This window comes from Elephas maximus, chromosome 7 (genome assembly GCF_024166365.1).
Source record: "Elephas maximus indicus isolate mEleMax1 chromosome 7, mEleMax1 primary haplotype, whole genome shotgun sequence".
NCBI lineage: Eukaryota > Metazoa > Chordata > Mammalia > Proboscidea > Elephantidae > Elephas > Elephas maximus.
In genome coordinates this window covers 53,885,723-54,029,901 of record NC_064825.1, presented here as the reverse complement: position 1 = coordinate 54,029,901, position 144,179 = coordinate 53,885,723, and the positions used below count along the sequence as shown (strand labels likewise).

At 40.8% G+C, this 144,179-nt stretch overlaps 4 protein-coding genes and 2 pseudogenes across 4 annotated transcripts; 2 read left to right on the top strand and 4 right to left on the bottom strand.

Annotated features, from left to right (window-relative positions):
* Positions 1 to 31,497: 31,497 nt before the first annotated feature.
* On the bottom strand, positions 31,498 to 32,451 carry LOC126079119 (olfactory receptor 52M1-like). Its single transcript, XM_049890050.1, has one exon. It carries the CDS (start codon positions 32,449 to 32,451, stop codon positions 31,498 to 31,500), a length of 954 nt encoding a protein of 317 aa, XP_049746007.1.
* Positions 32,452 to 43,893: 11,442 nt separating this feature from the next.
* On the bottom strand, positions 43,894 to 44,838 carry LOC126079128 (olfactory receptor 52K2-like). The gene has a single exon (XM_049890058.1). The coding sequence runs from the start codon at positions 44,836 to 44,838 to the stop codon at positions 43,894 to 43,896; it is 945 nt and encodes a 314-aa protein (XP_049746015.1).
* A 22,505-nt stretch (positions 44,839 to 67,343) lies between these two features.
* On the top strand, positions 67,344 to 68,290 carry LOC126079124 (olfactory receptor 52P1-like; annotated as a pseudogene).
* Positions 68,291 to 78,355: 10,065 nt separating this feature from the next.
* LOC126079916 (olfactory receptor 51H1-like) lies at positions 78,356 to 99,445 on the bottom strand. The gene is given in 7 exon segments (XM_049891271.1): positions 78,356 to 78,873; positions 78,876 to 79,210; positions 79,212 to 79,318; positions 97,808 to 97,840; positions 98,143 to 98,265; positions 98,743 to 99,147; positions 99,416 to 99,445. Coding segments are annotated over 7 exon segments (1,551 nt in total).
* LOC126079915 (E3 ubiquitin-protein ligase TRIM21-like) lies at positions 98,621 to 107,229 on the top strand (annotated as a pseudogene).
* A 16,166-nt stretch (positions 107,230 to 123,395) lies between these two features.
* Positions 123,396 to 124,340, bottom strand: LOC126079141 (olfactory receptor 52B4-like). Its single transcript, XM_049890068.1, has one exon. The coding sequence runs from the start codon at positions 124,338 to 124,340 to the stop codon at positions 123,396 to 123,398; it is 945 nt and encodes a 314-aa protein (XP_049746025.1).
* Positions 124,341 to 144,179: the final 19,839 nt, after the last annotated feature.

Sequence of the window (144,179 nt, the reverse complement as noted above, 5' to 3'; positions counted from 1 at the left end):
CTAACCAAAAGGCCAGCTGTTCAAACCCACCAGTTGCTTTGTGAGAGTAAAGACCAGGCAATCTGCTCCCATGAAGATCACAGGCTAGGAAACCCTATGACGTTGGAATCGACTCAATAGCACACAACAACAATATTAATTGTATTTTACAATTATGTTCACTTTTATATTTTATTTATGATTTCTGAACAAATAAACCTGTAATTAGGAGGCAGAGCCAAGATGGTGAAGTAGTCAGATGCTTCTGGGGAACCCTTTTACAAAAAAGACCCCCCAAAACAACTGAAATGATTATACTTATGAAAAGCTAGAAGCCCTGAGCATCCAAGGCAAAGTTAGAAAACCAACTGAGTGGCAGGGAGACGGAGAGACGGTTTAGAAGTGGAGAGGAGTTTCCAGACCTGAATCACCAGGAGCCCTCAGGCACCATTCCCCGGAGTGGCTGTAGCAGGCTGGTGGTAGCATTCGCCCGCAGTTTCCTCAGGGAGAAAGTGCCAGCCGCACGGCCTACTCACACCTCCGGAACCAGAGAAGAATGGCACTCTCAGGCAAAAACTAAGTACTTGCATATATTTTACCATGCCCCCAGCCCCAAAGTCAGCTTTAGTGGCTGTCAATTTCCCTGGGCCTGAGATAGGTCCTGTTACCTACTCTGAGCCATTCTTCCAGCATTGGAAAAGGAATAAATTCACAACGGGGGAAGAGATAATCTGCCAGCTCCACTAACCTGGGGAGCTCAGGACAGAAGCAGCTCCTCTCCAGGCATAAATGGTCTGTGAACTTTGAATAGCTTTCCCCTCTGCATGGACCTGTGTGGGCCTATTTCGAGAGAACAGGCCCTTGTTGTCAGACTGCAACTGTTTCAGCTGTGTGGTGGAGATGTGGGTGTTTGATGTTTGACACTGCTTTGCCTATTAAACAGGGTCCTCACCTACCCACATCAGGGGCCTAAGGACTGGTAGCTCCACTCCGGTCACCCAGCCACCCGCAACAGGGGTCTAAGGATAACTGGTACCTCCCAGTCCTTACAAACAGAAACACTGGGTGCCCAAGGTCCATCTGCAGAACCCACCCACCTGTGCACTCTAGGGAACAGGAACACACATTCCTTACAGACACTCAGGGCATGGTTGTCAGCTCCCTGCCTTGTTCAGAGTGTGACCCCCTGATACAACTAGATACTGGTACCTACACCAATCACCCCTGCCCCTCTAAGACTGTAGGACAGCGGCTGTACTACACACTTGATGACCAACTACCTGGACACCTGAGCTGAATCCATACAAGAAAAGTGAATGGACTCCTAGCCTCATATACCTGGTAACAGCTGTAGCCATCTGGTGACAGAATGTTAGAGCTTCAAAGGCAAAAACAATTAAGTTAGCTCACTCAAGCAACCTATCTGGACATATCTAAAATAAAGCAAAGCAAGAAGCTAGGATATAGTAAGCAAACATAAAATAAACTAACACAATAACTTATACATGACTCGGAAGCAACAGTCAACATCGAATAACATAAACAAGCACACGACGATTGTTTCAACAAGCTCTCAAAACAAAGAATCAAGAGATTTTCTGGATGAAGGTTCATTCCTGGAATTACCGGATGCAGAATACAAAAGATTAAGGTACAGAACTCTTCAAGACATAAGGAAGGAGATCAGGCAATACACAGAACAAGCCAAGGAACACACAGATAAAGTAATTGAAGAAATTAAAAAGGTTATTCAAGAACATAATGAAAAATTTAATAAGCCACAAGAATATATAGAGAGACAGCAATCAGAAATTCAGAAGATTAACAATAAAATTACAGAATTAAACAACTCAATAGAAAGAGGAGCAGAATTGAGCAAGTGGAAGGCAGAATTGGTGAGTTCGAATATAAAGCACTTGGCACTGATATAGTTGAAGAAAAATCAGATAAAAGAATTTGAAAAAATGAAGAAACCCTAAGAATCATATGGGACTCTACCAAGAGAAATAACCTATGAGTGACTGGAGTACCAGAACAGGGAGGGATAACAGAAAATACAGATGGAATTCTTGAAGATTTTTTGGCAGAAAACTTCCCTGATATCATGAAAGATGAGAAGATATCTATCCAGGATGCTCATCGAACTCCACCTAAGGTAGATCTTATAAGAAAGTCACCAAGACATATTATAATCACACTTGCCAAAACCAAAGATAAAAAGAGAATTTTAAGAGCAGCTAGGGATAAACAAAAAGTCACGTACAAAGGAGAGTCAATAAGAATAAGCTCGGACTACTCAGAAGAAACCATGCAGGCAAGAGGGCAGTGGGATGATTTATAATAAGCACTGAAGGAAAAAAATTGCCAGCGAAGAATCTTAGATCCAGCAAAACTGTCTCTCAAATATGAAAATGAAAGTAGGATGTTTCTAGATAAGCAGAAGTTTAGGGAATTCATAAAAACCAAACCAAAATGACAAGAAATACTAAAGGGAGTTCTCTCGTTAGAAAATCAATAACATCAGATATCAACCCAAGACTAAAACACTGCACAGGACAAACAGATATCAATCCAGATAGGGAGATCACAAAAATAAATTGAGATTAAAAAAACACTCAAAACAGGGAAACAATGATATCATTATATAAAAGAAGACAACATTAAAACAATAAAGAGGGACTGAGAAACGTAGTCATAGATCTTTCATATGGAGAGGAAGACAAGGCTATATGAAGAAATAAAAAAGAGGTTTAAACTTAGAAAAATAGGGGCAAATATTAAGATAACCACAAAGGAGACTAACAATCCTACTCATCAAAATAAAATACAAGAAAAAAATAGCGACTCAGCAGAAAAAAAAAACAACGAATGAGATGAAAAGACAATATATAAAGATAGACTACTCAGCACCAAAAATTAAGTGGGAAAAAGAAACTGTCAACAACACACAAAAAAAGACATCAAAATGACAGCACTAAACTCATACCTATCCGTAATTATGCTGAATGTAAATGGGCTAAATGCACCAATAAAGAGACAGAGAGCAGCAGAATGGATAAAAAAAAACATGATCCATCTATATGCTGCCTACAAGAGACACAGCTTAGACTTAGAGACTCAAACACTCTGAAACCCAAAGGATGGAAAAAAATGTATCAAGCAAACAACAATCAAAAAAGAGCAGGAGTGGCAATACTAATTTCTAACAAAATACTCTTTAAAGTTAAATCCACCACAAAGGATAAGGAAGGACACTATATAATGGTTAAAGGGACAATATACCAGGAAGATATAAACATATTAAATACTTACCCACCCAATGACAGGGCTGCAAGATATGTGAAACAAACTCTAACAACACTGAAAAGTGAGATAGACAGCTCCACAATTATAGTAGGAGACTTCAACACACTGCTTTCGGTGGAGGACAGAACATCCAGAAAGAAGCTCAGTAAAGACACGGAAGATTTAAATGCCACAAACAACCAACGTGACCTCATAGACATATACAGAACACTCCACCCAACAGCAACCAAGTATACTTTCTTTTCCAACACACATGGGAGATTCTGTAGAATAGACCACATTTTAGGTCATAAAGTAAGCCTTAGCAGAATCCAAAGCATCAAAATATTAAAAAGCATCTTCTCTGAACATAAGGTCATAAAAGTAGAAATCAATAACAGAAAAAGCAGGGGGAAAAAATCAAACACTTGGAAACTGAACAATACCCTGCTCAAAAATGACTGGGTTATATTCCATCAAGGACTGAATAAAGAAATTCATAGAATCCAATGAGAATGAAAAACTTCCCATTAGGACTTTTGAGACACAGCAAAAGCAGTGCTCAGAGGTCAATTTATATCAATAAATGCACACATACAAAAAGAAGAAAGAGCCAAAATCAAAGAATTATCCCTGCAACTTGAACAAATAGAAAGAGAGCAACAAAAGAAACCCTCAGCCACCAGAAGAAAGCAAATAATAAATATCAGAGTAGAATTAAATGAAATAGGAAACAAAAACAATTGAAAGAATTAACAAGACCAAAAGCTTGTTCCTTGAAAAAATTAACAAAATTGATAAACATTAGCCAAACTGACAAATGAAAAACAGGAGAGGAAGCAAATAACTTGAATAAGAAATGAGATGGGTGATATTACAACAGACCCAACTGAAATTTAAAAACTCATTATCAGATTACTACGAAAAACTGTACTCTAACAAATTTCAAAACGTAGAAGAAATGGACGAATTTCTAGAAACATGCTACCTACCTCAACTAACACAAACAGAGGTAGACAACTAAATAAACCCATAAGAACAGAAGAGATTGAAAAGGTAATCAAAACACTCCCAACAACAACAACAACAAAAAAGCCCTGGCCAGGATGGCTTCACTGCAGAGTTCTACCAAACTTTCAGAGAAGAGTTAACACCACTACTACTATAGGTATTTCAGAGCATAGAAAAGGACAGAATATTCCCAAACTCATTCTATGAAGCCACCATATCCCTGATACCAAAACCAGGTAAAGACACCACGAAAAAAAGAAAATTACAAACCTATATCCCTCATGACCTTCGATGCAAAAATCCTCAACAAAATTCTAGACAATAGAATTCAACAACATATCAAAAAAAAAAAAAAAAATTCACCATGACCACGTGGGATTCATACCAGGTACACAGCGATGGTTCCACATTAGAAAAGCAATTAATGTAATCCATCGTACAAATAAAACAAAAGAACCACATGATCTTATTAATTGGTGCAGACAAGGCATGTGACAAAGTTCAACACCCATTCAGGATAAAAACTGTCATCAAAATAGGAATAGAAGGAAAATTCCTCAACATAATAAAGGATGTTTATACAAAGCCAATAGCCAACATCATCCTAAATGGAGAGAGCCTGAAAGCATTCCCCTTGAGATTGGGAACCAGGCAAGGATGCCTTTTATCACCACCCTTATTCTACGTTGTGCTGGAGGTCCTAGCGAGAGCGATTAGGCTAGATAAAGAAATAAAGGGCATCCAGATTGGTAAGCAAGTAAAAGTATCTCTATTTGCAGATGACATGATCTTACACACAGAAAACCCTAAAGAATCCTCAACAAAACTACTGGAACTAATAGAAGACTTCAGCAGAGATCAGGATACAAGATAAACATACAAAAGTCAGTTGGATTCCTCTACACCAACAAAAAGAACACTGAAGAGGAAATCACCAAACCAATACCGTTTACAGTAGCCCCCAAGAAGATAAAATACTTAGGAGTTAATCTTACCAGAGACATAGAAGACCTATACAAAGAAAACTACAAGACACTACTGCAAGAAACCAAAAGAGACTTACAGAAGTAGAAGAATATACCTTGCTCATGGATAGGAAGATTTAACATTGTAAAAATGTCTGTTCTACCAAAAACCATATATAGATACAACACAATTCCGATCCAAATTCTAACGGCATTTTTTAATGAGCTGGAGAAACAGATCACCAACTTCATATGGAAGGGAAAGAGGCCCCGGATAAATAAAACATTACTGAAAAAGAAGAACAAAGTGGGAGGACTCACTCTACCTGATTTTAGAACCTATTATACCGCCACAGTAGTCAAAAGAGCCTGGTACAACAACAGATACATAGAACAAGGAAACAGAATTGAGAATCCAGACATAAATGCACCCACATATGAGCAGCTGATATTTGACAAAGGCCCAAAGTCAGTTAAATGGGGAAAAGACAGCCTTTAACCCATGGTGCTGACATAATTGGATATCTATCTACAAACAAATGAAACAAGACCCATACCTCACACCATGCACAAAACGAACTCAAAATAGATCAAAGACCTAAATATAAAATCTAAAATGATAAAGATCATGGAAGAAAAAACAGGGAAAACATTAGGAGGCCTAATACATGGCATAAACAGTATACAAAACTTTACTAATAATGCAGAAGAGAAGCTAGGTAACTGTGAGCTCCTAAAAATCAAACACCTATGCTCATCCAAAGACTTCACCAAAAGAGTGAAAAGATTACCTACAGACTGGGAAGAAATTTATAGCTATGACATTTCTGATCAGCGTCTGATCTCTAAAATCTAGAAGGTACTGCAAAAACTCAACTACAAAAAGACAAATAAGCCAATTAAAAACTGGGCAAAGGATATGCACAGGCACTTCACTAAAGAAGACATTCAGGTAGCTAACAGATACATGAGGAAATGCTCACAATCATTAGCCATTAGAGAAATGCAAATCAAAACTACAGTGAGATTCCATCTCACTCCAACAAGACTGGCATTAATCCGAAAAACACAAAATAATAAATGTTGGAGAGGTTGTGGAGAGATTGGAACACTTACACACTGCTGATGGGAATGTAAAATGGTACAACCACTTTGGAAATCAATTTGGCGCTTCCTTGAAAAGCTAGAATTAGAGCTATCATACAATCCAGCAATCCCAATCCTTGGAATATATCCTAGAGAAATAAGAGCCTTTACACAAACAGATATATGTACGCCCAGGTTCATTGCAGCACTGTTTACAATAGCAACAAGATGGAAGCAACCAAGGTGCTTCCTTGAATGGATAAATAAATTATGGTATGTTCACACAATGAAATACTACCCATCGATAAAGAACAATGAGGAGTCCATGAAACATGTCATAACGTGGAGGAATCTGGAAGGCATTAAGCTGAGTGAAATTAGTCAGTTGCAAAAAGACAAATATTGTATAAGACCACTATTATAAGAACTGGGGAAACAGTTTAAACAGAGAAGAAAATATTCTTTGATGGTTACAAAAGGGAGGAGGGAAGGAGGGAGAGGGATTTTCACTAATTAGATAGTAGATAAGAACTATTTTAGGTGAAGGGAAAGACAACACACAATACAGGAGAGGTCAGCACAACTGGACTAAACCAAAAACAAAGAAGTTTCCTGAAAGCTTCCAAACTCAGCGTAGCACGGGCGGGGGTTTGGGGACCATGGTTTCAGGGGACATCTAAGTCAATTGGTATAATAAAATCTATTAAGAAAACACTCTGCATCCCACTTAGAGAGTGACATCTGGGGTCTTAAACACTAGAAAGTGGCGGTCTAAGATGTCTCAATTGGTCTCAAACCACCTGGACCAAAGGAAAATGAAGAACACCAAAAACACAAGGTAATTATGAGCCAAAGAGACAGAAAGGGCCACATAAACCAGAGACTACATCATCCTGAGACCAGAATAACTAGATGGTGCCTGGCTACAACGGGTGACTGTCCTGACAGGGAACACAACAGAGAACCCCTGAGGGAGCAGGAGACCAATGGGATGAAGACCCCAAATTCTTGTGAAAAGATCAGACTTAATAGTCTGACTGAGACTAGAAAGACTCCAGAGGTCATGGTCCCCAGACCTTCTGTTAGCCCAGGACTGGAACCATTCCCAAAGCCAACTCTTCAGATAGGAATTGGACTGGACTATGGAATAGAAAATGATACTGATGAAGAGTGAGCATCCTGGATCAAGTAGACACATGAGACTATGTGAGAAGCTCCTGTCTGGAGGGGAGATGAGAAGACAGAGGGGGTCAGAAGATGGCCGAATGGACACGAGAACAGAGAGTGGAGGAAAGGAGTGTGCTGTCTCATTAGAGGGAGAGCAACTAGGAGTATATAGCAAGGTGTATGCAAGTTTTTGTATGAGAGACCGACTTGGTTTGTAAACTTTCACTTAAAGTACAATCAAAGAAAAAAAAGAAAATTTTAATTATAAGCGTGGTAGCAACAATACAGGAGTCCATACTATAATCAGGAAAAGTTTAAGGGTTTATTCCCTTAACAGAGCCCTCAGTCCCTCAGAGTTTGGTAATAAAACCTCAGAGGATATGTTGATATCCTACAGGATGCAGATGTCACTGATGCCACCCTAAACTAATGACAATTATAAGGTATTCTGTTCCAATTAGATAGAGTCTGTTATATAGGTATAAGAATTAAGGAGTGAAAGTTTGATTAGCCACACTGATACCGTTCCCAATGACCCAACTGATGAATTTGTATATCTGTTTACTACATTCTTGAAGAAATTCCCCACTGACAGCTGGTGCTGGTTGGAGGGAACTCTTCCTCCCAACATTTATTACTTAGGACAGGTTAGGTTATATTGTGGTAATAAACTACTCCAAAATCTCCATGGCTTGAAACAAAGATTTAGTTCTCATTCCTGTGCCTCTTATTCTTGGCTGAGGCTCTGCTCCTACATTGTCATTCTCACTTCTCTACCCATGCTGACAGATCAGCCACCATCGGGAACATTGAATGGCAAAGTGAAAGGAGAGCTCTGGAGTGTCTCATATTGGGAATTGAACACTTGACCTAGAAGCAGCACATGTCACTTCTGCTCACAACTTTGGCCAGAACTGATCATGTGGCCTGCCAAGAAATGCAATACTACCATGTGTCTAGAAGCGGGCAAAATATTTAGTGAACGGTAATAATGAATCTCACACTACACAAATCAACTTGATGCCATATCCAAGCATAATTGTCACAGCCAAAGAGTTAGTGGGGGATTTAGAATTAAAAATAATCATTTTTTAAGGATAATTACATGATTTTCAAAGCAACCACTATCAGTTGACAAATATCTTAATTTAGCTCAACTTTTTACTGAAGGATATGTTTGACATTCAAAATTTGGGCATCATTTTTCTCAACTGAACATCATGTAATATTTTTCTTCCTTTTAATATCAGGGGAAAATAACTAAATTGAAGTTCTTTTGTAAACAGCTCATTAAATGCACAAGCTATGTTTGGTCTTTGTTTTGTTTATTTGCTTGTTTGTTTTGCTTTTCTCATGAGAAGTTATTTCAGGAAATAGTTGTCCCTTCAAATAACTTTGCTACTTAAGCATAGTAGATCAGATTGAATAATCTAGGGAGGCTAAAAGCTAGGAGTAAGAAAGATAAAGTACCAAACGTTTAATTCTGCCTGTTTTCTTTAACATTAAACAATTCTCTTACTTTTAAGAGGAATGAGACAGCTGTTAAGACTTGAAAAAGCTTGTCAAGACTTTAAAAGCTTGTCATGCCTGATGATATTACCACACAGGTTTGCCTTTGATTTTTCTATTTATACCTGTCAAAGGAACCAGCTTAGAAGACTGTTGCCTAAAGTGTCTAAGCTGTCCTGTGCACAGAAGGAGCAAGAGAGTCTTTGTCATGCTGGGTAATAGGCTTCCCTTTTCTTTTTCTATTGCTAGATTAAAAGGTACTTATTTAGGGGTAGGAAAAGTTCACTAAAATGAATGAAAAGTCCATTAATGTTGGTTGTGAGTGTCCTTATTCTGAGTTGCTTCTGGATCTGATCATAGAACTCCTGAGTAGTGGCATATGGCTTGGATAGTTTGTAAGGGGCCTGAAAGGAATGAGATGAGAGTACAAACCTCCAGAATGAAGTGTATGCTGTAAACTAAGAGCCAACATATACAACTGTGTCCCCAATAACTAGAACTCATGTCCCAGAAACCAAGGGATGGGAATATGATTGGCTTCTCTCCTGATCACTCACAGTGACCCAACTTTGGAATTTAAACTTCCTGCCCTTACCCTTGCAGTCTTAGTCTATGTTGAGTTCACAGAGGTCTGAGTTCACAGGGAGAAATTCTTCTGCCAGAGTCCTAGTAAATGTTCTACTGAACTTGAAGTTGAAATTACCACTTGGTCTTTTTGGGCTCTTCGTGCCAATAGGCTGTTGTTGTTGTTGTGTGCCACCGAGTTTATTCCAACCAATAGCAACCCTACAGGACAGAGTAGAACTGCCCCATAGGGTTTCCTAGGCAATCTTTACGGGAGCAGATCACCAGGTCTTTTTTCCCTCCAAGAGGCTGGTAGATTCAGACGTCTGACCTTTCAGTTAGCAGCCAATGGACTAGCAGGTTAAAATATGTCTCTACTGATAACCTTAATTTACCCTTATGATGATGAGCTAATGTTGCTGCTACAAAATGGAGGGAGGGATAAATATATCTGGAACCCAGGGGATTAATCAGCATGTCTTTGTGTTTCTATGTTCAGTGGTAATGATGAATGGGTAAATGAAGTAACCATGGCCTGACAAGGGCAAGGCATCTAACAGTTTAGACTCCTTGGGAATAAAAATCTGGTATACCCAGCATGCAAGCAACCTGGACTAGTCAAAAGTTAGAAAAGAGTTAGAAAACACTACAATGGGTAGTGAAGAGAAGATGAATATCAAATACAACCTTTAAACCACCTGGAACAGCAGAGATTATAGTTTATTTCGGTTATTCTCTTGCCTCAAACTATTGTACAGATTGCAGCTAGCCAGTCACTATTTTAAAAGTAAATCCATGAATGACTGAACTTGTACTTCCCTTTTCTGGGATAAAGTGAAGGCATCTCGTATTCTGGTATGGAACCTAGATGTAACAGAGAGCATGAGTAGATATACATGGTGCAAGGGGTGGAATATATCCATCACTTTTTTTTTTTTCTAATTCAATCATTTTATTCTACGGTGTTGGAAGAAACAGATACAAAAAACTGAATTTCCTTCCCAAATCAGAGATGCTCCTGATGTTTAAATGTTTGACAGCAGGTGAAATAATATGACCTGAAGTGTGGATAACTTCTTGTTTAAAATTTTGATTCTTAGGTTTTACATAGTAACTGTTATCAGTTAAAAAAAAAAAAAAAAACCTTTGTAGATTAGTAGATGACAATTAATCATACAGCATGACTTTAGACAATCTCTATACTTCATTCCCCACAATTTTTTCATACAGTTTAATTTCTTTTACCACTTATGACATTATTTTAACAAGGAATAAATAGAACTATTTTGAATGGCTCCATTTACATTAATGTTCTCACCTGGGCAAAACATTGACACTCCCTAAACTTGACTTAGAACATCTATTAAACTGAGGTATGGATACATCATGGGAACAATGAGGGATACATGAAATAAGAAATTCTAAGGTAGGATAGGTGGTATATCACTCCCAAGTATGTATGTATGTATGTATGTATGTATCTTTCTTATCATCTTCTTGCTTTGAATGTACAGATTAGAAACTAGTTAAATTGTCCTGCAAACAGACACATACATCTCCTATCAGATTTTATGATGAAATATATAAAAATAAAACTGCAACGTACATTTAGGAGGGAAATTAGGAAAAACATTAATGTGGATAATATGTTGTTAACAAAATTAAATTGAGCTGTTGGTATCATTGATTACGTGGGCACTTAATATTAAATCAGTAGCCTATATTTTTCTGGCTACTAAAGTTAAAAAGTTAATTAACATATTTTGTAGTAATGTTTAAAAATCCTGTTTGCCCTTTAGGATGCAAGTCAGCATTGTAAAATCTGGACTCTAAGTCAACTAGCGTAGCCACTAAATACACACAGTTTTTTCTTGTTGGTATTAGCATGTGACTCACGACTAACTTACTTTTCTGGATTCTGATGAATCTAAACAATTTTAGGAGAATAGTCTTTGAAAACATGGAAAATTCTCCAAAGATTAGAGGCTGGAGGTCACTGACAATTCAAAAATTTCATTCTTTTAAATATATTTTCCAAAAACTCAAACCCTGTTTATAATATACAAACACTAAGCATTGTAAAAAAACAGTACATATATATATGTTCCCACTATAGCTCAAGTTGTGATATGCCACATCTCAGTTTAAAGCCTCAAAATAACAGAATACATTAAAAAACAAAGGCAATAAAGGTGATTACTTGTACGTCAATTCTGGATGGCCTTGAAGTTAGTTTTTTTTTTTTTATTAACTTTTATTGAGCTTCAAGTGAACGTTTACAAATCAAGTCAGTCTGTCACATATAAGTTTATATACATCTTACTCCTTACTCTCACTTGCTCTCGCCCTAATGAGTCAGCCCTTCCAGTCTCTCCTTTCGTGACAATTTTGCCAGCTTCCAACTCTCTTTATCCTCCCATCCCCCCTCCAGACAGGAGATGGCAACACAGTCTCAAGTGTCCACCTGATATAATTAGCTCACTCTTCATCAGCATCTCTCTCCTACCCTCTGTCCAGTCCCTTTCATGTCTGATGAGTTGTCTTCGGGAATGGGTCCTGTCCTGGGCCAACAGAAGGTTTGGGGACCATGACCGCCGGGATTCCTCTAGTCTCAGTCAGACCATTAAGTTTGGTCTTTTTATGAGAATTTGGGGTCTGTATCCCACTGATCTCCTGCTCCCTCAGGGGTTCTCTGCTGTGCTCCCTGTCAGGGCAGTCATTGATTGTGGCCAGGCACCAACCAGTTCTTCTGGTCTCAGGATGATGTAGGTATCTGGTTCATGTGGCCCTTTCTGTCTCTTGGGCTCTTAGTTGTCGTGTGACCTTGGTGTTCTTCATTCTCCTTTGCTCCAGGTGGATTGAGACCCATTGATGCATCTTAGATGGCAGCTTGTTAGCATTTAAGGCCCCAGACGCCACATTTCAAAGTGGGATGCAGAACGTTTTCATAATAGAATTATTTTGCCACTTGACTTAGAAGTCCCCTTAAACCATGGTCCCCAAACCCCCGCCCTTGCTCCGCTGACCTTTGAAGCATTCAGTTTATCCCGGAAACTTCTTTGCTTTTGGTCCAGTCCAATAGAGCTGACCTTCCATGTATTGAGTGTTGTCCTTCCCTTCACCTAAAGCAGTTCTTATCTACTAATTAATCAGTAAAAAACTCTCTCCCACCCTTCCTCCCTCCCCTCCTCGTAACCACAAAAGTATGTGTTCTTCTCAGTTTATACTATTTCTCAAGATCTTATAATAGTGGTCTTATACAATATTTGTCCTTTTGCCTCTGACTAATTTCACTCAGCATAATGCCTTCCAGGTTCCTCCATGTTATGAAATGTTTCACAGATTCGTCACTGTTCTTTATCGATGCGTAGTATTCCATTGTGTGAATATACCACAATTTATTTAACCATTCATCCGTTGATGGACACTTTGGTTGCTTCCAGCTTTTTGCTATTGTAAACAGAGCTGCAATAAACATGGGTGTGCATATATCTGTTTGTGTGAAGGCTCTTGTTTCTCTAGGGTATATTCCGAGGAGTGGGATTTCTGGGTTGTATGGTAGTTCTATTTCTAACTGTTTAAGGTAGCACCAGATAGATTTCCAAAGTGGTTGTACCATTTTACATTCCCACCAGCAGTGTATAAGAGTTCCAATCTCTCTGCAGCCTCTCCAACATTTATTGTTTTGTGTTTTTTGGATTAATGCCAGCCTTGTTGGAGGAGATGGAATCTCGTCATAGTTTTAATTTGCATTTCTCTAATGGCTAATGATCGAGAGCATTTTCTCATGTATCTATTGGCTGCCTGAATATCTTCTTTAGTGAAAGGTGTGTTCATATCCTTTGCCCACTTCTTGATTGGGTTGTTTGTCTTTTTGTGGTTGAGTTTTGACAGAATCATATAGATTTTAGAGATCAGGCGCTGGTCGGAGATGTCATAGCTTAAAGTTCTTTCCCAGTCTGTAGGTGGTCTATTTACTCTTTTGGTGAAGTCTTTAGATGAGCATAGGTGTTTGATTTTTAGGAGCTCCCAGTTATCTGGTTTCTCTTCGTCATTTTTGGTAATGTTCTGTATTCTGTTTATGCCTTGTATTAGGGCTCCTAGGGTTGTCCCTATTTTTTCTTCCATGATCTTTATCGTTTTAGTCTTTATGTTTAGGTCTTTGATCCACTTGGAGTTAGTTTTTGTGCTTTGTGTGAGGTATGGGTCCTGTATGATTTTTTTGCAAATGGATATCCAGTTATGCCAGCACCATTTGTTAAAAAGGCTATCTTTTCCCCAATGAACTGACACTGGGCCTTTGTCAAATATCAGCTGCTCATATGTGGATGGATTTATATCTGGCTTCTCAATTCTCTTCCACTGGTCTATGTGCCTGTTGTTGTACCAGTACCAGGCTGTTTTGACTACTGTGGCTGTATAATAGGTTCTGAAATCAGGTAGAGTGAGGCCTCCCGCTTTCTTCTTCTTTTTCAGTAATGCTTTGCTTATCCGAGGCTTCTTTCCCTTCCATATGAAGTTGGTGATTTGTTTCTCTATCACCTTAAAAAATGACACTGGAATTTGGATCGGAAGTGCATTGCATGTATAGATGGCTTTTGGTAGAATAGACATTTTTACTATGTTAAGTCTTCCTATCCATGAGCAAGGTATGTTTTTCCACTTAAGTATGTCCTATCTAATTTCTTGTAGTAGAGCTTTGTAGTTTTCTTTGTATAGGTCTTTTACATCCTTGGTAAGATTTATTCCTAAGTATTTTATCTTCTTGGGGGCTACTGTGAATGGTATTGATTTGGTGATTTCCTCTTCGGTGTTCTTTTTGTTGATGTAGAGGAATCCAAGTGATTTTTTTATGTTTATCTTATAACCTGAGACTCTGCCAAACTCTTCTATTAGTTTCAGTAGTTTTCTGGAGGATTCCTTAGGGTTTTCTGTGTATAAGATCATGTCATCTGCAAATAGAGATAGTTTTACTTCCTCCTTGCCGATCCGGATGCTCTTTATTTCTTTGTCTAGCCTAATTGCCCTGGCTAGGACTTCTAGCACAATGTTGAATAAGAGCGGTGATACAGGGCGTCCTTGTCTGGTTCCCGTTCTCAAGGGAAATGCTTTCAGGTTCTCTCCATTTAGAGTGATGTGGGCTGTTGGCTTTGCATAGATGGATGCCCTTTATTATGTTGAGGAATTTTCCTTCAATTCCTATTTTGGTGAGAGTTTTTATCATAAATGGGTGTTGGACTTTGTCAAATGCCTTTTCTGCATCAATTGATAAGATCATGTGGTTTTTGTCTTTTGTTTTATTTATGTGGTGGATTACATTAATGGTTTTTCTGATATTAAACCAGCCTTGCACACCTGGTATAAATCCCACTTGATAATGGTGAATTATTTTTTGATATGTTGTTGAATTCTATTGGCTAGAATTTTGTTGAGGATATTTGCATCTACGTTCATGAGGGATATAGGTCTGTAATTTTCTTTTTTTGTAATGTCTTTACCTGGTTTTGGTATCAGGGAAATGGTGGCTTCATTGAATGAGTTGGGTAGTATTCCGTCATTTTCTATGCTTTGAAATACCTTTAGTAGTAGTGGTGTTAACTCTTCTCTGAAAGTTTGGTAGAACTCTGCGGTGAAGCCGTCCGGGCCACGGCTTTTTTGTTGGGAGTTTTTTGATTACCATTTCAATCTCTTTTTTTGTTATGGGTCTATTTAGTTGTTCTACTTCTGAATGTGTTAGTTTAGGTAGGTAGTGTTTTTCCAGGTATTCATCCATTTCTTCTAGGTTTTCAAATTTGTTAGAGTACAATTTTTCATAATAATCTGAAATGATTCTTTTAATTTCACTTGGTTCTGTTGTGATGTGGTCCTTCTCGTTTCTTATTCGGGTTATTTGTTTCCTTTCCTGTATTTCTTTAGTCAGTCTAGCCAATGGTTTATCAATTTTGTTAATTTTTTCAAAGAACCAGCTTTTGGCTTTGTTAATTCTTTCAATTGTTTTTCTGTTCTCTAATTCATTTAGTTCAGCTCTAATTTTTATTATTTGTTCTCTTCTGGTGTCTGATGGATTCTTTTGTTGCTCACTTTCTCTTTGTTCAAGTTGTAGGGACAGTTCTCTGATTTTGGCTCTTTCTTCTTTTTGTATGTGTACATTTACCGATATAAATTGGCCTCTGAGCACTGCTTTTGCTGTGTCCCAGAGGTTTTGATAGGAAGTATTTTCATTCTCGTTGCATTCTATGAATTTCCTTATTCCCTCCTTGATGTCTTCTATAACCCAGTCTTTTTTTAGGAGGGTATTGTTCAGTTTCCAAGTATTTGCTTTCTTTTCCCTAGTTTTTCTATTATTGATTTCTAGTTTTATTGCCTTGTGGTCTGAGAAGATGCTTTGTTATATTTCGATGTTTTGGATTCTGCAAAGATTTGTTTTATGACCTAATATGTGGTCTATTCTAGAGAATGTTCCATGTGTGCTAGAAAAAAAAGTATATTTTGCAGCAGTTGGGTGGAGAGTTCTGTATAAGTGTAAGAGGTCAAGTTGGTTGATTGTTGTAAGTAGGTCTTCCGTGTCTCTATTGAGCTTCTTACCGGATGTCCTGTCCTTCTCCGAAAGTGGTGTGTTGAAGTCTCCTACTATAATTGTGGAGATGTCTATCTCACTTTTCAGTTCTGTTAAAATTTGATTTATGAATCTGGCAGCCCTGTCATTGGGTGCATAAATATTTAATATGGTTATGTCTTCCTGATCAATTGTCCCTTTTATAATTATGTAGTGTCCTTCTTTATCCTTTGTGGTGGATTTAAGTCTAAAGTCTATTTTGTCAGAAATTAATATTGCTACTCCTCTTCTTTTTTGCTTATTGTTTCCTTGATATATTTTTTTTCATCCTTTGAGTTTTAGTTTGTGTCTCTACGTCTAAGGTGTGTCTCTTGTAGGCAGCATATAGATGGAGCGTATTTCTTTATCCAGTCCGAGACCCTCTGTGTCTTTATTGGTGCATTTAGTCCATTTACATTCAGCGTAATTATAGAAAAATAAGTGTTTAGTGTTGTCATTTTGATGCCTTTTTATGTGTGTTGTTACCAATTCCATTTTTCCACATTTTTTTTTTGTGCTAAAACGTTTTTCTTAGTAAATTGTGAGATCCTCATTTTCGTAGTGTTTGACTTTATGTTTGTTGAGTCGTTACGTTTGTCTTGGCTTTTATCTTGAGTTATGGAGTTGTTATACCTCTTGGTGGTTACCTTAATATTTACCCCTATTTTTCTAAGTAAAAACCTAACTTGTATTGTTCTATATCACCTTGTATCACTCTCCATATGGCAGTTCTATGCCACCTGTATTTCGTCCCTCTTTTTGATTATTGTGATCTTTTACATATTGATTTCAGTGATTCCCTGTTATGAGCTTTTTTTTTTCTTAATTAATCTTAATTTGTTTTTGTGATTTCTGTATTTGAGTTGATATCAGGATGTTCTGTTTTGTAGCCTTGTGTTGTGCTGGTATCTGATATTATTGGTTTTCTGACCAAACAATATCCTTTAGTATTTCTTGTAGCTTTGGTTTGGTTTTTGCAAATTCTATTAACTTGTGTTTATCTGTAAATATCTTAATTTCGCCTTCATATTTCAGAGAGAGTTTTGCTGGATATATGATCCTTGGTTGGCAGTTTTTCTCCTTCAGTGCTCGGTATATGTCATCCCATTCCCTTCTTGCCTGCATGGTTTCTGCTGAGTAGTCTGAACTTGTTCTTATTGATTCTCCCTTGAAGGAGACCTTTCTTTTCTCCCTGGCTGCTTTTAAAATTTTCTCTTTATCTTTGGTTTTGGCAAGTTTGATGATAATATGTCTTGGTGTTTTTCTTTTTGCATCAATCTTAAATGGGGTTCGATGAGCATCTTGGATAGATATCCTTTTGTCTTTCATGATGTCAGGGAAGTTTTCTGTCAGCAGATCTTCAACTATTGTCTCTGTGTTTTCTGTCCTCCCTCCCTGTTCTGGGACTCCAATCACACGCAAGTTACCCTTCTTGATAGAGTCCCACATGATTCTTAGGGTTTCTTCATTTTTTTTAATTCATTTATCTGATTTTTTTCAGCTATGTTGGTGTTAATTCCCTGGTCCTCCAGATTCCCCACTCTGCATTCTAATTGCTCAAGTCTGCTCCTCTGACTTCCTATTGCATTGTCTAATTCTGTAATTTTATTGTTAATCTTTTGGATTTCTGAATGCTGTCTCTCTATGGATTCTTGCAACTTATTAATTTTTCCACTATGTTCTTGAATAATCTTTTTGAGTTCTTCAACTGTTTTATCTGTGTTCCTTGGCTTTTTCTGCAGTTTGCCTTATTTTGTTTCTGATGTCTTGAAGCATTCTGTAAATTAGTTTTTTATATTCTGTATCTGGTAATTCCAGGATTGTATCTTCATTTGGGAAAGATTTTGGTTCTTTTGTTTGGGGGGTTGTAGAAGTTGTCATGGTCTGCTTCTTTATGTGGTTTGATATCGACTGCTGTCTCCGAGCCATCGCCGGGAACCTTGTTTTTCCAGAAAATCCGCTAAAAAAAAAAATGCAGTCAGATCCCTATCAGAACTGCCTTTGGATTATAACCACCACCTTGTTCTCTGTAAGGATGGAAGTCCGAGATTTGGATCATATATGCTTGGCTGTCGCTTGTTCTGTGTTTTTAGTACAATTAGGGATAGATTTTTGGTCCCTGGGTTTTTTGTGGTTCCTTCTCTCAGGCCAAAAGAGTGGGTTAGGAAAAGACGAAAAGAAAAAAAAAGGGGGGGGGCAGAAGCAAAGCCGCCGCGGAGCCGGAGCCGTTCTCCCTCTGGCTCAGGAAATTCCAAAGTTAATGGCGCTACCTGGGGAGAGTGGGGGAGGGATCAGAGAGATAGGAGAGTAGCACCTCAGAATATAGCCAGAGTTGCTTGTCTTGCTTGGAATGACTATTTTATCTGAGATTCCCGAGGGGTGTGTCGCCTACGTGTGCTGGCTGTGTGGAGATTGCCCCCGGGGGTCTGGCCCGCTGAAGCCGCGGTCAGATCCTCCGCTGCCAGTCCAAAGCTCAGAGTCAAAGTTCTCCTGCTGGGATGCTGCTCTCCCGACTCCAAAATCAGTCGCTGCCTCCCGGGGACTTCTCATCCCGCCAGCTGCGTCGCCGCCCCCGCAGACCGGCTGGGCCCCCTCCTGGGCTTAGTTCAGGGGGGTAGAGCGGCGCCCCATGCTTGCACCGTGGCAGCACCCAGTCAAAGCCAAGTTTCCCCGGCTGGTATGCTGCGCTCCCAGCTCCGAAACCAGTCACTGCCTCCCGGGGACTTCTTCCACCAGCCGCGTCACCGCGCCACCTGCACGAACCCGCTGGGTCCCCTCCCGGGTTCAGTTCAGGGGGGTAGAGCTGTGCCCCTTGTTTGCGCCGTCACAAGATTTATGAGTTCAGCTCCCCTGGGCCCAGACCTAATCACGGCACCAAGGTTACCTGGCTGGGACGCTGGTTCCAGGCTCCGATAACAGTTGCTGCTTCCCCGTATTTGTTCGTTTTCCGTCTCTAAATCTGTGTTTTTTGTTCAGGGTTCATAGATTGTTATGTCTGTGATCCTTTCACTTCTTTTTCCGAGTCTTTGTTGCAAGAGGGATCCAAGGTAGCGTCTACCTAGTCTGCCATCTTGGCCCCGCCTCTCCATCACTTTTTATACACCGCTTTGGAGCCTCTTATCCTCATCTATCTCCTTGACCTCTGTCTACTTATTTCATTCAGTCCCCTGATGTGGCAACTTCTCTGTGTGGAGTATGGTCAACTTCATGCAGGCACTACCAAGCAGTTCTTCACCCCATGCCTAAGTCACTTATCTCTCACCTGTCACCTCTAAGCTTCCTTGTTAACATGAAATCCTAAGTTGCTGTGGAACTTGCTTAATGCCTATGCATGAGCAACACAGAAGTAGGATCAGTTTGCCCCTGATGCAGCCGGTCTTTATGAATGGGAAATGGGAGCCATCAGATAAATTCTTTCCCCCTCTCTTCTTAGACAGATTTTTCTAGGATGACATTGTTCATATTCCCTCTGACAGAAAGGTGCCAGGATGATGAGCATTGTTACACTCGTTACAAAAATGGTGGCAATTTTGGTAAAACACCTCTGTCTCACTCCCCTTTCCTCACTCGTGCTTCCTTGAATTATATGCCTTAACAAAGTAATAGTATATAAGTTTTTGATTCAGGTTTTCCCTCCTGGGGGAACTTGGGTGAAAATAGTCTGTTTACTGTCTTTAACCTTCCACTCTAGAATGTACCTTTATGCAGGCAGGCACTGCGTCTGTTTCCCCCCTTTTCCTCAGCTCAATTCCTGGCATGTAGTAGACAGTTAAATATTCGTTGGATAAGTTCAACAAGTACTAACGCTGCATTAATTACATTAATGTAATTGAAAGGAAATGTTCTTTCAAGAATGAAAGAAACTGGAAGTAAAAATATTATTTGGGAATCCCTGGGCACTAATTCTACTTTTTAGGCTTGAATAGGGATGTTGCCTTGTTGACAATGAGTTTGATTCAAGAAGCCAGAGGATCTGATCTTTGTAAACATTCCCTTAAAGAATACACAGAATTAATAAACGTGGAATTTGTGTTTATTTTTAATTTTTTTCTCGAGCAGAAACATAATTCCTCAATCTAAAAGGGCAGATCCAGGGACATTCTACTGCTAGCAGTGTCCCTGGCAGCTGTGACCCCCAGTAGGACCCCTTCTGAAATATGCTGCTTCCACTGCTTCTCTGGGTGGGCACCCAAACTCTGATAAGTTTTTGCTTTGTAGGGTAAAAAAATCATGGCTTTAATATAACCATATATTACGTATACTTCTATATATATTACAGCACATATTAGATATCTTATTTCTTATCCATGACTGACCAAGATACTTTACAAATTAATTACGTACAACCAAACACCTCATGGGATTTTGTTCCTCGGTTTGGAGGTTTAGGGTCACAGCTTCATGGGACATCCCAGTTAATTGGCCTAGTAACATATTTGGTGTTTCTGTTCTGTCTCCTAGTTCATTGCATAGTGCCTGGGCCATCCAAGGTACAACAATTGGTGTCTATTTGCCTAGAGCAAGAGAGAAAGAAGGAGAGTCAGAAATAGGAGGAGGAATTGGAATGTGTGGCTAATTGCCTCCATGAACAACTGCCTTCTTTGCCATGAGACCAGAAGAACTAGATGGTGCCTAGTTACCATTAATGAACATTTTAATCAAAGTTTCTTTAGAAGAATCCTGATCATAAGGGGGAAAATGCAGAACGGAATTCCAATTCTCATGGAATCCATGGAGGCTGGATAAACCCCTGGATCTATTGCCCTGAGATAACCTTTATAGCTTAAACCAAAAACAGCCCCTGAAGTCTTCTTGAAACCAAACAGTAGTTTAGCTTAGCTAGTAAAGCATGTCTGCCTAGAGCATTGTGCTCTTCTAAGATCTATCTATATGGGATCAAATTGACAACAGCAACTCCAAAGACTAGATGGGAAACTTAGGAGGCAGTGAGTTTATGTTGGTAGAGGAGGAATAACTCAGAAAAGGAAGGTGAGAATGGTTGTACAACTCAAAGAATGTAATCAGTGTGACTGAGTTGTACTTGTAGAAATTGTTGAGTGTTCTACTGTGTGTATTCTCAACAACAAAAATAAGTTTAAAAAATGAATTACATTAAGAAATTACCTAATTTTAACCTAGTTTTCTTTTTTTTTTTTTTTTCCTGACTAGAGCCTCTTGGTTATTCTTTATTATTATTACATGTTTGGTTTTTATTTGCTGATTTTTATTTTTTAAAGATTTTGTTCCTTTTGTCATAAGTGAATTGGTATACGATTTTTTTCCTATACTATTATTATTCTAATTGGAGTTCAAGATGTTATGCACATAAAATGAATTGTGAAGTTTTTGTATACATCTTATATTGTACAGTAGGTATGTCATTTGGGTGTCCATCAGAGCTTTTCTATCCTCCCCTATATACCTTTCATCTGTACCCAGGAGAGTTCTTCATACGTCAGAGATGCTTGAGCACCTGCTTCTCATTTTTTTTATGAAATGACGAATTGAACTCACAATGATTCAATGCTGCCGTTGAATTACTTTTCACTTTTATTCATCTCTAGGGAATTAGAGAATCTTAAAAAAGAAGCAAAGCAGTGCTGGTAGGTAACTATCTTAGTTTCCTCGGTCTGCCATAGCAAAATAAAATACCGCAAAGTGGATAGCTTTAAAAAACATAAATTTACTGTCTCACAGTTCTGGAGGCTGAAGTCCAAATCAGGGTATTGGTCATGTGGATTCCTTCTGAGGGCTTTGAGAAAAGAACTGTTCTGTACTTCTCTCCTACCTTCTGGTGGCTGCCAGCAGTCCTTGGCAGTCTTTTGCTGCTTCTAGATATATCTTCACATGACATCTTCTGCATGTGCGCCCCTATCTCTCTGTCTGTTCTCCCCTTTTTTAAGACAACACTCAGAGGGTATTAGGACAACCCTTCTCCAGGGTGACCTCCTTAACTGATAACATCTGCAAAGAAAATCTGTGTTTTCCCTAACAAGGTCACATTCACAGGTATAAGGGTTAGGATTCCAGCATATCTTTTTGAGGGGCACAATTCAATTCATAAAAATAACTTTGGCATTAGTTCAAAGCCTTTATCATGTAGTTTGAGAAATGGAGGTCTATAGTGGAGAAGGGCTTTTCATGCCACATCCGAGAAATGCTTCAGCCTTGGACCCCCCACCCCTAGAATTGTGCTCATGTTCTATGACACCCTTTCCCAGGATTGCCTATACATTGTGTGAATTCTAGCTCTCCTTCTTATTTCCTGAAGTCCCCAAATTAGTCTGAATCTTACTCTCTAGGTCATGTTATCTTTCAAAGTAAGTGATTCTGTTTAGTGAACTACTGGGAAGTACCATGGACAACAATATAGTGATCAGCAAGCAAGTCATGTTTATCTGTACTTGGCCAGTTATCACGTTTAATTTTGAATGAGTTATTTAATATCAAAAAGACTCAGTTTTTCACCTATTAAAAAAAAAAAAATAGTTGCCGTTGAGTAAATTCCAACTTACAGCAACCCTACAGGACAGAATAGAACTGTCCCATAGGGTTTCCAAGGTATGGCTGGTGGATTCAAACTGCTAACTTTTTGGTTAGCAGCCAAGCTTTCAACCACTGCACCACCTGGGCTCCTTCACCTGTAAAAGAGGTATGAAAATAGCCACCCCACAGGGATTAAATGAGATGGTGAATTGTAAAACCCTCAACCCCTGATGCGTCGTGTAATTAGTTCTCTGTAAATATTGACTCTGTGGTAGTCCAGAGTCAGCTGGATATACTGGCCTGATGTTAATGGGGAGGTCTGGATCAAAGTGAAAGATTTGGGAATCATCTTCAATTTGCACAAAGACGATGACTAAAACCCGTGAGTGATTAAGCCAGTGGTTATGAACCTTGGCTGCACATTGAAATCACCCAGAGAGCATTAAAAAGCAAAACTTGATGTTTGGACCCTGTCACTGGAGATTCCAACTTAATTGGTTTACAAAGCTGCTGTTGTGTGCCAACGAGTCACATCCGACTCATAACAACCCTATAGGACATATAGGACAGAGTAGAATTGCCCCATAGGGTTTCCTAGGCTGTAATCTTTACAGGAGCAGATCACTAGGTCTTTTCTCCTGAGGAGCGGCTGGTGGGTTCAAACTGCCAACCTTTCTGTTAGCAGCCCAGCACTTACCCATTGAGTCACCAGGGCTCCTCTGTATACATTCAGCACATAGATTTTTCTAAACTTCATCCCTACTCACTGAAGCAATCTCAGTAGGGCTAAGAATTTTTACTTTGAATAAGCTCCTTAAGTAACTCTGCTCAGCCAAGTTCTGGATCTCCTGCTCTGGATGGATTCAAATTATGTACGCATGAACTTTCTCTTGAAACGTTTACAGTCACAGCCAAGTAATACAGGGGCTACATCTGAACTTATTTTTATTTTCCTTTAGAAAAACAAATAGAAGGGAACACAGTCCAAAAAGGCGTGAGGATACTTAAGCATACCCTACATTATGGACATGGTTTTAATTTTTTTTTTTTAATTTTTTAAACTTTTGTCTGTAGTGAAGAATGCAGTTATGTAGAAGTTTCTTTTTGAATTAGGAAATCTTTCTCTTTTAAATTAATTACTGGTTTTCTGTCAAGAGAACAATTGAGGCGTAGGAGTCACATTTAATTTTTTTTTAAATTGCAAATTTCTACCAATAATTCTTGGAGCTCTGGTGGCTCAGTGGTTAAGAGCTTGGTTGTTAACCAAAAGGATGACAGTTCGAATTCTCCAGCTGCTCCTTGAAAACCCTACAGGGCAGTTCTACTCTGTCCTATAGGGAGGGTCTCTATGAGTCGGATTTGATTCGATAGCAATAGGTTAGAGATAGAAACATTACTAAGGAAATGGAAAGAAGTATAACATGTATCTTCATTATACAGTCATATTTTGAAGTATAATTAGGCAACAAAGACTTAAGCCTCACTGCCACCACCTCTACTAGGCTTTGCTTACTTTTAAAAATGCTTAAAGTGAAGATTCCATTGTAAATTTACTAGTGCCACATGAGCTGAAAATTGACCAAAATAAAAGCCAACTACAGAATATTTCTTGCAAATAATTTAGGTTTTCAGACAAACTAAGCATATAGCTTTTCCTTTTGTTGTTGTTGTTGTTGTTAGGTGCCATCAAATCGGTTCCAACTCATAGCCACCCTATGCACAACAGAACGAAACACTGCCCGGTCCTGCGCCATCCTTACAATCGTTGTTATGCTCGAGCTCATTGTTGCAGCCACTGTGTCAATCCACCTTGTTGAGGGTCTTCCACTTTTCCGCTGACCCTGTACTCTGCCGAGCATGATGTCCTTCTCCAGGGACTGATCCCTCCTGACAACATGTCCAAAGTATGTAAGACACCATCTCACCATCCTTGCTTCTAAGGAGCATTCTGGTTGTACTTCTTCTAAGACGGATTTGTTCGTTCTTTTGGCACTCTGTGGTATATTCAATATTCTTTCCTTTATGTATTTGGAATATTAAAAAGTCCTTTTGTCTACTTTAGTTGGCTTGGTTAACACTGGTGTATGAACTATAATAGTTTACTAAATCTGAAAGATTTAATTTCTTTTTCTCTTCCCAGTTCTCTTAAGCATTCATTACTATTGTCAAAATTCAATGGCCAACAAGCTGTCTGGTGTAGTCTATATTGCACAGTGTATAAGACCTGTAACTCTGATGTCTACAAATGCATTGTGCGTATTCCTAAGGAGTACAGATGGTAACATGGATGTTAAGTCCTCATGCGAGGCACTTTGTTTACACTTCCACAATTTCTAAGTAACCTGGAGGCAATCAGCAATACATGTCTTTGGGAGAAGAATGTTGCACCTCAAGATTACATTTCAATTTGTCATTTTTGTAGCATCTTCGAAAGCCTGGATTATACATTCAGCCAGGTTCGGAGTCAGCCAAAATAACTCCAATTGTTGGTCGTTTTTTTTCCCCCCCAAACCAGAAAACTAACTCAGGGAGGGTGATATTTTTCTGTGAGCTCCAATTAAACGTGGACCTACCCTATATCATCCTGAGTCTCTGAATACAGATATTGTGTCCGGAAAACAAAGAGGAACTAGATACAAGTCACAGATTTGTTCTTATGCAACATCCAGAATATTATACAAACCATAAATATTCACAGCTCTTGGCAAGGAATTTCTGCTTAATACTGTGGAAGAAACAGAGTATGATCATTAAACAGGTGATCCAATTACAACATTATTTCCAACAATTCCTTGCAATTCATTATGAAGAATAAAATGGGGCACTGTGGAATACTGGATCAACTGTGGAAGATTTTCTAATATCAGATAAGATCAATCATCCTTGAGAAATAACTTAGCAAGCCTCATTTCAAGCTGGAAAGGATTTCCTATAGTTAAGACTCTTGAATAGTCTGGGAGAGAAATTCTGGTTTTAAGTCAATATCTGAGAGAATCTGGGTGAGATACCCAGACATTTAACTAGCATTCTACAGTTAGGTTACTAAGGCCTTGTAGTGTCTAGCTCACAATTTGATTCAGCATCCTAACTGGCATTTTTTTCTTCTCAACTCTGTTCCATATCTGAAACTAACTGCTCAATGACACAGCTTCCTACAGAGGAAATTACATGGCTAGAGGTCATTCCTGCTAAGAAAACTCCCCCGAAGTCTAGCTTTATAACCTGGGCAGGAAGATAAAGTTATCTTGAGAGTTTTGACTCCATGATGTTCCTGAGTGTCTTTAAAATGCTGTCTGCTAAAAACTCTTTGGCCAGTAAGATGCCCAAAGTATATGTGATACATAAGAGGAATGCCAGCTAGTCTGTACAAAACAGTTCAAGGGCAAAAAAGAAACAGAGACAACATCCAGTCTACCTAATCTTCTACCATTATTTCAGCACAGAGAATTCTTGTTGTTGTTAGTCTTGAACACCGTATGTAAACACAGACTGGGAAGATAAAAAAAACTCCTGGCCGTCAAGTCAATTCCAACTCCTAGCAACCCTATAGGACAGAGTAGAACTGCTTCATAGGGTTTCCAAGGAGCTGGTAGATTTGAACTGTTCACTTTCTGCTTAGCAGCTGTAGCGCGCCATAGCCCTCAACCACTGTGCCTCCAGGACTCCAAACATAGACTAGTACAGCTCAATTTCAGATGATTTAGAAAGCCAATGGTGCCAGTAAAAACAAGGAAACACCATGGAAATAGGCCAAACTCCCACGTTGATAATCTTTACAAGATTGGTCTGTTCCTATCGTAGTTCAGACGAATCAAGCTCTGACTTAGGAAAGGTGTAGCGAAAGAACCATGTTTTTCATTTATCTAAAATGTATTCTTAAACTAGAACTGAGTGATTTTTGTTTTTTTAACTTTAAAAAGGTGTATCGTGCTGTGTAACCTTTCCGTATTTCTTCACATATTTGAAGATTGTGTGTGTGTGTGTGTGTGTTGCTGATAATCAATTATGTGACAATATTTTACCTTATTCATTTTCTTATCAATGGGTGTTTGGGTTGTTCCTAGGGCTTTGCTATTATGAAAGTGCTGCTATGAATACTCATACATGTTTCCTGTTGTAAGCTTTCTGTTGGCATACTTGGAGTAAAACCTAAATTGCAGGGAATACAAATATTCAGGTTTCAGAGACAAGGCCAAACTTTCATCCAAAGTCATGGTATTGATTTTGTACCATAAGAGAAGCTGTGAACTAACATCCTCTCTAAAACTTGTCAGATCTTTTCGGAAAAGTAAAGGCTCTAAAATGATCTCATTGTGGTTTTGATTTGTATTTCTCTGATCACTAAATATGATGAACATCTCTTCCTGTGTATGTTTGAAAATGTTTCCTTTTCTGTGAGAGAACTGTGTCTTTTTGTCCAGTTTTCTCTTGGTACTGGGGCTTTTCTTACTGATTTTACAGGAATTCCTTAGACCTTCTTGGTGCCGATCCTTTGTTTATATCATGAATCTCTTCCCATTTGTAACTTTTCATTTTAAGGCACTTCTGGAAGAAAATCTAAATTAGTCAAATTTTCTAACTTTCCTCAGAGTAGACAGCTTTGTTTGGTTTTAAAAATCTCTGTTTAACCCAAGGCCTAAAATTTATTTACCCATAATTGCATTCCTACCTTAATCCACATATAGAAATTAACTAGAAGTATAAAGGACTTAAATGGGAAACAAGAGTTCTAAAGTTTTGCTTCACATTTAAGTCCTTAATACTTCCAGAGTTAATTTCTATATATGGATTAAGGTAGGAATCCAATTATCTTCCATGCACATAGTGATATTTTTTTCTAGCTTGACTTATGAACAGGCCCTTCTCTTAGTAAGTTATCTTGCTGAGTGTAGATAAATTTTGAAGGCTGTGTAGAGGAACTACCACACAGGATAGGGGTCCTAAACTCAGGCTGGTAATCCTCATTATAATTAAAACTCATTTAAGTGACTAAAGATAACCTCTATCCTGAAGCTCCACCAGGAGTATTTGCAGTCAGTCATATATCCCTTATGCCCTCTCTTTTCCCATCTGTTTTCTGAGTCCAAGAGTTGGGAGGCGGTTCTCTACCCATAATCATATTTGATGTAAAAATAAGACGCTGCAGAGCAAAATCGAGGAACCTGGGCTGTAGCAGTGTCAGTCTGCTAGTCCAGAGCAGTCTCAGAGGCTGTCTTATAGCTGTGTTTTTCTGCCCTGGGGCATTCTTAGTTTTGTGGAATGCCTATGGTAAGGTCAAGGAAGTTGCTCTACCTTTAGGCTACACCTTGACTTCAGTTTCAAAGGGCACTTTTATGATGCTAAGTCCTTCAGATTCATATCTGCACTAGAACTGCCCTCTTGTATTCTGTCCTGGAATGAGGAAGAGAAAGCATTGCTGAGCTTCATTTACATGGTTTTTTGTTTCTTTTTAAATAGCTTTGAGAGAGTCATATGAAAAAACACCTCAAAGGGCTCTATATTTGTAAGAGGTATTAACTCTTCTAACAGGGACTAACTTTTAGGGGCATAAAATTGAAGATTTTGCAGTAAGACTCTCTTCATAATTGCATCAGAATGGTTTCTTCAAGAAGATGTCATGATGGAATTGGACATGTAAGGTTAACTGGGTGGTGGGGTTGGGAGGGATGTCTGTGAGGTCAACTTCTGCTTGGTGAGGTATGTGGTACTATCAGTGGATCCTGTTGTCATGAGCCCTATCCTGTGTACCTCCTTTGCTGTTTTAAACTGGTCCCCTGGTCAGATGCTGTGTCGTGTGGGATTCATGCCTGTAGATTAGCTATGCCCAACTATGCAGTAGACCCTAAAAGAATGATGCTGGCCAAGGCTATGTGGGCAAGAAAGGCAAACACACACCAATAAGTATGTATCACTATGAACCACTGGCCTTGCCAGGAGAGAAGCAGCCCAATGTAAAGTAGACCACCAAGTGCCTCCTGGAGGAATAGTATCAGATCTGGGGTTCTACACAGGAATTTATTGCTGATAGACTGGATATAAGAGGCAGCAGTAGCTAGTCAGCCTCAGTCAGTTGGAATCTTACATGTTAGTCTCCATTTCTCCTACTCCACTCGGGTATCCATTATGCCAATTCTAAGGTGACAACCAATGAAGGCTAGCTAATGTCAACTAGCAGAATCATTTGTCTGCTTAGTCGCTCAATACCTCTTTTGTGGCAGTTGATTTTTGGTGATACAAAAATGTTCACAACCTGGGCCCACTCGGATATGTCCATCCATTTGCCTCTACCCCAGAACTCCTTGCTTCTGATGTTCCAGTCTTTTTCTTTCTAGGCCACTGACAAGATAGCAGACCACTGGCCACTGCCCAGGAATTTATATTCTCACCTTGGGCCATTTTTTCTTTCACAGAATGTGAATGATCAGGTGTAGTACTTGCAGTTCCACCCATCAGGAAGTCTTTACTTCTCTGCTCTTTCAATGCCATTCCTTTATTTGGCTACAATGCAACTGCCGTCCATTTTAGGTCATGCCTAGCCAACTCATCTGTAAGTCAAGCTCTGGCTTTCTCCTCCTTTAGTTGGTTGTATGGGACCATTTCATGTGTCCATTGATGTGATCTGGAGAAGGAGAGCTATACAAATGGCATGATTGACATGAGAGTCAAGGCTACCTGTTTATGCAACTTACTTAGGGTCCTCCAGTCCTACTATATTTGATCCTAGATGAACAATTTCCATATTACAATGACAGATGCTAGGCCTAATTTTATGATTTGGCGGGTCTGACAGAACCCAACTCACACTGGGCAGGATGCATGATCACTTCATTCCCCATGACCAAATGTTCTGTTTCTACTAACCATTGCTGTCAAGTCAATTTCAACTTAACCAAAACCAACCCAGTGCCGTCGAGTCGAAGCGACCCTATAGGACAGAGTAGAACTGCCCCATAGGGTTTCCAAGGCTGTAATCTTTACGGAAGCAGACTGCCACATCTTTATCCTGTGGAGTGGCTGGTAGGTTCCAATCGCCAACCTTTCAGTTAGCAGCTGAGTGCTTAATCACTGTGCCACCAGGGCTCTTGTTTGTCTCTATTAGGGCCTGATAAAACACCAGGAGCTATTTCTCAAAAGTTGTCAGTTTTCTGATGTAGATGACATAGCCTTGTTCCAAAATACCAGGGGCTCACATAGTGATTCCTCTACTGGGGCTGTTCCACTGGGGCTCATCCTTTCCTCATCATGGATGCCTCCAGCACCTCATTACGCTAGATCCTAAGGCCCAAGTAGCAGGGCTGCTTGCACCACAGCCTGGACGTGCTACAGAGCTCTTTCCTGTTCTGTCCACTCAAAGTTGGAAGCCCTCTTTCACAGCCAAGGAAAAAGAAGATCAGAGAGGTTAGGAGCCTCAGGGTTAAAAACAAACAAAATTGGGCTTAATTCCTGCCTCCTGGCTTTATCTCTTATAAGCTGAATGACCTTGGACTGTTTCTTACCACTTCTAGAAATCTCAGTTTCCTCACCTGCAAAGTGGGATTACTATCATTACTAACTTAAGGCGTGATTGTGAGAGTTACATCAGTAGCTTTCAATCAACCTTAAGTGCTTTATGTCAATTAACCATTTTCTAGGTATTGAGCAAATAATTAATCTGGATAGTAAAGTCAATGTTAGTTTCTATAAATTCTAGAATTTGGAAATTTACCTTATTTTGAGCTGATCCATTTTAGGAACACAGTACATCATGAACAAGGGTCCTACAGATGGATCAGGGTTCAGAGGGGATTTCTATGGGAAGGGGAAGGTTTTCTTTTCCACGGAGCCCTCACATCCTTCAGGCCGCTTGATGGGAGCAGGCCTGCAGGAAAACACAACAAGGGCAATGCTGAGATATAGTCATCTTGTCTCATTTCCCTTCATTGAGCTGATATTTTTTTCTAGGCCACTTTCTATTTTCATGATTGGCATCGTCATACCTTGCTAGGCATACAGCTCAATATTTTTCTAGAATTATTAGTACAAGCAGTTTTAGCCACATTCCAGTTGCTAAAAGCTTAACTTGTAAGTTTGTTAGCCAAGGCCACTTCCATGAAATGATCAGTTTTTAGGATTTGCTTATTAAAATATGCACAGAAAACAGACTCTAAGTAGAAAGTATAATACATTATCAGGTTAAATACTAATAAACTTCAACCAAAGTGTTCACACTAGGCAGCATAAACAACTTTTTATGCAGCTTATAAAGCAAGACTGTTCTATTTCCTGATGTATAAAATATGCACAATAATACCTACCTCACAAGATGCCAGGAGGTTCATAAGAAGTATGTAATTATGTATATATACATATTTGTATCAAACCAAAAATCCAAACCCATTACCATCAATTCATTTCCAACTCATGGCAACCCTGTAGGACAGAGTAGAACTGCCCCACAGGGTTTCCAAGGCTGTAAATCTTTCTCCCCTGGTGTGGCTGGTGGGTTTGAACCTCTGACCTTTTTGCTTAACAAACAAGCACTTAGCCACTCTGCCACCAGGGATTTTATATCAAACATTAGCTGTTATTTGTGTTATTGATGTTGCTATCATTTTTGTTGATTTACCTCCCTTGCGGCTCAAATATCCTTTAATCATAAAAAGATTAGATATAATCTTCCATTCATAGAAATGAGAATTGTACACTCTTTCTTACCATTCCTTTGGAACTACAAAAAATTTGAGACCCCAGGGCCTAACATCTCAGACTGCTTGAGAATTTCCCAAATGGAGAAGCAAGCTTCTTTTTCAATAAAGATGTAACAGCCTTCTTCTCCATGAGCATTTTTGGAAAGGAAGAAGGAAACAGCAGTCATCTGTTCCTCATCTCCCTTTTCAGGATTTGGAGAAGCCTCTCTCGGATCTGCTTGGTACGGACAGCATAGACAATAGGATTGAGGATTGGAGGAATGAGAAGATAGAAGTTGGCCAGCAGGGTGTGGATTGGAGGAGACACATGGTGACCAAACCAGTGAATGAGAGAAGAAACAGCGATGGGAACACAGAAGATCAGGATGGCACAGATGTGAGAACCGCATGTCCCCAGGGTTTTAAGCCTGGCCTCAGGGGTGGCTAGCCCCATCACAGCCCTGAAAATCATTACATAGGAGGCAGCAATGGCTGCTGAGTCCAGGATTAGCACCAGAAAACCAATGCTCAACCCATAGACATTGTTGACCCTGCTGTCACTACACGCCAAAGTAACTACAGCCATATGTTCACAGTAGGAGTGGGAGATTATCCGGGACTTGTAAATGGGCAGCTGCAGATGGATCATCAGAGACAAGGGTCCAATGTAGAGTACCCCATGAAGGAGGGCAGCCAGTCCCAGACGACCCACCACCGCATGGGTAAGCACTGTGGTATGATGTAAGGGGTCGCAGATGGCCACATAGCGATCAAAAGCCATGGCAAGGAAGATGCCTGACTCGACAGTGGCGAAGCAGTGGATGAGGAACATTTGGGCCAAGCAGGCATCCAGACCAATGTCACCAGCATCAAACCAGAAGATTCCCAGTAATTTAGGCATAGTAGAAGTGGACAGAACCAAGTCAATGACAGCCAACATGCACAGGAAAAAGTACCTGGGCTGATGCAAGCTGTGCTCCTCCCTTACCACTGCCAGGATGGTCACATTCCCCACTACAGCTACTAGGTACATGGAGCCAAAGGGAATGGAGAGCCAGAGGTGCTGAGACTCCAGCCCTCGGATGCCAGTGAGGTGGAAGGAGCTGAGTGCCCAACAGATATTATGAAAAGTGAGCATGGGTATTTACAAATGAATGTTCTCACTTATGCCCAAAAATGCAGCAGAACTTTTTTTTTTTTTCTAGAAATAAAAGGGAAGCATATTTTACTGTTAGGTCCTATAATAAAGAATAGGATTATTGGATAGTTAAGATATTATGCAATGAACCTTTCTTTCTTGGTAGTAATTGCAAAAATAATAGCATAGTGTAAATATCATGTTATTACTACATTGTAGAAAAACCAAAAAACCAAACCCATTGCCATCGAGTCAATTCTCACTCATAGTAACCCTATAGAACAGAGGAGAACTGCCCCATAGAGCTTCCAAGGAGCGCCTGGTGGATTCGAACTGCTGAGCCTTTGGTTAGTAGCCGTAGGACTTAACCACTATGCAACCAGGATTTCTGAAATGTCCACAAAACTTTCCAAGCACAAGCCAAAATAAACATTTGAATGAATAAATGGATAAGTATCTTTTTGTAGTATGGCCCTCAAGGAATAACGTTCTTGCATCAATGAGTGAATTAACCTAAGGCAGACAGATACCTATTTGGTTATTTACCTCCACAGGTAGGCTATGAGGTGGCTATCACCATTGCATTGGAAGGTTTCAGAGTGTGGGCTCCTGGAGAGAAAAGGGGACACATTGAATCTGAGAGATAACAGGGTGAAAAGGACTCTTGGATGCTATGTAGACTCTATGGCAAATCAAAGCTTAAGCTTAGGGCCAGTATTAGCTATTGGATGAGCTGAAATAATGTCTAAACTGCAGACAAAAATCTCAAGGTAGAGGTGTGGGTTGGTGAAGACAGGACTTCACCAGCCAACATCAAGGTGATTTCTGAAAGGCTACTACTGATGACTGGAGCTCAGTTTATGCATGTCTGTTACCCAAAAGCAGTATCTTACAAGGATCTTCTCTCTTCTTGGAGGTTCAGTATGAAGGTAAGATTCCAGAAATGGAGAGGCCCACCCCCAGCAGGAAAGGAGAGACATTCAGTGCAGAGTGGCATGAAGCTTAGGAGATACACATTTGGTCAAAGAAGAAATGACCTTGCTTACTCAGGGTCCAGAGCAACCAGCTAGAAGGGGATGCGTATTAGAGAAAAGACACAAACAGGTTTTTGCTTTTTTTTTTTTTTTTTCCGGCATCTAAAAGATCACACCAGCATATGCTCCTAAGTATATTGTGGGAATGTAAATGAGGGCAGGAGTACATAAGTAGCTTTCTCTCCTACGTTTTAAACCTAATTAGGTTGAGTATACCAGAGTAGTCATTAGTTTGGGCTCTGGAATTCTCTAGGTCTAGTTTCAGATCCTGACAATGCGGGAGAGGGGTGGGCAGGGGTAGGCAAATTGCTTTATCCCATTAGCCAAATACAACTAACGTCACTTCACAAAAAACGTAACTGCTCTAGACTACAACTAATTTTTTTTTCTTTTTTTGGTCGTGGGATTAAATGAGAATGCAATGCCTGATGCAAGGTAACACTGAGTGTTAGCTCTCATTATTCAGTTGTTGAGACTAATATGTAAAACCAAAAATACATCCCGTAAACCTCAAAGAACTGTGGAAGATCTCTTTCTGTAGGGTGCCATGATGGGGGAGAATGACTCCTCATGTAAGCCTGCTGTAGTGACTTTATCCCTCAGAATTTCTCTCCACTAGCTGGGCTCCCTTTCCATCTTAAGATTCTCACCGAGTACTACAAATGGATATAGAAAGACCTTTGGTGGGAGATGTGAAAAGGGAAGATAAAGAGGCTGAATCATTGGGCCTGGGAAAGAAAGACCTGCACAAGATTCAGCCTGTAATAGAAAAGACCAGGCGAGGTGGGCTGGGAGGCTTAGCTGGTGGAAGCCTGACTTGGCTTCCTTATCCTCTGTGCTGGTTACTCTCCATTTGCCCTTCCAGGTCCTTGCTCTGTGCCCCAAAAGCTGACTTTTACAGGCTACATCACCCAGATTCCCCTTTTTCTCTGGTTTCCAGCTGAGTTCAACTAATATGAAGCACAGCAGGAGATGACAGAGATGGAAAAGAGATACCAGACATTTAGTCCCCAGTTCTATTCCTGCCATTTTCTACAAAAGTCTGCTGCTCCTGAAGAGTGACTCCTCCTGTGTTGTGGTAACTACACCTTCCCTTGCCTGAGATAGGTAGTGGCTACTCGCTCATGTTCATCCCAGGTGCTTCATCATCCTTTGATGGTTTCCTTAACTCTGCCCATGCCTCTGTAGATGGTCCTTCCATTAAAGCCTCTCCAATTGCCCCCTTGACTGTGCCATATGTCCTTTCATGTATATATCAGACAGGGCGCCATCAGTATATGTCTTTACCCAATATTGCTTTTTGCCAAGCTGACTGCTTGCTCAGCCCACATTCTTTGAGGTACACATAATCTAAAAGGTGACAACTTCACAGACTAATTTTAAAGTCAAAGAGCTATAGTGGCATGACAATCAAGGGCAAGATGGTCTTTTCCCTGATTATGGATTTCCAATTACAGGAAACTTGTCTACCTCACCCCTGCCTGTAATCAAATGGCTCTCGTAATTTGAGGAAGATGTTTTACTAATCAAAATGTAATGAAGTAATCATATGGAGAATAAGAATTTTGCTTTATTCCAAAAAGGAAAGAGTCCTTCAATGCAAAGATCAGCAGGATTTGCCAAGTGGATTTGTCTTCTGTTCCCATGATTCTCCATGATCAGTTATCCTCTTCATCTGCTAAACTACTGAAATAGTTTCCTTACTATCTTCCCTCCTGATGCCATTTGAGACCCAGTGGTCTTTTTCTAGGTTTGGGCAGAGAGGTCACATTGTAGGAAGAGTTCACAAGACCCAAATGTACAGATGAGGCTAAATGTATACCTACTTAATTATGGGCATTAGAGAAAGTGATTTCTCTGCAAAGCGAGCAGTCCTCTGATCCATCACAGCCTTTGTTAGATCCAAGCCAATTTCCCCTGTCCTCTCAACTGGCCTGGAACCCCAGAGAGGATGGATTTAATTTTGATTTCCTCTCCCTTGCTTTCTTTCCCTGTACCTGCCAACAGACAGAGCTGTTTTCCTGATGGATGTTTCATTTCCATCTCATCTCTTCTTCTTCCCATCCATCTCCAGGAAAATGTCACAAAACTGGAAAGGACTCCCAGGACTGAAGAGATGCGCTTCAGCTGCTAGATGTAGGTGGATGGAACTGAGCCCCATTCCTGCCCTCAGATCCTAACACTGTGAAAATATCTCCTTGATGACATCTCCCTAGTCAGAAGCAGCTCCTTAAATGTAATTGAAGGAGGCTGCTTCAGCTCTTATTTGGCAGCAGTGTAAGGGTGTAAAGACTCACTGCAAAACAACTCCCACCTTAGCTCTCTTTTCAAATACACACGCCATGACTTCCCACAGCTTTTGCCATCTCTCACCCTGCTCACTACCTTCCAAAGAGTCTATTTTTCCATTTCCCAACTGCACCATGTTCTTTTGTCTCTAAGCATGAGCCCTGTTCTTTCCTGGCATTGTAATGGCACACCATCTTCCTGTCTTCCACACCTGGCTCATCCAAGAAAAGTCTGTCTTGACCATTCATCTGTGTTCAGCACCCTCCCTTACTCTGCACATGTATCATGGTCTGAATTGCCTGCTTAATATATGTTTCCCCAAGAAGAATATAAGTTCCATGAGAGTAGGATTCATACTGTCTTGTTCTCTACTCTAAGTTCTGTGTTAGCACAGTGCATGCTTTGTTGAATGAGTTTAAAATATTGTGCCTATTTGAAGAACCTGGAGGTGTTTTGGAAACCCTGCTGGCATAGTGGTTAAGAGCTATGGCTGCTAACCAAAAGGTTGGCAGTTTGAATCCACGAGGTGCTCCTTGGAAACCCTATGGGGCAGTTCTACTCTGTCCTATAGGGTCGCTATGAGTCGGAATCGACTTGACAGCAACGGGTTTTGTTTTTTTTTTTGTTTTGGAGGTGTTTTAGATGCCCTTTTTAGGCGTTAGTTAACTAGAGGCCTCTTCAGCTTCCTTGCTTGTAGATCTATGGGGACTCCATTCTTTCTAACTTCTAAGAGAATTCCTTTTAAGATTGTATTAGATTTTTATATAGGAGCAAGATCTAAAGTGGGCTCCCCCAGAGTCCCAGGTCTGTTCATCCTAATAGGCTGGGGATTCTTTCTGATGACTGCTGCTCCTTTTATGGATTCCACTTTATAAGATGTCCTTACCTGGGCTGGATAATGTCATGGAGAAAGAGCCCGGGGCTACGAAAATGCTTCTAAGGCCAAGCACTTATAAGCATTCTGCTCAGGAGTCTAGGGAGTTCATCTGGACTCTCCTCCTCCCTAATTCCCTCAATTAAAAAAAAAAAAAATCCCTCAATAGAGAAAGAAAATAGCAGGCTTTGTGCCAGAAGGATGGGCACAGAATCTAACACTGAGCATAACTATTTCTGGCATGTCAGGGCTAGTCCAGAGGGGACTGAGGGGAAGGAAGTACAGACCTTTTAATTTAGTCATAATCCCTAGGGTCTGGACCCTGTGCTTTTTTCTTATAACTGGCCTCCCAGAGGTTCGTATCTGTTTTGAGGGCACCAAATAGAAATCAGAAAGACCTTCCTAAGAAAGGGATGAAGAACCCCTTGGGCATCAGACACAAAGGACTAGAGCTCAGCCTGGTTGTAAATCTCTAACAAAGTTTGGTCTCTTTACAGCATTTGGAGATGATGGTCAAGAGTCCTGAATTAACTTTAAGACAACCAATGATTATTCCTTAAAAATTAGATACTCTGGTTTATATTGTATGGGAAGGACTCATGGACTTGTGGATAGAACACTACATATCCTTTACATCTTTCTCAACTCTAGTTCCTTCACAACCTAACATCTCATTCCTCAAGAAGGAGAGAAGGCAAAACTGAGGCGATGTATTTTATCTCTTAGTGTATCTTAATTGGGTGTTCATGGGTCAGTGGGACATCAACATCAGGACATGTAGTAAGACATGGTTTTTGGAGCTCCAAAGGCTTGAGTTTGAAAGCCATTTTAATTACATACTCACTGCATGGTCTTGAGCAAGTTATTTCATCTCTATTAGAATTGTTTCTTCAAATGTAAAACAGGAATGATAATACCTATCCCTTTGGAGAGTTGTTGTTTAACTGAGATACTGTATGTAAACGGGCTAGTAGTAAGACTGAAACACATCAGGTGTTTAGTAAGTAGCATCATTATCAACAGCATTCCAGCGTTATTTCTGTGCTATCAGGATTAGCTCTATCCTAAGCCTGGAGGACATATCCTGAACCATTCCTTTAGACCAGGGCCCAATATGGTCAGAACAGGGCTTAATGTAGTAGAATCAATATAGAAAGAATCTCCGTTTATCATGTACTCCTTTCAGCTGAACCTACTTCTTTGGAATCTCAGGAGAACCTGGAAACTTCCAGAAGTTTTCTACCTGCTCTCCAACTTAAAGTTTACATTCTGTGTAAAATTGCTGGTAGTTGCCAAAATAAACAGGACTTTTTCTTGCTTCCACGCCTGTGCACGTGCCATACCCTCAGCCAAGTGGGAAAAAGGAGGAAGGTCTTTCCACACAGATCCATACCTAGCTTTTGAAACTCCGTTTAGTATTCACTGCCTCCAGTTGATGGTTTCTGCCTTTGATAAACTTAAATAGGTGAGTTATGTCTCTTTTTGTACCTGGTTGTTTTTGATAATATTAATAATTTATGAGTATTCAAGAAACCAATGCACTTGTTGAATCCAATCATGTTGTTTAAGGTTATAGTAAGGCCTTTCCTCTCAATAATTTGACTTTATGCACCAACTTTCTAAACAACTTTTTCTTCATTTTTTCCAATTTATGGATAAGTACACATATAAGAGGTACATAAGAACATTAAAGAAATGTATTCTCTAATGGAGAAAGTACTTTTAAACATATTAAATTAACCAGAAGAGAAACAAGAAAGGAGAGGTAGAAGCAAACATTATCAGTGTCCAGTAGTGGATAAGTGCTACGGCTGCTAATGAAAAGGTTGGCAGTTCGAATCCACCAGGCGCTCCTTGGAAACTCTATGGGGCAGTTCTACTCTGCCCTATAGGGTCGCTATGAGTCGAAATGGACTCGAAGGCAGTGGGTTGTTTTTTTTTTATTATTCTAACACTGTCCACAAGAGGGCGTCCTGGACCAAAGATGAGAGGATAACCAGTGGCAGACCACGGAGGAAAATATCCAGCTGGATGGCATTGGTGGAAACCCTGGTGGTGTAGTGGTTAAGTGCTATGGCTGATAATCAAAGGGTCAGCAGTTCAAATATGCCAGGCACTGCTTGGAAACTCTAGGGGGCAGTTCTACTTTGTCTATAGGTTGTTTTTTTTTTTTTTTTTTTGATGGCGTTAAATATTTTAATCTTTTATATGATTGTACCAGTTCGTCCAAGCAATCCTGTCACTACAATTTAGCTTCTCATGTAGCTCAATCAAAGGTGAAGAGAATATGCTGGTCAGGTCAACACAATAATACCAATGGCCAAAACAATTCTATTTCTGTTTACAATTTAATATTGGATTTCTGGTTTATAACTTTCTTAATGAGTTTAGTATTGCTGTCTCTCTGAAGTAATCCATTGTTTATGTGAGATTCTAAAGAAAGAATTTTTAACTTGCTAGGTCAGATGCTGAATAGGAGAATATGGAGATAAATACCATTTGAGTGACTTGTATAAATCATCTCTGAAGTTTTGAAAATTAATTCCTTCGTCTATAAATGAGAATACTAATTCTCAGGACAAGTAAGACATTTTCCCCTAATCTACCTAATTCTCAAGGGGTAGAGCCAGGATTTGGGCTTTGAGATCAGACAAATATAAGTTCATGGTTTTTTGTTTTGTTTTGTTTCCTATGAGGGAAGTGGTATATATACCACAGTGGTTAAGCTCATGGACATGGGCCCACAGCTTTCTGATTCTGAATGCCAGTTCTTCCACTTACTGTATGTTTATCCCTGACCAAGTCTTCCCTAAACCTCAGTTTTCCTTATCCTCACTGCATCCTTGATACCTGCCTGTGAGTTTCATCCCTTTTGTAAGTTTTATCACATCCTTCATCCCATTCTGAACTCCCCATATCCCAAGTCCCACCCATAAACTTCACCAAGCCACAACCCATCCAATCTCTAGTACCCCACTAAATCCCCTCCTCAACGGGGCAATGAAAGTCTATAGTTTTCTGTGCTTTCCAACTCATGGGAGGTTTCTGTAAGAGCCTCAAGGATCTGTGGGTGTACAAGTAGCTGAGAGAATCCCCTTCACATACAGATGCTCATCGTCAATCTGAGATGTGGCTACATACCACTTGGAAATCTCAGCCAATTTAGGTGTCAGATTGACTTGGAAAATGTTGGGTTGTTTGACACTGTCATGGTTTGAATTATGTTCCCCCCCCCAAAATATCTATCAATTTAGCTGGGCCATGAGTCTCGGTATTGTGTGATTGCCCACCATTTTATGTGATTTCCGTATGTGTTGTAAATCCTATCACTGTGATGAAATGAGATTGATTACTGGCAGTTATAACGATGAGATGTACAAGATCAGGTAGTGTCCTCAGCCAATCTCTTTGAGATATAAAAGAGAGAAGCGAGCAGAGAGACAGGGGACCTCATACCACTAAGAATGCAGCACTGGGAGCACAGAACGTCCTTTGGACTTGAGGTTCTTGTACTGCGATACTGCCAGACCTGATGCATCACAAGGACCTTCCTCCAGAGCCAACAGAGAGAAAAAGCCTTCCGCTGTAGCTGACACCCTGAATTTGGACTTGTAGCCTACTACACTGTGAGAGAATAAATTTCTCTTTGTTAAAGCCATCTTCTTGTGGTATTTCTGTTATAGCAGCAGTAGATAACTAAGACAGACCCCAATCAATATTTAAAACCAATTCTTATCCCCTCTAATTTTCAGTCACTGAATGAAATTCCTATCCAGCACCTCTAAGGACTCCTATCTTATCTTGTGTTCTCGTCTCATTATTACCTCTCGCTGCCCTACTGTGGCTCTTCTGGCTATTCAGTCCTCCCTGCATATTTTTTCTCCTCTTTTATCACCGAAATAAATCTATACGATATGGATTTTTATAATCCCCACTTTTCAGATCAGAAAACTAAGGCACAGAAGGGCTAAGTAATTTGCCTAAGATTTATAAACTGGTTAAAAGCAAATGTTTTGGGTTCAGATGCCTTAGGTTTAAATTCTACATCTTCCATATACTAAGTGTATTGTATCCTCAAGTTTTTGGAGCTCTTATCCTGTATAAATAAATAATCCTAACTTGTCAAACTTTCCAAGAAAACTACTCTCCCAGATCTTTAGCTTACGACTAAAAAAGGCTGTCTTCCGAGGGCGCTGTTTACCTTAGCCCTCAGTAATGGTGGCTAACCATTCTTCCGTGCCCCATGCACTTCAAAGCAAAGCAGACAAATTTGGAGTTACCCATTAGTACTTCCAGGGTTTATTCTTTCAGCTTGTCAGAGACTCACGACCAGATGGTATAAGCTGCAAATAAAGGTAACACTATCTCTCTATCCCTCCTTCTCACGTGAAGGACCTATTGAGGCTGTGTGTGGACAGAAATAATTTATTGAGGGTTTTTCAGCCTCCGTCAATCTGCCACTTCACCCCAGCTCCTGACATCAATGGTGGAGGTTTTATTTCTATGAAGACAAGCCACTCAACTCCCTGTCTGATTCCTGGACTTTCTCAAATCCACTGTCTTTCATTTTCATCTCCATTACATTTCAGTATAAAATTTCACTATCTGACTAGGAGTTACGATCTTTCATTCTTAAGGCAGCGGCTCAACCCAGGTGACTGTTCTGCATCTATGGCACATATAAATGTTTAGTAATGGCAGAAAAGGCTTGACGGTGGAAGCCTCTGCAATCCCCGGGTCTTACCTGATCTGTGGGGATAAGAGTTTAAGTGAAATGCTAGAGCCTATTTTGTTTGATCATGAGTTTTCTGTGTGGTGTAGACCCAACTTCGGGAAATGGAGAGGGAAAATCAGGGCATGAGTTTTGTACTGCAATATCCCTTTCAATACCTATTTAAATTCATAAAACTAAGCATAATAAGCACAAGCATACAGATCACAAGAAATAAGATTTCTATCCTCGACCCTTTTGGCAGATAATTTCTAATGTCTCTTTGAGAGTGTCATAAAGCACAATTTCCAGAAGTTATATTATACTCTAACACCTTCTTGAAGACAGTCTACAATTCTGTTAGTAAAGGTCTAGAAAATTTCGATTGTGTTGGCAAGCTTTTCCAGTCCTTTTAGTTTCCCCAGAAAAACATGGAGGCAATATGTGAAAAATCTTAATCTAATGAATCTTGGAATGAGACCTTACTGTCCACTGGAATTGAAGTCCTCAAACCAGGTTATTCCCCAATCTAAATAGACAAATGGCTGTGCGATATCCCATATCTCCTTCTAATAATAGGCTTAACAGGGAGCGGGAAGGAGGAGACAAGAGAACGACTTCAGGAAATTTCATTTCAGAGGATCTGAATGGCATACGTGAAACTGAGGGAAGAAGGTAACCATGAAATATTGATATTAAGAAGATTGGGTAAAAGACTGAAAATCAGGGGACAGTGATGGTTCACTTTTTTAACATTCTGGCCTTCCATGCAGGACACTCACAGTTGATTCCCGGCCAGTGCACCCCACGCACAGCCACCACCTGTCTGCCACTGGAGGCTCGCATATTGCTATGACGCTGAACAGGTTTCAACAGAGCTTCCAGACTAAGACAGGCTAGGAAGAAAGGCAGAAGGCTTGATGATCCACTTCCAAAAATCAGCCAAAGAAAACCCTATGGCTCACAACAGTCTGATCCACACGCGTTCATAGGAACAGCACCGGACTGGGCAGTGGTTCATTCTCTTGTGCGTGAGGCCACCATAAGTCGAGGGCTGACTAGACGGTAGCTAACAACTGTGCTTATATGTTGTGAGTACGTAAAGGCTTTATAAGCTTCCAACCTGCCCCAGCTATGCACAGAAGAAACAAGCAAGGGATTGTGACTACAAAGGAGCTAGAAGTAGAGTATCATTACCCTGGAGTATTTGTGTTGGTGTCAGAGAAAATCATGAGAACAAAGGTGGGAAACAAGGGAAAGGAGAACTTTAGGTTCTTGCCACTCCCTTCGCCTCCTAAGCTTCCACAACTCCCAAATTTCTACACTCCAGCTGACACGGACTTAGAGATCATCTTTCAAGGCTAAATAAAATAGAGAGGTGATATAGATGTACATATGGATGTAGGCATAAGTTTATAACATAAACATTAGTCTCTGTGGAAACAAAAAGGTCACAAGATAAATGTAGAAGAATGCACTTGTGGAAGATGGTGTATGAGGGCTTGTGTGAGCAGTAAAGCTGCACTTGTCAGCATTAACATTAAGAATTCTCTAGTATCTGGTTTTGCATGAGAAAGAGAAAAACACATGTCAATATTCCCATCTCCCATTTGCTTTTCCATCACATTTCTTCCACTATGCTGGGCCCCTGGGTGGGAAGTTCAGAGATCACAATGCACTATGATTATCATTTCTTTCTCTGTCTCAGAACAGAAACATAGGTGTGGCATCCCTGCCTTAGCAGCCTGTGTATCACCTGTACTGAGCAAGGAATTAGCACATTCTTAATGCTCAATATTTAGTGGAGAATTAGTAAATGAGGAACTCACATCCTTGTAGAAGATATAAAATATGTCTATGTGCAAAAAAAGAGTTGTATGATGTACAAAGAGATGTCAAGGACATGTCTTATTCAAAGTGTTTAATGAGAAGGATTAGCCGTGAACATGGAGAGGTCAAAAGGAGAAATAAAAAAATCTGTAGGTTGGTTCAAGTGAAGAAATAACTTTCCAACAAGCAGAGTTGTCTGACTTGGAATCCGTAGCACTGGAAGGTTGTAAACTCCCCAACACAGGAGTGTTTAGGCAAAAGTTGAACATCACCTGTCAGAGTGACTAAGGAGAGATTCCTGCATCAGATGTAATGCTGGTCCTCTCTCAGGTGGTGAGTGGGTAGTTCACCAAGTTCCCAGTTACTTGGGATAGAAACTCAGATTCTCACAGTCTTCTCTTAAATAAATGAACTTGGAAATATTTTTGTGTCTCTAGGTGAGCTCGCCAGAAGATATTGGGTCAAGAATCTGACAAGAGGGAGGGTTCTGTAAAGAGACAGCAAAATCACCGACTCGAGTCCAGAGGCTATGAGGGGACACAGACCTGTGAGTCCTGATTAGAAAATTGTGAGTTTCAGGACACCATTTATTTTTTTCATTATACTGGGAAATAACTAAACATGGAGATTCTGGCAACCCTCCACTTGCTATTATGCAACATTCAAACTGCCCTATATGGCTCCACACATCCCATGCCCTCCATTTACACATCCTTTCCTAGGAATAGTCCTATGACTTGCTCACGAATCTGCTTCGTCTTGACGCCACAGATGATAGGGTTGACCATGGGTGGGAAAACCAGATAGAAGTTAGCAAGAAGAATGTGGACATGGGGAGGAGCCCGGCAGGCCACATGATGCATGACTGAGGAGATGACCACAGGTGTGTAGAAGGCTAGAATGGCACCTATGTGAGAGACACATGTCCCAAATGCCTTATAATGAGCCTTCTGAGAAGCAAGCTGTAGAACTGCCCGAAGGATAAAGATGTAAGATAGGATAACAAACAGCAGATCCAATACCACAATAAACATGGCCACAGCAATGCCATAGATATTGTTGAAGCGTGTGTCTCCATAGGCCAGCTTTACCACAGTCATGTGTTCACAGTACCAATGGGCAATCACTGGGCCTCGGCAATAGTGGAAGCGTTTGAGCAGGAAAGGGAGTGGGGTCATTAGTGTCACAGCTCGGAGTACAGCAGCCATGCCAATCCTGGTGATTAGGTGCCCAGTCAGCACCATGGTGTAGTGCAGGGGCTTGCAGATGGCCATATAGCGATCAAAGGCCATGGCCAGCAGCACTGCTGACTCCATGATGGAGAAGGAGTGATTAAAGAACATCTGAACCAGGCAGGCATCGAAGTTGATCTCCCTATCCCTGAACCAGAATATGGCAAGCATTTTGGGCAGTGTTGTAGAGGAGAGGACCAGGTCAATGGCTGCCGACATGGCCAGGAAGAGGTACATGGGCTCATGAAGGGCTGCATCAGAGCGGATGATGAAGAGCAGGGTGCAGTCGCCCAGCAGAACCAGTGTATAGGCAAAGCAGAAGGGAATGGAGATCCAGATGTGCAGGTGCTCCAAACCTGGAATCCCTACCAACAGGAAGGCAGCCGGATGGGTTGCTGTGGTATTGGAGACTGACATGGCTTCTGGAAATTCTCCTTGTTGATTTTCACAGGGTTCCTTCACCTTCTATGTACACCTTCCAGGCACATAAAATTACAGAATTCAAGCTCTGATATCCCACCTGGGTGGATTAGCTCTTTTTTTGCATTCCTAAACCCTATTTAAAATAAGTTAGGAGTCCTCATAGGCATGGAGAAACATAGTCCATGTCTCCTGCACTCAAGGAACTTGGAGTCTCATTGAATAAATAGAATACTCAATAGGATTCATACTACAAGACAGCATTCAGAAAGAAATGGAGAAGAGGTAGTATTTTCTGTGTTCTTAGTGATGTCAGGATTACCTTGATAAAAGAAGTAAAAATATGTTTACTATATTTCTGTCAAACATACACTGGCACCATCCTACATGCCAATCAAACCAAAGTCCCAGTCATTTCTGTTCTGAAATCTCAGATTTGAGTGCCTGCCATTCTCAATTAATCATAGAACCTCTACACTTTCTCTAGAACTATGTTGTCTGATACAGTTCCCATGAGCCACAAGTGGCTATTTAAGTTTAAATGTGTTTATTAAAATTAAATAAAATAAAAAACTTGGTTTCTCACTCACAGAATACACTTCTTAAGTGCTCAATTACTGTAAGTGACTGGTGGCTACCATATTAGACAATGTAGATCTGTTATAATTCCATCATAGCAGAAAGTTCTTTTGGAGAGCAGTGCTCTAGAATATACCTTCCAGGTCCTTTCCACACCCACAAATCTCACTAAATACAACCCTGCTGCCAGCTTACTGAGAAAATGAGGAGCTTCTTTTTTTGATTCTTCATTAATATTCATGTTGATTTTTCTGTTCATAAGACTCTTCCTCCACACATCTCTCAACTCCTTAATTTTCATCACATGAAAACTCTCTCACCTCTTCAGCAATACTGACCTCTAGCTTCCACACCAAATACCCTTTTCCTTAACAATATTTTAATCTTTCCCTCTTCTCTTGTTCATTTTTTTTTCTTTTCTTCTGTCTAATCCTTAAACATTGAGTTTACCAGTTTTTTCCAGACTCTATTCTCTTTTTTGTTGTTGCTGTTATGAATTGGCTCCAACTCTCAATAACCTTTTGTGTAACAGAAGGAAACATTGCCCAGTCCTTGTTGGTATGTTTGAGCCCGTTGTTGAAGCTATTGTGTCAATCTACCTCACTGAGGATGCCCCTCATTTTTGTTGGCCCCTACTTTACAAAAAATGATGTCCTTTTCTAGCTGTTGGTTTTTCCTGACGATGTATCCAAAGTAAGTCAGTCAAAATCTCACCATTCTTGCTCCCAAGAAACGTTCTGGTTGTATTTCTTCTAAGACTGACTTGTTCATTCATTTGGCAGTCCACACTATACTTAATATTCTTTGTCAACACCACAGTCAAAATGCATCAATTCTTCTTCTATATTCCTTTTCAGTTATGCAACTTTTTCATGTATACGAGGCTATTGGAGAGAGCATGGCTTGGGTCAGTCACACCTTAGTCATCAAAGTGACACCATCTTCTCTCATCTGTTACTGCTACAAAAACCACCTAACAAGAGTATAGAGTCAACCTTTTGTTCTCCAATATCTATTCCTTCCCACAAATGCCCACAACATTTTGAAATGAAGGGACTTGAAGTAAACGGATTGCGCTTTATTCACTTCTATATCCCCAGCCTCTAGCATATACAGTAGGTGTTGAACATTTCACCAACTACCAGACTACTGAAAAATAAACCTTATGACTTTGTGCAGAAGACCCTCCCTTCCACCCATCTGATATGGACTTAGACTGGTTGGTTAGCTCCTAATTCAAAATGTATCCAGGATGGAAGTTCTAAGAAACTCCCCACAAGCCTTGGTTACTTGCATCAGAATAAAATCTTCTTCTCATTGGAAAGTATTTTTGCCAAGTCTTACTAATACTTGTGAATTTTTTCCAAGAATGAGAATTGGCTGTATAGCAAACAAACTCTATGACAGTAGGAGCTTTTTTTTTTTTTTCAAACTGTTATATCTCCACTGCTTAGAACAGCACCTGGTAGATGACAGGAGCTCTATTAATGACTGTGAAATGATCCCACATATCTGTTTCACCTTTAACATCCTGAATATGCATTTTCCATAAATCGAAACATGTTTCACTTTATCTCTGAATCTCCATGTCCAACAACTTCCTGCATCCTTCTTCTGAACATCACTGACTATCCCATGACCTGCCAACCCAACTTCACACAAAGAAAAAATTATCTGTTCTAATTCTTCCCACACAAGCACAAAGTGTCCATCAGTCTATAAGCTTTATTTCCTTTGAAGTTCATGCAAGATCTTCTGCTCCCGGAATCAGAATCTCAGAGTAAGAGAGTGAATAGAGCCATTCTTCTTCCTCTTATCAATAGAACCCAAGAAACTTCTCTGCAGTAAATGTTTAGTGCAATGTTTAGGAGTCATTGTCCTGTACCCATATCCTGTTTCCAGAGCCAAGATGCTCACACTTGACGACAGGATTTGTCTTCTGTTTTTTGCCTATCCCAAAAGTGTTTAAAACCGGGCCTCATGCAGAGAAAGTACTCAGTCAACACTTGCAGCTCTTTGGTAGCCTACACGTTTATCCTAAGAGGATATGAAAATGATTAAAAAAAAAAATGATAGATTTGGGAAATTAATACCCAGATAAGGTAAGATGGTCACTCACCTAAGGTGATTCAAGGATGTGGCATGTGGCAGAAGGATCACTAAGAAATGTATCTCCTACCTTACCTTGACATCTTCCTGGTACAGGCCTCATTATCTCTTTCCTGAATACTGTAGCAACTTCCTAAACGGGATGGGGATTCTTGTGGGGGCTGGGAGGAGCAATGATAGGAGGTGAGAAGTGATAGGATCCAGCTAAGACTTCTTGGAGATGGCTCACATTGTTTGGCATAAAAATGAAGCAAGCATCCTCTATGATAGGAGGAGGGACTGAATTTGTAGATAAAACATTTGGATGGGACTGTCAAGACTTCTCCTTCCATTGAAAAGCCATAATACAGGCAAGAAGGAAATTGCATTGGGAGCAAGAGGGTGGGGCTGATATCTACGAACAGGACAGGGTGTGGGAGGTTATTGACAGTGCCCTCGTCATTTCTCCCTCACCACACCTGTCACCTATGTCCTGTTTTTCTGCAGTTCCAGCTCTGGTCAAAGTCCGCAGTCTGAAGTACAATTCTTGGTCTTTTCCACTAGCTTCTTGCAACTCCAGCACAGCTTTCCACCTACAGTGAGAGAAGTTTGAGAAGGAGGGAGCTGGGAAGGATGCAGCTGGCTTTATCTTCATGTATCTCAGCTCTTCTCTCAAAAGGATTTGGAAGCAGAAACTGCTGCACTTTAGAAGAGTCCTCAGGGGCTCATGATAGGCTCAGGCCTCTTCTTTAGTAGTTGACTCAAGGGGACACCCCCATCCCAGGGATCCTTTCCCTAGGGTTTCCTGCAGCCCATGCCGTATCACCGTTTAGTGGAACTAATTCATGCCTCCCAAGGTCATGCCTTGTTCTCAGGGTTGTGAGCACTTCAGGTAGGGCTTCCTTGTGCCTTAGTCTTTGCTGTGCTTTTCCTTACCCCTAGCCTCTTTCCTGCCGTGTCTCCTAAGAAAGAGTCTAATTATAACATATAAACTGCAACTAATGCCCATTCTGACTGTGACCTGAAAGGGCAAGACTTCCAGCCTAACCAGACCAAGGTCATTTATTAAGAGTTTTATTTTCCATACATGTTACAAACTGATTTCAGCTTGTAACTTTGGCATGACACTTAACTTCCCTGATCTTTGATCTGTTTCGTTATTCCTATAGTGAGAAGAATAATCTCAGTTCTTCCTAACTCAGAGTGGATGGGAGGACCTAAATAAATAATTGAGAAGCCATTATTCATGTGGTTTGTAATTATTAAAAGTATAGAAATAATAAAGAGGCTCTTTCTACCTAAAACTGACCTCAGTGCCTGATATTTTGCAAAGACCTGAGAAGAAAGCTAGTTTTACCAGGAGCTTTTTGGACTTTGCCTGCCCTAACGCCCAATAATACTTTATAGAAGCAATTTCAGGGCACTGTATGTGTGTATCCTAGTCACACTCACTCACCACCCAAGAAGTATCCTAGACCTATGTGTATCTTGCCTAACTCTTGGTCCTGAGGGAATGTGGACTCAGCACACCCCCATGATAAATTGGGGCTCCTGGAATGTTGGAAAAGTGGGGTTCCTACATAGGACCTTTAAAAGTAGAGCCTATACTAACTAAGCACAGCCAGACTTATGATTCAGGCAATATGAAGGGAACTTGGGATAGACCTTAAATGGCAAAAGTTGGTGTCAGCACACCTATGTTCATCGTAGCACTATTCACAATAACAGAAAGATGGAAACAACCTAAGTGCCCATCAGCTGGTGACTAGATAAACCAAATGTGGTACATACAATGGAATACTACACTACCATAAAGAATAATGATGAGTCTCATAATGTGCATGAATCTGGAAGACATTATGCTGAGTGAAATAAGTCAATCCCAAGAGGACAAATATTGTATGATCTCACGTTTATAAAAAAGACAAAAATAGGTATACATAAGAAACCAATGTTCCTTGGTGGTTAGTAGGAATGGGTGAGTGGGGAGAGGGGAAATCACTCTTTAGATAGTAGACAGACACTTGTTAGTAGGCACTTGTTATTTTGGAAATGTACCACTGAATGTGGGAAATGCACACACAGCTTACCAAAGTAAATGATGTCATTCAGAAGTACACACACACACACACACACACACACACACAAAAGAATGTTTTTGGTAAATGCTTTGCAATAACAACCAAAAATATATGTGTAGTTACATATGTGTGTATGTATGCATATATGTGTATAGGTTTGTTTATGTGTATATATGTGTGCATATATAAATGTATGCTTTTATATGTATATACATGTGTGTGCGTGCATATATGTTCATATAGCACATAGGGAGCACAGTTACAGATGCTTCTTAGACATAACCAAACACCTCGCAGGATTGGTATTATGGGTTTGAAACCTTTGGACCATAGTCTCTTGGGACAACTTGGTCAATTGGCACATGCCATTCACAAAGTTTGTGTTCTACATTCTAGTTTGGTGAGTAGTGCCTGGGGTCTTAAACATTTGGGAGCTGCCATCTAAGATAGAACTATCAATTTCTTCTTGTCCAGATCAAAAAAGAAAAAAGGAAGCCAAAGACTCAGAGAAGAAACTAACAGTTTATACAAACCACAGTCAGAGACCAGAACTACCCAGAGACGAGAAGAACTAGACGGTGCCCAGCTACCACTAACAACTGTTCTCATCAGGACCAGAATAGATGGATCCTGATAGAAGGGGAGAAAACCGTGGAACAGAACTCAAATTCCTGCGAGGTCCGCACTTACTGGACCTGTTGAGGCTAGAGCACTTCCTGAGACCATTGCCCTGAGGTACCCCATAAACCTTGAACCAGAACTACCCCTTGAAGTCACCTTTCAGCTAAATAACAGATTGGCTCATAAAATGAAGAATATTACCAGTGAGTACTGTGCACTTTAAAAAAAAAAAAATCATCTATACGAGACCAAATGGTCAACACTTATTCTAAAGCACAGATGAAGGAGTATGGGGGGCAGGGAAACCAGATTACTGGAAATGAAATATCCAGACTGGAATGAAGGAGAATGTTAACACATTGTGAAAAATGTAACCAATGTTACTGAACAATTTGTATTGTTGCTGTTGCTAGGTGTCAAGTCAGTCCAACTCATAGCGAACCTATGTACAACAGAATGAAATGTTGCCTGGTCCTGCACCGTCCTCACAATTGTTGCTATGTTTGAGCCCATTATGTTGCAGCCACTCTTTCAATCTGTCTCCTTGAGGATCTTCCCTTTTCCCTGACCTTCTGCTTTACCAAGCATGATGTCCTTATCCAGGGACTGGTCCCTCTTGATAACATGTCCAAAGTATGTGAGACAAAAGTCACCCCATCCTATCTTCTAAGAAGCATTCTGGCTGTACTTCGTCCAAGACAGGTTTGTTCATTTTCTGAAAGCCCATGGTATAGTCATCATTCTTCACCAACACCATAGTTCAAAGGCATCAATTCTTCTTTGGTCTTTCTTATTCATTGTCCAACTTTCACAGGTATTATGAGGCAATTGAAAATACCATGGCTTCAGTTGGGCGCACATTAGTCCTCAAAGTGACGTCTCTGCTTGTTAACACTTTAAAAAGGGCTTTTACAGCAGAACGATTCATGTAGTAATTGTTAAATGGGAACCTAGTTTGCTGTGTAAACTTTCACCAAAAGCATAATAAAATAATATTTTTTAAAAGTTGGCATCAGGGCAGAGGCAATACAAAGAAAAAACAGGCTTGGGGTCAGAAGAATCTCGTGGTTGAACATTATGTAATAGAACAGAGGATATACTGGCTAAATTGCCAGATCTTGCTTGTGGGAAACAGGGATCTAGGGTCATGGTTAGGGAAGGCTAAAGTGATATACACTAAATTAAGTGAGTATAGATTAGAGTCAAAGCATCCAGACAAGGGTCAGATAAAGCAGTCAGTGCCAGCGGAAACAGCACCTTACTCGTTCCCTGACTCCAGTCTGAGGGTATAAAGTCATGGGGGCAGTGATGAAAAGCCCATGAGATTGTGAGTGATCGGGTCTTGAATAACCATGTTGGCGTTAACTGCTAGAATGTTAAAGCACTTCAGCTCTATTTAATTCTATTTCTTTTTTTTATCTTTTATATAGTCTACATGCATTTATATGTATTCACATATTTACCCTTTCCAGTGTTCCTCATTTCTTCTTGTGTTTCTATGTTTTGATCCACATAATTTTCTTTCTGCCTGAAGAACTACAATTTTCATTTTTCATGGTAATTGTGTTCTATAAATTCTCCACAAATGCTGAATTAGCAAACACTGAACCAGCCGAGTTGGAACTCAGCTGGCAATATGCACATCAAGCAACTGAAATTTGTGGCTTCTCTGTGCATTTGCATGTCCACAGATAACCAAAAAAGTGCTGCAAGTATTAGCTTTGGGATCACAGATAACTTTTAGTTAATAGGTGAATTTAAAAATATGGAATTCATGACAACGAGGATCAACTGTACTGTTAGTTTTTACTGTGGTGGAGCCCTGGTACGGACACATTCCATCAATTTTTGTATGTTTGTAAAACTCTTTCTTATGGCTTCATTTTTTTCTTTTTTTGATTGACCAAGCACTGCTTTAATTGGAGGATTACAGCCACCAACTGTGGTAGGATCCGATTCAAGCAGAGATAAGGCTTCCAGTGAACATTTCTGCTGGTAAGACATTTATGCTATATTAAATATGTGAGTTTCTTAGGGCTGCCGCGACAAAATACTATCAAGAAGGTGACTTATAAGAACAAAAATTTATTGCCTCATAGTTCTGGAGGCTAGAAACCCAACCAGACTTGTTGGTGGGGACATGCTCTCTCCAAATGCTTCCGGGGAAGATCCTTTCTTGTTTCTCCCCAGATCTGGTATCCTCAAACATCTTTGACTTGCAGCTGCAGCATAACTCTTTTGTCGCCCTCTGTGTCGCTTTTTTATAAGGATACCACTAAGATGGTGGAGTAGTGGTTAAGAGCTGTGGCTGCCCACCAAAAGGTCAGCAGTTCAAATCCACAAGGTGCTGCTTGAAAACCCTATGACGCAGTTCTACTTCATCCTATAGGGTCGTTATGAGTTGGAATCGACTCAACGGCAATGGGTTTGGTTTTTGGTTTTAAGATGGTATTAATGCTCACCCTACTTTGAATATCTTCAAAGACCTATTTTCAAACAAGTTCACATTCACAGGTACCAGGGGTTAGGACTTCAACATAACTTTTTTTTTTTAAATTTTTGTTGTGCTTTAAGTGAAAGTTTACAAATCAAGTCAGTCTCTCACACAAAAACTTATACACATCTTGCTAAAAAAAAAAAAAAAAAATACACATCTTGCTACATACTACCAATTGCTCTCCCCCTAATGAGACAGGCTGCTCCCTCCCTCCACTTTCTCTTTTCATGTCCATTTCGCCAGCTTCTAACCCCCTCCACCCTCTCATCTCCCCTCCAGGCAGGAGATGCCAACATAGTCTCAAGTGTCCACCTGATCCAAGAAGCTCACTCCTCACCAGCATCCCTCTCCAACCCATTGTCCAGCCCAATTCCTGTCTGAAGAGTTGGCTTTGGGAATGTGGTTCCTGTCTTGGGCCAACAGAAGGTCTGGGGGACATGACCACTGGGGTCCTTCTAGTCTCAGTCAGACCATTAAGTCTGGTCTTTTTATGAGAATTTAGGGTCTGCATCTCACTGATCTCCTGCTCCCTCAAGGATTCTCTGTTGTGTTCCCTGTCAGGGCAATCATGGGTTGTAGTCAGGCACTATCTAGTTCTTCTGGTCTCAGGCTGATGAAGTCTCTATATGGCCTTTTCTGTCTCTTGGACTCATAATTACCTTGCGTCCTGGGTGTTCTTCATTCTCCTTTGATCCAGGTGGGTTGAGACCAATTGATGCATGTTAGGTGACTGCTTGCTAGTGTTTAAGACCCCAGATGCCACTCTCCCAAGCAGGATGCACAGTGGTTTCTTAATAGATTTTATTATGCCAATTGACTTAGATATTCCCTGAAACCATGGTCCCCAAATACCTCCCCCTGCTATGCTGGCCTTTGAAGCATTCAGTTTATTCAGGAAACTTCTTTGCTTTTAGTTTAGTCCATTTGTGCTGTCCTTGCCTGTATTGTGTGTTGTCTTCCCCGTCACCTAAAGTAGTTCTTATTTACTATCTAATTACTGAATACCCTTCTCCCATTCTCCCTCCCTCCCCACTCTCGTAACCATCAAAGAATATTTTCTTCTCAAGTTCTTATAATAGTGGACTTATACAATATTTGTCCTTTTGTAACTGACTAATTTCACTCAGCATAACGCTTTTCAGATGCCTACATGTTATGAAATGTTTCACAGATTCATCTCTGTTCTTTATCAATGCGTAGTATTACTTTGTGTGAATATACCATAATTTATTTATCCATTCAGCCATTGATGGGCATCTTGCTTGCTTCCATCTTTTTGCTATTGTAAACAGCGCTTCAGTGAACATGGGTGTGCATAAATCCGTTCGTAGAAAGGCTCTAATTTCTCTAGGATATATTCCAAGGAGTGGCATTGCTGGATCGTATGGTAGTTCTATTTCTAGCTTTTTAAGGAAGCGGCAAATTGATTTCCAAGGCAGTTGTACCATTTTACATTCCCATCAGCAGTGTATAAGTGTTCGAATCTCTCCACAGCCTCTCCAACATTTATTGTGTTTTTTGGATTAATGCCAGCCTTGTTGGAGTGAGATGAAACCTCACTGTAGTTTTGATTTGCATTTCTCTAATGGCTAATGATCATGAGCATTTCCTCATGAATCTGATAGCTACCTGAATGTCTTCTTTAGTGAAGTGTCTGTTCATATCTTCTGCCCATTTTTTAACTGGGTTATTTGTGTTTTTGCAGTTGAGTTTTTGCAGTATCGTGTAGATTTTAGAGCTCAAGCCCTGATCGGAAATGTCACAGCTAAAAAATTTTTCCGAGTCTGTAGGTAATCTTTTTATTCCTTTGGTGAAGTCTTTGGATGAGCATAGGTGCTGATTTTTAGGAGCTCCCAGTTATCTAGTTTTTCTTCTGCATTGTTAGTAATGTTTTGTATACTGTTTATGCCATGTATTATGGCTCCTAACGTTGTCCCTATTTTTTCTTCCATAATCTTTATTCTTGCAGATTTTATATTTAGGTCTTTGATCCATTTCGAGTTAGTTTTTGTGCATGGAGTGAGGTATGGATCTTGTTTCATTTTTCTGCAGATGGATATCCACTTATGCCAGCACCATTTGTTAAAAAGACTGTCTTTTCCCCATTTAACTCTTTTGGGGCCTTTGTCAAATATCAGCTACTCCTATGTGGATGAATTTATGTCTGGATTCTCAATTCTGTTCCACTGGTCTGTGTATCTGTTGTTGTACCAGTACCAGGCTGTTTTGACTACTGTGGTGGTATAATACATTCTAAAATCAGGTAGAGTAAGACCTCCCACTTTGTTCTTTTTCAGTAATGCTTTACTTATCCAGGACCTCTTTCCCTTCGATATGAAATTGGTGATTTGTTTCTCCATCTCACTAAAGAATGTTGTTGGAATTTCAATCAGAATTGCATTAAATGTATAGATCACTTTTGGTAGAATAGACATTTTTATAACGTTAAGTCTTCCTATCCATGAGCAAGGTATGTTCTTCCACTTATGTAAGTCTTTTGGTTTTTTGCAGAAGCATTTTATAGTTTTCTTTGTATAAGCCTTTTACATCTCTGGTAAGATTTATTCCTAAGTGTTTCTATCTTCTTGGGGGCTACACTACAAGCTATTGATCTGGTGATTTCTTCTTTGATGTTCTTTTTGTTGGCGTGGAGGAATCCAACTAATTTTTGCATCTTTATCTTGTATCCGGATTCTCTGCTGAACTCTTCCATTAGTTTCAGTAGTTTTCTTGAGGATTCCTTAGGGTTTTCTGTGTATAAGATCATGTCATCTCCAAATACAGATAATTTTACTTCTTCCTTGCCAGTCTGGATGCCATTTATTTCTTTATCTAGCCTAATTGCTCTGGCTAGGACCTCCAGCACAATGTTGAATAAGAGCAGTGATAAAGGGCATCGTGAGCATCCTTGTCTCATCCTTGTATGGTTCCTGATCTCAAGAGGAACGCTTTCAGGCTCTCTCCATTTAGGTTGATGTTGGCTATTGGTTTTGTATAAATACCGTTTATTATGTTGAGGAATTTCCTTCTATTCCTATGTTACGGAGAGTTTTTATCATGAATGTGTGTTGAACTTTGTCAAATGCCTTTTCTGTATCAATTGATAAGATCATGTGATTCTTGTCTTTTGTTTTATTTATATGATGGATTACGTTAACTGTCTTTCTAATGTTGAACCATCCCTGCGTACCTGGTATGAATCCCACTTGGTCATGGTGAATTATTTTTTGGATATATTGTTGAATTCTATTGGCTAGAATTTTGTTGAGGATTTTTGCATCTACATTCATGAGGGATATGGGTCTATAATTTTCTTCTCTTGTGGTGTCTTTACCTGGTTTTGGTATCAGGGATATGGTGGCTTCATAGAATGAGTTTGTGAGTATTCCATCCTTTTCTGTGCTCTGAAATACCATTAGTAGTAGTGGTGTTAACTCTTCTCTGAAAGTTTGGTAGAACTCTGCAGTGAAGCTGTCCAGGCCAGGGCTTTCTTTGGTTGGCAGTTTTTTGATTACCTTTTCAATCTCTTCTTTTGTTATGGGTCTATTTACTTGTTCTACCCCTGTTTGTGTTAGTTCTGTTAGGTAGTGTGTTTCTGGGAATTCATCCATTTCTCCTAGGTTTTCAAATTTGTTAAATGATTCTTTTAATTTCATTTGGGTCTGTTGTAATATCACTCACCTCATTTCGTATTCAAGTTATTTTCATCCTCTCCTGTTTTTCTTTTGTCAATTTGGCCAATGGCTTATTAATTTCGTTGATTTTTTCAAAGAACCAGCTTTTGGTCTTGTTAATTCTTTCAATTGTTTTTCTGTTTCATTTAGTTCTGCACTAATTTTTATTATTTGTTTTCTTCTGGTGCCTGAGGGTTTCTTTTGTTGCTCTCTTTCTATTTGTTCAAGTTGTAGGGATAATTCTTTGATTTTGGCCCTTTCTTCTTTTTGAATGTGTGCATTTATTGGTATAAAATTGACCTCTGAGCGCTGTTTTCACCGTGTCCCAAAGTTTCTGATAGGAAGTGTTTTCATTCCTATTGGATTCTCTGAATTTCTTTATTCCATCCTTAATGTCTTCTATAATCCAGTCTTTTTTGAGCAGGGTATTCTTCAGATTCCAAGTGTTTGATTTCTTTTCCCTGCTTTTCCTGTTATTGATTTCCACTTTTATCGCTTTATGGTCAGAGAAGATGCTTTGTAATATTTCAGTGTTTTGGATTCTGCTAAGGCTTGCTTTATGACCTAATTATGTGGTCTATTCTGGAGAATGTTCCATGTGCACTAGAAAAGAAAGTGTACTTGGCTGCAGTTGGGTGGAGTGTTCTATATATGTCTATGAGGTCAAGTTGGTTGATTGTGGCGTTTAGATCTTCCATGTCTTTATTGAGCTTCTTTCTGAATTTCCTTCACTTCACCGAAAGTGGTGTGTTGAAATCTCCTACTATTATTGTGGAGCTGTCTATCTCACTTTTCAATGCTGATAGAGTTTGTTTTATGTATCTTGCAGCTCTGTCATTGGGTGCATAAATATTTAATATGGTTATATCTTCTTGGTATATTGTCCCTTTAATCCTTATATAGTGTCCTTCCTTTTTCTTTATGATGGATTTAACTTTAAAGTCTATTTTGTCAGGAATTAATGTTGCCACTCCTGCTCTTTTTTGATTGTTGTTTGCTTAATATATTTTTTTCCATCCTTTGAGTTTCAGTTTGTTTGTGTCTCTAAGTCTAAGGTGTGTCTCTTGTAGGCAGCATATACATGGATTGTGTTTCTTAATCCATTCTGCCACTCTCTTTCTTTTTGTTGGTGCATTTAGTCCATTTACATTCAGGGTAATTATGGATAGCCATGAATTTAGTGCTATCATTTTGATGTCTTTTTTATGTGTTGTTGACAGCTTTTTTTCCCACTTAATTTTTTGTGCTGAGTAGATTATCTTTATATATTGTCCTTTCCTCATATTCATTGTTGTTGATTTTGTTTCTGCTCAGTCTCTATTTTTTTCTTGTGTTTTAGTTTGATGAGTAGGATAGTTTGTCTCCTTTGTGGTTACCTTATTATTTACCCCTATTTTTCTAAATTTAAACCTAACTTGTATTTCTTTGTATCACCTTATCTTCCTCTCCATAGGGAGGATCTATGACTACAGGTCTTAGTCTCTCTACTGTTTTAATGTTGTCTTCTTTTACATAATAACATCAGTGTTACCCTGTTTTGAGCATTTTTAATCTTGATTTATTTTCTTGATTTCCCTGTCTTGGTTGACTTCTGATTGTTCTGCCCAGTGTTCTAGTCTTGGGTTGATACTTGATATAATTGATTTTCTAAAAAAAAAAAAACTCCCTTAAGTATTTCTTATAGTTTTGGTTTGGATTTTATGCATTCCCTAAACTTCTGTTTATCTGGAAATGTCCTAATTTCACTTTCATATTCGAGGGACAGTTTTGCTGGATATATGATTGTTGGTGGCTATTTTTTTCCTTCAATTTTTTATATAAGTCACCCCACCGCCTTCTTGCCTGCATGGGTTCTGCTGAGTAGTCCAAGTTTATTCTTATTGGCTGTTCTTCGTAGGTGACTTTTCGTTTATCTCTAGCTTCTCTTAAAATTCTTTCTTTATCTTTGGTTTTTGCAAGTTTGATTATAATATGTCTTGGTGACTTTCTTTTAAGATCTACCTTATGTGGAGTTCGATGAGCATCTTGGATAGATATCTTCTCATCTTTCACAATATCAGGGAAGTTTTCCGCCAACAAATCTTCAACAATTCTCTCTGTATTTTCTGTTATCCCTCCCCATTCTGGTACTCCAATGATTCGTAAGTTATTTCTCTTGATAGAGTCCCACATGATTCTTAAGGTTTCTTCATTTTCTTTAATTCTTTTATCTGATTTTTCTTCAACTATATTAGTGCCATGTGCTTTATCTTCAAGTTCAGAAATTCCACCTTCCACTTGTTCAATTCTGCTCCTCTGACTTTCTATCAAGTTCTCTACTTCTGTAATTTTATGGTTAATATTCTAGATTTCTGACTGCTTTCTGTCTATGGATTTTTCCAGCTTACTGAATTTTTCATTATGTTCCTGAATAATCTTTTTAATTTCTTCAATTGCTTTATCTGTGTGTTCCTTGGCTTGTTCTGTGTATTACCTCATCTCCTTCCTGATGTCTTGAAGGGTTCTGTATAGTAAACTTTTGTATTCTGCATCTGGTAATTCTAGGAATGGACTTTCATCTAGAAGATCCCTTGATTCTTTGTTTGAGAGCTTTTTGAGGTGATCATCGTCTATTTCTTTATGTGACTTGATATTGACTGTTGTCTTTGAGCCATCTATAAGTTATTGTATTAGTTTATTTTATGTTTGCTTACCGTGTCGTAGCTTCTTGCTTTGTTTTGTTTTGATATGCCCAAATGAGTTGCTTGAGTGAGTTAGCTTGATTGTTTTCACCTTTGGAGCCCTGACATCCTGTCCCCGGATGGATAGAGCTGTTACCAGGTATATCAGTCTAGGAGTTCATTCATTTTTCTTGTATGAATTCAGCTCAGGTATCCAGGTAGCTGATCACCAAGTGTGTGGTACAGGCCCTGTCCTACAGTCTTAGAGGGGCAGAGGTGATTGGTGTAGGTACTGGTATCTGGTTGCAGCAGGAGGTCACACTCTGAACAAGGCAGGGGGCTGAGAATCATCCCCCCCACCCGTGTGTCTCTGAGGAAAGCGTGTCCCTCTTCCTTAGAGCATACAGGTGGGTGGGCTCTGCAGATAGACCATGGGCACCCAAAGTTTTTGGTTGTAAGGACTGGGAGGTACCAGTTATCCTTGGACCCCTGTCGTGGGTGGCTGGGTGACCTGAGTGGAGCTACCAGTCCTTAGGCCCCTGATGTGGGTAGGTGAAGACCTTGCTTAATAGCCAAAGCAATGTCAAACATCAAACACCCACCTCTCTGCCGCACAGCTGAAATGGTTAGAGTCTGCCAACAAGGGCCTATTCTCCTGAAATACGCCCACACAGGTCCATGCAGAGGGGAAAGGTACTCAAAGTCCATGGACCATTTTATGCCTGGATAAGAGCCACTTCTGTTCTGAGCTCCCCCAGTTAGTGGAGCTGGCAAATTAACTTTTCCTCCAATTGCAAATTTATTCCTTCTCCAAGGCTGGGAGGGTGGCTCTAGGTGCTAAACGGGGTGTATCTCAGGCCCAAGGAAGTCACCTGCTGAAGCCGGCTTGGTAGCGGTGAGTGGGCATGTTAAAATACATGGAAGTACTTAGCTTTTACTGAGAGCATTGTTCTCTGGTTCCCGAGGTATGAATAGGCTGTGTGGCTGCCTGCTTCTCCCTGAGGAAACTGCGGCTGAATGCCAGTACCAACTCATCTCTGCTGCTCCCGGGAATGGTGCCTGAGGGCTCCCCGCAATTCAGGTCTGGTAACTCCTCTCCGCTTCTGAACAGTCTCTTCTTCCTCTTGCCCCTCGGTTCATTTTCTAAGCTTGCCTTTGATACTCTGGGCTCTTAGCTTGTCACAAATATACTTGTTTCACTTGTTTTTTCAGGTGGTTGTTGTACAGAGGGCTGCCCAAAAACATCTGTCTATTCCGCCATCTTGGCTCCGCCTTCCACAGCTTCATTTCTGAAGGATATTTTCACTAGGTATAGAATTCTAGATAGGAATGTCTTTTTTTCCACCCATTTAGACATTATTTCATTGTTTTCTGCCTTCCATTGCTTATGTTGGATCAGTTGTCAATGTTACTGTTGGTCCCTTGTATGTAATGTGTCCCCTCCCCTTGCTGGGCTTCTTTTAAGACTTCTTTTTTTCTTCAATTTTACGCACTTTTATACTAATGTGTCTAAATGTGGTTTACTTTGTATTTATCCTGTTTGGAGTTAGGTGAACTTCTTGATCACATAGGGCCTTGCAGGCCATTGTAAGGACGTTGTAAATGTTCTTCATTTATCTGACAGAAAAAGCCAGAGTTTTGAGCAGAGATGTGACATGGTTTGATATGTTTTTAAAGGTTTATTTCTGGCTTCTGTGATGAGAACGGTGTGACGGAATGAAGATAGAAGCAGGAAGAAGATTAAGGAAGCTATTGCAATAATCCAGAGAAGAGAGAATGGTGTCTCAGAACCAAGGTGGTAGCAGTGTAATTGCTGAGAGGTAATCAGATTATGGATATAGTTGATTTAAAAAAAAAAAAGCCAATGGAATTTCTTGACAGATTAGATGAACGGTGTGAAAGAAAAGGGAATAAAAGATAACACCAAGATTTTTGGCTTGAGCAATAGAAAGGAAGTAAGGGATTTCTCCTGCATGAGAAGTGAGAATTATACCATTGAACCAGCATATGTAGCCACCACCCATCAGTCAGTGGTCAATTTCACATGGCTATGTTGCTGAACAAGTTTCAGCAAAACTTCCAGACTAAGACAGACTAGGAAGAAAGGCCAGGTGATCTACCAGAAAGCCAATGAAAACCCTATGGATCACAATGGGATATTGTCCAACCTGCAACCAATCATAGGCATGGTGCAGAACTGGGAGCATTTTGTTCTGTTGTGCATGGGTTTGCCATGACTTGGGGCAAACTCAACAGCAGCTAACAACAACAAGGAGTTGTAGGCATCACTAAGAGAACAAGATCCTGCACTCAAACTCTGTTCCTTCTATTTCCTGGGTGGCAGGCAGATATGAACCCTAACTGGAGATGTTGGGAAGTCCTAGTTATTGGGTTTTTGGAAATATGTTAACTAAGCCTAGACTAATGCATCAAGTTTTCTTTTTTCCTAATCTTGTATTCTCTGTGTAAGGTTAAAATTTTAGGCGTCTATGCTTGTAGTTCTTATTTGTGCTTTGTTTGTGTATCAAACTCAAATGAGCTCAGGCAGGAAGTAACTTTCCTTATACTTATTTTGAGTAATGCTGATGTTAGATCTATTACCTGGTTATGGGATCCTTATACTATTAGATGTGTACTGGGGACAAAGCCATTCCTTCTTTACTGGAGATGGAAATAATCTGAAGGCTGATGTTACTCGTAGTATAAATCATCAGGATAATAAGATTTCTCTTGTTAAACATAGCTTCTTTTAATGCATGTTACTATCTGCTTCACTTATATAGTTTTAGTATTTAAAAGTATTTTAAGCTCCCAACCTAAGCTGTGTGCATAAGAAACAAGGAAGATGTTGTGACTACATGGAAGCTAAAAGTAGAATATCATTTCCCTGAAGGATTTGTGCTGGCATCAGAAGAAATCATGAAAGCAGAGCTGGAAAATAAAGGGCAGTAAGACTCTAGGTTCTTACAACACCCTTCCTTCCTGGACAACTCCAAAGCCTTCCACACCCCAACTGACATGGGCTTACAGATTTTTTTTCAAGGCTAAATAATATAGACAGAGAGGTGATAGAGAAGTAGACACACATATAGGTTTCTTCTAATTCCTAAGCAGTAGTCTCTGAGGAAAGAGTGAGTTACAAGACAAAGTAGAAGGATACATTCGTAGAAATGGTTTATGGGGTTTCTGTGAGCAGCAGAGGTGTATTTGTCAGGATCACTATTAAGGGAATCTTCTTGCATCTGAGTTTGCATGAAAAAGAGAAAGAAACACATATCAATATTCCCACCACCCACTTGCTTTGTCTTCCTCATATTTCTTCCACTATGCTGGGCCTCAAGGTGGGGAGTTCAGAGATCATAACCTATTGTAATTATCTTTTCTTTCTCTTCTTGTAGCAGAAACATAAGTGCACATCTCTCCCTTAACTGTGTATCCCCAGTCCTTAGCAGAAAATCAGCGTGCAGTTGGTGCTCAATAATATTTTGTTAGTGAGTTAGTAAATAAATGAGGTACTCACCTTCTCATTCAAGACATGAGATACATCTATACGCAAATAAAGAGTTGTATAGTATACAAAGAGTTGTCAGAAAACGAGTCTTATTCAACGTGTTTAATGAAAGGGATTGGTCATGTGGATGAAGAGGTCAAAAGAAGAAATCAAGGAATACATAGGTTGATTCTGGTGAAGAAAACTTTCCAACAAGCAAATTTGTCCAACTTGGAACCTCTAGCACTGGAAGGTTATAAGATCCCCAACAATGGAGTGTTTAGCAGAAGTTGAACATCACCTGTCAGAGTGGCTAAGGAGAGATTCCTGCATCGGATGTAATGTTGGTCCTCACCCAGGTTCTGAGTGGATAACTCACCAAATCCCCAATTTTGGGATAGAAGCTCAGATTCTCACAGTCTTCTCTTAAATAAATGAACTTTGAAGTATCTTTGTGTACAAAACTTAGGTGAGGTCACCAGGAGGATAGTGAGTGAAGCCACTGTCAAAATTTGATAAAAGTGAGGATTCTGTGAGGATACAGCAAAGGCACCAGTTTGAATCTAGAGACTACCAAGAGATATAGACCTATTAGCTCTGATCGGACTCGTGCCTTTGTGAGTTTCAGGACACCATTAATAGTTCTAATTATACTGGGAAATAACTAAACATGGAGACTCTGGCAGCCACTTCCTATTATACCCCTGCCCCAACTCCAACATTTAAACTGTCCAACACTTCTCCACCCATTCAGTACTCTCCATTTACACATGATTTCTCAGGAATAGTCCTTTGACTCACTCACAAATCTGCTTGTCTTCACACCATAGACGATAGGGTTGACCATGGGTGGGAAAAGCAGATAGAAATTGGCAAAAAGAATATGGACATGGGGGGGCAGCCATGTCCATACTATGTGCTAGGCAGTGTGCTAAATGCCTTATATGTAATCTCTCATATGATATCTCACAACAACCCCACAAGGTAGGTAATACATGCCCCGTTTTTACACATGAGGAACAAGAGGCTAAGAGCTATTACTTAACTTACACACCATTATTACATCAGCAAAATTTAAAGTGGACTGTAGCACAACAGCATTTGATAAGATGTGGGATGGGCAAGAGGAGAAAAAGGATAGCCATTGTGGCTCAGAGTATTAGGAAAGATTTGTGAATATTTTGACTTTGAACTGGACTCCATTGGTTCCCAGAACATTCCCATTGTCTCTTGCCTTGCACACGCTATCTCCTCTCTCTGGTGTGCCCCTCCCACCAAGTCCACCTTATACTTCTAAATTCTAAATCCTTAACTATCTCTTACAGAGTTAACTCTTCCTCAGACAAATGAGCCTCTTTGTCTTTCATATGTCTACATATAGCTCATTCAATTGTAATTAGTTTTTATATGTCTGCCCATTTCTCCAAGCCCAACTGTGATTTCATTAGACAGGGACCCAATCCTTCATCTCCTTGCCCTAACATCCAATATAGTTCTTTGCATATAGTAGAATGATCGCTGGGTTGGATAAAATAATAAAATAATTCAAACTTTTTATTGACTGCTTGGCATACACAAGGCGAAATGGTACATGCTTTGCATATATCATCTTATCTTTATCACCTTCCCATTTCACAGATGAAGAGCTAACGTTCAGAGAAATTAAGTAGTTTGCCCAAAAGAAACACAGGGAAGCAAATATTTGGGGTAGAGAGAATTAGCAAAATATCCCAAATTAGGGAAATATCCCAAAATTTGTTCCTATGCTAAAAAGCCTTTTAGATTATTTATGCTTAGGGATCTATCTGCCTACCCTCTTCCTACCTGCACTAAACTTTCAAAGATCTTCTTTGCTGTCTTATCATTCCCTCCCCCATCAAGGCCCAAAGTTCCTGGCCTCACTTTGCTAACTCTTTCCAGCATCCCAGAGGTCTTTTTTTAGTGTCCCCAAGGAATCCCCACTCCCAACTGGGGCCTTAATAACAGGATAAATACTCCAGCTTTTTTACTCACTCCCACACTAAACCCTGCAGGACCTGAGACTCCACTACTACTCCCTGGTCCTAGATATAGTAAGTTTGTCTGTCTGTGTGCTCAACCCTACAATAGGCACACTGTGAGCAAACCAAAGACCTGACCACCACTGAGATAATTTTCTCACTGAGGTAGTCTCCCCTTCAGATAAAGGGAATTTAACAGGTAAATTATACTTTTTACCACTGCTGTGTCCCATGTAATGTGATTGGCTCTTCAGATGAGCATCTTCCATGATAATCTTCATACGGAAGTTCCCTGATAGCCTATGAAGTAAGAATAAACCTCTCCAGATCACAAGTAATAAATTGGGTTGAGAGAGGTTGAGCGAATTGATCAAGATCACACAGCTGGAGAGTGATAGAGCTGGGATTTGAATTGGTTTACCCTTGGTCTTCCATTAATAAATGCTGACTTCTTGGCAGGTGGTTTCTGGGTGTTCATGAACACATATGGGAAAGTGATGAAGAACTTGTTCATTTCCTAATGAGGCAGCCTTGTTCCTGGTATTTCAGCTCCTATTACTATATATTTTAGCTAAGATCTTTCCTATACCAAATGCCAGGATGTGAAGTAGAATTGTTCTGTGAGAGTAACCTGTAGAAGTCTGGGAGTCTTTCCTTGTCTGATCTCCAGAGTTTGTATAGGTATAGGTGAGAAAGTCAGAACCTCAAAGTCCTCACTTCTTTTCTGGATCCTGGGCATATCCTGCTCAACATGTGCTCTTCCAACTTCTGTTTTCCCATCCATACAAATGGGGCTAGGGCAAAGGGAGTTTATGGCTCCCAGATCAAGGAGGGAATATAAGTTTCTTGAGTGGCAGCAGGAGCTGAGGAAAGCTGATTCAATTATGGAAATAAGAGGTAGAGGAAGAGAAAGGAAGGGAAACAAGGCATGGTTGTCCCAGGAATGACTGCATTATTCAGCTCTCAATTCTCTATGCCAAAGGAAGGGCACCTAGAAGCCCATGCTTCCAAAATCATGACTCCAAAAACAATGCTCACCTCCCCTACGGGGAGCTTTGAAACCAGGAAGGGTGGTAGAAACTCAGGGAGGAGCCTAGCACAGAAGGAAAAACAGGAAACACGTGGCAGAGGGGATGATGAGACAGGTAGTGGTGAAATGATTTGTTTCAATATCCCAGTGACAGCTATAGTAGACACCCAGCCAGACATCCTGATCCGGAGTTCCTTCCCCACATCACATTACAATCCTTACTCTTTCCTTTCCTGCTTCTGTCCCCAAGACAGTTTCCTGTGATCCCGGAGTTCCTTCCCCACATCACATTACAGTCCTTACTCTTTCCTTTCCTGCTTCTGTCCCCAAGACAGTTTCCTGTGATCTCCAGGTATGGGCACCTGATGCTAGGCATTACAAGGAGTATTGAAGCTTAAGATAAGGAATAGAAATACTCTGTCTTCATAGGGTCCAATTGGTTCCACAATCTCCGTTTCAATTGGCAACCAGAATCTAGTCACATCCCATTAGAAACCCTTGTAAGAAATGTACTTTCTCTCTTTCTCTTTACTTTTCTACCCTCTTCTATGTGTTTCTGATTCTTGTTCTCATTTTTCCTTTTTCTCTTTATCGCCTTTCCATTTCCACTTTTTTTTGTTTACTCTTCCCTTCTCTCTCAAATCCTCAATTACTGACTGCCTACTGGACTGGTGGCACAGTGGTAAAGAGCTTGGCTGCTAACCAAAAGGTTAGCAGTTCAAATCCACCAGGTGCTCCTTGGAAACCCTATGGGACAGTTCTACTGTATCCTGTAGTGTCACTATAATTCAGAATCGACTTGATGGCAGCAACTTTTTTTTACTGGACAGCAGACAAATGAGAAGGAGCACATGCGTGAGGGGAAGATCCGGGGAGATAGATTGTGTGGGTAATGGACAGAAGAGATGGGGTAGAGATATGGTCAGTACTGTCATTTGACCACTCTTGGTCTCTGTATTTGCTTACAGGAAATAATTCTGTGTTCCCAGTGACTAAAATTCCCTCTCATCCCCTTTTTGACAGACCTTTGTACACAATCATCTCTCAATGATTTTTATCAGATAACATGACCAGATCAGCCTGACCCCTCACTACTTGACCAGGTATGCACGATTCTACCTGCTTCTACCTATCAATATAGGGCACCTGCGGCAAACACAGAATCCTAGTACTAAATATAAGCCTTATGATTGTGGCAGACTGCAAGAGACTCAGCCCCTCAACGTGTACTTGGCTCTTCCTAGTCAGAACCCAGGTTCTGGCAATGGCATGAAAAATTCATCCAAGATTTCCCTTTCTTCCCCTCAGTTTTGATCTGTCCACATTGGAGCCTGACACCCAGCATGCCTGACTTTGATCATTACCTTGTCCTTATATTGTCACAAAGGTATATGAACCTGGAGAAAATAATACTAGAGTTTACAGGCAGAGAGAAAAAAGCTGCAAAGGTCTCTAGCCCCTCACCTTCTCCATGGAGAAGCTTCTGCGGCCATCACACATACACGCTGCCTGCCAATCTAGAGATCACTGAAATAGAATTGGCAAGGGCTCCTTTGAACCTGTGTGATGGTAACCCCACATCCTGCCTTGCATCATTTACCAATGTCCTACAATCTTCTCATTCTGAATGTTTTTCATGAGATCTAACTCAAACATTTCCTTCTGCCATTTTAGTTTCAGTCAAATCATGAGGATAAATCCCAGTTATTTCATCTCTCAGGGCCTCCCAGGGCTCAGAGCAAGGCAGTAAGGTCTTCTCTGTTCACTTGCTTTGGCTTAGCCATGAAAGGCACAAACCACAGCCATCGGAACTCAGCCTCCTTCCTGCTAATGGGAATTCCTGGCCTGGAGTCATCCCACTTTTGGATTGCATTTCCCTTCTGTGCCATGTATGCTCTGGCAGTACTTGGCAACACGGCAGTGCTGCTGGTGGTAGGCTCAGAGCCTGCCCTGCACCAGCCCATGTACCTGTTCCTACGCATGCTGTCCACCATTGACCTGGTGCTCTGCACCTCCACCACGCCCAAGCTCCTAGCACTCTTTTGGGCAAATGCTGCCGAAATCGTCTTTGGGGCTTGTGCTGCCCAGATGTTCTTTATCCATGGCTTCTCCGCTGTAGAATCTGGCATCCTGCTAGCAATGTCCTTTGACCGCTACTTGGCCATCTGCTGGCCTTTGCACTATGGGTCATTATTGCCCCCAGAGACTGTGAGCAAGCTGGGGGCCACCGCTGTATTTCATGGCCTGGGGCTCATGACCCCACTCACCTGCTTACTGGCACGGTTGAGCTACTGTAGCCGAGTGGTAGCCCACTCCTACTGTGAGCATATGGCAGTGGTAAAGCTGGCTTGTGGGACACAAAGCCAAACAATATCTATGGCATCACAGCTGCCACACTAGTGGTGGGCACTGACTCCATCTGCATCGCTGTCTCCTACACACTCATCCTGCGGGCTGTGTTAGGCCTCTCCTCCAAGGAGGCAAGGGCCAAGACCTTTGGCACTTGTGGTTCCCACCTGGGTGTCATCCTACTCTTCTACACACCAGGACTATTCTCATTCTACACACAATGTTTTGGCCAGCATGTGCCCCGGCATATCCACATCCTCCTGGCTGACCTCTACCTCGTCGTGCCACCCATGCTTAACCCCATCATCTATGGCATGAAGACCAAGCAGATCCGGGAGGGAACCATCCGACTGCTGAAATGGGCCCCTGCTCAGTCATAAAGTCTTCAACCCAGCCCTGGGGCTCTACTCTCTCCTTTCCTCAGCCTTGGACAATGTTTGAGAGACCTGTGGTTCCCAGCATGACTAGAAGACAGAAACCCACCTTCAGTGGAGACATAGCACAAGTCAGATGGGGGAAAAACCCACCAAGTGATTCCTACTTGTGAGGTAGATATGGGTGTAACACTCAAGGAACCTCTGTCTAAGGGATAGTATGGCCACCAGCCTGATGGTAGCCCCCCAGAGAATCCTACCCTGCTGTTCTGATGAGTCTCCCACCTTCCAGGAGACTTTAGTAAAATGAGAAAAATATAGCTACTGGTCTGACAAAATAACCTCTCATCCATAGGCAGGTATTCCCACTCTTATAGGGATACATGGATACCTTCCTCAGTGAGCACAGAGTCTGACTAGGATTCACACACAAAATAAGACAGACAGAGACAGAACACTAAGTTATGGGCCATAGAGACAACAAGAAATGAAGAAGAATCATGGCAAACTGTGCAAAGGAATAAGAAACAAAGTGTAGTGTCACTCTGGGAAGGTTCTCTGGAAGATGAATTTTGATGTATTCACTGAGCATGTACTGTGGGTCAGATATTTTGCTAAAATCTAGGTGTATGGATTTGATGAGGCCAAAAGTCCTCCTCTCAAGTTGACCACTCACTGTTAGAGAAAACAAACATATAAGGACACAGTGGCCAAGCAGAATTAAATTACTATGATTGGGGCAAGCACAGAAACTGTGGATATAAAGACACCTAACTTGTTCAGGAGAAATGAGGTCCCAGGGCCCACCTTGCCCTGTCCCCCCTTTGTAAGGGTATGAAAAGCCACCTTCTCCGAGATTACCTAACCTGAAGTCGTCTAAGTGATTCTTCCTTCACTCCAGGGCTCAGTGCACATAAGATTAATAGACTCAATTTTCTCAGGTTGCCAGACAAACCAAGGCCACAGTAAAGTCTACTCCCCAAGATAGTTAACCCAAACTATAGAAGAAGTCAGGAAAACTGGCTACATCCTATTTGAGACTATATTTGCTATGGCTTTAATTTTTTCCTAAACCACTTTTTTTAGTGAGGTATATGAAATAAAATGCACGTATGTTAAGTACCTATTAAGTGTACGAGGGGCCCTGGTAGAGCAGTGCTGACCAAAAGGTTCAAACCCACCAGGAGCTAGGAAAGTCCTAGCCATCTGCTCCTATAAAGATTACGTCCTAGGAAACCCTATGGGACAGTTATACTCGTCCTATAGGGTCTCTATAAGTTGTCATTGATGTAACAGCACACAACAACAACATTAAGTGTACAGACTGATCACCTCTGGCACATGTATACAGCAGTATAACCACCACCTCAGTCAAGATGCAGAATATCTTCACAGCCTCAGAAACTTCCCTGTGCCCCTTTCCATGCAATACTTCTGCTCCCCCGCTGTTTGATTTCGATCACCTTGGATTCAATTTGCTGTTCTAGAAGTTCATATAATGAAATGATACGGAATGTATTCTCCTGTGTCCAGCTTCTGTGGCCCAACATAATGTTTCTGAGATTCATTCACATTGTGCATATCAGTAAAATTTCCAAAAAAAAAAAAAATGCATTTCCTTTTTATCTCTCTCTGAGTAGTATTCCATTAGATTGTATGAATATACCAAAGTTTGTTAAACCACTTACCTTTTGGACATCTTGGCTGTTTCCCACTTTTGCCTACTCAGAATAAAGCTGTTATGAATATTTTTTTAACCTAGAAGTAGAATTACTGGATCACAGGATAGATGTATGCTTGACTTTAACTGACTCTGCCAGATGGTTTTCCAAAGTACCATTCTGTACTCTCACCAGTGATGGATGACTACTCCCAGGTTGTTCAATATCTTGGCCAACCCTTGATGTTGGCTTTATTTGTTCATTTTAATCATTCTAGTAAGCATAAAGTTATTCATTGTGCTTTTAATTTGCATTTTTCTGATGGTTAATGACATTGAGCAACTTCTCATATGTTTACTGACTGTGCATATAGCCTCTTCTATGAAACATTTGTTCTTCTGCTCATTTTCATTGTTTTCTGTTTTTTAATGACTTGTAGTAGATGTTTATATATTCTGAATACAACTTATTTGCTAGATATATGTAGTGAAAATATTCTATCTGATTTTTAGCTTGCATTTTGATTTTCTTACTAGTATTGCTTGATAAAAAGAAATTTTTAGCTTTAAGTCCAAATTATCAATTTTGTTTATAATTAGTACTTTATTTTATAAATAAAGCTTGTAATTTCAAGCCTATGACCCAACACAAATGATAATTTTGTATGGATCACAATTTAGTACAGATCAAGGTCCCTTCTCATATAGGTGTGCAGTTGTTCAAGTATTGTTTTGTTTAAAAGCCATTCTTTTCTGAATTAAATTGCTTTGACAACGTTGTCAAAAATCATCAACTCTTTATGTGTGGATGTACTCCTGAATTCTGTTTCATTTCATTAATCTATTTGTCTACCCTATGTCAATAGTACATTGTCTTGATAATTATAGTTTTATAGAAAGTCTCAAAATGAAGTATTGTAAGTCTGCCAACACTTACTTCTTTCCGCAATGGTTAGGGCTATCCTAGGCTCTTTACATTCCCATATAAATTTTAGATTCAATGTGCTAATTCCTAAAAAAAAAATAAAAATAGATTTTGACTGTATGATTTTTGGTTTCTTTTTCTTGTCTTATTCCACTGCCTGAGACCTCCAACACAATGTTGAAGAAAAGTAGTAAGACAGACATCCTTGCATTTGTACCTCATCTTACAAGGAAAGCATTCAGTCTTTGATCATCAAGTATTATTTAACTGTATGTTTTTCATAGATGTCCCTTTTCAGGTTGACAATGTACCCTTCTATTTCTAGTTATGGAAAGTTTTTATCCAAAATGCTGTTGAATTTAGTCAAGTAATTTTTCTAACTATACTTAGGTAATCATATGATTTTTCTCCTTTATTCATTAATTCTATGAATTATATCGACCTAACTTTTAAATGGAAACCCTGGTGGCATAGTGGTTAAGTGCTATGGCTGCTAACCAAAGGGTCAGCAGTTCGAATCCTCCAGGCTCTCCTTGGAAACTCTATGGGGCAGCTCTACTCTGTCCTATAGGGTCGCTATGAGTCGGAATCGACTCAACGGCACTTGGTTTGGTTTTTGGTTTTTTGGTAACTTTTAAAAGTTAAACTCCCTTGCATTCCTGGTATAAATACCACTTCTTGTTGTTGTTGCTTTTAGGTGTCGTTGAGTCGGTTCTGATTCATAGTGAGCCTATGTACAACAGAATGAAACACTGCCCAGTTCTATACCATCCTCACGATCATTATGCCTGAGCCCATTGTTGCAGCCACTGTGTAAATCGTCCATCTCCTTGAGGGTCTTCCTCTTTTTCACTGACCCTCTACTTTACCAAGCATAATGTCCTTCTCCGGGGACTGGCCCTTCGTGATAACATGTCCAAAGTACATGACACAAAGTCTCCCCTTCCTCGCTTCTAAGGAGCATTCTGGCTGTATTTCTTCCAATACAAATTTGTTCATTGTTCTGGCAGCTCATGATATATTCGATATTCTTCACCAACACCATAATTAAAGGCATCTGTTCTTCTTTGGTCTTCCTTATTCATTGTCCAGCTTTCACACGCATATGAGATGATTGAAAATACCATGGCTTGGGTCAGGTGCACCTTAGTCCTTAAAGTGACATCTTTGTTTTTTAACACTTTAAAGAGGACTTTGGCAGCAGATTTTCCCAATGCAATGCGCTTTTGATTTCTTGACAGCTGCTTCCATGAGTGTTGACAGATGAAATCCTTGACGTCTTCAATCTTTTCTCCTCTTATCATGATGTTGCTTATTGGTCCACTTGTGAGGATTTTTGTTTTCTTTATGTTGAGGTGTAAACTATACAGAAGGATACAGTCTTTGATCTTCCTCAGTAAATGTTTCAAGCCCTCTTCATTTTAGCAAGCAAAGTTGTGTCATCTGCATATCACAGGTTGTTAATGCATCTTCCTCCGATCCTGATGCCCCATTCTTCTTCATACAGACCAGCTTCTCAGATTATTTGCTCAGCATACAGATTGAATAAATATGGTGAAATATGTGCAAACCTGATGCACACCTTTCCTGACTTTAAACTACACAGCACCCCTTTGTTATGTTCGAATGATTGCCTCTTGGTCTACATACAGGTTCCTCATTAACATGATACCACTTAGTCATTATATATTACCATATTTATATATTGTTGGATTCACTTTGTTAATATTTTGATAAGCATATATGCATATCTTCATGAAAGGTATTGGTTTTGTGATTTTTTTCTTGCAATTTCCTTATCAATTTTGTATTAGTATTTTGCTTGCCTCATAAAGTATATAGGAAAGTATTCCCTTCTACTGCATTTTCTGAAAGTGCTCATGTAAAATTTGTTTCATTTATTCCTTAAGAATTTGATAGAATTGCCCAGGAAACACATCTGAGCTTGAAATTTACTTTGTGTTTTTTATTTCAAAGTCAGTTTTTAATGGATATAGTTCTATTCCGATTTTGTGTTTTCTAACAATCTTACCATTTCCTCTAAATTATCAAAATTACAGGCATAAAGTTGTTCAAAATGTCCTACTTATTATCCTTTCAAGTTTGTAGGATCAGTAGTGATATCATCTCTTTTATTTCTGATATTGATATTTGCATGTCTTCTCTCTCTTTGTCCTGTTCCGTCATGCTGGGTGGAGGGGTTTAATTTAATTAATTTTTAAAAGTTCCAAATTTTGGCTTTGTTGAGTTTTCTCTAGTTTGTTTTTTATTTGTTCTTTCTTTCATTGATTTTGTTCATATCTTTCAATTTCCTTTCTTCTATTTACTTTATAGTGTGTCCTTCTGTTTCTAGCTTCTTGAGGTATAAACTCAAATCATTTATTTAAAATTTTTTTTTCCTAATATAAGAATTTATACATATGTGGCTACCATTACTGAACATTTTGATCAAAGAGTCTATAGAAGAATCCAGATCAAAAGGGGAAAAATGTAGAACAGAATTTCAAATTCTCATGGGATCCAGACTTTCTAGAGCCATGGATGATAGATGAGCCCCTAAAACTATTGCCCTGAGATTACCTTTATATTATAAACCAAAAATATCCCCTGAATTCATTTTAAAACCAACCAATCATTTAGCTTAACTAGTAAAAAATGTCTGCCTTGAGTATTATGCTCTTTTAAGAACAGTCTGTATGAGGTTAAATTGATAACAGCAACTTAAGAGATTAGACAGAAACCTTAGGAGGAGTGAGTTTATGTTAATGGGGGAGGAACAACTTGGAAAAGAAGGGTTGCATAACTCAAAAAATGTAATCAGTATCACTTAATTGTACACGTAGAAATTGTTGAATTAGTGTATATTCTTAGCAACAAAAACAAGTTATTAAAGAAGAACTTACATACACAAATTTCCTTCTACTCACTGCTTTGTCTGTATCCCACAAATTTTGATATATTGTGCTAAAATATTTTGAACTGCTTTCTAGTTGACTTTATGATTTCTTTGTGACTCATGAGTTATTTAGAAATGTATTAATTTTCAATTGTTTGGAGATTTTCTATGTATCTTCTTACTATTGATTTTGAATCCATTGTTGTTGGAAAACATACGCTGTGTTATTTTAATCCTTTAAAATGTATTGAAACTAGTTTCATAACCCTGAAGATAAATATTCCAAATACACTTTAAATGAATGTGTTTCTGCAATTTCGGATGTACTATTCCATGAATATCAAGCAGGTCAAATTAATTGGTAATATTCTTCAACTCTTGCATATTTTTACAGATATTTTATCTACTTCTATAAATTACTGCCAGAGAGAGAGGTGTTGAAATCTCCAACTGTACTTGTTAATTTGCCTATTTTTACTTCTAGTTCTGTCAATTTTTTCTTTGTATATCTGCAAGCTCTATTATTAGGTGCATACACACTTAGAATTAATGTATACATATAGATAGATAGATAGATAGATACAATTTGACGTGTTTAGTATTATTAAATAATTCTTTTTATCCCTGGTAATACTCTAATTTTTAAGTTAACTTTGGTGTTGTTATAGCTACACTAGTTTTATTCTGCTTAAACTTCGCATAGTGTATTTTTTCATCTTTTTATATTTAAACTATTTGTGGCTTTATATTTGAGTTAACTGCTTATATAAAGCAAAGAGTTGGACTTTCTTTATATTTCTTCCACCCTTACAATTTTATCCCGGGCCTGATTTTAAGTAACCTGTTCTCTGCCTGCAGAAAATTAGAGTCTCGCTCAAAACTACCATGGACTTCTGCCTTTTGCATCATGCTGTAAGTTAGTTAAGTTAGTTGGATGACATGAGCTTATATTCACAGAGCATTACAGCAAAAATAAATTTGCATTAATCATAACTTCACATCACTCTGAGTGAATTCACAGCAATTGTTCATTAGATCATATTCGGTAGGCTTTCTTTTCCTTCTCTGTGAAGGACAAAAACAGCTCTCTGCCTTATAGAGGACAATTAGGAAACCACTTGCCCCATGACCAGTCCATGCACGATGTAGATTAATCAGCTTGGAGAGACTTGGCTTTGAAGGACTTGTGATATATATCCTGGTTTCCATAAGCCTTCTTCTTTTGTCTGCAACCACCCCCCACCAATCCCTTGATTTCTAGTAGCCAGGCTTAGCATAAGGTGTGCACAAATTTTTTACTCATCTAAAAATGTATGAGGTAAGTCAGTCACCAATTCGCAGTCACCAAGAACCCCTCCGAGTTCTAGAACATCATAGATTTAGAGTATGCTCTCCAGTTACTTTTTTTTTTTTTTTCTCCAGTTAACCCAGGACAAGTCGTGGTAGCTGCATTATATATCGTAGATCTCTTTGGACCAGACTTAAATCACCCCTTTGGGAACTAGTGTCCTTGAGAGGCTAAGTTATAAATTAATAAAGCCAAAGTTTTTATGGAGCAAGGTGACCTTGAATAAAAATTCTGCATTCGCAACAAACCAAACAGCACTTGACATTACCTGATACAAATTGTATGACAGTGATAACAATATTAATGATAACAAATGGGACTCTATTGAGTTCAATAGCATTTCCCATTTGCCAAGATTTTGGTCTTTCATTTATTCACTCATTCATTTAATGCATAAAAGGCCTATAATATTCTGGGCCTTGTGCTAAATGGTAGGGTTAGACAAGTCAAGAAACACAGATGTGGTTCCCACCATCATTGAGCCTGAAATACATAAGGCGAACAGGCATTAATAAAATAACCACACAAACATAAAACTGGTACTCTGCTGCTGGATTAAGTACTTTATGTACATTGTCTAATTGAATCCTCATGACATCTTTATGAGGTAGGTATTATCCTCTCTTTAGAATGATGAGGAAAGGGAGGTTCAGAAAGGTGAAGTAACTAAATAACTTAAGGTTACACAGCTGGTATGAGTCGGAGCTGAGATTTTAACTCAGGTGTTTTGCATGGGTAGGGGACTGGCTGATTAGTATAATGATTAAGAGTAGAGGTTTTGGATTGATGTACACAGACTTTTTTTTTTTTTTTTTTTTTTTTTGACTACTGATGTCAAGTTCTAAAAGCCATTGTATATCACTCCTTGATAATCCTTAACTGGGTAAACTAGTAGCAAAGCTTTTTAGAGGCCATCTCAGGACCCTCACTTGTGGCAGGCTAAGCTACTTCGGTAGCTATCTGGCCTGTGAAGCATAGGAAGGCATAATGGGACATGCTGAGATGTCTGCTAACTGATGGTAAAGTTGTAGAGACATACATTCCTTGATCCCTTCTAGCACGTGACTTCAGTGCAGCCAAGGAATGGCCAACAGTAAGAATGGCAATGCTATGCTGATGGTATCATGGAGGGAGAAGGCTTCAAGTTCAGAACTGCGGACAAAAGGCAAGAATGATGAAGCAAAAGGATCCCTGAAGTCTTCAAATATCTATCTAATATCCAGGCTTTATCCTGTTAATTCTCAGAATAGGAATTTTTCCAGCTCTAGGACTCTATATACAATGTTTGTTTGGTTTTTGTTTGCTTGTTTATTTTTTACTTCCCAAGGCTGCTTGTGGTTCCAAATACTATAACCTCATCCTAGTGTTTCTGATCAAGGCTGATGAGAGCCTCAGAGATATAGTGGTTCCTTGATCAGAATCTTCTTGTTATTGGGGTGGTGGGTAGAGTAGACAGAAGGGACTGGATGACATGGTGCTTGTTCAGCCCAAGCTTTCTGACCCTGATGAGAGACCTTCTTGGATAGCAAAACCATCTTTTGAAAGTCCCACATCTTCCAAAATGTCTCATCAAACAGTTTTTGGATTTACTGAAACTATTGGTTGGCAGCCATTAGACATGATGTTCTAAAAGGATATTTCTGTCCACAGGACTTATTAGCCCTGCCTCTTGGACTCTATGGACAGGACCTGGCCATCTTCAGATGCATGTGGTTGGCAATAGTCTCCTATTTACTGACAGGCACAGGGTTCTGAGTTCCTTGAATCCCATGCTTCAGTGCTTGTGTAAATACAATCTGGTAGGGAAAACAACCTTTCCAATTAAAACTGCATGCCCACCCTGCCTTCTTGCCTACAAGTTCCTTATCCTCTCTTGTCCCGGTTCATGGAAATGACACACAAAAATGACCGCAGGTGTTGAATTCCCAATTGTCTGGATGTGCATAGGTATAGGGAAAGCACTTTTTAAGAGCTTTTGCATGGCTTGTTCTATTAAATTTGAGTAGTAATTTTCCACCAGGAATATTCTTATTCCAATGCTTTAAAAAAATTATGAATACTTTAGGATTTAGCAGACCAAAGGCAAAGCCAGTGATGGGGTGAGGCATCCTTCAGTTTCTAGGTAAGTCTCCTCCTGAAAGTTGGGAGGTAGCTTTAGAAAATGCTCCACAATAAACTTATCTTCCCTCTGAGCTCTGCCATTAGAAAACATCTTCTTGACCATGTGGCACAGGGAGAATCATACCTTGTCCCAAGGTCTCTGACATCCATGTTTACTTCATTCTGCTCTAGCCAATCAATTGCTTGTTACCCTCATATCCAGACATTCATATCTCCGAACCCTGTTTCTTTCTGAGGGGTCGGCTGACAAGAAACTTCTGTTCCTTCATCCTCCCTACTCAATTATTCAGCAATACACATTGGACACTTACCATACTGTAGGCACAGTTTTTGGAAGTTGGGACACATCATTGAACAAAACAGCCCCTGAATTCCTACCCTCATGGAACTTGTATCCTAGTCAATTGGCTGCTTCTCTGACTCAGAGATGAGAGGCTATTCCACCCTTACAATTGGTCCTTAAGAAACCAGCGCTATATAAAAGTTATAGGGAGCAGCTTTCCTGGCCTTGGCAGGACCAAACTTTAGTTCACAGCAGGGACACACACAAAGAAAACTTAGCTGCAAATAAGTGCTTGATAAATTGAACATGTGCAGTGTTTTTGTATGTATCTCTCCTTCCCTCTCTCCCTCCCACTTTTCTACTTCTTAGTAGATGAGCTGATTAATAATAATTTGGGAGGAGAGGCCAGTACAAAGGTAAATATACTTTATCACTTCTTCTTTTCTTTAGGCTTAAAAATCAAATGGGAAAACAAACAAACAAAAAATCAACTAGGGAAAGAAGAGATATACACACACATCCTGTTAGTGTGGTTAAGTCCCCTAGGTAAGGAGATGTCACAGCATATGTGAAACTAAAACAGTTGGGCTCTAGTCAGACAGAGCAATGAGAGGATTATCAAGGTGGTATTATGATATCCTTTCAAATTCTCAGTCTCCTAAAATTATAATTTTTTGGAGTGTTGGAGTCTCAGTCTCTAAAAACTGTAGAGACTGATAATGCCCCACAAAGGGCTCAACAGTAAAGGTAAGATCATTCAGAAATCTCAGAAATTAACTCTTCACCACTACTCTCACTCCCCTATGAATTCCAAGGTGCCCTTGGTCCTTCTGCTATTTTAGGAGACATCAACTCTCTTCTGTTGGAAATGCTTTAAGAGGCCCTGGCGGATCTGCTTAGACTTGATGCAGTAGACAATGGGGTTCATGAAAGGCGGGACCAAGAAGTGCAGGTTGGCCAAGAGCACTGCTAGAGCAGGATAGATGTGTTTCTCTACTTGGTGCAATACAGACAGCCCCAGTTTGGGCAAATAAAAGATGAGAACAAGGCAGAGGTGTGAGACACACGTGTTGAGTGCCTTGAGCCGTTCCCCAGGTGATGCAATGCCCAGCACTGTCTGTAGGATCAGTGCATATGAGAGCATGATAAGGGAGGAGTTAAAGCCCAGTGAGAGGAGGATGGAGACCAGGCCAACCAGGCTGTTGACCCGGGTGTTTGAGCAGGCCAGCCCCACGAGGTCACAGTGCAGGCAGTAGCAGTGCAAGAGTATGCCGATCTGGGGAAAGAGCAGACGCCGCAGGAGGATGGGCCCTGGAAGATTGAGCAGAACAGCCCTCACTAGAAAGGCAGCCCCACTTTGACCATGGTTGAGTGGGTAAAGATTGTGGCATAGTGCAGAGGGTTCCGGATAGCAATGATGCGATCAAAGGCCATGGCGAGCAGCACACCAGATTCCACACAGGTGAAGGCATGAATGAAGAACATTTGTGCTACACAGAAGTCAAAGGGCAGTTCACGAGCACCTAGCCAGAAGAGCCACACCATGGTGGGGAAGGTAGAGGCACAGAGACCCAGATCAGATGCTGCCAACATGAACAGGAAGACGTACATGGGTTCGTGTAAGGCTGGGTCTGTGTGGATCAGGAAGAGGATGATACTGTTGCCCAGGATGGAAACCACACAGATCAAGTTGATGGTGAAAGGCCTCCAGGCCTGGAAAGCCAGTGAGGAGGAAGGTAGGGTGTGCAAAAGTGCTGGCGTTGCACAAGAACATAGCCATTCCAGGAGGGAATTGTCCACCCTAGGGATAAGAGACATTCATTCATTTGATCATCATTTATAAACTCCCTACTAAGTGTACCCCAAGGGGCCCTCATAGCACAGTTGTTAAAGTGCTTGCTGCTAACTGAAAGGTTTTATTGTTTTGTTTTGGTTTTTTATGTATAGGCTGTGAAGGAAGATCTGCCCTATGCCCTTTTAACCCATGAAAGAAACCTAATTCTTAGAATCTCTATTTCCTTCCATTTTCTGGCTAATCTTCTCTTTGAGTAAAGAGGTACTGAGTAATTTTTCTGAGTTGATCTAACTACTTACGGTTATTTCATTAGTCACTCAGATCTTTACTAAGTAACTATATTCTCTTTGGTCTAAGCAACCTCCTTTTTTCACATAACAAAACCAAAACCAAACCCACTGTCGTTACTCAATTTCAACTCATAGCAACCCTATAGAGCTATAGATAAAAACCTACCTCCCCCTTTTATGATAAAAACTCTCACCAAAATAGGAATTGAAGGAAAATTCCTCAGCAAAATAAAAGGCATCTTTTTTTATGCAAAGCCAACAGCCAACATCACTCTAAATGGAGAGAACCTGAAAGCATTTCACTTGAGGACAGGAACCAGACAAGGATCCCCTTTATCACCGCTCTTATTCAGCATTGTGCTAGAAGTCCTAGCCAGAGCTATTAGGCTAGACAAAGAAATAAAGGGCATGCGGATTGGCAAAGAGGAAGTAAAATTATCTCTATTTGCAGATGACATGATCTTATACACAGAAAACCCTGGGAATCCTCCAGAAAACTACTGAAACTAATAGAAGAGTTTGGCAGAGTCTCAGGTTATAAGATAAACATACAAAAATCACTTGGATTCCTCTACATCAACAAAAAGAACATCGAAGAGGAAATCACCAAATCAATACCATTCACAGTAGCCCCCAAGAAGATAAAATACTTAGGAATAAATCTTACCAAGGATGTAAAAGACCTATACAAAGAAAACCACAAAGCTCTACTACAAGAAATTAAAAAGGACATACTTAAGTGGAAAAACATACCTTGCTCATGGATAGGAAGACTTAACATAGTAAAAATGTCCATTCTACCAAAAACCATCTATACATACAATGCACTTCCACTCCAAATTCCAATGTCATTTTTTAAGGTGAGAGAGAAACAAATCACCAACCTTATATGGAAGGGAAAGAAGCCTCGGATAAGCAAAGCATTACTGAAAAAGAAGAAGAAAGTGGGAGGCCTCACTCTACCTGATTTTAGAACCTATTATACAGCCACAGTAGTCAAAACAGCCTGGTACTGGTACAACAACAGGCACATAGACCAGTGGAACAGAATTGAGAACCCAGATATAAATCCATCCACATATGAGCAGCTGATATTTAACAAAGGCCCAGTGTCAGTTAATTGGGGAAAAGATAGTTTTTTTAACAAATGGTGCTGGCATAACTGGATATCCATTTGCAAAAAAATGAAACAGGACCCATACCTCACACCATGCACAAAAACTAACTCCAAGTGGATCAAAGACCTAAACATAAAGACTAAAACGATAAAGATCATGGAAAAAAAAATAGGGACAACCTTAGGAGCCCTAATACAAGGCATAAACAGAATACAAAACATTACCAAAAATGATGAAGAGAAACCAGATAACTGGGAGCTCCTAAAAATCAAACACCTATGCTCATCTAAAGACTTCACCAAAAGAGTAAAAAGACCACCTACAGACTGGGAAAGAATTTTCAGCTATGACATCTCCGACCAGTGCCTGATCTCTAAAATCTATATGAGTCTGTCAAAACTCAACCACAAAAAGACAAACAACCCAATCAAGAAGTGGGCAAAGGATATGAACACACACTTCACTAAAGAAGATATTCAGGCACCTAACACATACATGAGAAAATGCTCTCGATCATTAGCCATTAGAGAAATGTAAATTAAAACTGCTATGAGATTCCATCTCACTCCAACAAGGCTGGCGTTAATCCAAAAAACACAAAATAATAAATGTTGGAGAGGCTGTGGAGAGATTGGAACTCTCATACACTGCTGGTGGGAATGTAAAATGGTACAACCACTTTGGAAATCTATCTGGAGTTATCTTAAACAGTTAGAAATAGAACTACTATACAACCCAGAAATACCACTCCTCGGAATATACCCTAGAGAAATAAGGGCCTTCACACAAACAGATATATGCACACCCATGTTTATTGCAGCTCTGTTTACAATAGCAAAAAGCTGGAAGCAACCAAGGTGTCCATCAACGGATGAATGGGTAAATAAATTGTGGTATATTCACACAATGGAATACTACGCATCGATAAAGAACAGTGACGAATCTGTGAAACATTTCATAACATGGAGGAACCTGGAAGGCATTATGCTGAGCAAAATTAGTCAGAGGCAAAAGGACAAATATTGTATAAGACCACTATTATAAGATCTTGAGAAATAGTATAAACTGAGAAGAACACATACTTTTGTGGTTACGAGGGGGGGAGGGAGGGAGGGTGGGAGAGGGTTTTTTACTGATTAATTAGTAGATAAGAACTGCTTTAGGTGAAGAGAAGGACAATACTCAATACATGGAAAGTCAGCTCAACTGGACTGGACCAAAAGCAAAGAAGTTTCCAGGATAAAATGAATGCTTCAAAGGTCAGCGGAGCAAGGGCGGGGGTTTGGGGACCATTCTTTAAGGTGACTTCTAAGTCAGTTGGCAAAATAATTTTGTTATGAAAACATTCTGCATCCCACTTTGAAATGTGGCATCTAGGGGTCTTAAATGCTAACAAGCGGCCATCTAAGATGCATCAATTGGTCTCAACCCACCTGGAGCAAAGGAGAATGAAGAACACCAAGGTCACACAACAACTAAGAGCCCAAGAGACAGAAAGGGCCACATGAACCAGAGACCTACATCATCCTGAGACCAGAAGAACTAGTTCGTGCCCGGCCACAATCGATGACTGCCCTGACAGGGAGCACAACAGACAACTCCTGAGGGAGCAGGAGATCAGTGGGATGCAGACCCCAAATTCTCACAAAAAGTCCAGACTTAATGGTCTGACTGAGACTAGAGGAATCCCGGCAGTCATGGTCCCCAAACTTTCTGTTGGCCCCGGACAGGAACCATTCCCGAAGACAACTCATCAGACATGAAAGGGACTGGACAGTGGGTGGGAGAGAGATGCTGATGAAGAGTGAGCTAATTATATCAGGTGGACACTTGAGACTGTGTTGGCATCGCCTGTCTGGAGGGGGGATGGGAGGGTAGAGAGAGTTGGAAGCTGGCAAAATTGTCACGAAAGGAGAGACTGGAAGGGCTGACTCATTAGGGGGAGAGCAAGTGGGAGTACAGAGTAAGGTGTATATAAACGTATATGTGACAGTCTGACTTGATTTGTAAACGTTCACTTGAAGCTCAATAAAAGTTAATAAAAAAAAAAAAAAGAAAAAACCTACCTCCCCCAGAGTGTCTTCTCAGAATAAATAATCAAGAAAAGAGAGTAAATTTCTGTTGAAATTTAATAGCTTTTAGTGGATTCCTTATGATTTTCTACATAAAATGTCACATCATCTGTGATTGGAGATCCTTTTACTTATTTCTTTTCTAATCTGGAAAGCTTTATCTTATTTACTTTTCTAAGTGAGCACCTTCGTGTAACAAGCATCCATATCATGAAATAAAATATTGGTGTCAGCACCCCAGATATTCCCTTATGACCCCTTCCAGTCACTTCTTCCATTGGAGATAACCACTATCCTGACTCCCAGTGTCACAAATTCATTTTGCTTATTTTTGAAATTTGTATAATTAGAGTCATACACTATGAACATTATGTGTCTGGCTTCCTTTGCTCAACCGTATGTCTCTGAGATTCATCCTTATTGCCGCATGTAGTTGTAGTTCATTTACTCTCATTGGTGTATAGTTTTCCATTGTGTGACTATACCTCAATATATTTATCCATGCTACTGTTGGTAGACATTTGAATAGGTTCCAGTTTGGAGCTAGTGTGAATAGTAGGCGCTGCCATAAACATTCTAGTACACGTCTTTTGTGAGCAAATATATGCATTTCTGTCAGGTATATACAGTTGATTCTCATCATTTGCAGTAGTTACAGTCTATGAAGTCTCCACAAACACTGAGTTAGTGACTACTGAAACATTTTCTAAGGGGCCCTGGTTGGCACAGTGGTTAAGTGCTCAACTGCTAACTGAAAGCTTGGTGGTTTGAACCTACCAACCTACCAGCCACTCCTCAGGAGAAAGGTGGTGCAATCTGCTTCCATAAAAATTACAGCCTTGGAAAACCCTATGGGGCAGTTCTACTCTGTCCTATAGGGTCGCTATGAGTCAAAATTGACTCAAAGGCCATGGGTTTGGTTTTGGGTTTGGGAACCATTTCTCTAAGGGAATTATAGGGTTAAGTTTCTGTGAGCTTCTGGTCACAACATTTTCACCAACCAATCAATACATAACCTTGTTTTACGTGTGTTTCTGTTTAAAGACACATTATTTACTATATATTGTTAATTTATTAATGTCGAACTCATAGCCAACAGCACTATAAATCACGCCTGAATGAAGCTCATCTAACACGCATTTCTTCTGTAAGATCTTCTCTGTAGTGTCCTTGGTCTTAGGAACATTAGATAGCACTTCGGTACAATGTTCGTGGGCCATTTTCAACAGTGAAATTACCTACAAAATGTGAAAAACATGGCACTAAATGAACTGTGAAAAGGACACTTGTTCATAGTACGAGAGCTGAAACAGGAAGGCAGAGGCTTGCCTTGTTCAGTCTCAGCTAGAAAAGTGCACATTGTTTCAGTCCAATCTTCGCCACCCTGCCTATTGTTGGAGAACCATAATTAAAAACAAAATCTCCTGTTGACCCAGACAAATTCTCTACAAAAGTAAGATAAGGAAAACAATCTTATCATTAAACAAGCATTGACCCAGACTGTGATGCACAGCACAAGTAATTTACTAAAGCGATTGCTAAGACAGAAAGGAATTTCATCCTTTTATATAGCCAGGCAGATGCAACCCATAACATGCATGTCCTCAAGGTAAATCATAATTATTCCTTAAGTAAGAAGACTTCAGCCTCATCTGTCATCCTAAAATCACCTGGTAATTGGGATAGCCACCTGTGTTTGCCAACTGTCTTTATCCAAAGAAAAAAAATTAATTTCTCATACCTTTATGACCAGAGGCAGGTTTGCCACTTGGAGGCAAGTGTCAGCTGAAGTTACACTCCTGTCCTCCCAGGAAACTGGGAGATAGGGATGCTGTCTTCCTTGATTGATTACATTTCACAAAGATGACTTCCATGCCCTTGAGGAAACATTCCTGGATTGTAAAATTGGCAAGAGGCTTATTTTGCCTTTCAAAAGATTTACATACATTTCAAAGAGGCAGAGAAGAATTTACAATTACAGGTCTTTCAAAGGAAATGCTCTAAAGAGAGGATGGGGGAGGGGTGCTCTTCCCTTTTTTTCAACAGGGAAAATTAACGTTTTCCCTTTTTATTCTTTCTTTCTTCTAATTTGTATTTGCACTTACAGCATGCCCATGAAAACCACAAAAGCTCCACAGGAGCCCCTAGTGGATTCAAACTGCTGACCTTTTGGTTAGCAGCTGTAGCCCTCAACCACTCTACCACCAGGGTTTCCTTTTGTATCAAAGGCTGTGAATACACTCAGCTTTAGTAAATTCTTCCAAACAGCTTTCCAAAGTAGTTGTACCGATTTACACTCACCCCAGCAGAGTAGGGGAGTTTCATTGTTCTAGATCCCCGTCGATATTTGATTTTGTTGATCTTTCCAGTTATAGCCACTCAGGGTGCCTATAGCAATATTGGGAGCTTTTTTCTTTTTTTTTTTTTTTTTAGTGGCACAGTGGTTAACAACTTGGTTAAGAACTGATAACCAAAAGGTCAGCAGTTCAAATCCACCAGCCACACCTTAGAAACCCTATGGAGCACTTCCACCCTGTCCTATAGTCGGAATTAACTCAAAGTCATTGAGGGATTTGCTTTTTGTTTGTTTGTTTTGTTTTCAGCAGTATCACATTGTGGATTTAATGCACATTTCCCTGATTACTAATAAAATGAGTACCTTTGTGTATGTTTACTGGCTATTTGAATATTTTCTTTTTTGAACATTTTTCCTATTGATTTGTAGGAGTTCTTTAAATATTCTGAATAGTCGCTGTGCAGTTTTGTGCTTATCACTGGCTTGGCCATTTTCTAACTGCAATTTTGTAAAAGCTAAGTCACTTCACAGAGCCTCAGCGGTCCTGTCTGCAATATCTGCGTTCATGAATCAGCCTGACGCTATGAAGTTAGATGGCTAGCAAAGCACCTAGGACATACTTTTTCTCACGTAGTTCCTTTCCCCATATTAATGAAAGTCTAAGACTCTTTCAGCACAATCTTCTTTATAATATTAGTTCAGAAAGATAAGCCCCTGAACTATACCCAAATTCCATTATTCCCTCCTCTGCCTCTGTTCTTTGGAGGTATCTCTTTGGTGAATTCTAAGGATAGAGCTGGTAGAGGAAAGGTTCATAGAGGGAGTCATTTCATCCATCCCAACCCTCCATACAATCTCCCTAGGCTGAGTTTAATACATACATGTGTCCAGCAGGGATGAGTCCACCACAGTCTAATTACGTACTTATTATACATAATATGAGCAACTATCAACGTCAGGACCACCACTCTGTACGACTGTAGGGGGCACCATTCACATTTTAATCTGTGTGAATAAGGCCCTGGAATTGTGGTTCTCAGCCTGTGGGATCACAGTAGGTGGCCCTGATCGTGAGCCAGAAATTGGATTGCTAGCTCAGAACTGGCGAGGAGATAGTAATACACACTAACAATATTTTGGAAGAAAGCACTGAGTATGATGGTACACTCACAAAAGGAAGCCAGGGAGACTACTTGGTTGGCAGGCAGGAGACAGGGGTGGGGAGATGACACCTGCTTCATAGAGCTGGAGAATGTTTACCTTTAGTACCGTCGTGCCCCCAGAACCTAGCACAGGATCTGGCACAGAATGGAACTAAATAAATGTTTGGTGAAAGAATAAACAGCTGATGTGTTTTACAAGCACGGTCTCACACGCTAAACTGAGTTTCTGCTGTGTACTGTGTTAGGCAATGGGTGTACAGCAATGAAAGCTAAATATACTCATTTATTCCACCCTGAGTGTGCACAGTTATACCAAATAGTTTGTGATAATGATTATTAATGATGATAGAAAGAATAGTTGAAAAGATTTGTCTATGTGGGATCAAATTCACAACAGCATCTCGAACGGTTAGATGAGAAGCTTAAGGGGCAACGAATTTACGTTAATGGTGGTGGAATAATTTGGAAAAGGATATTGAGAACAGTTACACAACTTGCAGAATGTAAACAATGTCACTGAATTGTACATGTAGAATTTGTTGAACTGGTGTATCCCTTGCTGTGTATATTTTCACCAAAAGAAAATACAAAGAGTAGTTGCTAGCACTTATTGACCATGTGCCACACACTGAGCTAAGGATGTTACCTGTCAGTTTGGAACGGCGCCTCGGGCTGAATAACTTGCCCCAAGTCAAACATTGGTAATTGGATCAAACTGGTCTCAGCTCAAGACTGTCTGATCCTCAGGGCCATGTGCTAGATTACGGACCGAATCTCCAACTGTCAGGCAAGAAAGGCATTATCTGACAGGTCTGAGCCCAAAGGGAAGGGCTTCTGCTCTACATACAGCTGGGTTCATACTGCAAAATAGCAGCTAAGCCGACATCCTATGTGAAATTCTCACAATAAATGTGGCTTGTGGCCCATATGGGAACTATGTTGTCACCAACTGTCGTTCTGCATAGTGTCCTATGTGGGAGGACAGACAAAACCTTCTGTGCACCGCAGGGTTAAGCGACAGCCAGGCATCCACAGTCCCAGCTGAAGTAAGGCCAGAGAACTGCCTTCTCAGGCACTTGGTAACTTGGATGCTTCCTTCCTCTGTGGTTCCTACAGACTCCTAGATCCCTGTACTAGATTAAAGCTGCCCTGGCCTGCCCCATTTTTCTCCCCTATTTACCATGCTTTCTGATATTTTCTTACTAAATAATAGTAAGAGTCAAAAAATAACATTCATCTTATGTACATATACCTTACACATATTACCTTACTTAATCCTCTAGCCCTGTGGGATATTTTCTGATGAGGAAATCAAGCCTCAGAGAGGTTAAATAATTTTCCCAAGGTCGTGAAACTAAGCGATGGAGCCAGAATCCAAAACCAAGTTTGTCTAAAGACAAAGACGATTCTCTCAATTGCTTTAAATAGGGAAACAGCAATTGTGAGTCCTGGCACTTCATGGTTAACAGGTTCTTTGCCCACGGGGTAATGTAAAGACCAACTTTTCTGTCCGCTACCTCCAGTCCCTTTTCTCTTTAAAGCAGATGCAGAGGTTTGAGGGTAGAACGAGGACACCACTAAGAGGAGCAGTCTTCAGACCAATCCAGCTGAGCCACCCTGCTTCCCAATACTCCCAGCTGTTCTAACCTTTACGCAGAGATTGTGGCTCCTCTGGACGCAGTGCTAAAGTTACTGTCCACACCTAACGACACCCAAGAATCAAGTAGTGTCTGATGCAAGGGAGGCTGCATCCTTCTCCTCCTGTTTCCCTAACACTTGAGGGTGAAAGGAGAGTTTACCAAAAAGTTACAACCTCAGCATGTAAAAAGAAAGGACAAGAATCTGACCTCACAATGTGACTGTAAACCTAAGAAAGAATATAAACCATTTAGCACCTAGTGGGAAATGATCTCCTTAGAAGCAAGGATAGTGAGACTTCACTTTGCATACTTTGGACACATAAAGTAGCAGGTGGGGCGGGGGGTGTGGAGAGAGAAACTCCCCACGAGGTGGATTGACACCATAGATACAACAATAAGCTGAAGCACACCAATGATTGTGGGGATGGTGCAGGACCCTGCAACGTTTCCTTTTGTTTTCCGTAAAGTCACCATGGGGCTCAGCTGACTCAACTGCAACTAACAGCAACAGGAATTTATTAAATCATAATAGTAACCAGACACCACCCTAGGCTTTCACACCCGTTACCCATGAAATCCCTCTCCTTCCAAAGCTTGTGAGTAGCATCCTATCCCTTCTGTAGACAAGGAAACAGAGCCTGGGAGGTGAGGAAACTTGTCAGTGACCACACTGGAAGTAAACGGAAGCACAGTCCATTTGACTCCAAGCTCATACATCTGCCTGTTCCTCACCCATAAAAATCTTTAGAACTAACATCTTAGCTCTTGAGGTTATTGTGAGGATTAAATGAGAATACTTGTAAAACACTTCTTATGTGCCCGGCATATAATAGGCACCGAGAATAATTACAATGACTAATGCTTGTTGGAGCCCTGGTGGCAAAGTCATTGAGAGCTCAGGCTTGTAACCAAAGGGTTGGCAGTTCGAATCTACCAGCCCCTCTGTGGAAACCCTTTGGGGCAGTTCAACTTTGTCCTACAGGTTCGCTATGAGTCTGAAACAACTCAACGGTACACAATACCAGTACACAATAATGACAACAACAATTACTACCCTATAAGGTGGGTACAATTATCATCCCCATTTTGCACATGAGAAAACTGAGGCACCAAGTGCTTGGATAACTTGCCTAAGACCACGAAGTTTAGCCCACATTCTTAAGCACCGTTATGCTGCTTCTTTTTGTTAGCTGTAATGATCATTAATACCATTAACGCTGCAAATTTCCTTTCTCAAAAAAGGATAAAATGGGATTACAGATTAATAGGATCTTCTCATTTACCACTCCAGCCTCCTCCCTGACTATCAACTCTTGAGATGTCCCATAGAATAGTTCTAAGACTATATGCAGCCCAAGTGCTTATTGTCTACTCCTGTCTTGCATACTATGTGAGTTTAATTACAAACTCATGGTTTAGGCATATATGCAGAACAGCCTTCTCCTCAAAGCAGTAATCTCCTGAGAGAACAAAGAAGAAACTTAGTAAAAACCATATTTGGAAGGAGAAAAATGATAGGGATAGTGAGATGGAGAGAGAGAGAATCAATGCAGAGCAGACCCTTCTGAGAAGGCAGAGAAAAAAAATTAAACTACACTCTCTGCCCCTCTGCCATCTTATTAGAGCTCCAGGAGACAAGGAACAGGGCAAAGACTGTTTTCTCTCTAATCAGGAAACTCTTTATCCAAATGTCTCCTGACTTGAAGGCTAAGCTATGGTCAACAAGCTTAAGGAAATGACCCAACTTAGAGAAATTTAGAGGCCCTCCTCTCCCAAGATTTCTATGGCAACCAGGCTTTGTTTTCCACCACACAAGGGGATATAAGGCTTTAAGCCTCTGATTTTGCCAGCCGAGTCCTGGGACTGAGGAAGTCCCAGGCCTGGGGTCAAGATGGAGGTTACAGGAAATAGGCCCTGACACTGCAGCCCTAGGCAAAAAAGATAGTCAGGAGCTGGGGAAGGACCCATGTTTGCCCCAAGCCCCTGATGCTATTGTGCTTTAGCCAAGATTACGTCTAAAACTGCTCTGCTTAGAAATGAGCTCAATACCAACCCATCTAGGCTGGGCACCTGCAACTGGGTAGTCACAGATGCTTGTCTGCAGGGTCTCCAGCTCCCCCTTAACAACTCAGAGCCCCACCTCCTGCTGCTTTCCAGCTGTCTGAGGCTCTCATCAGGGTCTAGAGGCAAATTCAGGAATGTGTGGGGAGATGTCCTATTCTCTATATCCCCTTGCTCCCCAGACCACATTCAAACTAAGAAACACTTGGAGAATACTGCTTTAATATTGGACTTATTAATATTAATTCTGAAAGCTATTAAGGAAATTGCAGAGAGATCTGATTAAAGGAATAAAACTGGAGTTTTCAAAAGGTTATAGTTTATCAATTTAGGATCCACATAGAAAAAAAAATCATGATTTCTTAAATAAATCTGATCCTATCAGGTTTTTGTGTTTTTTTTTTTTTTTACACTATCCTTTATATAATCTCTTTAAATAGTTTTTAAACAATAGACCTGCTTCAAGTCTGATTATGTAAGTCTTGCCTCGTTTAGAAAGTAAGCAGCCAAAATCCTTGATTAGATTTAACTGGTCACCCCTGGCTGCTTATGAAGAAATGCCAGGATCTGGAATGGTTACAGAACATCTCTAGTATTGAATGATATGAAATTGAGAAAGATAGATAGATAGAGTCAAAGATAAACCAAAAACAAAACCATTGCCATTGAGTCGATTCGTACTCATAGCGACCCTGTAGGACAGAGTAGAACTGCCCCGTACAGTTTCCAAGGAGCACCTGGTGGATTCAAACTGCTGACCTTTTTGTTAGCAGCCATAGCTCTTAATCACTCCACCACCAGGGTTTCCAGAATCAAATATAAGATAGCATAAACCTGGAACAGAGGCCTTTTTTAATAAATCACTGGTACGGGTGAATATATTGTAACCCAGCGTTCTTTGATCTTCCCTCCCAACCCAGATATATCTGCTAATGGGGTCTGAGATATCTGAAAATATGATTTCTCTTTAACTTGCTTGACTGTCTCTCACAGCATAAATAATTTGTGTCTATTAAAAGCCTGTATCTCCTCATGTCGTCATTCCAGGGGTTGGGACAGGGCAGCCTATTACATACATCTTGTCCTGAGTTTGCGTCCTACACAGGCAGCACAGGATTAGAAGTGTGTGCTATAGATCCACACTGCCTAGGCTTGAATTCTGGCTTTCAAGCTGCATGACTGTGGGCAAATGCCTGAACATTTCTGCATCCTAATGGTCTTCTCTGTAAAATGGGGATAATAAAAGTGCTGCACTCATTAAGTTGTGGTGAGGGTTAAATGAGCTCATGAAGAAATCATTAACCTTTGATAAGCATTAGCTATGATCAGTTTCACGTGGCTGGCAGCCTTCCTGACTTGGATTAGTTTAGGATGAAGATTCTCACCTCTCTCCTACTCCTACTAGTCAGAATATGCCTTCGAATGGAAGGCTAAACAGCTGGACCTCAAACTGAGGCAGAGGACAAACTCGGCAGCCCACAACAGGATGTAAGACACCTGTGAGATATGGCCTGCACTAGGATCTTTGATGTAGTGAAAAATAGGTGAAATTGTGACTACAGATTAGCAAGTAAGCACAAGCAAGCCCGTGCATACCCCGTTTATTGGGCAATCTGTCCCTGAATGGCATGATTAGAGCTCATCACAGATGCCTACCCAAAGTCCATTATGGTATAAGAGGGAGGTTCAGTAAAGGCCTTGAGGCTACTCTCACCTCTCAGGTTACAGAAAGATTTGGAGAGAAGTTGCCCTGCCCTAGGCAGAGACTATTCAGTGCTGCCCAGAGGCAGACACACTGGCATAGGCCTGTAGCTCAAAGCCTTGTTGCTCAGTCTCCTCACCCCAAGCCCAGCTTCCTTGCCCTAGCCCTGGCACTCACCAAAGCCCCAGAGCTTTTGTCTCCTCTCATCTGTTTCTCTGTTTGTAGAAAGCATTTCTTGCTGGATCAGTAAAGATCAGGACTTTCTAATCCTTTGGTGGAGGTAGGAAAATAACAGGTCTGCTGGGATCTGGGTGCAAATCCAAGAGATTTTCATAGTTGAACTTGCTGAACCCCCTGAGTGCTGGGCCAGGCAGCTCTGGGACTTGGAAGGAAGCTACAGGCTGTACATCCTGATGCTTCCACACCAAGAGGATACTTAAGTACCCCACACTGAGCACCTGCTCTTCCCAAAAATCCCAGCCTGGTGACACAAAAAAGGCAGGTGGGGACTAAGGGGGATGAGCCTGGGACACATTCTGTCCTTCTGGGGCAGCAGAGGTGGTAATTAATTTCTGCTTTAGAGAGAAGGAACACAGGCTTTCCCTATATTCTGGCTAAAAGAAATCAGGCAGCATAGCCTAAGACATATGTGTGAGTGCTTTAGACATGGGGAAGGCGTTAGAGAGGAGAAAAGGAGCTGCCATTCATCTTTATACCTGTACCTAGGGGGTGAGGGTGTTTGAATGTGAAACCAAAATGACGAAGCCATCTCTCTCTCTCTCCCTTGGAGATCATAAATCAAGAATGATGTAGTGGAAAAACTGATCTATTTCTGGATCTGTCACCAACTGTGTGATAGTGAGCATATGACTTTACCCCCTTGAGCCTATATGCGTCATTTGTAAGTTTTAGGTAATGGATATTTCATGGAATCAGGATTATGAGAACTAGCTTCAGTAACTTGTCTGGAATCCCCACCACACATGATCAGAGCTTTTTTTTTCTTTCTTTCTTTTATTTAAATAATTTTAGATTTACAGAAAAGTCGCAAAGATGGTATAGAGTTCTTGTATAGCTTTTCACAGCTTCCTCTAATGTTAGTTACACATTTGTGGCACATTTGTCAAAACTAAGAGATTAACGTTGGTTCACTGCTATTAACTACACTCCAGACATTATTTGGATTTTGCCAGTTTTTTCCACTGACGTTCTTTTTCTGTTCCAAGATCCAATACCGAGTTCCAATGCATTTTATTTACTCATCATTTCCCTTTCATCTTTTCTGGTCTGTAGCAGTTGCTCAGTCTTTCTTTGCTTTTCATGACCTTGGCATTCTTGAAGAGCACTGGTCAGATATTTTGTCAGAGGTTTTAATTCACCAACTTGAGCCATCCCCTCCTCTCTCTCCAACGTGGTGAGGAGGACATCTGGAAGTGACAGTCTACACTGCAAGATGTCTGGCTTCTCTTTGTTCCACACCAGGTCCCAGTATGTCTGCAGATTACAGAGCAGTGAATTGCAAGTTTCGATATGCTTGAGGTGTTAGCAGTTTGTGATATCATCCAAGTGGTTCTTGTAACCCAGAAACCAATCTTGTCCTCCATGGGCCCCAAGATACGCCTTTCCATATCTACCACAAACCCCTTTTTTCAAATTTTAGTTTTAAAAATTGCAGATTTTTATTACATTACAGGCTCTGAAAATAAGGAGGTGATTTTTTTAACGGATTCTTAACTGTGTTTTGTTAAAATACTAACTTAAGTCAAGAGAGCTTAATTTGAGAGCATCAAATCTTAAGGTTCTCTAGAACTTCATTCTAGGATCCTTTATTCCCCTTCAAACTAATAAATGTGGTCAAGGCCAGATTGTCTCTCGACTCTGGATGGGTGAGAAAAAGATACATCGAAGTAGGACAAGTGGAACACAAGGCTGATTCTATCGGCTCACAGACAGAGTGCTCTCCATTCTACTCAGTCTAAAACCTATATTGTCTTGTAGGCTTTAAATGAGTCCACAAAATCAGGGTTCCTTTTTTGGCACTGGGTTTTGGGTTACTCATGGTGCTTTACCTAGAGATTAACCAGGCCACTCAGGGTGATGTCTTAAACCAGGTCCTCTAGATTAGCTTTAGGTAAGACTAAAGAATTGACCCTTTATTCAGAAGGAAATGAGAGTGGGGAGTGGCAGGGGGGGAAGGGGGAGAGTGAGTGAAGAAATCAGTGTAAAGGGAAAAGGAAGTGAGGCAAGAGGAAATGCAAAACAATTCAAAGGCAATGTGTTATCACACTGGATAAAGATACATAATGAATTTCAAGGAGACACAGTAGATCCCTCAGCCAGTGAGTTTGCTCCTCAGAAGAGTTTCAAGGAGGAGCTACACCTTGAAGTAGTACACAGAAGAGAAAAGAGGAGGGGTTATTTGTTCCACTTTCTCCTGCCTCCCATGTCCCATTGGTCAGTGGTGTTTGCTCCATGGAGAGCTAACTCCCTGAACTTTTTGGTTATAAATTTGGTCCATAGTGGTTGCTAAGAAATCTGGATCCCATGCCATGGGGTGTGATGTTTCATCCAAATCCCAAAGTATATGTGTGGAGTGGTGAACCAACATTGTTGGGGTTCTGACTAAGACAGAGAATAGAAGAAGGGGTCAAGAAAACTAAGACGGTACACGAGTTTGGTGTCGAATACATATTATCCTGAAAAAGAGTGAAGAAAAATCTTTCCAATGGGAAGAACATCAAACAAGGGGTTGTACACTTCGCTTAGAAGAAAAGATAAACTGATTTATCTTCATATCTTGACCATTTCAATAGTTTTGCCTTTGGTCGGGGGCTTGGCAAAAATATGATTGAAAGATTGATGACCAAAAGTTATGGGTGGAGGTTAAAACCAAAAACCAAACCCAATGCCATCAAGCCAATTCCGATTCCAACTAAGAGCAATCCTATAGGACAGAGTAGAACTGCCCCTTACTGTTTACCAAGGAGCAGCTGGTGGATTCAAACTGCTAACTTTTTGGTCAGCAGCTATATCTCTTAACCACTGTACCACCAGGGCTCTGGGTAGAGGTTACCTGTTGAATTTCTAGGAAATGGTGCAGATAAAAAAATACTTTTGTCCTATGTGAATACCACCAGAGGGCATCCAATGCAGAAAAAAAAAAAAGAAAACCAAAAACCAAGCCTATTGCCTTCAAGTCAATTCCAACTCATAGCAACCCTGTAGGATAGAGTAGAACTGCCCCATAGGGTTTCCAAGGAGTAGCTGGTGGATTCGAACTTCTGACTTTTTGGTTAGCAGCCCAGCTCTTAACCAATGCAGAGAAGGCATTCAATAATCAGGGAGATAAGATTATCCATCCAGTGAATGTTGATCAGCTCTCTGTTGCTTGCTCAATAGGATCGTGTACAAGTATCCATATCAGTAGTGGTAAATAGATAAGGCTGAGTGATACGAAGCGTACACTGTTGAGCACAGGCAGAGCCTCTAATTGCATGAGTAAATTCTGTCATGGGCACTTGTACATAAAAGGTCAACTTTGAGTCTGATTTTTCACTATTTCTCAGAGAGTCTAGACAGTCTCCTAGTGGCAGGTTAGTTACATTGGACCAACGGCAATTTGTACTCATAGAGTAGGTACGTATTCCAAAAACAGATCTGCTTTTCCCACGTATATTGTCCTGCACCACCAAAAAGACGTATTCCATCAAGTTAAACCATGGGGTATCCCAACAACATCACTTGCAACTATTGAACTGATTTTACAGTCAAAGAATTCTCGTAATGGACTCACCCTATGGAATGCATGGGTCTTATAGTCTACCCCAAACGCCAGAAGCACCTGGTCCAATAGAACTGTGGGGTGAACAGCTAAAGGCTCATGTATCACACCAGTTTGAAAACCCCGCTATATGAGATTTGGAGGTCGGCATATAAATTCTGTACAAGCTTTCAATCAGCAACCAATATATAAGTATTTTTTTCATATCCAGCATACACACACTGGTCAGAGAATCAAGGAAAAGAGAAGTAGCCCCTGTTACTGTCATGGTAATAGCTCATTTACAGAATTTTTTTTTTTTCCATCCCCACAACATAGAGCTTAGCCAGCTTGGAGAGCCTAGCAAAGAATGGAGAAGCCCTTCTACCAAGGAGAGCAAAAGTGTCCTAATAAATTGGAATCTCTGACTATAGCCTGGCTATTTGGGATTTCCTAAGCCACTGAAGACAGGGTTCTGATACTAACTGGAATGACTTATATGATTAGCAGAACTTGGGTTGCTGACATACAATAGAGACAAGGAGGGTTATGCCTAAAACCGAAAGTATACACTGGAGAGATTCCTAGTTCTCATTATCCAATAACAATGGATGATTTGTTGAAAGCAATATGTGCTAACGTGTTGAAGACAGGAACATTAAGGACACTGATCCTTCAGGAAAAATACTTGGGTCACCTCACCAGTTAAAGAATTCTGAAGTGCTGTCATGGACTTAATTATGCTCCTGAAAAAATGTGTGTATCAATTTGGCTGGACCATGATTCCCACTATTGTGTGGTTGTCCTCCATTTTAGGATTGTAATTTTATGTTAAAGAAGATGAGGGTGGGATTGTAACACCCTTACCCAGGTCACATTCCAGATCCAATGTAAAGGGAGTTTCCTGGGGTATGGCCTGCACCACCTTTTATCTCCCAAGAGATAAAAATGAAGGGGAAGCAAGCAGAGAGTTGGGGGCCTCACACGACCAGGTAGAAGCACCGGGAGCAGAGTGAGTTCTTTAGACCCCTGGTTCCTGCACAGAGAAGTTTCTAGTCCAGGAGAAGATTGACAAGAAAGACCCTCCTCCAGAACCGACAGAGAGAAAAGGAAGTCCCCTGGAGCTGACACCCTGAATTTGGATTTTTAGCCTACTTAACTGTAAAGAAATAAATTTCTCTTTGTCAAAGCCATCCGCTTGTGGTATTTCTGTTATAGCAGCATTAGATAACCAAGACAAGTACTGAAGCACAGGCAGTGAGCGAGGAGACTTTGGAATGAGTGGCATCTTTGATCTTGTAACCAATTACCAAGCCGGGAACTATGCCAGCTATGCATATGTTATGTTAATGATTGTGTGCATATTACCGGACAGGTACCAAAACAATCCTGTGGTAGATGCATTAATAAACCAGTTGCCTTTGACTCATGACGACAGCATGTGTGTCAGAGTAGAACTGTGCTCCATAGAGTTTTCAATGGCTGATTTTTCATGAGTAAATTGCCAGGTCTTTCTTCCCTGGTTCCTCTGGGTGGGTTTGAACTGCCAACTTTAAGGTTAGCGGTAGAGTGAAAACTGATTGCACCACATTGGGACCTTACATGCATTAATGTTCTTGTTGTTAGGTACCGTCAAGTCAGTTCCAACTTATGGCAACCCTGTGTACAAGAGAGTGAAACACTGCCCAATCCTGCACCATCCTTACAATCCTTGCTATGTTTGAGCCCTTTGTTGCAGCCACTGTGTCAGTCCATCTCTGTGAGGGTCTTCCTCTTTTTCACTGACCCTCTATTTTACCAAGCATGATGTCCTTCTCAAGAGACTGGTCCCTCCTGATATCATGTCCAAAGTACTTGAGACAAAGTCTTGCCATCCTCACTTCTAAGGAGCATTCTGGCTGTATTTCTTCCAAAATAGATTTTTTCCTTCTTGTGGCAGACTTCAGTTAATTCAATATTCTTTGCCAACACTGTAATTCAAAGGCATCAGTTCTTCTTAGGTCTTCCTTATTCATTGTCCAGCTTTCACATGCATATGAGGTGATTAAAAATACCATGACTTGGGTCAGGCACACCTTAGTCTTCAAGGTGACATCTATGCTTCTGAACACTTTTAAACAGGTCTGTTGCAGCAGATTTGCCCAATGCAATGCCTCCTTTGATTTCTTGACTGCTGCTTCCATAGGCGTTGATTGTGGATCCAAGTAAGATGAAATCTTTGACAACTTCAATATTTTCTCTGTTTATCGTGACCAATCCATGCACTAATACCCCTGCTTAATTAGATGAGTGAATTGAAGCTCAGAGAGATGGGCATCCAGCTAATAAATAGGAGGGTTCACACTGACTGAGTCCATGTCTGCCTTATTATGAAACCTATGTTCTTCTCATACCCATTCTCTTTCCAACACAGGCTTACTCAATTCCTGCAACAAACAAGAAAGGGTCTACAGTGATGTGAAACAGTCATTTTCAGGGTGTCTTTTTTCTTTGATTTTTTTCACTGTTTCCACTCTGCTTTCAGGGACGGTTTATGTTAATGGCATCAACCGAATAGGTGTAATGCTTTGGTAGATTTATCACTTTTATTACCAAACAGCCAAACAGAATGACAGGATCCACTCTCCACAGAACCCACTCACCTTCCCATTCCCCAGGCTCTAACCAAGGGATCCACAGAAGTTTCTGTGTCCCTGACGCTCACTGAGGGTAAGGTAGTAGAATTTACCCGTTTTTCTGAGAGCCCGGTTCCTTCCTTATGCCCCAGTAGCTGACTTTCTCCCCACAGGCAGTTAGGGCGGGACAAGACAGACTCCTCTAGAGTGGGCAGCTGCCGCGGAGGGGAGAAGGTCTGAAAAGGACGCATAAACCACAGAGAGAAATTTCAGATCTAGGACTTAAGAGGGAGAGACTACGGGGGACTCTGAGCCTCAGCTGCGCAGAGCAGGGAGGGGGAAATGGGAGAGAGGCATTACATTTGATAATGGGAGAGCGTGAGCATAGGACGAAGTGCTGCTGAGTTTTCCTTCAACCCCAGCTTCCAAGATGCCCAAGTCTAGGGGCTCAGAATCTTCTAATCCCTCTCTCACCCCAACTCCTCCTTGTTTCTTCCCGTTTGCCCTCCCACTTCTCTTCCTTCCCTGCTGCTATTCTTTCTCTCCCTCCACACCCATTTCTCCTCCCCTCCCTTCAATTCTCCGCCCACTCTCCTCCCCTCCTTTTGACTCGCCTTTGAGAGGAAATCCAAAGTGCAATCAGGAGTCCACTCTGGGCCTTCGAGTTGAGGTGAGTGAAGCTGGCTAGGCTGGGGATCCCAGCCTCCCCTTACCCAGATGTGAAGATTCCCTTCCACCCCTTCTCCCTTGCGGGACTTGGTCGACCCAGCAGGTCTTCCCGCGCGGGCGCCTCTGCCTAGAAGCAGGCTGGGCTCTGAAGTGACTGCAGAGGTAGCCGGCGGGAGCCAGGCTGCCCTGTTGCCGGCGCCCGTCAGGGGAGGAGTGGCGCGCGAACCTTGGACTACCGGGATTGTAACCCGGAGGTTGACACAGGGGAGCCCAGTGTGGGGCGGGCCAGCAATCCTGGAAACGGAATTTCCCTTCCCTCCTGTCCCCAATCGGCGGCACTGGGTTTTTTTCCTATCTCCAAAAATCCACCTCTGCAAGTGAGAGGGACAGGGCTGCTCAGGACGTTGGACGAGGATGTATCCTGGTCCAGGACTGAGGTGGTCAGTGCCCTGGAGGAAATGAAGTCAGGAACCAGGTAGTCAAGAGAAGAGCCCAGGGAGTGCTGGCCACACTTCTGAGCGCACAGTGTTGCCTCCCTTCCCAAGCAGCTCCCTTCCCCCACTGGCCTACCCCTCAAAAGCAAACCTCCTAAATTTTTTCCTCCTCTTCCCTGTTCCTTCCTCTTTTTCATTTTAGTCTATGTAACTTTATGCAAATTATTGCATCTCTTTATTGATGTACACATGTATATGTATATATGCATGTGTATATGCATACATATATATCTCTACATTTGACTGCTGCCATTATTGTAAAGAGGAATGACTTGTCCCTAGGTGGTGCAAAGGGTTAAGAGGCTCAGTCTGAAAGGTTGGTGTTTTGAGTCTATCCAGAGGTTGGGTCTTTTAGAGGCACCTTGGAAGGCCTGGCAATCTACTGAAAAACTCAGCCATTGAAAGCCCTGTGGAACACAGTTCTACTCTGAAACAAGGAGGTCGCTATCATTCAGATAACTAGTTTATTGTTATGATTAACTTTTCAGCAAAATCAGTGATTGATTACATGAGATGGGAGAAGATGGATGGAAAAAGCCTTGGCCCTGAGGGAAATCTTCATTAAAAAAAAAAATCACCAGAAGGATTCCCAAAGTGGCAATTGGTAGAAGTGGTCCTAGTGAGAAAGCTGGAAACCCCACAGCCTCATATTCAGGCCCAGCCCTCTGACTCAGCACCTCCCACCTGGACCTCCCTTCCTGTCAAATTGGCTACTATGCCTGCCCCAACAGACAACTTGATGTATTTGAATGGGCTCAGCCCCTAGCTGGGCACAGGATTTTTTTTTTTTTCCCCATCCCATCTTCCCTTCCTTCCCTCCTTCCTTCTTTTTGTCATTTCTCCCAGGCAGTTGGATTATTTTCCCCTTGGCTTGTAATGGAGACCCTTTGAAGGATTTAAGCTGGGGTGGACATGATGAAAGCATAGTTGTCAACAGTTTTACCTCTGAGATTCTGGACAATTATATTTGCCTCTTTTGAAGACTGTTTCCCCTTCTGTCTGACCAGACTGTGGAGGAGGAGCCCTTGTTATTCAGATTGATGTTCTTGCTTTTTCTTGTTTTTATCCCCTCCTGTTCACCACCCCCATGTGCTCCTTTGAATCATTTTATTTTTCTCACACAACTCTTCCCATCTTCTTTCCTTTCCTCCTCTCCCCACTAGTCCCCCATAAGATCTCCGTGGTGCTGTTTAACAGGAACACTGCCCCTATGGCCTCAGCGAAGCCCCTGGCAATGATGTGGGAGGAGGTAACCTGCTCTGTCTGCCTGGATCCCTTCGTGGAGCCTGTGATCATTGAATGTGGCCACAGTTTCTGCCAAAAATGCATCTCTGAGGCTGGCAAAGATGGCAGCAGTAGTTGCCCTGTGTGTGGGCAGAAATTCCTGCTCAGGAACATCCGGCCCAATCGGCACCTAGCCAAGATGGTGGACAACCTTAGACAAATGGACCAGAGCACCATGAAGCGGGATCAGTGTAGGGTGCATGGAGAGAAACTTCACCTGTTCTGTAAGGAAGATGGAAAAGCACTTTGCTGGGTGTGTGCGCAATCACGGAAACACCGTGACCACTCCATGATCCCTATTGAGGAAGCTACACATGAGCACCAGGTGAGGCCTTAGCACAAAGCATGAGCAGGTAAAAAGGAGATGGGCTCTGATTAGTGCTATGTTCTCCACAGCTTGGGATAGGAGAGAGTGGCCTCTGGAGTTGAAGGACTGGGAAAGAAAGGGTATCTCCCTCCATGTCTAATCTAAGTGCAGAGTTGCAGACTAAACACAACCTTCTCATTCCCCGAGAGTAGGGACTATGCTGTGGGAAAATCTGGCAAGGATCATGCTTCCTTGTGGCTTTCTGGTTAATTAGGAGTGAGAATGCCCCCAACCCCTGCCACCCCAACAGTGTGGGTCTAGTCTACAAGAAAACATCAGACTTTTTCTGAAGTCTTCCCATTCATCGATTCCAACCTCATTTAAGACTCCAGTGCTCCAACCTTCTCTGTACCCAGGCTTTTCTAAGAACGAAGATGACGTTACCGCACCCTACTTATTCTGGTTAGGGATTGACTTGCTGTCTCTCTCTACATGAGAAGTTCCAGGTGGCATTACAGAAGCTGAGAAGAGAGCAGGAGTTAGCTGAGAAGTTGGAAGTCGATATTGCTGAGAAAAGAGCAGCCTGGAAGGCAAGGGTCACACCCTGAAAGGGATCTTAGATCAGAAGTCTGGGCAGAATTCAAGTTTGGGGGCTCAGCTATACCTATCTGAATAGCTATAGAGTTCGTATATCTCACTCTCTGAGAACCAGCCATCCTCCTTGTCTCCTGATAAAGGGAAATAAGAATGAAGGAGGCTAGAAGGAGAGCTTCCAATCAAACACAAAGATTGAGAGTCTATAGGAGAGGGGGTTGAGTGGGAGAAACCATACCCTAAAGCTCCCTGCTCCTCCGAGCCCAATCGCAGCAGATGACAATACCAGTGCTTGGTGTCTGGGACAAAGGTATCTCAAGAGAGCAGTCCAACCACTATGCCTTGTAGGAAATGGCAAAGGCTGTGAGGAATGGGCTTAAGGGTTGAAGTAGGAAAACTAGTTTCAGCAGGTGGTTGCTTGACCATGTCCAGATCACTGGTCCAAAGTATAACACAGAACTAAAGCTTGTTTCACACTGGTGAAGGAGTTTCACACTAGTGGAGGAGGGGCAGCTAAGGGATTAAGAGGAGTACAGAGAGCTCCTGGTCAACAAATCCCAGAAGAGGAAGATTTGTGGTGAGGGAGGGAGGAGCCAGGCTGCCATAGCAAGCAGTGACTCTCCAGTTACCAGCAAAAGAGGACAGGCAAAGAATATTCCAGAAACTTCCCTTTCCCATGACTTAGAAATGATATTGTGAGCCTCTCTGTGCGAGCTTTTTGGGGGTGGGGTCAGGTATTAGTCTCTAAACAACTCAGAGAGAAATGAAGGCCAAGGGATACATTTGAGAGGTGACTGGCTTTTGAAAGAGAGGTTGAGAAAAGTCTTGGGTGTCGTAGGCTTATACAGGTATGATTGTGGGCTAGCTTCAGTGGGCTCCCACCAATCCCAATCCCCTCTTTGTCCCAGATGCCTTACCCGCTAGTCTCCCAGCAAGATTCTGTGTTTGTGTGTCCCCAGACATAACCAGAGTGGTGAATCTGCAGAGGATAGAAATAGGTACCAACACCCTCCATCCTTGAACCTTGAGTTGTTCTGATAAAAACCATACCTCTCTTCCCCTTAACACTAAAGACAAAGGTTGAGACACAAAAACCAAGGATTCACGCAGAGTTTGTGCAGCAGAGAAACTTCCTCGCTAAAGAAGAAGAGAGGCAGCTGCAGAAACTTGAGGAGGATGAGAGAGATCAGCCCAGAATCCTGGGGGAGACTGAGGCCCAACTGGCCCAGAAAAGCCAGACCCTGCAGGAGCTGATCTCAGAGCTGGAGAGGAGGAGTCGGGGCCCAGTACTGGACCTGCTTCATGTGAGACCAGGGAGAGGCTACCTCTGAGATTCAAGGAGTAACTAGAGAAAAAACAGTTCCCTGGGTCTACCATTTGAGCAAATGGAAACCTGGTCCTTCGAATATTCTTAAATAAACCGAATTAGGATTCACGGATGGTTTTCATTCAAGGTATAGAATGGTACAAACTTAGGAGGGAATATTCCATGCGGCAGAGTTCCTGGCTGGTACAAACAATTAACATGCAGAGGTTCAAGTCCATTGAGAAGCACCTTAGAAGAAAGGCCTGGCAGTCTTCTTCCGAAAAAAATCAGCCATAGAAAACCCTATGGAGGCCAGGTCTACTCTGACACACATGGGGTTGCTATGAGTCAGAAGTGACATGATGACAACTAGCTTGGTTTTTATTCCATGCAACAATGAACAGAAATGGACATCTTTGGTAAGTGCCTGACATGTACTAGGGGAGTGACTTTGAGAGAATCCTTTAATGTTTCTGAGCATCAGATTTCTCGTATGTGAAATGAGTATTATGTTATATATTTCAAAGCATTTTTGTGGAAGAATCCACTAAGGTCCTTAGAGGAGTGTCTGGCCATTGGGGAGGGTTTAATAAATGAGATATAACTAAAAACACTGAACTGAAAATCAAGAGAGAGTAGCCCAGCCACGGCCCTGCTGTCAGTTCTCTCCATAACTCCAGGTTAAGTCATCTTCCTTTCCTGGACCTGATTTCTTCATTTGTAAAACAGCGTGGGTGGGAAGTGGGCTAAATAACATGGATACTCCAAACTTTAGCCATAAGTGTATCACCTTTATATTTTCTGCTACTTCTATGAACTGCCTAAATGATTTTAACATTATTTTTCCTTAAATTGTCTCACTTTTTTAGTCTAAGTTTAGTTTAAAAGGAAATTTGTCCTAAGCAATAATAGCAAAGAAATTATGTGTTGATATACTGTCATCATTTGCCATCAAGTCAGTTTTGACTCATAGTGATGTAGAACCGCCCCATAGAGCTTCTTGGCTGTAATCTTTATGAAATCGGATTGCCAGGTGAGCTGTCCATGGAGCTGCTGGATGGGTTTGCTTTTGGTTAGTAGCCAAGTGCTTAACTGTTGCACCACCAGGGCTCCTTGTTGATATGTTACTTATATTTTATTCTAATTTATTTCATAACAATAAGAATAATAACTGCAAGCTCTTAAATAGCACATATTACATGCCAGGCATATCTTTATCAATGCAATGAGGTGGGTGCTACTATTATCCCCATTTCATAGATGAGAACACTAAGGCACAGAGGCATTAAGAGTCTTAATGAAAGACTAAAGCTAAATAACTTGACCAAGTCCACCCAAATAGTAAGAGGTAGAGCTAAGATTAAAATACATACATAGCTATTTTTTAAAAATTCATCAATGCCTGATCCCACTTATAGTAAATACCCAGGATAGGCAAATGCCTAGATATAGAAAGTAGATTAGTAGATACCACAGGCTGGGGTAGGGAATATGGGTATGCGGATATGAGAAGTTAATGCTTGATGGGTACAGAGTTTCTGTTTGGGGTGATGAAAAGGTTTGGAAACAAATAGTGTTGAAGGTTGTACAACATTGTGAATATAATTAATGTTTCTGAATTGTATACTTACAAATGGGCAAAATGGCAACCTTTGTTTATATGTATTTTACCACAATTTTTTAAAAGTTCATCATTGAACATTCTACTTAAAATCATCTTGCATCCGCCGTATGTTTACCTTCCTGTGGGAAACCATGGACCAGATGGTCTCAGAAGTCCCTCTGCCCTCACATTCTACACCCGCTTCTCACTTATCAACATGGTTAGGTTCCAAAGACCAGGTCATTATGTGAAAATCAGCATTATGTAAAAATGGAGGATGACCACCATCAGATCACAAAATGCAGGATGACTACATTGTTACAAAACTGCCAAATTAGATCATTACATAACTGCCAACCCAGTGAAAATGATGGCCCAGGCAAACTGACACATAACCTGAACCATCACAGCTGGCGTTACTCTCTCTTGCACCTCGGTGTCTGTTACGGACAGACATACTTCGTTAATGTGTAAAATAGTAGGATAGTAGATTTTTTACTCTTGTTGTAAATACAGAATTTTGGATAACGATATCATCACTAAGTGAGGAGTAAGTATACAGTTCTTCTTTTCCCACACCTTTTCACTCTCTGTCAGATGTGGTCATGAAGCCATTTCTTTCTGGCTTGTGCAAAAAGGCTGATCTGATTTGGTTGACCTGACAGGCGCTCTCTTCCCATTATCCAAATCTTGTTTCTGCCAGACATTGAACTGAACTTTCTGGTATAGTTTTGACTAGGCCTAGGAGCCTACCAACTCCCATGTGAGGGCCCCAAACTCCCTGCACAGGAATATTCTCAGATGATTTGATTTTACCTAATGAGTGGCAACATTAAGTACAGCACAGGATAGAGCTTTGACCAACCAGCCCTTCTTCCCCAAACAACTCAAGCCCACAAATGAGATAGAGCAGTTTCTGGGGATCCTGGTTTAGACATTCTCTCCCTGTGATTCTCTCTAGGCTTCAGCCAGGACTGTTTTCCCTCTGCCGCCCTGGATCTGGGCTTTCTCATTCATTTTCTGAGTCAGAGTCCTTAAACTGAAGATATTTCCCGTAGGTATAGGTCACACCCATGCTAGGTTCCTGGTTACCCCACAACCACCCACACTCGAAGCTGGTCAGAAATGGCTTTCTGCCCCTAGAATGGGGCAGAGCAGTGCCCTAGGACCACAGGTTTGTGTCACATCACCCTGAGGACCAAAGTCTCAGTGGTGAACCAGTAACTCCAGAACTTACTTTCTGTCTCTTTTCTCCTTAGGAGGCTAAAAGTATCCCGGAAAGGTAAGGAGAGGTTTTCTTTGTAAGGGCAGAGGGTGACAAGAAGCATATGCACCTACAAAAAAGGTTCTTGAGTTAGAAAAACGTGCTAAAGTTTTCCCCATCTTCTTCCCTATTCTCAAGGACCTGATCGCCCATAAAATATTTTCTAGTCTCAGAAGGCTAATTAATGGGCATCCCTGTTGGTGAGTTGCCCACAGTGATTGGACTATACTGTCTTCGCAAAGTGAAGCCATGGCAAGCAGAACAATTCTGGGAAGGTCTGAGTCAACAGCCGGCTGAGATTCCTTTTTTAAATGGAATTTAACCAGTTACAAACCCCCGAGAGCCATGAGTAAGATCCACAGCATGGACGAGACTCCTTGAGTTCCTTACAGAAGTGATTCAGCCTATGTCAGCTGGCCTTGCCTGTAAAATGCAGTAGAATGTGCTTAAAGGGTGATCAGGCTTGGAGAGGAGAGAGGGACTATCTGCATGCTGCGGAGGCTCATGTAATCAGGAACTCCTGGACAGGAACTCAGTCCCCCCTCACCAACCCCCAGGGACTGAATAAAGATGTTTGTAATTTTGGGTAGAATTAAATTACCACAGTCATCATGAGGGAGGTTATGGCATTAGGGTTCCAGAAGGATGTGATAGAAATTGGAGATGGAAGTCTCAAATTCTCTTTCCCTCAGGAGTGAGGCCTGGAACCTGAAGGAGCTAGGCGTTGCCTCCCCAGACCTGAGGAATGAGTGCCGTGTGCCAGGGCTGAAGGAGATGCGGAAGACACACGGAGGTTAGCAAGCTCTAGGAGCTGTGGGACTGGCCCACATGGGGAGCTGAAGGGTACAACATGGGTGCGGAGCCGATGCCCAGGGTGGGGGAGAACAGCAGCATCTAGGAGAGATGGCAGGTTTGAGTAGGTGGGGCAGCATGGAGATAGTGAAAGTGGTTCCCTCAAAGGTCAAGGCAAGGGCCAGAGTTGGCTGGGGCGCCGTTTCCTCACACGCTGAGGCTCAGGGTCACTCCCTCATCCTCATCCCAAAGTTTAACACATGCACAGGCCACTGACCATCACTGCCCCCAGCCACCCCACACTCTCCAAACCTGACCATGGTCCTCTCTCTGCAGTACACGTCATTCTGGATCCAGACACAGCCAATCCGTGGCTCATCCTTGCTGAGGATCACAGACAAGTGAAACTTGGAGACACCTCCCAGGACTTGCCTGAAAATGAAGAGAGATTTGATAGTTATCCCATGGTCCTCGGTGCCCAGGTCTTCTACTCTGGAAAGCTTTACTGGGAGGTAGACGTGACCGGAAAGGAAGCCTGGGACCTGGGGGTTTGTAGACACTCTGTCAAGAGGAAGGGACAATTTATGCTCAGCCCTGAGAATGGCTTCTGGACAATTTGGTTGTGGAACAAACAAAAATATGAGGCTGGTACTTCCCCCCATACTTCCCTCTACCTTCAGGTGCCTCCTCGCCAAGTTGGGATCTTCGTGGACTATGAGAACCGCACCGTCTCCTTCTATAACATCACTGACAATGGCTCCCTCATCTACACTTTCTCTGAATGTGCCTTTGTTGGGCCTCTGCGGCCCTTCTTCAATACTGGTTTCAGTGACGGAGAAAGAAACACGGCCCCTCTGACCCTGTGTCCACTGTAGCTGGGATGGTAGGGGTCCACCCACCATTGGTCTCTTCTGGACAGTGCTACCTGCTCCCTGTTGATACCCTTCCCAGTTACTGCCCCTGCCTCTTTCCATTAACTGAGCCACCTCTGCCTCTGCAGAAGTGTCAGCATCCCAGCAAGCAGGCTTGGACAGGGAAGTCACTGAAAGTCAAGGCCCAGTGGCTTTCAACAGCAATATTCCTGCCCTAGATTGCATATGATTCCCTCCAAGGAGGCCAACTACTTCTATTTGGTCCAAACACATCTGGATCAACCAAAAACATGTTTCCACCTTGTTTATGTGACTTAAATTTTGTTTTCTTGTCTTCATCCCTACAGCCATTGCCTTTGGTCAGATCTCTTTTCTATCTTTCTGGGTTTACCAAGAGGCTTCCTGAGGGAATTATGCCTCAGTCTATCCCAGTCAGACCTCGTTTCTCGTCTACATCTAGGATTATCTTTCCAACAGACACGCACCTGATCATAAGTGGCTCCACATTGCCTATAGAAAAATAGCCATGGCTGGCTCATTACCCACAGACTTGTGTACCTTATAAGGGAAGATATTAGAAAGAATCCATAGGCTCAGGCATATCATTTGCCGGCAATCTACAGGGAACCATAGAATATAACACCATAGCTGGTAACGATTGTATTAAATTTTGTGAAATAATAATTTGAAAGCATGGAAAAGTCTCAGGAATGAGTTCTCTTCATAGCCACCAGAATTATGGCATCCTGCACATGTGAACAGGTCAGTGCTAATAGGAATTTAGTTGTATCAGGCAAGATGAGTCATGGCAAGGCTCTCATCCTCTTAAAAATCTTTCAGGAAAACTACTCTTCAAGTGCATATACTCCCTGGAAAGCAGAGAAGGCCAAGCCTTTGGAGGAAACCTGAGTCTTTGACCTTGTAAGTGAAGCCATTCCAGTCATTCAGCAGATAGTGAGAACCCTGCGTCTTACCCTGGGTACCTTCCACTGCTACTTGCTCCCTCTCAGGATCTTCTTGGACTCATAATGATTTTACTTCTAGAATTAGGTTTACACGGTGCTATTGGTTGCAACGTCATACATTTCTATTTGAATATCATCAGTTTTTCTGCTTCTCTGTGTCTCTGTCTTGGGGTTAGCCAATGTAAATAACAGTTTGTGACCTTCAATTGCTATAATGGTTGGAGGAGACTATCATAATGATAAATAAACTTAAATAATCTGATTTCTCAAAATCTGAATGCCTTGGTATATTGGGTTACCCTGATACTTGGGAATCACACAGATAACACACTGCCATCCCCTTGGTCCCTACCAAAAGGAATCAAGCAGTAGAGATTTCACAGTATCTCAACTATCACCCCCACCAATAATCACTAACAAGTGACACAGATACCTGCCTCCATGTCTCACAACAAATTTTCTTGAGATAGAAGACACTACCAGCACCAATTACAATTTTGATTAATACAGTTCTTTAAGATGCAAATATAACCTGTTGCCTTTCTTGATCTCCTTGATTCTACAACTTCTTTTTGAGTTAGGAGAGGCAAATTTTATTACACCAAAATTTTAAAGATAAGCTTAGGCAGAAAGAGATGAGAACTTAAAAATTTATTTACTGCTCACTCTGTCTCATACATATTCAAGATCCTTTTTAAGCTTTATTTTGTTTAGTTCTATCATATCTTTATGATGATACAGTCAGGCATAATCAGGAAATTTAAAGATAGGGTGTCTTCATGTATACTTCAAATGAAATTTTATTTTTCAAAATGTCAGACAAGTATATATAATTAAAATAGATTATTTTAAAATATTCTAATTGAAATACTCTAGATAAGTACATTGTAGGGGTAGTTTTCTCATTGTTTGATTTGGTTTAGCTTAGTTTTCATGTCCCTCTTTTTCTGGTACCCTAAGCTTGTGCTTAGGTTACCTATTGGGAATACGTCAGTGAGTAGTGTTTTTCCCGTTTTACAAATGAAATAAGAGTTGCTGTCTTAGGCTAGATTCTCTAGAGAAGCGAAAGGAGGGAAGTGTATATACATACATGCATATGTATGTATGCATGTGTATATAGTATATATATACGTATGTTATGCATATACATATATAGTGAGTGAGAGAAGGAAAGAAAGATTTATATCAAGGAAATGGCTCACATGGTTGTAGAGGCTGGAAATTCCCAACTGTGAGGCTTCTAACTCACATAGCTGCAGGGGCTGATGAACCCAAGATTGACAGGTCAGACAGCAGGCTGCTGGCTCACAGCTGTGGAGGCTGATGAATCTAAGATCGGCAGGCAATACACCAAGCTGCTGAATCAAGGCCCAAGAACCAGAGGTCAGATGATGACAAGCAGAATCCAGAGCAAGCAAAAGCCAGTGAACTTTGCCAGAAAGTCCATATATATTGGATGCAGGCCACAACCCCAAGGAAACTCGCTTTCGACTTACTGGCTACTCATACCCAAACTCATCATGTAGGCGATGACATCATTATACAACTGCCAAACTACATCATAACTAACAAACACTGAGAATCATGGCCCAGCCACGTTGACAGACAACCTGAACCATCACAGTTGCTGAGAAAACGAGTAACTTTCCTAAGGCTAAACACAGCATTATTAATGCATGAGGATTCAGATCTAATTGTGATCCAAAAGCCCATTCTCTTTCTTAAACACCAACTTTTCCAAACTCATATGATAATCTGGCTGTTAATTTTCTACTCTTCAAATTCAATACAAGTCACTTTGTTCAAATCAATGGAACTTTTAAATAATAAGTATCCACAAAGTAGATAAATGCGAAGCCCTATATTGGTAAACATAGCACCCAATCAGTTACACAAACTGAGCATTGTTTCCACTGGGAAGACAAAGCACTTACCACACATTCTCGAATCTGCCTAGTCTTGACCCTGTAAATGATGCAGTTCAGCAGGGGAGGGGCTAACATGCAGGCACTGGCCAGCAGGATATGTGTATGGAGAGGAACATGGCGCCCAAATCGCTGAGTGCCTTAGACTGGATAGACAGATACAGGTATATATAGAGAGAGACTTATATCAAGGAAATGGCTCACATGGCTGTAGAGGCTGGCAAGTTCCAAGTGTCTGGGTCAGGTGTAAAGCTGGAGGCTTCTCTGGACTGACATAGCTGCAGGGGCTGATTAACCCAAGATCAGCAGGTAAGATGGCAGGCTGCTGGCTCAAGCCCCAAGAACCAGAGGTCAGATGATAACAAACCAAATGCAGGATCCAGAGCAGAGCGAAAGCCAGCAAAGCTTGCCAGAAAGTCCCCATATATTGGATACAGACCACACACCTAAGGAAATTTCCATCCAGCTGATTGGCTGCTCATAGCAGATTTCATCCTGAAGATGATTGCATTAAATCAGATCTCATCACGGAGGTGATTACATCATTGCATAGCTACCAGGCTATATCATAACTGCCAAACCACCAAGAGTCATGGTGAGCCAAACTGACACACAACCTTAAGCCCTTGGCACCTGTACACATTCTCTACATAAAGGAAATTATACAGTTATGCTTGTGCCTGATAAGACACAACTAACACTCATACAACTGAAGACATACTAGCCGATTACATCTTATATAAGTGAACAATACAAAAATATTTGATGCAAACATGCAAAAAGAAATACTCTTAACAATTACACTCCTCTTTTCTGTAACTGCTCACATGGTCCTAACTGGTATTTAGAACTACCTTCTTCCACCACACATTCCATATTTCCCTTACCCTCAGCAAGCATCTCAGCTGGTCATGGTTCTTAGCCTGGTGGGTGACCCAAACCTTCGTTCCTGAAGGGCCTGGGCCATTAATAGTCATGAAGGAATTGGGCTGCTGTAGTTTTCCAGTGACTTTAATCACAGTGCATGATAGTAGTAAGGGATGCCCTAGGGAATCTCCTGCATTCCACACATACTCTTCCTTACCTCCATTATGTAATATCAATCTGATTTTCTTTTGGTAATCAGGATCAATCACACCAGCCAATATGGTAACTTCCTTCTTTGCCTGTTGATTCAGAGGCATCAGAAGCCCAAATTGGCAGGGAGGCATTCTTAGCTTCCAGTTCAATGGGATCAGTGATGTGTCTCCAGGTGGGAGCATTCCTTCCTTTGGAACTAAGACCTCTAGACCTGCAGAGCATAGGGTTGTGGGAACAGGGAGCAAAAATTTTTGTCAGTAGCTCACTAGGGATAATAAGGAGTGGTACCATTCCCATTTCCACCCCTTGATTCCTGGACCCATGAATCCTGGCTATGGGAGAAAAAGCACTGTATACGGACCCATGAATCCTGGCTATGAGAAACAGCAGCGTGTATTGGATGCTGTTTTAGAGCATATACAGCCTCCTGGAGAACATTGCCCGAAATCTGCAAGGTATTGCCACCTAGTTGGCACCGTAATTGTGTCTTTAGAGGGCAATTCTATTATTCTATCAAGTCAGCAGCTTCAGGATGATGGGGAACACGGTAAGACCAGTGAATTCCAAGATAATGAGCCCATTGCTGCACTTCATTTGCTGTGCAATGAGTCACTTGATCTGAGGTGATGATGTGTGTAGTACCATGATGGTGGATAAGGCATTCTTTAAGTCCATGGATGGTACTTTTGGCAGAAGCATTGTGTTCAAGGAAGGCAAATCCATATTCAGAGTAGGTGTCTATTCCAATAAGAACAAAACACTGCACTTTCCATGTTGGAAGCCGTGCAGTGTAATCAACTTCCCACCAGGTTGCTTGCTGGCTGACCACCTCTAGGGATGGTGCCATATCAGGGCTCAGTGTTGGTCTCTGCTGCTGGCAGATTGGACATTCAGAAGTAACTGTAGCCAAGTTGGCCTTGGTGAGTGGAAGTCCATGTTGCTGAGCCCATGCATAACTTCTATCCTTGCCACCATGGCCACTTTGTTCGTGAGACCATTGGGCAATGACAGGAATGGCTAGGGAAACATGATGACTGGTTTCTACAGAAGGCATCACTCTATCCACTTGATTGTTAAAATCCTCCTCTGCTGAGGTCACGTTTTGGTGAGCATTCACATGAGGCACAAATATCTTCACTTCTTTGGCCCATTCTGAGAGGGTTGTACCTGCACCCATAATTCCTTGTCACCAATTTTCCAATCACATTGCTTCCAAGTCTCTGACCATCCAGCCAAACCCTTGGCAATAGCCCATGAATCAGTATACAGTTGCACATCTGGCCATTTCCCCTTCGAAGCAAAGTGAACGACCAGATGCACTGCTAACAGTCTGCCCATCAGGAGGATTTCCCTTCACCACAGTCCTTCATAGATGAGTGAGAGCCTCCAGCGCTGCATCCGTTTCTTGAAACAACTCAATTGGCATTCCCTGAATTCCTGAAGCCTTATTTTTCACCAATGCCTTCAAGCTTGGACTTCTTCCTTCAGTACCATTGGTTCTTGATCTTGTATATACCACTTCCATTTAATGATGGAGTGCTGCTGTGCACATCTGACTTTATGGCTCTGTGGATCAGACAACACCCAGCTCATGATGGACAGCTCAGGCCACATAGTGACTTGGTGGCCCCGTGATTAAGCGTTCAGTCTCTACTAAGGCTCAGGAACAAGCCAAAAGCTATTTCTCAAAAGGAGAGTGCTTATCTGCAAAGGATCGCAGGGCTTTTCTCCAAAATCCTAAGGGTCTCTGCTGTGATTCACTGGTGGAGGCCTGCCTAAGACTCCAAACAGCATCTCTATCTGCCACTGATATTTCCAGAGCCATTGAATCAGCCATATCATATGACCCAAGTGGCAGAGCAGCTTGCACAGCAGCCAGAACCTGTTGGAGAGCCTTCTCATTCTGGGCCCCACTCAAAACTAGCAGCTTTTCAAGTCACTTAGTAAATAGGCCAGAGTAGCACACCCAAATGAGGGATATGTGGCCTCCAAAATCTGAAGAAGCCCACCAGAAGTTGTGCTCCCTTTTTAGTTGTAGAAGGGGCCACATGTAACAACTTATCCTTTAGAAGGAATATCTTACCATGCCCCACACCTTTAGATTCCTAGAAATGTCACGGAGATGGAAGGTGCCTGAATTACTGTGGGATTAATTTCCCACCCTCTCGCATGCAAATATTTTACCAATAAGTCAAGAGTCATTGACACTTCTTCCTCAGGAAGTCCAGTGAGCATAATGTCATCAATGTAATAGACCAGTGTGACGCCTTGTAGAAGGGAACAGTGATCAAGTTCCCTGCGAACTAAATTTTGCCATAGAATAGTGAAGGTGTGTGGTCGGCCTTGCCAGGTGAAGGCAAACTGCTTCCGGTGGTCTTTGAAACAGATATGGAGAAAAAGGCATTAGCCAGATAACAGCTGCATCCCAGGTACCAGGAGATGTATCAATTTACTCAAGCAATGAAACTACATCTGGAACAGCAGCTACAGTTGGAGTCACCACCTGGTTAAGTTTTCAATAATCCACTGTCATTCTCCAAGATCCATCTGTTTTTTTGCACAGGCCAAATAGGTGAGCTGAGTGCGGATGTGGTGGGTATCACCACCCCTGCATCCTTCAAGTCCTTGATGGTGGGAGTAATCTCTGAGTTCCCACCGGGAATGTGGTATTGCTTTTGGTTTACTCTTTTCCTAGGTAGGGACATCTAATGGCTTCCGCTTGGCTTTTCCTACCGTAATAGCCCTTACTGCACTTGTCAGGATCCCAATGTTGGGGTTCTACCAGTTGCTGAGTATATCTGTTCCAATTATGCATTCTGGAACTGGGGAAATTACTACATGATGAGTTCAGAGACCCACTGGATCCACTGTGAGACAAAACCGAGGCAGGATTCCTTCAATAGCCTGACCTGCATATGCCCCCTTTCTGACTGGTGGGCCCCAGTGCCATTTTGGGTCTTCTGGAATTACTGTCAGTTCAGAGCCAGTATCCAGTAATCATCAAAAGTCTGACTGTTTACTTTTCACTGGTGAACAAACACTCTCGTAAAATGCAGTAGACTCCTCTGGGGAAGACTGAAAGATTAATGGTATAAATTTTTGACAGTGTAGTAGAGCCCTTCCTCAAGGGAACCTAGTCTCCCTTTCATTCAAGGGGATGTGGGTCTGTAAACTGGCTGAAGTTTGGGAATTGATTGAGGGGCTGTCACTCTCTAGTCTGGGGATTCGAGTTAGACTGCCATTCACTTGACCTAGAATTCTTCTGCTTGTACAGATCAAGTAAATATTTAGTAGACTTCCCATCTACTTCAGTCCTAGGGACACCATGACTAAGTAGCCAACACCATAAGTCTATACCAGACTATTTTGATTACTGCTTTGACTCCACTATCCATTATGGTAACCACACCCAACTTGTCTTTGTTGATTGACTGCCACCACTTGGCCCCTACCACCACCAGGTCCAATCAGCCTCACTGTAGTTTGATGTCTTAATTCAGTTGGGGCAACTCCCTCTGTCAAATCTGACTTACATAAAATAGCAATCACAGCAGTCTTCAAGGATGCTAGGGCTCCCTTCACAAATTTGTTCCTCACCATGTGGTAAAAGGTGAGTCCTCTGGGCACTCCATGTGTGGGTCTGTGGATCTAACCTCTAACACGACAGTTTCACTAAGCCTTTGGATACCTTCTTCTACAGCATACCAAGGCAGGCCTGGTGCTCCAACTTGATTGAGTGTAGGCTGCTGCATAATCCATGCTTCAATGACCCAACCAAATAAACTACTCGATCCTTACCTGAACTTGAGAGCTGAAACACTGAATCAAGAATCTGTGCTTAGTGGGCCCATGTCAATAAACTCAGACTGATCCAACTGTATGTTCCTTATACCATTATCCCACACCCTTAATAGCAATTCCCACATATATGTTTGTACATATTAGAAAAGTCAAGCAGTTCTGGAGTGCAGTGTACCTTCTCCTGGATCACACTTTTTACTTCACCTTTTGGGGCTATCTTGGATTTAAGTCTAGTTATAGGTCTAGAAGCAAAAATGGGTGGTAGGATGTGTTTTGAGAACATTCAGTGATGTAATGCATCTGCCTCTAGCAGTGCTTCCCCACGGGGTGACTCAGAGGCTGCTCCAGGCAATATCTTAGACAAAGGCTCTTCAGACACAGCTGGGTTAATCTCATCAAATGGGGGTGGAAGGCTAATGGTTTTGTTGGCAGGAGTAATTCAAAGGAATTTAGGGACTCAGTGTTCCCAGCTTCCTGATTATCTGCCTATGTATTACCACCCCAAGTTTTTCAGGACCCCATTAGTTTCCAATCAATGTCCTCACTTTAACTTCTGTCACCACTTGACGTTGGGAATTCAGTTGGCATTGTATTTTAGCTACTCTTATGATAAAACTCTGGGTTTGCTTTTTGGCAATATCAGCTCTCTTACTGCAAGAATGAAAGCTTTCTTTCAGGGCACAATGGCAACTTTAAGGTCATTTATTTGGAACTTGAGCTGCGACTCTGAAGCCCTGAGCTCATCTCTTTCCTTCACCACTTTCTTTGGTGAAAGTAGGACTAACCAACTAGCTTCTTTATACTTCTCGTTCTGATAAAATTGTTGAAAAGCTTCAAACATATCATCTCCCAGATTTTCACCTCTCAATAGTAATCTATTGGTGGTGATTTTTTGCATATTTCTATTGCCACCTCATGCCATGGATTAACAATGCCCTCTTTACTACTGGAAACAGAGTCATCAATATCTTTATGACTAACCAGACTTGAGAACCAATTTAGAACACTCATCCTTAGAATTTTGCTTCTCTGCAACCACTCTAAGTTCCAAATGCCTTAGACTGGGTTCTCTAGAGAGACAAAACCAGTGAAGCATACATATATATATAGCGAGAGAGAGAGAGAGATTTATATCAAGGAAATGGCTCACACAGTTGTAGAGACTGGAAAGTCCAAGGTCTATGAGTCAGCCATCAGGGTGGAGGCTTCTCCTGACTCATGTAGCTGCAAGGGCTGATGAACCCAAAATCAGTAGATCAGATGGCAGACTTCTGGCTCAAGTCCCAAGAACGAGAGGTCAGATGATAACAAGTGAAATGGAGGGTTCAGAGCAGAGCAAAATCCAGCGAGGTTCGCCAAAAAGTCCATGCATATTGGATGCAGACCATATCCCCAAGAAAATTCCCCTTCAACTGATTGGCTACTCACAGCAGATTTCATCATACAGGTAATTACATTATATCAGATCTCATTATGGAGGTGATTACATCATTACATAGCTGCCAGACTACATCATAACTCCCAAACCACTGAGAATCATGGTCCAACCAAGCTGACACACAGCCTTAACAATCACACTGGGAATTATGGTAAAAATGCCCACGCAAGCAGAACACGGAAATGACTCAAGATGGGAGCCACATGTGCCCAGAGACTTTTGCCAAACTCCTTGGGAAGGGAGGCAGAAGATAGCATAGTGGATGAGGATGTAGGAAACTCTGATGAGCAAGGCATTTAGCACCATAGTAGAGAGAAAGACAGACAAGTCATACCAAACATTGACATGAATATCAGCAGAGGCGAACATGGCAACATCTGTGTGCTCACAGCAGTATGCAGCAGCACATTCACACTGCTATGGCAAAAAGGCAGCAGCTTCGCCAGGAACACAGCTTCTCAGGACCACAGCCAAGCCAACTCTAAAATGATTTCAACACATCTGAGCACCGTGGTATAGTGCAGTGGGTTGTAGATGGCCACATAGTGGTCAGCTGTCATTGCTAACACAACCCCTGATTCTGTGATGAAGGTGGTACGAATGAAGAAGATTTGGGTAACACAGCCATCAAGGGAGATCTCCCTTACATGGAACCAGAATATGACCAGGGCCTTGGGCACAGTGGTAGTGGACAGGATGAAGTCAACTGTAGCCATCATGCAGAGGAAGAGGTACTTGGGTTCATGGAGACTGTGCTCAATGAATACAGTGAGGACGAGGAGGCTATTCCCAAGGAGAGCAAAAAGGTAGGAGATAAAGAAGGGGAGAGAGACCCATGTGTGCTCATCTTCCAGGCCACGGATGCCCAGCAGAATGAAGAGTGAGTGGTTGGTAAGAGTGTGGTTAGGGGTTGCCATGCCCAGGGGAGGTCTCCTGTGCATTGAGGTATATAGCATTTGGTGGTCCTCTCCTTTCTCTCTCCAAGAAGCTGAATGGGGTTGAAGTAGTGGAAGGAGTAACAGATCATTCTCCATTGCATGGAGTTGTGAAAAGAATCCTGGCTAGGAAGCCAAGAAAATGAGTTAAAATTACTTGCCATTCTGTTTACTAGCTATGTGATCTCAATGAAATTACGCTGTTCCATCATCCTTAAGACTAAAATTTAGGATACGTAGAATTAGATCGTCTGTAATTAGATGATTACATGAATTAGATCATCCTTCCAGCTCTAGAATGCCATAGATCTTAGTTTCAAATAGTTACTAAGCTAAAAGCTGTGAATTACACTTCAGTTTCCACTTTGACCACCGGAATGTGATATACAGTGCATCTCAGAAGGAAAAATGGTAACTGAATTGATTACCCAATTTCACTGAATTTTATCCACCTCCTCTATCCCTGGCTATGCAGTGGGTAAGCAATGGCTGTTAATTGAAAGGTCAGCAGTTCAAACCCGCCAGCCCACTCCACTGGAGAAAGATGTGGCAGTCTGCTTCTGTAAAAATTTAGTCTTGGAAACCCTATGGGGCAGTCTACTGTGTCCTGTAGGGTCACTATGAGTCTTGAATCAACTCAAGGACCATGGGTTTTGGTTACTGAGCACACACCATATGTTCCAGGCATGGCTTCTTGAGGACCTATGGCCTACTTGGAGGGAGACAAACAATTCAGCAATAATGTCTATCTATATTTTATATAATATAGGCAGTGTAAAGAAAAAGTAAACACAAGGAGCTGTGGAAACATAGAGAACTCCCTGAAAACTAAGAAATGGTTTCCTAAAGGTGCCATCCTTAGTTGAACCTTGAAGAACAAATAAGACTTTGCCAAGTGTCTTAGTTTTCTAGTGCTTCTGTAACAGAAATACCACAAGTGGATGATTTTAACAAAGAGAAATTTATTCTCTCACAGTTTAGGTGGCTAGAAATCCAAATTCAGTGTGCCAGCTGTACGGGAAGGCTTTCTTTCTCTATCAGCTCTGGAGGAAGGTCCTTGTTATCAATCTTCCCCTGGCCTTGGAGCTTCTCAGCACAGAGACCCTGGGTCCAAAGGATGCACTTCCCTGCTGGTTCTTCTTTCTTGGTGGCATGAGGTCTCCCTGTCTCTCTGCTCACTTCTATTTTTATATCTCAAAAGAGATTGCGTCAAAATACAACCTAATCTCGTAGATTGAGTTCTGCCTCATTAACGTAAGTGCCTCTAATCCTACCTCATTAACATCGCAGAGGTAGGATTTACAACACATAGGAAAATCACATCAGATGGCAAAATGGTGAATAATCACACAATATTGGGAATCATGGCCTAGCCAAAATGACACACATTTTTCGGGGACACAATTCAACCCATAACACCAAATAAAGAAATGTGAGGAAGGAAGAACGTGATCGAAGTCAAAGATATCTGAAAGGAGATAGACTCACCTTGAGTCAAAGATATAAATGCCAGTACTGCTTGGGACTTTATAACAGAGGTCAGTAAACTACTGCCCATGGGCCAAATCCTGAATGCTGTCTGCTTCTGTAAATAAAATATTATTGGAATACAGCCATACCCATTCATTTACATATTGTCTATGGCTGTTTGGCAGGGGGCATAGTTGAGTAGTTGGAACAAGAGACTATTTTCAAAGCCTGAAATATTCACTCTGGTCGGTTTGCCGACCCTTGCTTTACAATAATCTTTTCATGCAACTTATTATTTACAAAGGCTTCAGAAGGAAAAAGCAATTTTTCCAAGGTCACAGAAGAAGCGAGTTAAGGAAGTCTAGAAGCAAGTTGTCTTGCCTCTCTCTCATTCCATTCCACTAATACTTCCACTGTGCCACCTAGCTTCTGCAGAAACATTTTGTTCTATCCTCCCTGACTCTTTTTTTTTTTTTCCCCTGACTCTGATCGCAGAGGATGGAAAATTCCAAAACATAACCTCTTTAGTGTGAACAAATGATGAAGGCAATCCATCATTGTTTCACATGTCCTTCGTCAATAAACTCAGTGTTTCCCCCACCTCCTCTATCCCCACACTCAGAACCCTAATGTTTATGCCCATTGGCAGAACGGTCCAGTCTATCCTGCTACCAACCTCTTGACTGTCTTCACCCCAAACTGTCCATCACAGCCATCAGGAACCCCAGTCTGAAGCAGTGCCCCTACCTCAATCTCAGGGTGTTCCCACAACCAGTAGCCTGTGTGCTGTGGCCAGTGGACCAGGTTGAAGGAGAAACTATGGGGCAAATTTTTCTTTTCCTGATCATCGTCAAGGACCATGGACTTGGACTTACTCTTTTGACTTTCTTCTCCCCTGCGATCATCTCTCCTGTCAGTAACATAACTGTTAAACCCTTAACTCTTTTCCTGCCTGGATGCCTAGAGCCTACTGCAAAAAGTATGCTTGCGAAGCTCCATGAGCTTGGGCCAGAAGAGGGACTGGAGAGAGGTTTTCAAGGGGAGAGGTCAGGGTAAAGAATGAGGATGTGGTTAGGGACCCTAAGCAAGGCCCCAGATCTTGCTCCATCTGATCTTCAACCATGACTCCTAGAAGATATAGAAGCACTTTCGAAGCTGGGATCCTATAGATTCTCTCGCCCATTCATTTATTCATTCACCACCCATTCAACCAACACGTATTAAGTGCTATGTTGAAGATACCATGATAAAATGTTAAACAAAATCAAGTCCACTTAAAAGTATTTATGTTGTTTTGTATATAAAACTAATGTTGATTCCATCATCTACGGATTTTCAGTGGTAGCATTTTCGTTAATAACTTAACAAGCTTTTTTCTCCCCTATTTATATAGAGGTTTTTCTATAGGTTGAGTTTGGTATGTTTGAGTCCATTGTTGCAGCTATTGTGCCAATCCATCTTTGTGAGAATTTCCCTCATTTTCTTTCTTTTTTTTTTCTTTAATTTTATTTGGTTGTTATGGTTGAGAATATACACAGCAAAACATACACCAATTCAACGGTTTCTACATGTACAATTCGGTGACGTTGATTGCATTCTTTGAGTCATGTAACCATTCTGACCCTCTTTTTCTGAGTTGTTTATCCCCCATTAAGCTAAACTCACTGCCCCCTAAGATCCTTATTTAATCTTTTGAGTTGCTCTTGTCACTTCAATTCCACATAGATAGATCTTAAAAGAGCATAGTGCTCAAGGCAGGCATTTTTTACTAGTTAAGCTAAACTATTGTTTATTTTTAAGAAGACTTCAGGGGATATTTCTGGTGTATGTTTTAAAGATTATCTCAGGGCAATAGTTTTGGGGGTTCATCCAGCCCTCATGGCCCCAGAAAGCCTGGATTCCATTGCAATTCTATTCTTCATTTTCCCACTTTTGATCAGGATTCTTCTTCAGAATCTTTGATGAAAATGTTCAGTAGTAGTATCTGGGCACCATCTAGTTCTTCTGGCCTCATGGCAAAGGAGGCAGTTGTCCATGGAGGCAATTAGCCACATATTCCATATCCTCCTCCTATTCCTAACTTTCCTTCTTCCTCTGTTGCTCTAGGAAAATAGAGACCAGTTGTCATGCCTTGCGTGGCATCGTGCAAGCTAAAGACCCCAGGCACTACACAATGAACTAGGATGTAGAACAGAAACATTAAACACATTATTAGGCCAATTAACTGAATTTCCTTCATTTTCATTGGCCCTCAACTTTCCCAAACATGATGTCCTTTTCTAGCAATTAGTCTTTGCTGATGGTATGTCCAACGTAAGTGAGTCAAAGTCTCATCATCCTTGCTTCTAAGGAACATTCTGAATGTATTTCTTCTCCAAACATACCAAACATCCTGAAGGTGTTACAGAACCAGGAAACATCACATTCTGTTAGACATAAGGTTGCCATGAGTCAGAACCAACTCGACAGCAACTAACAAGATCAACAACATATCATTGAGATCATGCTGTAATGTAGCATGCTTTTATTTATTTAATTTGTAGAAATTATCCATGGTAATAAATGTCCTGCTCCAGTCTAACACACATGGTTAAAAAAAATCCTTTGCCATCGGGTCGATTCCAACTCATAATGACCCTATAGGACAGAGTAGAACTGCTCCACAGGGTTTCCAAGGCTGTAAATCTTTGCAGAAGCAGCCTGCCACATCTTTCTCCCTCAGAGTGACTGGTGGGTTTGAACCACCAACCTTGCAGTTAGCAGCTGAGCACTTAACCACTGTACCACCAGGGCTTCTTAACACACATAGTTAATAAGTACTCTATAAAAATTTCCTAAAAAAAAAAATGGGTAACGAAATATTCCACCTTGGGGATGTACCACGAGGATCATTGGTCATTGAAATTCATCTTCTTTATTTCGCTTAGCTTGTTTATTCATCAACATACATTTTGAAAGATTAAATATTAAAAAAAAAAATACCATAAGAAGAACTAGAAAAAAACTAATGTAAATAATAATTGAATCATGCATGGAAGAAAATCCTCAAAGTTTAAAACAGCAAAACTCAGAAAGGAAAAGACTAATAGATTTGAAAATATTTGTTATATTCTCTTAAATAAAACAAAATTTGACCAAACAAACCAAAGAAAATTCTAGAAATTTGAAATCCTGAGAAAATAATGGCAATAAATATTACTCTCTTGGGGAAGTTATGTATTATCTCTGAACCTCAAACTCCATGTCTGTATAATGAGAATAAAAACAATGGATCTGATAGGAAGATTAAATGAGATTAGGTACGTAAAAAGCTTTGCCCATGTCCAACAAATGGTTGTTACTGTTAATCCACAAAGAAATACGATATCCAATAAACCCGTTACAGTTGCCATCAAGTCCATTCTGACTTAGCAACCTTGTAGGAGAGAATAGAACTGCCCTGTAAGTTTTCCCGGGAGTGGCTGGTGGATTCAAACTGCCGACTTTTTGGTTAGCAGCTGTAGCACTTAACCACTGGGCCATCGGGGCTCCAATATCCAATAAGCACAGTGAAATTTGGTCAGTATATCTGTTTATGAAATAAATTCAAACTAAAGGAAAATGCGAAAGTGATTTTTACCTAATCACTTGGGAAATTTTTTTCAAATGGAGCTACTTATTAAACACTAATAAAAGAACCGTAAGTTTGGCACTTTTATGCATTTCTGACAAGAGTAAAAATTCGTAGTAACTTTTCTAGATGCAATTTTCCAGTGGGCAGGGGAAGCCTAAAATTTTCATACCTTTGACCTTCTTAAAGTAATTCTGCTTAAGGTAAAGATCATGCAAAACGTAATTCCCTTCTCCCCCAAAGAGGCAAATCTTATGCACAAAAGTGTCCCTAGCACAATATTTATATCATTAATGATTAAAAAACTTAAATATTAAAAACTGAAAGAATGAGCATCACCTCAATCAGGTGATCAAGGTTAACATCAATAGTGATAAACGAGGTTAGATTATCCAATAAGCAAGGTAAGCACAGGCTTAATTGTGCTTACTTACTAATCTGTAGTAAACAGTCTTACATGGGATTCACCACATCTTTGAAATGGTTTCTGGAAAGGAGATCTGAAAACAGATCACTAACAGTATCTGTACCATGTTGAGGGAGATGATTTTGAGAAATAACAAACCAAAAGTAAAGAGGAGCACCACTCCCCATGTTCTCTTAACACCCATCATACCTTCAGAAAGCATTTGAAAGTTTTAAGTGGGTGTCCAGAGATACGGTTAGACATCCCAGGACTTAACATAACTCAAAGCAGAAAACTTAATAATTACCTGAACAAAACTCAGTATTACATTGACTCTACTCAAAACTCGGTTGTTTATAGAGTTAGACATGACTCCTACTTTCAGATTATTAGAGAGGCAAGTCCCACAACCTCAGGTAAGTTGCTCCAAAGGCCCAGAAGTCAAACAGCCATTTTTCCTAGTGACTCAGTTTTTATTTTTCTGTTCAGTTACCAAAACATAACTCAGGGAGGGCCAAAATTTCTGAGAAATCAGTCTCTGCCAACCCCAGTCATTTCTGCTTTGGAAAAAACACATAGACCACTTGGTCTCGTATCTGCTTAGTCTTGACCCCGTAAATGATGGGATTCAGCATAGGTGGAGCAAGCATGGTGATATTGGCCAGCAAGATGTGGACATGTAGTGGTATGTGGTGTCCAAAGCGCTGTGTGAAAACTGAGAAGATTCCAGACCCATAAAAGAGAATAACGACACAGACATGGGAGCCGCATGTATTGAGAGCTTCGTTGCGAGCATCTTGGGAAGGAATGTGAAAGACAGCATGGAGAATCAGAACATAGGAAGCAAAAATGAGGACAACATCTAAGATCACTGTGGACATTAAGACAAAAAACCCATACCAGATATTTATGCAGATGTCATCACAGGCATACTTGGCCAAGCCAATGTGTTCACAGAATGTATGTGGAAGGATGTGATTTCTGCAAAAAGTCAGCCTCTTCAGAAGAAATATCATGGGAGAAATTGTACAACGTGCTCTCAAAAAAACAACCACACCAATTTTCCCAATCAGGGAGTGGGTAAGAATCGAAGTATATCTCAGTGGGTAACATATTGCAATGTAGCAGTCAAATGCCATAATCGGCAAGATGCCTGACTCAGAGATGAAGGAGGAATGCTGGAAGTAGAGCTGGGCAATGCAGCCGTTAAGAGAAATTTCTCTATAATTGCACCAGAAAATGGCCAATGCCTTGGGCTCTGTGGTGGTAGCAAAGACAATGTCAACTCCAGCCAGCATACAGAGGAAAACATACATAGGTTCGTGGAGGCTGCTCTTGGTGAGGATAATGAAAATAAGCAGACCATTCCCAAGGAGAATGAAGACATAGGAGATGAAGAAGGGGATGGAAATCCACATGTGTAAGTCTTCTCGGCCTGGAATGCCCAGCAGATAGAAGACCCTGTGGTTAACACCAGTGTAGTTGAAGCCAGCCATTCCTGAGACAAACTAAAGTGGCCTTTATCTTTCTACTAATAGACACAAAGAGAAATACAGATTATATGTAAATATTATCTTTTGGCTTTCTGGTTAAATATATCAGATGACATACCAGCATTTACCAACATTTCTTCACAATACCCCACTAACATGTCAGTAAGGGAATAAAAACAGCATGAACATAGAAAGAAGAAGAGAGAACAGTAGCACAGTAGAGATAGTAACAACACTTTGAAAGCAGTTGGATGAATACTGACTAAGCAAAAACCAAACCCATTGCCGTTGAATAAGCAGATGGAATAAAACTAATAACTTCTAGATGAAGACAGGAATCAAGGTGATTTTCACTGCAGAACCCAGATAGTGTCAAGAATTAGCGGTATCATGGGCTTCTCTAAATTGGGATAAGCATAGAATAAAAATCATAGGAGGAGTATACAGGACTCCTGGATTTCCTTTCTCAACCTGTCCACCCAGGCGCTACTTTACCAATCCATAATAAAACTGAAGGTTTATTCCCTGGTGGAGTTAAACCAGGAAAATGCTGGAGACTCTAGGCATAGCATTCGGCAGAGTGCTTTAAATGAAAGGCTACGTACTGAACAAAATGAAAAACTACATGCTGACCCCAGTGAATTTCTCCTATTTGTGTCTGACAGTACTACACATTCCCTATACCCAGACTGTCTCATCCATTCAGATTTTAAAATGAGGCAATAAAAAGTATTTAGAGATTTTGCATGTAGGTATGGAATTTGTTTAGGGACAGACTTCCCTGTCGAATTTCTCCAACCCAGAATTTTACACTCAAATAAATAAAAAATGTGTTGGGATTAAAAAAAATAAAAAGCTATTTAACACTTTCAAATACTTCTAAAGATTTACCTCCTAGTAAATCTTTCACAGGAAGGTATTTGAAGATAAGCACCACCAAAAAGAGGGAACAAGCCAAAAACAGAGAAACATGGGCTCCAACTAAGAAGCTGATACAAAGAGATACAATACAGGAGAGGGTGTAGGCTTCAAGGGGGCGAGGAAATCCCTTGATTAATGGTGAGCAGTGTAGTGTCAGCTGTGGAGAGTCCTGGAGCATCATGAGTCTAGATTGAATCAAGGGGATAGGGGGCCCCAGAAGGAAATTCTAATACCAAGAAAATACAGACGCTTGTTTCAAACATAATCCTCATTTCCGGTGGAAAGTTAAGGTATATAAAAACCAAGCAAGAAAAAAAAAAATAGACAATAATTAACTCTAAGGAGGAAAAAAAACTTAAACAAGAACTGTATTCACTGTGTACTTCAGTTATTAATTATATTAATAATAATGTAAACATAAACATGCATCTTAAAAATCATATTAATAAGATCAGGAAAAGAAAAGTTCATATGTCTGAATGTGTATGAGGGGGTACGTGTAGGAAACCTAAATGATCAGCTTCCGTATTAAAAAAAAAATCAGTAGATAGCATATAAAAACGACTTAAAAAATTTTGATCAAGGAATAACAGTATGAGCACCCTGACAGGGAACACATAAGAGAGCCCCTGATGGAGCAGGAGAAAAATGGAGTGCAGAATTCAAATCCTAGTAAAAAGACCAGACTTAATGGTCTGACTGAGACTGGAGGGACCCAGGAGGACATGGCCCCTGGACTCTCTGTTAGCCCAAAACTAAAACCATTTCCAAAGCCAGCTCTTGAGACAAACATTAGACTGGATTATAAGACATAAAATGATACCTGTGAAGAGTGTGCTTCTTAGCTCAAGTAGATGCATGAGACTAAACGGGCAGCTCATGTCCGCAGGCGAGATGAGAAGGCAGAGGGGTACAGAAGCCGGTTGGATGCACACCGGAAATGCAGGGTGGAAAGGAGAAGTGTGCTGTCACATTACAGGGAGAACAACCAGGGTCATATAACAATGTGTGTCAATTTTTGTATGAGAAACTAACTTGAGCTGTAAACTTTCGCTGAAACCGCAATGAAAAAATTAAAAAGAAATAACAATATAAGCATGCTGTTTTTATGGAGGTAGATACTAAAGACACAGCTATAAGTGGAAACCCTGGTGGTGTAGTGGTTAAGTGCTACGGCTCCTAACCAAGAGGTCGGCAGTTTGAATCCACCAGGCGCTCCTTGGAAACTCTATGGGGCAGTTCTACTCTGTCCTATAGGGTTGCTATGAGTTGGAATCTACTCTCCGGCAGTGGCTTTTAAGTGTTAAAGTAATTGATTCTGAGGAGAAAGAGTCAGAGGTAAGGTAGGAAAGGGAACTTCTATTTTTTATTTTAAGCCTTCTAGGACTTTCAGAGTGTTAAACTATGTATATGTATAATATTTACGAAAATTAAACTAAAAAAATGATCATAATAAAGTGCCTACCTCTTCACCAATAACAAATTTTTAGCTCAAAAATATACATTCCCTCACTTCACTGTCTCTCTTTCTCTCTCATTCTCACTCCTCTCTCTCCTCGTTTTGATTTCTGGAGCTGAAACTCCTCTTGGAGCACCAGATTATCCCCTTAGGGCTCCTTAGAGAAGCTACGGTGGCTCAAATGAACCTACTCCTCTTTCCTGAGAGGAGAGTCTAGGGAGCTGGCATTGGAAGAGGCATAGACAGTCTACTGGAGATATTTCCTGCAAGAAGAAGAATTCTAGGTGAAGCAAATGGCAGTCTAACTTGAATCACCGGAACAGAGAGTCACAGACTTTCAGTCAGTTCCCAGACTTGATCAAGTTTACAGACTTACAACTTTTTGAATGAAGAGGAGGCCAGGTGCCCATGAGGAAGGACCCCACTACACTTCCAAAAATGTATACTGTTAATCTTTCTCCCAGCCTTCCCCAAAGGAATCTGCAGCCTTTTATGGGAGTGACTGTTCATTGGGGAAAAGGAAATAATTAGACTTTTGGGGGATTATTGGACACTGGCTCTGAACTGACACTAATTCCAGGGCACACAAAACATCACTGTGGCCCACCACCCAGAGTGGGGGCATATGGAGGTCAGGTTATTAACAGTCTTGGTGTATGTCCATCCCACAGTGGGCCACCATACCCATCCTGTAGTGATTTCCCCAGTTCAGAATGCATTATTGGAATAGATATACTCAGCAACTGGCAGAACCCCCACAATGGATCCCTGCCATGTGGAGTAAGGGCTATTATGGTACAGAAAACCAAGTGGACACCATTAGAACTACCCGTACCTAGGAAAATAGTAAGCCAAAAGCACTACCATGTTTCTGGAGGAATTGTAGAGATTTCAGCCACCATCAAAGACTTGAAGGATTCATGGGTGATGACTCCGACCCCATCCCCATTCAACTCACCTATTTGACTTGTGGAAAAAATGGATAGATCTTGGAAAATGACAGTGGATTATATAAAACTTAATCAGGTTTTGACTGTAATTGCAGCTGCTGTTCCAGATGTGGTTTCATTACTTTAGGAAATTAATACATCTCCTGGTACCTGGGTAATGCCTTTTTCTCTATACCTGTTTCAAAGGACCACCAAGGGCAGTTTGCCTCAGCTGGCAAGGCCAGCAATACACCTTCATTGTCCTACCTCAAACTATATCAACTCTCCAGCTCTATGTCATAATTTAATTAGCAGGGACCTTGACCACCTTTCCCTTCCGCAAGACATCACACTGGTCCATTACATTGATGATATTATGCTGACTGGACATAGTAAGAAAGAAGTATCAATGACTCTAGATTTATTGGTAAGATATTTGCATACTAAATGGTGGGAAATTAACCCAGCAAAAATTCAGGCACCTTCTACCTCAGTGAAATTTCTAGGGGTTCAGTGGTGTGGTGCATACACAGATATTCCTTGTAAAGTGAAGGATCCATTCTTGCATCTGGCCCCTCCTACAACTAAAAAGGAAGTACAATGCCTGGTGGGCTTCTTTGGATTTTGGAGGCAGCGTATCCTTCACTTGGGTGTGCTACTCTGGCCTATTTATCAAGTGACTTGAAAAGCTGCTGGTTTTGAGTGGGGCCCAGAACAAGAGAAGGCTCTGTAACAGGTTCAGGCTGCCTTATAAGCTGCTCTGGCACCTGGGCCATTTGATCCAGCTGATCCAGTGTCAGTGGCCAATGGAGAGGCTGTTTGAAGTCTTGGACAGGCCCCTATTGGTGAATGACAGCCTAGATGCTTTGGATTTTGGAGCAAAGCCCTGCCATCCTCTGCAGGTAACCACTCTCCTTTTGAGAAACAGCTTTTGGTTTGTTACTAGATCTTAGTAGAGACTGAATGTTTAACCATGGGCCACAAAGTCACCATGTGGCTTAATATGCCCATTGTGAACTGAGTAATGCCTGATCTACAGAGCCTTAAAGTAGGACATTCACAACAGCACTCCATCATTAAATGGAAGTGCTATTGTCTGAGTTATCTAGTTAGTGCTGCTGTAATAGAAATACCACAAGTTGATGGCTTTAACAAACAGAAATTTATTCTCTCACAGACTTGGAGGTTAGAAGTCTGAATTCATGGCACCAACTTCAGGGGAAGGCTTTCTCTCTGTGTTGGCTCTGGGGTGACGTCCTTGTCATCAATCTTCCCCTGATCTAGGACGTTCTTAGCTCAGGGATCCTGGGTCCAAAGGACACACTCCACTCCTGGCTCTTCTTTCTTGGTGATATGAGGTCCCTCTCCTCTCTGCTCAATTCTCTCTTTTATATCTCAAAAGAGATTAACTCAGGATACATCCTAATCCAGTAGATTGAATCCTGCCTCATTAACATAACTGCCCCTGATCCTGCCTCATTAACATCAAAGAGGTTAAAATTTACAGCACATAGGATAATCACATCAGATCACAAAATTGTGGACAACCAAATAATACTGGGCATCATGGGGACACTGTTCAATCCATGACAGGTATATACAGGATCAGGCCCACCAGGCAGGACCTAAAGGCACAAGGAAGTTGCATGAAGAAGTAGCCCAAATGTCCATGGTCTCCATTCTTGTCACGCTACCTGCCCTGTCCCAGCCTACACCTATGGCTACATGGGGAGTTCCTTATGATCAGCTGACTGAGGAAAAGAAAATGCATGCCTGGTTTACAGATCAGTCTGCATAATAATGCAGGCAGCACTCGAAAATGGACAGGGCAGCACTGCAACCCCTTTCAGGGACCTCCCTGAACGACAGTATTGAAGGGAAATCCCCCCAATGGGCAGAACTTTGAGTAATGCACCTGGTTGTTCACTGGGCTTGGAAGGAGAAATGGCCATGTGTAATTGTATACTGATTCATGAGTTGTGGCCAGTGGTTTGGCAGGATGTTTAAGGACTTGGAAGGAACATAATTGGAAAATTGATAACAAGGAGGTATGGGGAAGAGACATGTGGATGGACCTTTCCAAATGGGCCACAGAAGTGAAAATATTTGTATCTCATGCCCTTGGCAGAGGAGGATTTTAAATAGTCAGGTGGCTAGGATGACATGTTCTTTGAAAACCAGTCATCTGCTTTTCCCAGACACTCTTATCATTCCCTGATAGGCTCATGAGCAAAGTGGCCATGGTGGCAGGGATGGAAGTTATGCATGAGTTCAGCAATATGGACTTCCACTTACCAGGGCTGACTTGGATACAGCCGCTGCTAAGTGCCCAGTCTGCCAGCAACAGAGACCAACACTGAGCCCCTGATACGGCACCATTCCTCGAGAAGATCACTCAGCAACCTGGTGGCAGGTTGATTATATTGGAGTGCTTCCATCATGGAAAGGGTAGTGTTTTGTTCTTACTGGGATAGATACTTACTCTGGATACGGATTTGGCTTCCCTACACACAATGCTTCTGCCAAAATTATTATCCATGAACTCACAGAATGCCCTATCCATCATCATGGTATCCCACACAGCATTGCCTCTGATAAGGGATTCACTCCACAGCAGAAAAAGTATGGCAATGGGCCCATGCTCATAGAATTCACTGGTCTTACCATGTTCCCGCCATCCTGAAGCGGCTGATTTGTATAGGATAATGGAATGGCCTTCTAATGCCACAATTTTATGGCACCAACTACGTGGTAATACCTTGAAGGATTGAGGCAATATTCTCCGGCCTGCTCCAGGAGGCTGTATATGCTCTAAACATGTCCAATATATGGCGCTGTTTCTCCCATAACCAGCATTCATGGGTCCAAGGTTCAAGGAGTGGAGATGGGAGTGATAGCATTCACTATTACCCCTAGTGACCCTAATAGTGACTCACAAGATTTTTGTTTTCTCTCCCCACGACCCTATGCACTGCAGGTCTAGAGGTCTTAGTTCCAAAGGGAGGAATGCTCCCACCTAGAGACATATCACTGATTCCATTGAACTGGAAGTTCAGAATGCCACCCGGCCACTTTGGGCTCCTCATGCCTCTGGATCAACAGGAAAAGAAGAGAGTTAACCATATTGGCTGGTGTGATTGATCCTGATTACCAAGAGGAAGTTGGATTGATATTTATAATGGAGATAAAGAAGAGTATGTCTGGAATACAGGCTATCCCTTAGGGTGTCTCTTAGCACTACCATGCCCTGTGATTAAAGTCAATGGAAAACTACAGCAACCCAATACTGATATGACTACTAATGTCCCAGACCCCTCAGGAATGAAGGTTTGGGTCCCCTACCAGGCAAAGAACCGTGACCAGCTGAGGCATTGCTGAGGGTAAGGGGAACATGGAATGAGTAGTAGAAGAAGGTAGTTCTAAATATCAGCCATGACTACGTAACCAGTTGTAGAAATGAGGGCTGTGATTGTTATGAATATTTCTTCCTTGTATGTGTGTATCAGATGTTTTTGTTTTCTTATAAAATATAAGATGTAAACGGGGCTAGCAGATTTTGGCTTGTACATGTGTTAGTTGCATTATGTGATGTGCAAGTATGACTTTATCTTTATTTAGAGACTATATGTATGGTTTAGGGAGATGTGTGTAGGCGCTAAGGTGACAAGGATGGACTGTGATGGTTGTGTGTCAACTTGGCTGGGCCATGAGTCTCAGTGGTTTGGCAGTTATGGTGTAATTTGATATTGAAAGACAAGCTAGTTGGATATAAAATTTCTGTGATGTAATGGCATCAACTCTATGATGAGATCTGTTATGAGCAGCCAGTCAGTTGAAAGGGAGTTTCCTTGGGGGTGTAGCCAGCCTCCAGTATATAAATGGATGCTCCAGGTTCTTGCTCTGGATCCTGCATATAGCCCATCATCATCTGACTTCTGTTTCTTGGGACTTGAGCTAACAGCTTACTGGCTGATCTTGGAATTTGTTGGCCTCTGAAGCCTGTGAGCCAGTGGCCTGCCATCTGACTGCCAATCTTGGCTTCATCAACCTCCACAGCTACGTGAGTCAGGAGAAGCCTCCAGCCCAATGCCCAACCCACAGACTTGGGACTTGCCAGTCTCTACAACCATGTTAGCCATTTCCTTGAGATCTATGTGTTTCTGTGTGTATTCATACATACACACATATATGTATATGCACACACTTCACTGGTTTTGCTTCTCTAGAGAACCACAAACAGGTGGCTCATGTTTTTGTTCTGTTTGATATCTTTATATTAACACCTTTTATGATAAGCTTTATTTCTCCTTTTGATTATTTTAGTCTTCTTCTATTTTGCTTGTCAGTTTTAAAAATCTTTTGATTTCTGCCTATTACATATATGGCAATCAATGAACTAATTTTTATTTTTTCTTTTTCCTCTCTCTCCTCCTTTCATTTTTATTTGCATTTTTTCCACCTGGTGAGAACATATAATATTTGCTTAATATTCTTCTACCCTTCTTTCAGATTTTTGAATCTTAGATAACAAATATACTTATTTTTCACCACCAGTCCTTTTGCCAAAGTTTCCCCAGTCACCTTTTGTTTGAATGAAACTTGTTCCTTACCATGATTACTCAGGAAAGGTGGACAGGTAAAATATTCCAGGTCTTTACTGTTCAACATTAATTTTCTATATCCTTGATGTTGAAAGACAAGCTAGTTGGATATAAAATTTCAGATCATACTTTCTTTCCAAAACATTGCTCTACTTTTATTTGTTCTATATGTTGCGTCACGAAGTATAATGCCAAACTTTCTTTTTTGTTGTTCTTGTTTTTGTTTGTTTGTTGGAGGGGTGCTGTTGTGTCTGGAGACCAAAGAATTTTTTTTCTTTATCTTTAATTTTTAATGGACTCATCAAAATGTGCCTCAGAGTTGACAATTTCAGATAAAATTTCCAGGTGTACAGTGGGTCTTTTTTAAAACAAATTTTAAGATCATCTCTAATTTCTATCATTTTGTTAATCTTCTCTCATTATATTTTATTCCCAAATAATAAACCTAAGCATTGGATGAATTCCCTAGCACTAGGATTTCAGACAGTAATAAAAGTATCCTATAAAACCAATACTCACTGAATCTACTTTAAATTGTCATTCATAGATAAGTGTAAGTACATAAAAATTGGCTTATTTTCATTTCTTGTCCATGGGGGAACTCCCATTTTTGAGCTATTCCCACTTGCTAGACACTGTCAGTTGACATATCTTCTGAGTCTTTGGAAGGTAAAGGCATCCTAATAACCTGTCATTTAAACAAGAGAATTTATTACCTTTGAATCAGCCTGAGTAATTTCTCTGTGTCTCAGGGTCCTCATTTATAAGTTGGAAGTCATTTTTAATACCTCATTTACTGACTTATTGTAAGAAATAAATAAGATAGTACTATGTGTGAGGAGTATTATATTGCCTAGCACAAAGTAAGTGCTCAATAAATATTTATCATGATCAGTAATCAAAAGAATATGTGTTACAAACAGAATACAATAGGTAGTTGTTGCAGGTAAAATTTCAGCTGTGCCAAGGAAATTATCAGGGTCTGCTACCTTTATTATTCAAAGTATGATCCTCAGACCAGTAGTGGAGATATCATCTGGGAGCTTGTTAAAAAGTTAATAATGGTCTGCCCTAGGCCTACTTAATCATATTTTGCGTGTTAACAAGACCTCCCAGGTGAATCATATGCATAGGAATATTTGAGGCTTACTCTTACAGGCCATGGAGCCCTGGTGGCACAGTGGTTAAGAACTCAGCTGTTAGCCAAAAGGTAGGCAGTTCCAATCCACCAGCTGCTCCTTGGAAACCCTATGGGGCAGTTCTATTCTGTCCTATACAGTCACTATAGTCAGAATCAACTTATCAGCAACGAGTTTGGTTTTTTGATTCATTATAGACCATAAGGAACCCTGGTTGCCCAGTGGTTAAAGTGGTCAACTGCCAACCAAAAGGTCAATGGTTCAAATCCACCAACCGTGCCGCAGGATAAAGATGTGGCAGTCTGCTTCCAGAAAGATTTACAGCCTTGGAAACCCTATGGGGCAGTTCTGCTTTGTCCTATAGGGTCGCTATGAATAGGAAATCAACTCGATAGAAGTGGTTTTGGTTTATTATAGATCGTTGTTAATCACTGCCAAGGGAATCAGGGCTGTGGCATTAGGCCCCCACGTACAGCCAAGAAAATTTAGATGCTGGTGCTGTAGCTGGTGAGGTGACATGGGGATCTATATTCACTAACTCTCGTGATTCTCACCTGTTTGGATCAGTTTAGTCGTTTCAGAAATGGAAATCTCCCACTCAGACTGGCCCAGGACATGCATTGGACAGTTCAAGAAAGTATAAATATGAAAGGAAGAGATGCGTTAGTCAACTAGTGGATGAATTTTAGGCAGTAGTATAAATCTGTGATTGCTTGCAGGCATCGAAATCTCAGAAGTTATTATGTTGGTGTGACTCAAGAGGTAGGTGTACGATCACTAGGCCAAAGCTTTGTTTGGATGTGCCCCCTAGGTATAAAGGCAAGTTTCAGGGTTATCTGTGTAGATGTGTTTGTGTGTGCACACATATATGCATGCAAGTGAGTAGTAATGCAAAGTCCTGTTTCAATCTCACAACCTTTTTGCTTGAGGTAGTTTTCATTAAGGAGCCCTAGAGGCCCAACAGTTATAAACTCAGCTGCTAACTGAAAGGTTGATGGTTTGAACCCACCAAGCCACCCCCACAGCAGAAAGATCCACATGGTGATCTACTTCCATAAAGATACAGCCTAGAAAACTCTATAGGGCAGTTCTACTCTGTCACATGGAGTCACTATGAGTCAAAAATCGACTCAAGGGCATGTAACAACAACAGTTTTCATTAGGATCCTGTGCCCATATGGACATCTCCCAAAGGAAGAATTTCCCTTTGTGCCATCAAGAACCAGCCATGATATCACCTACTGAAGAAAGCATACAAGAATCCATTTGATTCATATTAAAAATGTATGTTTCTTATAGAAAATGCAACAGAATTTTCCAAGCAGCAGAATAATTCTCCTTAGAGTTCAATCAATTTAATAAGCCTCTTGAGGTTGGGGTTCAGATAGAGACACATCAATTACTTGAGGTCTTTGGCCTTCCGCTGTGAGGATTTATTACTTCTAGCTCCCTACGTGTATCCTTCCCTAAGGTTTCCATGGCTGGGAAGTTAACTAAGAAATACAAATTTTTCAGTGAGCATTTAATTTTATTCTCTAAATTTATCTGAGTCTCACATGTAGTTTTATCACATTTTATGATTTACACCTATCTGAAAGAAAAATAAGATTCAATATTGAGAAGGTGAATATTTTTTGTTATAATATTGTTTTACATAATATCTCATAGTTTTTATTTATTTATTTGGCCCTAATATTAATTGAAGGAGCCTTGGTGGCACAGTGGTAAAGCATTTGACTGCTAACCAAAAGGTGAGCTGTTCAAACCCACCAGTTGCTTTGTGAGAGTAAAGACCAGGCAATCTGCTCCCATGAAGATCATAGGCTAGGAAACCCTATGGAGTTGGAATCGACTCAATAGCACACAACAACAATATTAATTGTATTTTACAATTACGTTCACTTTCGTATTTTATTTGTGATTTCTGAACAAATAAACCTGTAATTAGGAGGCAGAGCCAAGATGGTGAAGTAGTCAGATGCTTCTGGTGAACCCTTTTACAAAAAAGACCCCCCAAAACAACTGAAATGATTATACTTATGAAAAGCTAGAAGCCCTGAGCATCCAAGGCAAAGTCAGAAAACCAACTGAGTGGCAGGGAGAGGGAGAGACGGTTTAGAAGTGGAGAGGAGTTTCCAGACCTGAATCACCAGGAGCCCTCAAGCACCATTCCCCGGAGTGGCTGTGGCAGGCTGGTGGTAGCATTCGCCCGCAGTTTCCTCAGGGAGAAAGTGCCAGCTGCACGGCCTACTCACACCTCCGGAACCAGAGAAGAATGGCACTCTCGGGCAAAAACTAAGCACTTGCGTATATTTTACCGTGCTGCCAGCCCCAAAGTCAGCTTTAGTGGCTGTCGATTTCCCTGGGCCTGAGATAGGTCCTGTTACCTACTCTGAGCCATTCTTCCAGCATTGGAAAAGGAATAAATTCACAACGGGGGAACAGATAATCTGCCAGCTCCACTAACCTGGGGAGCTCAGGACAGAAGCAGCTCCTCTCCAGGCATAAATGGTCCATGAACTTTGAATAGCTTTCCCCTCTGCATGGACCTGTGTGGGCCTATTTCGAGAGAACAGGCCCTTGTTGTCAGACTGCAACTGTTTCAGCTGTGTGGTGGAGATGTGGGTGTTTGATGTTTGACACTGCTTTGCCTATTAAACAGGGTCCTCACCTACCCACATCATGGGCCTAAGGACTGGTAGCTCCACTCCAGTCACCCAGCCACCCGCAACAGGGGTCTAAGGATAACTGGTACCTCCCAGTCCTTACAAACAGAAACACTGGGTGCCCAAGGTCCATCTGCAGAACCCACCCCCCTGTGCACTCTAGGGAACAGGAACACGCATTCCTTACAGACACTCAGGGCATGGTTGTCAGCTCCCTGCCTTGTTCAGAGTGTGACCCCCTGATACAACTAGATACTGGTACCTACACCAATCACCCCTGCCCCTCTAAGACTGTAGGACAGCGGCTGTACTACACACTTGATGACCAACTACCTGGACACCTGAGCTGAATCCATACAAGAAAAGTGAATGGACTCCTAGCCTCATATACCTGGTAACAGCTGTAGCCATCTGGTGACAGAATGTTAGAGCTTCAAAGGCAAAAACAATTAAGTTAGCTCACTCAAGCAACCTATCTGGACATATCTAAAATAAAGCAAAGCAAGAAGCTAGGATATAGTAAGCAAACATAAAATAAACTAACACAATAACTTATACATGACTCGGAAGCAACAGTCAACATCGAATAACATAAACAAGCACACGACGATTGTTTCAACAAGCTCTCAAAACAAAGAATCAAGAGATTTTCTGGATGAAGGTTCATTCCTGGAATTACCGGATGCAGAATACAAAAGATTAAGGTACAGAACTCTTCAAGACATAAGGAAGGAGATCAGGCAATACACAGAACAAGCCAAGGAACACACAGATAAAGTAATTGAAGAAATTAAAAAGGTTATTCAAGAACATAATGAAAAATTTAATAAGCCACAAGAATATATAGAGAGACAGCAATCAGAAATTCAGAAGATTAACAATAAAATTACAGAATTAAACAACTCAATAGAAAGAGGAGCAGAATTGAGCAAGTGGAAGGCAGAATTGGTGAGTTCGAATATAAAGCACTTAGCACTGATATAGTTGAAGAAAAATCAGATAAAAGAATTTGAAAAAATGAAGAAACCCTAAGAATCATATGGGACTCTACCAAGAGAAATAACCTATGAGTGACTGGAGTACCAGAACAGGGAGGGATAACAGAAAATACAGATGGAATTCTTGAAGATTTTTTGGCAGAAAACTTCCCTGATATCATGAAAGATGAGAAGATATCTATCCAGGATGCTCATCGAACTCCACCTAAGGTAGATCTTATAAGAAAGTCACCAAGACATATTATAATCACACTTGCCAAAACCAAAGATAAAAAGAGAATTTTAAGAGCAGCTAGGGATAAACAAAAAGTCACGTACAAAGGAGAGTCAATAAGAATAAGCTCGGACTACTCAGAAGAAACCATGCAGGCAAGAGGGCAGTGGGATGATTTATAATAAGCACTGAAGGAAAAAAATTGCCAGCGAAGAATCTTAGATCCAGCAAAACTGTCTCTCAAATATGAAAATGAAAGTAGGATGTTTCTAGATAAACAGAAGTTTAGGGAATTCATAAAAACCAAACCAAAACGACAAGAAATACTAAAGGGAGTTCTCTCGTTAGAAAATCAATAACATCAGATATCAACCCAAGACTAAAACACTGGACAGGACAAACAGATATCAATCCAGATAGGGAAATCACAAAAATAAATTGAGATTAAAAAAACACTCAAAACAGGGAAACAATGATATCATTATATAAAAGAAGACAACATTAAAACAATAAAGAGGGACTGAGAAACGTAGTCATAGATCTTTCATATGGAGAGGAAGACAAGGCTATATGAAGAAATAAAAATGAGGTTTAAACTTAGAAAAATAGGGGCAAATATTAAGATAACCACAAAGGAGACTAACAATCCTACTCATCAAAATAAAATACAAGAAAAAAAAAGCGACTCAGCAGAAAAAAAAAACAACGAATGAGATGAAAAGACAATATATAAAGATAGACTACTCAGCACCAAAAATTAAGTGGGAAAAAGAAACTGTCAACAACACACAAAAAAAGACATCAAAATGACAGCACTAAACTCATACCTATCCGTAATTATGCTGAATGTAAATGGGCTAAATGCACCAATAAAGAGACAGAGAGCGGCAGAATGGATGAAAAAAAAACATGATCCATCTATATGCTGCCTACAAGAGACACAGCTTAGACTTAGAGACTCAAACAAACTGAAACTCAAAGGATGAAAAAAAAATATATCAAGCAAACAACAATCAAAAAAGAGCAGGAGTGGCAATACTAATTTCTAACAAAATACTCTTTAAAGTTAAATCCACCACAAAGGATAAGGAATGACACTATATAATGATTAAAGGGACAATATACCAGGAGGATATAAACATATTAAATATTTACCCACCCAATGACAGGGCTGCAAGATACATGAAACAAACTCTAACAACACTGAAAAGTGAGATAGACAGCTCCACAATTATAGTAGGAGACTTCAACACACTGCTTTCGGTGGAGGACAGAACATCCAGAAAGAAGCTCAGTAAAGACACGGAAGATTTAAATGCCACAAACAACCAACTTGACCTCATAGACATATACGGAACACTCCACCCAACAGCAACCAAGTATACTTTCTTTTCCAACACACATGGGAGATTCTGTAGAAGAGACCACATTTTAGGTCATAAAGTAAAGCCTTAGCAGAATCCAAAGCATCAAAATATTACAAAGCATCTTCTCCGAACATAAGGTCATAAAAGTAGAAATCAATAACAGAAAAAGCAGGGGAAAAAATCAAACACTTGGAAACTGAACAATACCCTGCTCAAAAATGACTGGGTTATATTCCATCAAGGACTGAATAAAGAAATTCATAGAATCCAATGAGAATGAAAAACTTCCCATTAGGACTTTTGAGACACAGCAAAAGCAGTGCTCAGAGGTCAATTTATATCAATAAATGCACACATACAAAAAGAAGAAAGAGCCAAAATCAAAGAATTATCCCTGCAACTTGAACAAATAGAAAGAGAGCAACAAAAGAAACCCTCAGGCACCAGAAGAAAGCAAATAATAAAAATCAGAGTAGAATTAAATGAAATAGAAAACAAAAACAATTGAAAGAATTAACAAGACCAAAACCTTGTTCCTTGAAAAAATTAACAAAATTGATAAACATTACCAAACTGACAAATGAAAAACAGGAGAGGAAGCAAATAACTTGAATTTGCTCATATCAGATTACTACGAAAAACTGTACTCTAACAAATTTCAAAATGTAGAAGAAATGGTTGAATTTCTAGAAACATGCTACCTACCTCAACTAACACAAACAGAGGTAGAACAACTAAATAAACCCATAAGAACAGAAGAGATTGAAAAGGTAATCAAAACACTCCCAACAACAACAACAAAAAAGCCCTGGCCAGGATGGCTTCACTGCAGAGTTCTACCAAACTTTCAGAGAAGAGTTAACACCACTACTACTATAGGTATTTCAGAGCATAGAAAAGGACAGAATATTCCCAAACTCATTCTATGAAGCCACCATATCCCTGATACCAAAACCAGGTAAAGACACCACGAAAAAAAGAAAATTACAAACCTATATCCCTCATGACCTTAGATGCAAAAATCCTCAACAAAATTCTAGCCAATAGAATTCAACAACATATCAAAAAAAAAATTCACCATGACCACGTGGGATTCATACCAGGTACGCAGGGATGGTTCCACATTAGAAAAACAATTAATGTAATCCATCATATCAATAAAACAAAAGAACCTCATGATCTTATTAATTGGTGCAGACAAGGCATGTGACAAAGTTCAACACCCATTCATGATAAAGCTGTCATCAAAATAGGAATAGAAGGAAAATTCCTCAACATAATAAAGGGTGTTTATACAAAGCCAATAGCCAACATCATCCTAAATGGAGAGAGCCTGAAAGCATTCCCCTTGAGATTGGGAACCAGGCAAGGATGCCCTTTATCACCACCCTTATTCAACGTTGTGCTGGAGGTCCTAGCGAGAGGGATTAGGCTAGATAAAGAAATAAAGGGCATCCAGATTGGTAAGGAAGTAAAAGTATCTCTATTTGCAGATGACATGATCTTACACACAGAAAACCCTAAAGAATCCTCAACAAAACTACTGAAACTAATAGAAGACTTCAGCAGAGTATCAAGATACAAGGTAAACATACAAAAGTTAGTTGGAGTCCTCTACACCAACAAAAAGAACACTGAAGAGGTAATCACCAAATCAATACCATTTACAGTAGCCCCCAAGAAGATAAAATACTTAGGAGTTAATCTTACCAGAGACATAGAAGACCTATACAAAGAAAACTACAAGACACTACTGCAAGAAACCAAAAGAGACTTACAGAAGTAGAAAAATATACCTTGCTCATGGATAGGAAGATTTAACATTGTAGAAATGTCTGTTCTACCAAAAACCATATATAGATACAACACAATTTTGATCCAAATTCTAAAGGCATTTTTTAATGAGCTGGAGAAACAAATCACCAACTTCATATGGAAGGGAAAGAGGCCCTGGATAAACATTACTGAAAAAGAAGAACAAAGTGGGAGGCCTCACTCTACCTGATTTTAGAACCTATTATACCGCACCAGTAGTCAAAACAGCCTGGTACAACAACAGATACATAGAACAATGGAACAGAATTGAGAATCCAGACATAAATGCACCCACATATGAGCAGCTGATATTTGACAAAGGCCCAAAGTCAGTTAAATGGGGAAAAGACAGCCTTTAACACATGGTGCTGACATAATTGGATATCTATCTGCAAACAAATGAAACAAGACCCATACCTCACACCATGCACAAAACGAACTCAAAATGGATCAAAGACCTAAATATAAAATCTAAAATGATAAAGATCATGGAAGAAAAAACAGGGACAACATTAGGAGGCCTAATACATGGCATAAACAGTATACAAAACTTTACTAATAATGCAGAAGAGAAGCTAGGTAACTGTGAGCTCCTAAAAATCAAACACCTATGCTCATCCAAAGACTTCACCAAAAGAGTGAAAAGATTACCTACAGACTGGGAAAAAATTTATAGCTATGACATTTCTGATCAGCATCTGATCTCTAAAATCTACATGGTACTGCAAAAACTCAACTACAAAAAGACAAATAACCCAATTAAAAAATGGGCAAAGGATATGCACAGGCACTTCACTAAAGAAGACATTCAGGTAACTAACAGATACATGAGGAAATGCTCACAATCATTAGCCATTACAGAAATCCAAATCAAAAGTACAGTGAGATTCCATCTCACTCCAACAAGACTGGCATTAATCCGAAAAACACAAAATAATAAATGTTGGAGAGGTTGTGGAGAGATTGGAACACTTATACACTGCTGATGGGAATGTAAAATGGTACAACCACTTTGGAAATCAATTTGGCGCATCCTTAAAAATCTAGAAATAGAGCTACCATACAATCCAGCAATCCCAATCCTTGGCATATATCCTAGAGAAATAAAAGCCTTTACACAAACAGATATATGAACACCCATGTTCATTGCAGCACTGTTTACAATAGCAAAAAGATGGAAGCAACCAAGGTGCTTCCTTGAATGGATAAATAAATTATGCTATGTTCACACAATGAAATACTACCCATCGATAAAGAACAATGAGGAGTCCATGAAACATTTCATAACGTGGAGGAATCTGGAAGGCATTAAGCTGAGTGAAATTAGTCAGTTGCAAAAAGACAAATATTGTATAAGACCACTATTATAAGAACTGGGGAAACAGTTTAAACAGAGAAGAAAATATTCTTTGATGGTTACAAGAGGGAGGAGGGAAGGAGGTAGAGGGATTTTCACTAATTAGTAGATAAGAACTATTTTAGGTGAAGGGAAAGACAACACACAATACAGGAGAGGTCAGCACAACTGGACTAAACCAAAACAAAGAAGTTTCCTGAAAGCTTCCAAACTCAGCGTAGCACGGGCGGGGGTTTAGGGACCATGGTTTCAGGGGACATCTAAGTCAATTGGTATAATAAAATCTATTAAGAAAACACTCTGCATCCCACTTGGAGAGTGGCATCTGGGGTCTTAAACACTAGAAAGTGGCGGTCTAAGATGTCTCAATTGGTCTCAACCCACCTGGACCAAAGGAAAATGAAGAACACCAAAGACACAAGGTAATTATGAGCCAAAGAGACAGAAAGGGCCACATAAACCAGAGACTACATCATCCTGAGACCAGAATAACTAGATGGTGCCTGGCTACAACGGGTGACTGTCCTGACAGGGAACACAACAGAGAACCCCTGAGGGAGCAGGAGAGCAATGGGATGAAGACCCCAAATTCTTGTGAAAAGATCAGACTTAATAGTCTGACTGAGACTAGAAAGACCCCAGAGGTCATGGTCCCCAGACCTTCTGTTAGCCCAAGACAAGAACCATTCCCAAAGCCAAGTCTTCAGATAGGAATTGGACTGGACTATGGAATAGAAAATGATCCTGATGAAGAGTGAGCATCTTGGATTAAGTAGACACATGAGACTATGTGAGAAGCTCCTGTCTGGAGGGGAGATGAGAAGACAGAGGGCGTCAGAAGATGGCCGAATGGACACGAGAACAGAGAGTGGAGGGAAGGAGTGTGCTGTCTCATTAGAGGGAGAGCAACTGGGAGTATATAGCAAGGTGTATGCAAGTTTTTGTATGAGAGACTGACTTGGTTTGTAAACTTTCACTTAAAGTACAATCAAAGAAAAAAATAAAATTTTAATTATAAGCATGGTAGCAACAATACAGGAGTCCATACTATAATCAGGAAAAGTTTAAGGGTTTATTCCCTTAACACAGCCCTCAGTCCCTCAGAGTTTGGTAATAAAACCTCAGAGGATATGTTGATATCCTACAGGATGCAGATGTCACTGATGCCACCCTAAACTAATGACAATTATAAGGTATTCTGTCCCAATTAGATAGAATCTATGGGTATAAGAATTAAGGAGTGAAAGTTTGATTAGCCACACTTATACCGCTCCCAATCACCCAACTGATGAATTTGTATATCTGTTTACTACATTCTTGAAGAAATTCCCCACTGACAGCTGGTGCTGGTTGGACGGAACTCTTCCTCCCAACATTTATTACTTAGGACAGGTTAGGTTATATTGTGGTGATAAACTACTCCAAAATCTCCATGGCTTGAAACAAAGATTTAGTTCTCATTCCTGTGCCTCTTATTCTTGGCTGAGGCTCTGCTCCTACATTGTCATTCTCACTTCTCTACCCATGCTGACAGATCAGCCACCATCGGGAACATTGAATGGCAAAGTGAAAGGAGAGCTCTGGAGTGTCTCATATTGGGAATTGAACACTTGACCTAGAAGCAGCACATGTCACTTCTGCTCAAAACATGGGCCAGAACTGATCATGTGGCCTGCCAAGAAATGCAATACTACCATGTGTCTAGAAGCGGGCAAAATATTTAGTGAACGGTACTAATGAATCTCACACTACACAAATCAACTTGATGCCATATCCAAGCATAATTGTCACAGCCAAAGAGTTAGTGGGGGATTTAGAATTAAAAATAATCATTTTTTCAAGGATAATTACATGATTTTCAAAGCAACCACTATCAGTTGACAAGTATCTTAATTTACCTCAACTTTTTACTGAAGGATATGTTTGACATTCAAAATTTGGGGATCATTTTTCTCAACTGAACATCATGTAATATTTTTCTTCCTTTTAATATCAGGGAAAAATAACTAAATTGAAGTTCTTTTGTAAACAGCTCATTAAATGAGCAAGCTATGTTTGGTCTTTTTTTTTGTTTATTTGCTTGTTTGTTTTGCTTTTCTCATGTGAAGTTATTTCAGGAAATAGTTGTCCCTTCAAATTTTGCTACTTAAGCATAGTAGATCAGATTGAATAATCTAAATTTAGGGAGGCTAAAAGCTAGGAGTAAGAAAGATAAAATACCAAATGTTTAATTCTGCCTGTTTTCTTTAACATTAAACAATTCTCTTACTTTTAAGAGGAATGAGACAGCTGTTAAGACTTGAAAAAGCTTGTCAAGACTTTAAAAGCTTGTCATGCCTGATGATATTACCACACAGGTTTGCCCTTGATTTTTCT

What these genes read in the sequence shown, in the direction of transcription:
- LOC126079119 (XM_049890050.1), bottom strand. Translation starts at nt 32,451, where the DNA reads ATGCTCACTTTTCATAATATCTGTTGGGCACTCAGCTCCTTCCACCTC.
- LOC126079128 (XM_049890058.1), bottom strand. Translation starts at nt 44,838, where the DNA reads ATGTCAGTCTCCAATACCACAGCAACCCATCCGGCTGCCTTCCTGTTG.
- LOC126079141 (XM_049890068.1), bottom strand. Translation starts at nt 124,340, where the DNA reads ATGGCTGGCTTCAACTACACTGGTGTTAACCACAGGGTCTTCTATCTG.